General features: G+C 45.5%; 1 non-coding gene across 1 annotated transcript; it reads right to left on the bottom strand.

Annotated features, from left to right (window-relative positions):
* Window positions 1–18,533: 18,533 nt before the first annotated feature.
* Window positions 18,534–18,665, bottom strand: LOC142460651 (small Cajal body-specific RNA 20). The gene has a single exon (XR_012786819.1).
* Window positions 18,666–144,179: the final 125,514 nt, after the last annotated feature.

Here is a 144,179-nt window from a genome sequence, read left to right as displayed (position 1 = left end):
AACCACTAGGACACCAGGGCTCCACACACACATTTTTTAGGGCACACTTAATAGACTTCTCAAAAAACCCACTGCCATTGAGCTGGTCCTGGGTCATAGAAACCCTTTACAGGAAAAAAAAAAAAAGAACTAAGAGGCAAAAGCCATTTATAGAGGTATCAACATAGCCATGTGTATATCTAAATATATTAACATACAGCTATAGGGATACAGGTCTATGTACATATATTTATAGGTTAAGTATTAAGGTAGCAGATGGACATTGGGCCTCTACTCAAATTCTCCCTCAATGCAAAGACACTTTGTTCTAATAATCTGGCATTCTGTGCTACTCAACTTCCTGACACAATCACTGAAGACAAAATGAGTACATAAGCAAATATGGTGAAGGAAGCTGATGGTGCCCAGCTATTAAAAGATATACAGCATTTGGGGTTTTAAAGGCTTGAAGTTAAACAAGGGTCCATCTAGCAGGAAAGCAACAAAGCTCACATAGAATAGTCAGACCAGACTGTGTGATCATGAGGTATTGATGGGATCAGGTATCAAAAGATGCAAAACAAACAATTATATCAAGGTGAACAAGTGGGGTCAGAGTGGAGACCCCAAACCCATCTGTAGACAATTGGACATGCCCTCACCAAAGGGTCACAAGGAAGGGACAAGTCAGTCAGGGTGTAGTATAGCACTGACGAAACATACATTTCTCTAGTTCTTGAATGCTTCCTCCCTGCCCCACAAACATGACCACAGTTCTACCTTACAAATCCGGCTAGACCAGAACATGAACATTGGTACAGATAAGAGCACTCAACACCTGGAATCCAGGACAGATCAACCTCTCAGGAACAGTAATGGGAGTAGTGATATCATAAGGGGAGAGGGAAAAAGTGGTGAGAGAAAGAGGAACCTGATCACAATGATTGATGTGTAACCTGTCCCCCAGGGGGCCAAATCACAGAAATGTGGGTGCAAGGAGACAGTGTATGATATGAAAATAATAATATATAATGTATCAAGGGTTCAGGAGGGTGGGGAGGGAAGAAATAAAGAACTGATACCAAGCGCTCAAGTAGAAAGAAAATACTTTGAAAATGATGATGGCAACCTATGTACAAGTGTGCTTGATACAATTGATGTATGGATTGGTTATAAGAGCTGTAAGAGCTCCCAATAAAATGATTTTAAACCCCGTCCACCCCAAAACAAACAGCTTTTGACGGAGTTTCCAAGTCTGTAAATGTTTATGGGGACAGAGAGCCCCATCTTTCCCTTAAGGAGTGTCTGGTGGGTTTGAACTGCTGACCTTGCATAGCTGACAAGGCCACCAGAGCTCACTGAGCAGACTGTAGCATACGTTTCATACGCACCAGGCAACCGAAAATGAACTGGGACATATTTTATTGTGCTATTCGCTTTACGACAGTGGTATGGCACCCAAGCCATCATACTTTTTCTGAGGTACGCCTGTAGTCAAATTCAGGTGAGGTCCGACAGGATTAGGGGAGCCCTAACTCCAATGGCGGGTGTCCTAATAAGACGAGCCTGTGAAGACCCCTACTGGCACAGAGTGGGGAGAGAGTGCCATGTGACGGCAGAGGCAGAGACTAAGTGCCGTTTAAGCCAACAAACACCTAGTGTTCACATTGCACCCCAGAAGCTAGGAGACAGGTGTGGGGCGGATCTCCCCGCAGTTTCAGACACACCCTTGAGTCCAAATTCCAGAACCGTGAAAGAAGCAATGCTGTTGTTTTAAGCCGCCTGGCTGGTGGTATTCCATGACGCTAGTCTGAGGAGACTGGCTCACCCATTGTCGACTTGTTTACAAAGAACCAGAATGGCACGGGGCACACTGGGAGGGGCACAGAACCCAACGGCCGGTCTCTTCGGCTCTCGCTCCAGGTCTGATGGTTCTGTGGGGGAAAGTGCCTGAGATGAACGAGCATTTCTGTTTGTGACACTGACTGCTATGGGACAAACACAAGACCTTCAGTTGAAAATAGCAATTGGCTGTGCGCCCTGGTGTAGCCTTTTATATCCTCCCAGGAAAATTCCCCCTCCGAAGACCCAGCACAACAGCCTATACGAATGAACGACGGACAACCGTGCCGAAGGGAATCGGGTTCGAAGTTGGTGACATTGCTTCTCCCCGCGCCTCCTCCCAGAGTTCTCCAAACCCCCTCCTGGTCTTCATCCCCATTCAGGGCTCCAGAGACAGTGACTCGGGGGAGAGATGCAGTCTGGCGGGTGGCCGGGGCCCCTAGGTAGACTTCTGACTCCTGATGTCCCCTGATGTCAAGTCACCAGATGCAGAGCTGGGCTTGGCTGGGAGAGCAAAGGTCAGTTTTAGAATTCTGAACCGCTCTACCCAGAACAGGCAGTGCACCCCACAGGCCAAATCGTAGAGAAAAGCAACTGAGGAAAGCGAGCGGATTTCCTGCCCTTTGGACCCAAAGAGATGAAATGGGGACACGAAGGTTCTAGGCTAGTGTGTTCCAGAGAATGTCCTCCTTCCTCCTGTCTGTTGCAGGAGAGACTCTAGGGTCACACCCAGATGGGGCCTCCAAAGCTCCAACGCCTGGGGTTTATATCCAAGGGAGAGCAGCAGGTTCCTGGAGAAGATCGGCAGCCAACACAGCGGCGAGGACAAGGACTGAGAACAGCGGCTCATGGGGGATAGCGGGGCTGCTGGGTGGTGGGCGATGACACACGAAGAGACTGTTGGGAGAGCAGGCAAGCGTTTCCAAGACTCTCAGATGCGACTGAGATGTGATGAGTGGTAGAGACTTTGGAGTGGTACATGCTGTGTGTGCTGCCTGTATATTTATAAATGAAGGAAAGCACAGAAAGTACAGGATGGATATGTCCTAGACAAAACCAAACACATTGTGGGCGCGACTTAGAGGCTTTGAGGCCGTAGGACTATGGTCTCCTGGGAGATGGCGTAGGGGTCTCAATCAGTTGGCATCAAACAGCTCATAAAGATAACACTCTATGTTCCAGGTCCCTGAGGAGGGTCTGAGGGGTCTTAAAAGCTTTTGAGCAGACATCTAAGCTACAACTGTTGAGCTGTACACTTCTGGAGTAAAAGACAAAGAAGGAACCAAACACCGAGAGAAGAAACTCATCTCTAGGAGTTAGTAGTCGACCATGCAGACTCTACATGAACCACCGCCTCACCTACCTTGAGACCAGAAGAACTAGATGGTGCCTGACTATTCCCGCCTGCTGCTCCTACCAGGACCATGATAGACAGTTACAGTTAGAATGAGGAAAAATATAGAACAAACGTCAAATTCCTCAAAAAAAGAAGTCCAAATGTACTAGACCGGTATAGAGAGAGCCCTGAGGTTATCATCCTGGGAGACCCTTTTAAGTGTGACGTAAAGCCACTTCTGGAAGATTACCTGTGTACACTAAAAACAAACAACAAACTCAGTGGAGCACTGTTTTTCTCTGACCCACATGAGGGGCAGCCTCATTGACAACTGGTGGTCAGTCCTCATGAAACATGTGTTTTTGTGGCAATACTGACAATAAACAAATATAAAGCAAACAGAGAGATGTCCGGCTGGTTCTACAAGGGCCCGGAGGGAGCAGAACTGACCGTGCTGGCACTGAAAACCGTGGACATGAGCAGGGATGTAGCTCGGACACAGCTGATGCTCAAAGCCGGATGGAGCGCGCCATGCTTTAGTGAAGGACGTCAAAGACAGAGCCTGCTACGCAGACAGCATGCTTCTTTCCTGAGGTTGGGATGATACCCGAGCCCCGAGATGATTCCCCAACAAAGGTGCCAGGAAGGACAAAGGAGGCGTTCAGAATTTGAACAAACACTGACTTCTCTAAAGACAAAGCTTCAAACAAAGAGTTGAGTAACCTTGTGGGAGGAAAATTGAATTTTTACCACATTGGAAGAAAGGAGGGATTTTAAATGAATTTATCTTAGTTCTTGAAAAATGAAGGAAAGACTCGGTTCATCTGTAAGTTATACGTGCACTCAACTCAGCCTGAAAGGCAACCTAATACTAGAACCCGAGCACACACTTGACTAGCTGTAAAGCAGATGGAACTGGACTGGAAAATCCTAAACCGGACTTCGCTTCCGGGCATCACAAGACCTCGTCTCAGAGGAGATGCTGCTGCTGCTGCTGTAGGTGCCCTGAGCTGGTTCCGCTCACAGTGACCCTGCTTTCAACGCAACGCAGCACCACTCGATCCCGCGCCGTCCTTGCAATTGCTCTCGTGTTTGATCCAATTGATGCAGCCACAGTGACAATCCAGCTTGTTGAGGGCCTTGCCCTCCTTTGCTGCCCCTCCACTTGACCAAGCATGATGTCCTCTCCCGACGGCATGTCCACAGTACGTGAGACAAATGAGAAAGTGAATGTGTGAGAAGAGTTGGACATGTCTCTAACCAATCTACCTTCTGCTCCCATGTCAGAGACCTGAGTTCCGTACAAGCTCATTGGAATCCTCTGGTGGTGGCCACTATCTCCGCCCCACCCTCAGCTTCTTCTATCCAAGATGAGTCACTGGGGAAGGAGAAGAGGCTGGTGATAATGGCAGGTCCCATTGTGGGGTGTTATTCCACAAGTTAAAGGCAGAGGGAGTACAGGCACGGGAAGAACCTTGGAAGTCGCACTGGTTGGTTATTATGGATCAGAAGGCACTTGTTTGTTCGGGTATCAGAAACCAGGCACGGTGGGCAAGAGGAAACTCCATCTCAATATGAAGCGATGCTTGGCGAGAATGTGGGCTGAAGCTGAGCATTGTGCAGAGAAATCAGACTACAGCTGCGGGGGACACAGCCAGCAGCAAGAGAGTTCTGCTTACTGAGAAAGCTCAAGTTTGGGCAGATCTTGCCTTGTTTGAGACCAAGGGGGAAAATGAACCTTCAAAAAATATTACCAAGCAAAGAAAAGAATTATCCCAAGGCTCCAGGAAAACAAAGACAACAGCAACAACAACAACAAATCTCTAAAAATACTCATTTTCAGTATCTAAAGAGAAAAAAAATAGGCACCCCCATTGTCATCTTCCATGGAGTGCAAGATAACATAATTTGAAGAGAGAGAAAAATAAAGTCAAAATGAAATCGAAAGATGAGGACAACTATGTAAACTTCAAAGCGTGGTGAAGAAGCCAGATGGGGCCCAGCTATCTGAAAGAATAGCATCTGTGGGGTCTTAAAGACTTGTCTCTAAACAAAGAGCCATCTAAGTGAGGGATCAGCGAAGTCCACATGGAAGACGCGCACCAGGTTCTGTGGTATAAGTATTGCAAACAATCCCATCTAAATCTGAAGGAACCAGTGATATCAGAGGTTAGATTGTGAACAACACCTGGTTTGCAGAAGGCTATGGGTGGCAGTGGAAGGCCAAACTCCACTAGCAGGGCCCACACGTAGATTAAGCCTCTGGTGAATTCCCTCGGGTCACAGACCAGGATGTGAACAGCCTTGTTACCAGAGAGCATTGTCAAGTGGGTGACTGCAGAGGCAGTTAGGGTACAATTTAACACCTTATCATTTGATGTCTCTTTGACCCGTTTAAATTTTTTTCTTGTTTTTTAAAATATTTTTCTGCTTTCTTTTTAATTGACGTTCTTCTCTGTTTTATTTTACTGTTGTTGATTTTGGGGGGATGTTTTTCTGTATATGAAACCCAGGATGGGTAAATCTATAGTGACAGTAACTGGATTACTAGTTTCTTGTGGGTGTGGCAGGGGAGGTTGGGGGGAAACCGGTAGCCAACAACAACAAATACAAGAAAAAAGAAGATGTACTGAAATTGTGGTTGATGATCGTAGAAGTCTTTTTCACATGACTGAACTATTGAGTTGTATGCTATGTGAATTAGATGTTAATACAACTTTTTTTTAAAAGTATTCAACCTTTCTTACTGCTTCCCCCTTGCACCAGACCACTGCTACCTCCTGACTCCTGTCAGTGGCTCCCAGTCATGGATTGAATTGGGCCTCCAAAAAAACAGGTGTTATAAACACCATCCCCTAGACCTGAGGTTATCCTCCCACCTGGGAACGGCCCCTTTGCTATGGAAATGAAGAGCAGGGTAGGTGCAGAGAAGCCAGGTGAGTGGGGGTAGGGAGACGCCACAGCACATGATGAGTGCCCAGGAGAAGCTCAGAGACAAGCCCAGGGCCCACACAGACAGAACGCCTTCCTGAGACCTGGCACCCTGCATTCTAATTTCTGTCCCTTAGATGGGGTGAGAACACACTTTGTTTGTGAGATTCACCCATCCATGGAATATATGTTATAGCAACACTAGATACTAAGATGATTCTCTTGGGGGCCCCTGCCACCCCCCACTCCCACCCCCCAGGCCCAATAACTGGTGGGACCCTTCTCAAGCATGGTAGACCATGCCATTCCTTGTTCAGAAGCTTCTAGCAGCTTCCAATTTTACACCATTGAACGTCTTATAATGGGCAGGGTGGCAGTTCAACTTGTGAAGGGGTGCAGTCTAGCTTGTTGATCAGATTACAGCTGCATTGGGGTAAGTCCATGCAGCTTCTCTTGGGGATGTCTCCCAGGAAGTGAGCCTTGTCAGTTGAAGCAGGGAACAGGCTAAGGCAGCTGCACCCTGCTCCGACCATCACAAAGCAAGAGAACTAGAAAGGCGAGGCTCACTGAACCATTTATCCCTTCGCCTTTCAATTTACCCCACATGTGCTTATCGGCCAGGTTGGCACAATAAACTAACGACCTCACCAGGCATGGGAGGGACTTGTGGAGGGTCGTTCCCACCGCCCTTCTTTCTAGCTGTTGGCGTCATGGTTACACGTTGGGCTGCTAACTGCAAGGTCAGCAGTTCAAAACCTCCAGCCCCTGGAGGTAGAGAAACCCACAGAGACAGCGCTACCCTGGCCTGTCGGGTAGCCAAGAGCCACACTTGACATGATAGCAGTGAGTTTGTTGTTTTGTTTGTTTGTGCCCCTCGATGGCACCCTGACCCCTGGCATTCTTTCTTCCTTTCATTTAATAAGTATCACTGATTACCAGGAGCCCGGGTGGCTAGAGGGTTACGTATTGGCTGTTAACTACCCGCAAGGTCAGTAGCTTGATCCCACCAGCTGCTCCCTGTTAAAAAGAGGAGGCTTTATGGTCCCGTAAAGACTTACAACATCTCAAGCCCACAGGAGCAGTTCTATTCTGCCCTGGAAGGTCGCTACGCATTGGAATGGACTCGAGGGCACTTAGTTTTGTTTTTGTTTCAAACTGAATCTCAGGTTCACAGGTAAACTCTTGGTTAGTTTTACTCCCTGCCTCCGTCGCCCCGCCCCCCACCGCCTTGTAGGCAGTTGCAGTTCTCCCGACTGACAGGAGAGGGCAGCAGCAGACCACAACCCTGTAAAAGTCTACCGAGAATTGCTTTTCCTTCCTTTGAGAGAGGGAGGAGCAGGAAATGGACAAGACGCTTTGGATCAGAATGGTAGTTCCTCGTTTTCTCCTTTACTTCACCGGTGGCATTCTTTTAGTAACAATAAAAATGGAACAATTGATGATGATTATATATTTTTTCCACATGTGGTTACTTGGAGTATTCACCTTTCACCTGTTTGTTGTCTCCATAGCCTCTCCGGACTTCCTTCTCCACCTGCAGGAATGTTTTCCCCTGAGCATCTACTGGCTGGAACCATCTGTGCGCCGTGGCCCCATCTGCAGACAGTTGTGCGTCAGGGGCCTGCTCTTGACTCAGCTCAGCTGATTTCCCTTAAAAATGTGTTGGAAACCCCGAGACAAGGTCAGTCAGGCGAGCAAAGGCCCAGGGTCTCAGGATGAGCTCCAAAAGTGGTTTGGGAGGAATGGCTCTTTGGCAGTGAAAATCTCGTGTCCCTGGCCCAGTGGCTGGTCCCTGCAAGGACTGAACAGGAGGACTTGTCAAAGGTTTACAGGTGATCATGAGAGAGACCTTGTTGGGCTATATTGAAAAGGGAGGGTCTCAGAGTGACCAGAACGATCGTTCCGTCTCAGCTTAGAACCTGTGGACCACAGGACAAGAGATTGCCGGAGTTCTGGGTGATCTTCCCCACAGCTGATGTCTGCAGACGCGGTAGCAATGCAGCTCCTGGACGGTCTTCCTCTTGTCGTGGACCTTCTCCGTGACCAGCATGCCCTTCAGGGACTGGTCTCCCCTGATGGCATGTCCTAAGTAGGTAAGACGTCCTAGCTTCTCAGGAGCATTCTGGCTGTTTTTCTCCCAAGACAAGAGTTGTTGGTTCTTCTGCCAGTTCATGGTACTTTCCAATATTCTGCACTGACTGACCCTGTAATTCAAACGTATCCATTCTCCAGCGCTTTTCCTGAAGAGTAACTCCATTTTCACATGCATCCCAGGTGGCCTGGGTCGGGTGCGCCTTAGTCCTCAAAGTGACTTTGCTCTTGAACATTGAAAGAGGTTGTGTGTGTGCCACTGTGTTCCTTGTCCCCTCTGGGAGAGCCCCTGTCTCTTTGCAGCTCCTGGCAGCCGGACCATGTAGCATCCTCCAGCTCTCCTTCCAGCTGCCCTGGTGGCATATTGGATTATGCATTGGGCTGCTAACCACAAGGTCAGCAGTTCTAAGCCACCAACTGTGCTGAGGGAGAAAGACAAATCTACTCTTGTAAAGTTAGCCTTGGGAACCCACAGGGGCAGTTGTACCCTGCCTCTAGGGTCATGATGAGGCAGAATCAACAGCGGGGCAGGGAGTTGTTGAGACTCTCCTACAGTTGGGAACAAGATACAGTGTTCTTGCTGTTAGGTGGCACTGTGTTGCTCTGACTCACATTGAGTCCCAGCTACACCAGGACTGAACGCTGCCAGTCCTGCGCCTTCCCCACGATCCTTACCATGCCTGAGCCCATGGTTGCAGCTGTTGTGTCAGTCTGTCTTGCTGGGGGTCTTCGTCTTTTTTTATACCCTCTGCTTTACCAAGCATGATGTCCTTCTCCAGAGACAAACAGATCAGCAGAGATGGGTGCCAATCAACACAGGTTTGAAGACCTGCTCTCTAACGTCAGTTGTGTTTTGCACTGGAAGTGTTTCACGGGCACAGTCCTAAATGATCCCTTCTCTTCCCATATTGTCTCTTCTCTGAATCCCAGGAGGCATTCAAATCCCACTATTAAAACAATAGCAACAACAACACACAAACCCGCTCAGTCATCAGCGTGGAATTGAGTCAGACTCATAGTGACCCTATAGGACACAGTAGCTGTCCCCTGGGAGTTTCAAAGACTATGAACCTTTACCGGAGCAGAAAGCCTCCTATTTTGCCCATGGAGTGCCTGGTGGGTTTGAACCACCCACCTTGTGGTTAACAGCCTGCTCTGTAACCTGCTGTCACACCAGGGCTCCTTATCTCAGGTTCAGTGCACTAATTATTACTACTATGGACTATAAATCCCCTGAAAGCCGTCATGCCCTGCCCAGAGTGAGGTGGCTGTCGGATGTCTGTTGCCTATTTAACACAGAAATCCACACAATCCCTGTTTACTTGCTAGCATCTTGTCACAGGTGGATCGGAGTATTCAGGAAAGTCCGACCTGAGACTTCATTGTTTTTGCTTTTTTCTGGTAAGGAGGAAAATGCATTTTGCAAGCAAGAATAGGTAGCTTGAAGAGCGTAGTGGTAGAGTAAGAAATATTTGAACCAAGCGTCAGCGGCATCTGGATGGACCTCATTCTCTTCCCAGACTTCCTGTGTGGCTTTGGGCCAGTCATTGCACCTCTCTGGGCACGAGCGACCTCCTCTGCAGCTTGCAGGGCTCCTTCACATACGCCGGCAGTCACTTTCTAGCCCACCCCTTAAAGTTGTATGAAGAACCCACAGACGTTGACATTCGTCCCAAAGGGGAACGGAGGCACAGGACTTACGGCAGCTGACCATCCTTTCAGGGGTGTGGTCTGGCTGGGCTGCAGAGGAGAACGATGCCAATGTATGAGGTTGACAAGCAGAACAGGGTGTCTGCAGAGCTAAGCTGGCTGGCTTTGAATACGATCAGGTGAATTTTCCCACCAACTTACAACACATTGACTGTTAAAATATCGCACACAGTCTATAACCCTAATTTTCTTCTTTCTGGAAATGTCTACTCGGACAGAAGGCGGTCGTTGAAGTGCTCCGGTCACTCACCTCAGGTTTGGTGGTTCGAAAGCACCGGTCAGTCATCCACAGGAGAAGGATGTGCCAGTCTGCTTACATAAGGATTTACAGCCTACATGGAGGCAAGTTTGCCCTGTCCTATAGGGTCACTGTGCACCGATCGACTTGCTGGCAGTGAATTTGGCTTGGTTTTTGGTACAGGGTTACTGTGAGTTGAAGTTGACTCAGTGGCAAAGGGTTTGTAGGCGAAGCTCAGCTTTAGGAGGTGAGTCGAGTCTTCCAAGGGGACAATTGAGCTGGACCCGCTGAGACGGTTTCAAACACACTCATAAGATATGCTAGAATCCCTTTGGAGTTTCACTGTCTATTCTTCATGGAACTGACAGCTCAAAGCTGAGGTCTCTCCCCACGATGTTCTCTCAGCGGAATAGAAATGAAATGAGCCAATTTAAGCTGAAAACAACACTTTACAAATCCCCAACAAGGATCTCTGAACTCCACTGAGATCTGAGAAGAGGGCACTTGGATGGACGGATTGTCAAGAGGAGAGGAACGTGGGACTTGCCTAAGGCAGTAAAGGTCAGTGAGGTGGGAGGGGGTGGACCAGGACTGACAAATCAATCCAGGCCAGGGCTTTGGAAATAGCTAGCCCTGCTCTTCTTAGGCGCTCAGAGAATGGACTTCAGTCCTTCTAAGCCATTGCTTCTCAACCTTCCTCATGCCGTGACCCTTTAATACAGTTCCTCATGTGGTGGTGACCCCCCAACCAAAAAATTGTTTTCGTTGCTACTTCATAACTGTCATTTTGCTACTGTGATGAATCAGGAGACCCCTGTAAAAGGGGAGTTCGACCTCCAAAGGAGTCACGACACACAGATTGGGAGCCGCTGCTCTATACCATCTACCAGGAACCCTAGTGGCACCTTCTTTACGGATGGAAACGCCCTGGGGCAGGGCTGCACTGTGCGTGGGAATCAGCTCACAGACTATGGGTTATCCCATGAAGGACGGTCAGCCAAGGTCACAGACTGCCCGTTTCCTTTAAGCTGATGTCAGAGTTTAGACTTTCTGGTACCATCTATCCTGGATTTCACAAAAAGAAAATCATGCCCCAATTCCAACCGTAACAAAATAAAGCACAGAAAAAAAACTTCAAGTGAAAGCAGAAGATACCATATCATTAGAATAAAATTTTTCAATGGGTCAAAGGGGAAATGTGGTAGTTATATAATTGTCAGTTTAAGGATTCAGCATGTAGGGGAGGAGTCTAGCCTGTCAATCATATCATAGCTAATGAGGCCTCTGTGTGGGTATGGCCTTCTCCTGAGAATTCTGGGAAATCGGCTATTTCCTCTCTGGAGACAGGAGAGACTCTCACTCACTACTTCACTCGCTGGAGACATTGCAGCTGACAAGACTGGTGGAACTACTGCCCTAGTGCCCTGGGCTGGAAAAGCACATGTACACAACCAGACCTCAAAGCCGGAGAAGCCACAGAGAGACCCCTGCCAACACTGAGATGCTTACAACGCCACTGGCCCCACAGACTTTCTACCCACTGGCTGTGATTGTCCTGCATTTGACTTCATTGCATGTGTTTCATAAGTCTGAAGAGGACTTTATAGATTAGTATCGGACATATGGGCTCCTAGCAGACTTATGGCCTTGGACTGGACTGGATTGGGATGTTTTCTCAATGTTCAATTACCCTTTATATAAAACTCTCTCATATACATATGCGTGTTCATGAATTTGCTTCTCGAGTCCACCCAGACTAACACAGGAAACACATGTTAAATTTTAACCTAACATATCTGCAGTCAGGAGGACTGTACTTTTTACGCCTGTGAACATTAGTCTGGGAAACCCACCGGGGTCACTATGAGTCAGCTTTGACTCCATGGCAGTGAGTTTATATCTGCAGTAATCTACTCTCTCGTAAGTGTGCGCTGAGGGGAAGGCTATTTACCTGGTCAATGGTCCAAGGGAATTCAATGGAGACCTAATCCATGTGAGGACGCTGTAAATAGATTTTGGACTTGCACTGTCATGCATGACCTTCTGCAAACAAGATGCTTAGAATTTAAGCTCTAATACAACTTCCCTCCTTTGATCTGGGATTTTATTATTTATAATCCCTGGATCACATGGGCTGGCATGCTCCTTCCATGTGCTCCATCACTTCTTATTTTATGACAAGCCTTGAAGATCCAAGATACTATTCTTTCTGATAGTCAAGCACCATCTGATTTCTTCACTACGCTTTGCTACGGCACCCATATGCTCAGTGATTGCTTCATGAGGGCAAGTCAGCTGGCTGTCTTCTTAAGCACTCCTACCTTAGAAACCGTTGCTGGATCCTCATGGATTATAGATTACAGTGCAAACACTCCCACCCTCTTTTGCTCCAGTCGTATCACTCGTCATTGCTTCCTGCTCAGGGTGCTTTTGATTATACCATATATACTCGAGTATAAGCCAACCTGAATATCAGCCGAGGCACCTAATTTTACCACAAAACTGCATTAAAAATGTGCTGTAAAACTCGGTTTGTACACGAGTATATACGGTAAATGTATGTCCTTACATTCTAGGTCCTTCACTTGTAATATCCTTTCCCTCCTGTTGACATGAACTTCTACGACTTCTTCAAATTGTCACCTTCTTTTGAAGTTTTTTTAAAAACATCTTTATCCTTATTATCACTTGAGATTTAATATGTATATCATTCAAAATTTTACTCACATCAAGTAGAATTGTATAATTGCTACCACAATCAGTTTCCAAACATTCTTTCACACATGGACTCCTTGACAGCGTCTCCCTTTCCCCCTCCTCCACCACTGTATCCCCTCCCCCAAACCTTTATTCTACTTGCTATCCCTCTAGGTTCCTCAGTCCTTGGTTCCATATACCAAAAAATGCAAAAGCACATAACACAGCTTCAAGAGGGTGGCCTCCAGTGACAGCATCTCTGAGATACACTCTAATATGAACAAGCAAAAACCAAAGAAAACAATACAAACCAAAAATACAGAAAAAGTTGGAAACCAGATCAGGTCCAGTCCACATCATAGAAAGGATATGATGAAAACATTTTAACTGTTCAGGTCAGGTTTATGCCTTCGATCTTCCGTACTCCTCCCAAGCACTCTGTTTAGTGACCTCTTTCCTCCCGTCCCTAAATTTTAGATAGGGGGGGTCCTCCAGAGGCTTATTTCCTGAGAAGTTCCACAAATGCATCCTGGGCTCCCACTGTCATCCCTCGCCTTGTGAGAGATGCTCACACGGGATGCTCACAATGTAGGTTTTGATCCTGGTCCTTCCTTCGACTTTGGGTACACGATTCTAATCCTTCAATGACTGATGGTGGTGAGCTTCTTCCATGTGGACTTCATTGACATCTCACTTAGATGACTGCTTGTTTGGAGACCCTAGGGGCTATTTTATCTGACAGCTGGGTGTGGTAGTTATATTAATCTGGTGTCAATTTGAGAGGATTACAAGTAAAGGGGTGGAGTTGAACCTGTCAATCATTGTATAGCCAATGAGGCCTCTGTGTGGGCATGGCCTTCCCCCGAAGGTTCTGGGAATTCTGGTATTTTCCTCCTTGGAGGCAGGAGGCACACACACTCTCTGCTCACTCCCTGAGGGACGCTCTACTGACAAGACACATGGCACTCTGCTGATAGACCCCTTGCCCTGGGAACTGGGGAGCCTCCTGGGTGGAGATCCCTGCCAGCACTTAGATGCCTCTACCACCTCTGGATCCCAAGACATTGCACCCACTGGCCTGTGATCTTCCTGCATTCAGCATCATTGTATATGTTTCATGAGTCTGAAGAGGACTTTATAGATTGGGGCATATGGGCTAATATCAGATTTATGGACTTGATCTGGACTGGACTGTTTTCTCAATATTTAACTGCTCTTGTGTATCACGCTCTTTCTTATACATATGAGCGTGTCCATAAATTTGTTTCTCCAGTCTACCCAGACTGGCGCACCGGGCACCATCTAGATTCTTTGCCACATTTTACTATAGCACCTGAATCTGCTGTGTTCCCTTCCTGAGGGGGAGTATTGAGCAGGGCCATGATGTAAGAATGAATTTCTTAAGTTGGAGCTAGGATTTAGTGCAAGCCCCAAACCCATTCCTAGATCTATGCTTCTTTTTTTTTTTTTGTAATTTGCTGTAATTTAGGAGTTAATACATATGTCGTATCATTCCATAGTTCAATCATGTCAAACCTAATTGTACAATTGCTTTCATAATCAGTCTCCAAACATGCTTTTCCTTCCTGGACTTTTCAACATCATCTCCCTCTTTTCTCCCTCACCCCCTTAATGCCCCCACCCCCCAAACCCTTGTTCTATTTGCTTTCCCTGTAGGCTTAATATTCCTGGGTTTCATTTACTGAAAAACAGAGAAATAACACAGCCTCAAGAGGGTGACCCAATGGCGGCACACCTCTGAGATACTCCCTAATGTGCACAAGCATTAGCAACATCAAATAGAATACGTGTCACCAGATTGCCGGAATAATACAAGTCCTAATACAGCACACAGGGCTTTGATGTACCAAGACCTCGTTTGTCCACCAAGCAGCAACCAATCCACTGCTCTTGGTACCGCTGTCTTCTGCTTCCTCAGACACCATGTATTTTCCCACTTAAGTCCTCAGGTTACAAGTGTGCTGAGGTCGCGTCCAATTCACCCAGTGTAGTTCCTGTATGGGGTCTCACCAATGCAGCCTCCAGAGCATGCCCTGCGCCCCTAAGATCCAGGATTCAGGGTCCCAGCATTCCACAGGACCTGGCCTGGGGTCACAGGACACTCCCAGGCACCCTTAGGACAAGTCTGTCCACCCGGTGCACACAGTTAATGTTTATTGTTTCTAATTGCATCTTCAGTCTCTCCTCTCCCCATCTGGAGGTCATTCCTCCCTCCCCTTTCCTCCCTATGTTCCCTCAAACTGGACCATTCTCTATCCCCTCTCCTGCTCTGCCCCTCCCATCAGTAAGCCTCATCCCTCTGACAGGCCGCCTCCCTCCCTGGGGGCCTCACCCCAGATCCACATGGCTACTACTCAGCAGAGAGTACACCCTCCCCTGTCCACTTATCCCAGCTGTCCTGAGGCACCCTCAGCCAAGTGACCTGCACTGGAGCGGGTGGTGTGTGGTTCATGGCACCGGTCCAGCTCTTTCCCAGGCTGTCCCGTCTCCCGCCAGAGGACTGGAGGGCCTGCGAGCTTGAGCTTGTCCCCATTCTGCTGTGTGTTCCTACCGCAGTGGACTCACACGGTATTTGTCCTTTTGTGCTTGACTAGCTTCACTCAGCATCATGTCTCCCAGATTCCTCCACAACTTGAGGTGTTTCATGCGTTCATTGCTGTTTTTTAGGGATGTGTCGTATTCCGTTGGGTGTATGTAGCCACGTTTTTTCATTTTTATCCATTCTGCGGATGGGAGTGTTTCCAGCTTCTTGCTATTGTGAACTGTGTCTGTTGGCAGGTTGCTTTAGGGAGTACTGGCATTCTCACATAGTGAGTCCTGAAGAACAAACACGGATGTGCTCCATCTGTGTAGATCCCTTTTGCTTTCTTGTAGTCCTGTTCTGTGGTTTCCAGCAGACTGGTCGTTTGGTTAGGTTTACTCCTCAATATTTCAGCTTTTGCATGACTATTGTGAATGGCACTGATTCTTTGACATCTTGTTCTGTATGCCAATCCCTGGTATATCGGAATCCAATCGGTTTCTGCTTGGTAACCTTGTATCCTGCTACTCTACTCGACTCTTCTATGGTTTCCAGCAATCTGATTGTGGACCCCTTAGGATTCTCAATATATAAAATCCTATCTCCTGCAAATAGCAGAAGTTTCACTTCTTCTGTACCCAGTCGTGCACCCTTGATGTCTTGCCATTGTGTTATGGCCTTGGCTTGGACTTCAGCACAATGTTGAATAGAAGTGGGGGTCGGGGGCAAGCTTGCTAGGTTCCCTTATTCAGTGGAAATTTTTTCAGCTTTTCTCCATTGAGTGAACTACTGGCTATTGGTATTTCATGGATGGCTTTTATTGTATTGAGAATTATCCCTTCTACTCCTATTTTCCTGAGAGTTTTATTAGGGTTGGGTGTTGAATACTATCCAATGCTTTTTCTGCATCAATTGATATGACCATGTAGTTCTTGACCTTTTTCTTGATGATGTGGTAGATTTCATTAATTTTTTTATTGTTGAACCACTCCTGCATCTCTGGTATGCATCCCACTTGGTCATGACATATTATTTTTTGGATACCTTCCTTTGATATGGTGCTGTTTTGGCTCAAGAGAGAGAGAGAGAGAGAGAGAGAGAGAGAGAGAGAGAGAGAGAGAGAGAGACTCCTTTGAAGAGGCTGAAGGATCACAAACTTGACCCAGAACCAGCCTAAGAGACATTGGTTTATTTGCATTAAGGGGCTGACACACCAGGATAGCAGTACTGCACCCAGTGGACGGAATTGAATCTGTTATGGGATAGTTGAGGGGACTAAAAAATGGCTTTTATTTTTATTTTATTCCTGGTAATAAGCAACTTTTTAAAGACATGGGCTACTGAAACTATAGCCCCCATGTTGTTAGGGACCTGAAACTAATGAATGTATTACTGACGTTATGAGTACCACTTTGTGTCTTGTGAGAAGGGAGGAGAAGGAATCTTGGTTGCCTGCCCAGGCTTGGACATTGGCTGGAGGGCAGGGAGACGGAGGGAATCAATGGACCCAGTATCCTGGGGTCTTCTAGAGGCACTCAGTTCTTGACAAGAGTGTGACCTCTTAGGAGAGTTAGCTACCTTCTTTACAGATGCTGTTCTGGAAATGTACGGAATCTCCTAGACCACAGGTGGGTCTTGTTTGGAATATACTTTTCTCCTGCTAGATACCCATGGTTGCTTCCAAGGCTCAGAATTTTCTAGTCAAAAATCATGGAAGCCCAGAACGTCTGATCTGGAAATGATCACAGAGCTCAATTATACAGAGCATACAAGATAGAAGACCCTCCGAGAGCTGGATTGACATAGTGGCTGCAACAATGGGCCTAATCCTGGCAACGATGATGAGGCTGGCCCAGGACCAGGTAGCATTTCAGTCTGTTGGACACAGGGTCACACTGAGTAGGAACCAACTCAGCGGCACATGCCACCAACGTACAGGACGTGTTTCTGTGTTTTCTTTATTTTTTGCTGTGGTATTTTCCATAGTTTAGTAAGAATACTGGCTTTGAACCACAAAAAGGAGTTGGGTGCAAGCTGCAGGTTCTATTCAACCCTTTTCTTCTTTATTCAATAATCTCTCCGTCACCCCAGTTTAATGATTTACTTTTAGTGGAACTGATTTTTAATGTCGCATAGCACTATCTACCATGAAATATTTTCAACTTTGACGGCAGGCCTTTGGAAATTTATGGTTGGTAGCAGCCAGATATAGTAGCAACTGAGATACCCCAATTAGCTAGTCTGCGTAGAAAACAAACACGCTCAGGACGATTACTAACCACAACAGATGGCAGTTTTTGATATTATTTACGGGCCAGGTCTTCTAAGCACTTACGTGTAGACATTGCCTTACAAAAACCATGTGAGGCCAGTTTCATCAGCGTCCCCATTGTGCAGGTGAGAAAGCCGCCACAGCAAGTGTGACTGCATGGTCACAGATGGGAGGCCCGAGGTATTAGTTTCAAGGCTACATTTGGCCTGTGTGTCTGTTAGATTTTCTCCATCCCGCACGACATGAAGAAAGGAAGATCCACAGAAGTGAAGAGAGTCGCAAAGCCTGGGACTCGATGTCCGCTGACAGTTCATTGATGATGTTTGCGTTGCAGCATCTGCCTCCCATCGCTGCAGGGCTTCAACAGCGGTCTTTCTGAGAAAGGTGAGTGTGCTTTGGAGGTGCAGGGAGGCCGTCAGAAAGGCAGCCAGACGGCTCCCAGTGCAAGTTTGATTTCTCTGTTGTTAGGGACGTTTTGCCCTTGTTTTCAGAAACCAACTCATCTTTATGTATTAACCTGTATCAGATTCAGGACCCTCTGCTTAACCTTTAGAGCATGGTACATCCTTCTAATTAGACAATCGACAGTAAGTCAAATGGAATAGAATCTGGTGGAGAGAAGAGGTAAGTATTTTCCGTGGGCAATCCTCTTTCAGTTTCTGGCTCTCTTTAATGCCAAGTCACTGGTCCGTGGTCAAAGTACCAAGAGAAAGAAAGAAAGAAAGAAAGAAAGAAAGAAAGAAAGAAAGAATTCAAAAGGATTTCCCCCAGTAGGTTTGTAAAACAACCCAGTAAAACAAAAACAAATAAGCAATCAGAGAGATTGCTTCATTCCATAATTCAATTCAGTTTTTTAAACAAAAGCAGCATAATAGAGGAGATTGATAATTTTTTTTCCCGACTGATGCAGGAAAACGAAGCTGCCTCACTCACAGCGCGGCCCCGACGGTGACCCTCCAGGCTCATCTGGGCCGCCTCTTCTGGCCAAAGGGGAAAGAGACCCCCAAAGCCTCGAGGAGGAGAGGCCAAGAGATTGATGGTTTTAAAAATAGCTTTATTGGCCTAAAATTCACCAATCATACCATTCCGTGGTTCCATGACATTAAGAAGAGTTGTACCGTCATCACTACCATTCCTTTAGGACAGTTTCATCTCTTGTACAGAGCAGATCTATTCGCATGGCTCGTTCCAGAACTCTGTTTGCATCATTCAAGCAAGCCTGAAGGCAGTGTCCTGGAGCCCAATGACAGGAAAGCAGCCATCGGGACTCCAAAGGGACAAGAAATGAGCAGCCACCCAGAGAGTCGCCTATTTCTCTATTCTCCCCTTCCTTCTGCAAGTGTTTTCCATTCCGCTGCCTTCGCAGCTCAGCCCCACAACTCAGTCTACTCACAAGATGGTGGCCCTGCCGGGGCGGTCAGCTTTCTACAGTGTCTGCCTTTGAGGGTGAGTCCAAAGTGGCTGCTGCAAAGCCATCGGAGGCTTCACTCAACAGACATGTCAACACGTGAAGAAAGCCGTTAATCTGGACATTTCCTCCATCTAGGCATATCCCCCGCGGAAGGCAGCCTCCCATCTCTCTAGCCCTTCCCTAAGAATTCCGTGCTCTTGAGTTCCCGCCGCGTCCTAACAGCAGTGTGGCCATCTTCAAGGGACACAATCAGAATGGTGTTCCTTTAAAGTGTTCTTTGAGTCTGGGGAACGAGAGGAAGCCTGAAGGGGCAAGATCAGGGCTGAAGGCTAGATGAGGGGAGCTTTTCCAGTACAACTTTTCTGGTCTTTTCTTCATTAATGCCGTTTTCCAAACTACTTCCTAAGGAGTCCCCCAGGATCATTCTGTGTCCTTGGAAACATCAAGACGAACCCTTTGGAATCCCCCCCAAATAATCTTATCACCTTCTGACCTGATCTGTCTACCTTGAATTTAACAGGCCCAATAGACCCCTCCAGCAGTAACTATTTTGATTGTACCCCGCCCTCCCGCTTCTATTCCAACCCTGTTCCCACAGATAACAGTGTGGAGGCTCTGAGCATGCCCTTATCTATTGGATAGCAGGGTGTGAAACAGCAGAAACACAGGGCGTGGATATCATGTGGCATTTTGGGGAGACCCACAACTAAGAGTCAGGTGCTAGTAAGTAGAAGATAGTGGGGGTGTAGGGAGAGAGGTCCAGCAGGGGCAGCCTGTGAAGGGCCGGTCTTCTTGCAGAGTCTGGGCCCATTCTGACGGCCGGCACAGCTGCCCCAGGGAGCTACGTCCCGTTTGCATGTTTCGTTTCTCTGGCACATAACATCCTCAGACAGGCAAAGCACCTGCCAACACCAAAGTAAACTTTTCAGAAATAGAGGTGTTTTTGCACAGCTCCAGAACCTGCTGAATGATTGGACCTTTTTGAAGACACGTGTGTTACTGGGACAATGTGTCTGCAGCTGCCTGCTGACGGGAGAGACATGTTTCATTACGTTTTGTTTGGAGTAAATCTGTGCTTGGTGAACTGGAGCCTGGGGGCAATCCTTTCCCACAGGAGCAGGAACCCCGGTGGGGTAGTGAGTTGTGCACTCGTCTGTTAACCACGAGGTCAGCAGTTCAAAATCACCAGCCACTCCTCGGGAGAAAAATAAAGCTTTCTACTCCTGTAAAGAGCTACCGTCTCAGAAACCCCCAGGGGCCATTCTACGCTGTCCTGCAGGTCCCTATCAGTCAGAATTGACTGGGTGGCAGTGAATTGGATTCTGATAAGAACATGAGCCCACCTTGAGAGAACATTTTCTCAGTTCAAGGGTGCATTTCCAAGGAGGGCTGTGATTGACCAGTTTGGTCTTGTTGCCCAGCAGCTATCTAATCAGCAGAGTCCTAGGCTTCCAGAGTCCTGGCTCTGCAATCCAGGGGAGCTGAGTGTTGAGCTGTTCTAAGCAGAGGGAACGGTGAGCCAGGCAGACACCACACTGCTCTCTCCTCACATTACTGTTTGCACTAGCTTTCCGCATGAATCAGTCCCAGAAATGTAAGGATTGTACAAAATTCAGAGATCGTCCCTCTTTCTTTCAGCTAGGCCTGGTGCATTGGAGTACATGGTTGTAGCCATTCATTTAAAAATCCATGTGTGCACACTACCCTGTTAATATGAGCCTGCTGTCAACCCAATCATAGAATGCATACAAAAAGAATGTTCTTTTGGTAAAAAATATTTCCGACAACACAGTCTATATTTGTGGGGGTAATTTAGCTGTCTCCAAACTTTTAGTCTACTTTTAGTGGAAGCAGGCCATCTCCCTTAGGAGATCCACCCACCTTTCAACTGGGTGGATCAGGAGGATGAGCTGAATCAGTGTGTTGCATGCCTTATTTCGTCTCTCGTACTGAGGCCATGCTGTAAAGAGAGACCCCGGAGAAGGACACGTGCTTGGAAAAGTAAGGGGGCAGCACCAAAGAAGACCCCCGACAGGCTGGTTGACACCGTGACTGCACCAGTGAACGGTTGGGAGGAGCGCATAGGACTGGGAGGTGTTTCTCTGTGTTGTGCACCAGGTCGCTGTGAGTGGGAACTGACTGGGTTGCACTGACCAACAATCATCACCCTTGGCAGGCTACAGATAAGTTTCCCTCGTTCTTCCAGCCATGCCCCCTTGTCGTTTTGGTAGAAAACAAGCTTGAACGCTTCTCAATTGCAGAAAGAAATAGGAAACGCATGCTTTGGAACTTGCAGTGCATGCGCTCTCCACTTTGCATGACGAGCTTGATAATAACAAAGCTCCACCGCCATCATGTTGTCCATTGGAAGCATTAACATAGAGGGCCAGTCAGAAAGTACCGCTACAGGGGTTCAAGTTCATGCATGCGTGCGTTTATTTTAAACCCACAGGTTTAAACACGTCTCAGTAATCAGAGGGTGCCTGCAGACACACTGTCTCAGTAATAATTTGTCTTACTCTCATCCTGGTGCCTTCACAAAAAAAGTCCAGTTTAAAAATAGTGGCTTCTGAGGAGCTCTGCTGGGCAGAGAGTGCAGCTCAGGAGGTTGAGGCAACTGTTTTGTTTTTTGGTTTGTTTGTTTTAATTCTAAGGGGTTATTTTAGGAACACTGTGACCTAGTGGGTTACATTTGGATCACTAATCTCAAGGTCAGCAGTTCTACTCCACCCGTCACTCCTTGGGAGAAAGAGGAGGCTTTCTGTTCCTGTAAAGATTTCAGCCTTGGTTTCCCAAGGGGCAGTTCAGTCATGTTCTAGAGGGATGCTAGGAGTCAGAATCAACTCTACGGCAGTGAGCTTGGAGTTGGGCAGGGGTCATCTTGATCGAGTTTCTTAAAGGACACAAAATGCTCCCAGGGGTTATTAAGAATAACTTTTAATAACATTGAATACTGCATCATGAAGAAAAAGGCCAGGCAAGGTGCATCAGGGGTTCTCCCATCATGACAATGTGCCTCCTCATCCTTCGAGGGGAGCAAGGACTGTTCTATAGGCATTTCCTTGGGAAACTTTAGCCCTTCCGCCCTACAGCCCTGATCTTGTCCCTTCAGACATCTTTTTGCTTCCAAAAACTCAAAGTCTGCTTAAAAGGAACCCAATTTGAGTGCCTCTAAAGAAACCAGACCCAACTCCCTGCCATCGGGTCAATGTCCACTCACAGCGATCCTATGTGACAGGGAGAACTAACTGCCCTGTGAATTTATGATGCTGTAACTAGTTACATCTTCCTCCCATGTGAGTGCCTAGAGGATGCTGAAGCTGTGGTGTAAAATGATGTGGTGTATATTGAAGAGCTCAGAATTCTTTAGGGAAGATTTCAAAGAGATGGAAGCACCACTGGGTGAGTCTGATTTGACTAGAGAAACAAACCCAGGGACACTCATATGGGTGGAAGAGGGGGCTTTCCATCAAAGAGCAATTGAATATTGAGAAAACATCCCAGCCCAGTCCAGATCAAGTCCATAAGTCCGATATTAGCCCAGATGTCTGAGACAACTGCATGGATTCCTCGTCAGACTCATGCAGCACATGCAGCAATACTGAATGCAGGAAGATCACAGGCAAATGGGTAACAATCTTTTGGTTCCAATGGTGGTGGAAGCATCTCCAGGGCTCTGGCTGCCATCAGTGTGGCTCACCAATAGGAATGCGAAGCAGAGAGTGAGAGTGTGGCTCACTTCCATGTTGAAAGAGAGGAAGTTCCCAGAATCCTTATGAGAAGGCCACGCCCACAAGGAAGCATCATCAGGCTGTGACCTGATGGACAGGTTAGGCTCTAACTCTGTGTTCTTAATATCCTTAAGTTGACACAAGGTTATACAAGTACTACAACCACCTTCTGAAGTGTGAAGACCTAGTTGGAGGATATGGGGAAAAACAATGACTTCACATCTTGACATTTTTGTTTAATAAAAGTTTCTATGATTTCGCAGCAAAACTTTTTAACATGTCTTTTTATATGAGTTAAAATGGGCTTCAAGAAGAACTGAGCTGTATCAATGAAATCCAAATGGATGAAACACACCAGCGGTGTGATTCAAGGATTGTAAATAATAATAAAATCCAAATCCAAAGGAGGAAATGGTGTCATGGCTTAATTTGTGAACACCGGTTTGCAGAAGAAGCCCATGGATGACAGTAGAAGCCAAAAATCCATTTACAGTATTACACATGGAGATTAAGGCTCCTCTGAATCCCCCCTGATCATAGTTGAGGGACGTTGAGCCTTGTTATCAGAGAGAATTTTAAAGTTCATTATGACAGATGTAGTTGATCTCCCTTTTGACCATTTAAAGTTTATTCTAGTTTTAATTATTTTCTGCTTTCTTTTCTATTGAGGTTTTTCTCTGTTATTTTTTTTTCAGAAGGGAGGTATTTTTGAAAAATGACTTTTATTGGGGACTCTTATATCTTATCACAATCCATACATTCATCCAGTGTGTCAAGCACATTTGCACATATGACACCATCATCATTTTCAAAGCATTCTCTTCCCACTTGAGCCCCTGATATCCGCTCCTCATTTCTTCTCCCTCCCTCCTCTGCCTGCCCTCCCTCATGAACCCTTGATAAGCTATAGATTATTTTTTCCATATTGAGGTACTTAGTTTTTTGTGCCAACCTGGCTGATAAACACATGTAGGGTTAATTGAAGGGCAGAGGGATAAATGGCTCAGTGAGCCTCGTCTTTCTAGTTCTCAGGTCTCCTGCTTTCTGATGGTCACACCAGGGTACAGCTGCCTTAGCCAGTTCCTTGCTTCAGCTGGCAAGGCTCACTTCCTGCAAGACATCCCGGAGGAGAAGCCACATGGATCTGGGTGCTGGAGCAGCTGTGTGGAGACCCCTGCCAGCTCTGAGATGTTTACACATTCTCTGATTCGGCTTTCCTCCTGCAGTCGGCATCGTTGTGCCCGTTTTGTGAGATGGAGGAGGACTTTGTGGATTGGTGTTGGACATATGTGTTAATGGGTTAATGTTGGACTTGTGGGCTTAGGTAGCACTGGGTTTGGATGTTTTCTTGATGCACATTTAACCTTTATATAAAACTCTCTCTTGTACATGAATTTCTTTGGATTTGTTTCTTTAAAGTACCCAGACTAACACATATATCTTACATCATCCCCCGTCGCCCCTCACCCACTTTTCACCATGGGTATTCTATCTTACAAAACAGATTAGAATGCTCAAGATGAATGGGGCAGGGCGGGGGGTGGTGGGAAGGAGTGGAGACCCAATGCCCATCTGTAGACAATTGGACATCCCCTCGCAGAGGGGTCACAGGGAAGAGATGAGTCTGTCAGGGTGCAGTATAGCACTGATGAAACACACAACTTTCCTCTAGCTCTTTGGTGCTTCCTTTACCCCATTATCATGACCTCAATTCTACCTTAAAAATAGGATTAGACCAGAGCATGCACACTGCTACAGATAAGAGCCCGCAACACCGGGAATCCAGGATAGATAAACCCCAATAAGGAGGGTAGTGATACCAAGAGGATTAGAGGAAGTGGGACAGAAAGGGGAATATATCACAAGGATCAATCTAGAATCCCCTCCCAGGGGGACGAATAATGGAAAAGTGGGTGAAGGGTGATAAAGTAAGATATGGAAAAAATAATCTATTACTTATCAAGTGTTTGTGAGGGAGGGCAGGTGGGGGAGGGTGGGGGAAGAAATGGGGAGCTGATATCAGGGGCTCAAGTGGGAAGAGAATGCTTTGAACATGATGATGGCGGCATATGTGCAAATGTGCTTGACACAATGGAGGAATGTGTGGATTGTGATAAGAGCTATAAGAGCCCCCAATAAAAGTATTTTTTTAAATGTTTCTTCTCTAATGCAGTCTGCAGCTTTCCGGGTCGGGGGGTGGTGTAGTTGCCTTCACTTCAAGGAAATTGGGACCAACCCAACAGCTTTGTTGAGCAGGAATTCTCAAATGTCTTGTTAGAGAAATCCTTCGAATGTCTGCTCCAGCCTTCTACACATTATCAGCCTGGCCACCACGACGGGGAGCCAAGTGGAGCAAAGGCACCCGACACAGAGCCTCTCTGCTTAAATTCCTGCAGACACCGAACTGCCCGTCTTTGGCTGGAGTGAATGGATGTCGTTAATTTGTTTGCAGAATCGTGGAGAAGTTTGAGGCGTGTAACTCCTCCGGGTGCAATCCTTCAAGCCCAATGTTTGCCTAGACCTTCGGAGAAATTGCTTTCATGATTTTTGGAGGTTTTCTGGCTCTCTGTGGACTGGGTCGCTTGCACCCTTCGGGCAAGCCATCCTTTAGCCTCGATTTATCAGCCGTAGGAAGCCAGTCACCACAAACGCATCTTGTGTTCAGGCGTCCATCTTTTCATCATCATCTTCCCACCATTCGCTTCATTTCGGTGTATCGACATCCATTACATTTTAAAATGTCCTTGATTTTTACAAGATTTGGGGGAGAAAGGGAGATAAATATGTCGATTCCTCCACCCTATTTCATTGGAAGTTGGTGAATATTAATTTGATAGGAATCAAGACTTGCCCCTAATGCTTCCCACCCCATTCTGACCCAGCTTGCCTGAGACTCAGCATAGAGATTGGACGCAAGCAATGGGCGAAGGCATTACTTCGCTCTATCAAGCAAGGAACAAGTCAACACTGGAGCTGTGAAGGCTACCCCATGCCCCCAAAACAGGTGGTTACAGTTTTACACATGTACACCAGGACATAAATTGAGGGGGTTATGAGTTTGTCAAAGATTTCACAGAAATAGCCATGAATGTGTATTAGGGTGGGGTCATAATCCTTGACAGAATATGACTTAGTTCATGTTTTCCAAGCTGCTCTGGCGATTCCTTTCCTGTGACTTTTGGCTCTTTGACCAAAGTACTTCTGTTTTTGGGGGACCTGAAGATGTGCCTATCCTTTCTGTCATGTGTGTTGGTTCTATGTGATACTCACTTGCCGTGAGAGGATACTTTCCTGGGGAAACAGATGGTGATGGGGGGTGGGGGGGAAGCAATTAGAAGAGACAGGTGAGAAGGATTGCACAGGTAATTATGGGCAGTATCAAGTATACATATATGGTCTAACATCTTGTGACATCTCATATCCTAATCGCAGGCTCCTAGGGGAGGCTGTGAAATTTACAACATCAAGCAGGGCTAAGTAGGTTGGAGAATGGTTTTGCTAATAACTGACTTCTTTTTCCTTTCTTTTCATGCCATTTTATTAGGACCTCATCCAGACACCATATCATTCTATAGTTCAATCTTATCAAGCCATGTTGTGCAATATTGACCACAATCACCTTCAGAACATCTTCTTCCTTCTTGAACTCCTTGGTATGAGCTACTCATTACCCTCCACCCCCACTTCCCTTGCAGTGCACCCCCAGGAACCCTTATTGTAGTTATTTTCTCTATGGATTCATCTATTGTGGGTTTCATATACCAAAAAAAATCATAGAAAAATGCATAATAACAGCAGCTACTCAAAATGACAAACTGCCACAGAGACAAACCCCAATATGAAAAAGAAAAACACAGAAACTATTAAAAGCCACAGCAAACACAGAGTGTATCAAAAGGTAAACCAGATGGCAAGGTTTTAGCTGTTCAAGCCAGATTTATGAATCCACTATAGTCGTCTCTCCGATGCCCTTTGTCTGATAACCAGGCTGTTCCATCCCTCAGTCATGGTTTGAGGGAATTCACTGGAGGCTGATTCCCTGTGTAGAGCCTGCAAATGTATTTTGGGTTCCCTCTGTCATCCAAAGCCTTCTAAAAACAGAATCTCACAATTTGAGCTCTGAAACCATTCCTTCCTTCAGATTTGGATGATATAGTTTACAATCCTTGGATTGCAAATGTTGGTGTGCTTCTTATATAGGCCATGATTGAAAAAAAAATAGAAAATTAAGAGAAAAAGATAAGAGATTGGAAGAGAGGATCAAGAATGAAAGAAAAGAGAATAAAGTTGGCCTGTATAGGTATGAAAACAGCCAATCTTGATAAATTCAAGATATTGCATGTAGGCTATAGAGAGAGGTCTAGAGGGGCAAGACATACTGACAGCTGCTTATGTGAAAACATGTCTAAAAGCTAAATATGCTACATATTTTGTCAGTGATATTAAGAAAGCAAATATGTCTAGAATTCACACTCATATGTGTATGTATGTAATTTACATGAAAAGAGATCAGACCTCACCCAAGGTTATGGACACTACTTTTAAAAGGAAGATCGGGACACCCAAGTGTGCCCGAATAAGAGCGGACGGGATAATGAGAGTTTCTGGCACCGTGCCTCACAAGCAATGAAGAATAAAGACACTACGGAGAAATATACTAGCTTGGAGAAGAGGTCACTTCATAGTTTGAAAATAGTCGAGGGGCTGTTCAGTAAAGAGCCGATTGAGTGTTTTATTCTAAAGATTAGTATTAAAACCAATGCAGAGATTGGAGTTTAACAGCAGAGTGTTGGCATGCTAAGAGTGAGAAGCCCATTTGTTATGGATACTCTTGAAGAGATTCCTCTTGTCGGTGGGGTTTTAAATTAGACTCTTAAGTCCTCTGGCAGCATCCTTTCAGTGAATAGCTTGTTGAAAAGCATCTTCGAGTTGCATTTGGCTTCATATCATTTTACTCAACTTGGAAAATACATAGTTTCTCTGTCCCTAATAGATTCCTTACAGTTACCCTAAATATGTAGGTGACATAGATGACTTTGCATGCATGGTCTCTCCTCCAGTTCTACAGCGAGGCATAGCTCCCCCCGCCCACATCACATCCTTAGTGAGTTGACGTAACTTCTAACTTCATGCAATTGGAGTCCCTGAAGGGGAGGGGAAACGAGGGTAAGTGGTAAAAACATTGGAATATATAATAGTCCAGAAATTTTTGAAATGCAGTGAGAAGTATAAACCCACAGATACAAGAATCACCTAGAACTTCAGGCATTTGAAGATGTCTCCAAGGTGCACCACAATGAAAATGTTTAAAACCAGGGATGAACAGAAAAAACATCTGCTGCTGAACAGCTATTTTGTGAGTGCTAGGTCCTTGTTACTTGGGGTGAAGAGATAAAGAAGACAGAAAAAGCCCTTCCTTCAGGAGGAGACGTTAAAGAAATAACACTGAAACAGCTCTCAGCACTAGCTCCTTACTCTGTAGTCATCCTTGTCAGTTTATGGCTATTGGGTTAATTTTTGCTTTTATGCCAAGAAGGGAAGCTTCATGCAACCAAGCACTTTATTTTCTTGTAGGCTCTGTTCCTCAGTGCCCAGAAAAGTGATAGAATGAAGTGAATGCTTAATAAATGTTTGCTGGATGAAGTGCGACAAAGAGGAAGTTCAGCGTGTAATGAAGTCCTAAAGCTATCTCTCCAGTGACACCGGTACCTTCTGCTTAGGCATCATTTCAAATGATAGTTTTCCATGGAGACTCTTGGAGCTTCCTCCCAGACCTACTGCTGTTGCATTTCTGAGAGTGAGGTCTGGGAATTGAAATTTTAGCAACCTTCCCAGGAGTTGAAAGGACCTTGGTGGTAGAGTGGGCTATGCTCTGAGTTGCTAACCACAAGGTAATAGTTGGAACCCACCAGCCCCTGTGCTGGAGATTGGTTAGGCTTGCTGCTCCTGTCAAGATCTAAGGTCTCAGCATCTCTGAAGAAGCAGTTCTGCTCTGTCCTACAGAGATGCAGTGAGTCAGAATTGGCTCAATGGCAGAGTTGCCGAATTGTTCCTGGAAGTTGCAGAATAGCTGATTTGAGGACAAGGGAATGTTGAACAGGAGTTGTTATTTAAACGAAACTAACCTCTGGATTTCACCTTCAGGCTCAGGGCTGAAGGACCTTCATTTCCAGGAGAGGGAGCAGGATAATAAGACAGGAGGGAGTTGTTTGGGGAAATGTTTTTTTTTTAGCAGAAAAGTGACATAATAAGTTTCTATTGAAAAAAAAGGAAGGAAAGAAAACAAACCTCTCTCTGGCAACAGTGAGATCATTTTATGTATCTCAGAAGTTCTCCTGCCTTGTAGCTGCAAGGTTCCAGATGCAGTGAAGACATTCTGAGCTGGGGCATCAAGCAGAGCAGACGCCAAGGCAGCCTGCAACTCACTCGGTGACTAAGAAACAAAACCCAATTTCCATTAGCCTACTGCCTTCTGCAGTAATATGAGGGTAGTGATCATTTTAACTGGGTTTGAAGGCTTGGCAAATTTAACAGCTTTTGAATATCTGCTATAAAGCAGGTCCAGGACGAATGTTGTTTTCTTTGTTGGTGCGGCGGAGTTGGTCCCAACTCACGGAGACCCCATTTACAAGCGAACAAAAGTCCACCAGGTGCTGTGCCATTCTTGCGACGGTTAGGTGTGAGCTCATTGCCAAAGCCACGGTGCCAATCCACTCGGTTGAGGGCCCTCCTCTTTTTCACGCCGCCCCCCTGCACTTTACCAAGCATGATGTCATTCTCCGGGGACTGGTCTCTCCTAATCATCCGTTCAAAGTACGCAAGATGATGTCTCATCATCCTTGCCTCGCAGGACCCTTCTGGCTGTACTTCCAAGAGAGATCTGTTTGTTCTTTGGGCTTCTTTCAATTCTCATCCCCAAGGTACTTTTCCGTTTGGAAGAAAACCAGGCATCCCATGAAATATAGGCACACCCAGATCCAGTGTTGACAATACGTGAAGCCAAGCAGAGGCTGAGGCACCCTTAGTAGTTCTGGAAGGCAGTGTGGCCAGCACGGATCTCTAGAGGCACTGGCAGGGAAAAGGTGAAGAAAGTGGTATGACCAGTTTTTGCTGAAAGAGACATAATTTATATACACAGTCTCTGTCATCTGGGACTGGGTCTGGCGGCCAAACTTTTCAACTTTTCAAATCACTTTAGTTCCAGTAATACAATTTTCCAAATATTTGCTCTTGATCGCGCAGGAATAAAAGCACCTTGGCTATCTCTTCCTTCCTTCCTCCTCTTTCCTCCTTCACCCTTCCTCCTCTCCTCCCAACTTGCCTTTTAAACAACTAGTCGCCCAAAGTTGAGACTACAATTGCCTAATGCTAAAACAGAGGGATGGTTTGAACAGAAAGCCAGTAGCATGTCCCTGCCTCCCGAACCTGTGAGGAACCATCTCTCCGTTTCATGTTGTCTGCATGCGATCCCTGTCCCTTTGAGCCTTCTCTTAACGGTCCTTGCAGTCTACTTTCAGCTGGTTAGATTTAATAGGGAGAGATACCCAAGATAAAACCTGGCTACCTGACACGTTGTCTCATTCAACTAAGTATAAGTAAATCACACACACACACACACACACACACATACACACACAGAGAATCTCAAGTGTCTACTATGTGCCTGTATTCATTCATACTGGGGACTCTTAGTGAATGGAACAATAGGATCCCTGGACTTGTGGGAAGACAGATTGAACATATATGCACAAGTACATGTATAATTGTCAGTTTGATGAAGTTATAATTTTCTAAGTTTGGATCAAGAAACAAAGAGAGGGCATATTAATATGGAGGAACAAGGAAAGAGGAGAGAAGCTTCTTTAGCTTCTTCTTAACCTCGTTGAAAAATAATGGTGTAAGAGTGTGAGCCCTGCCCAATAACCTGAGAGCCTGTTAGTGACCTTGGCTGCTCCAGAGGCAATGATGTTCAGTGCTCTTCTTGGCCTTTGAGGTGATGAACACAGGGTGTGCTGGTGGGAGGGGAGAGGCTGTTTTCACCAGTGAAGTCAGCAGTTTGGAGAATGGGTGGATACTGGCTAAGGACTTGAGTCTCAGGAGATGCTACTGAACTCAGAGAGTCCTGGTGTGGGTCCTGTGAAGGGATGCGCTCTTTGTGTCCTGTGGAGGGAAGGATCTTCTCCAGGCATTTCCGAAGCTCTCCTTCTTTTAGGGAACTGTGTGCCCCAGAGTCTTGGCATATGCTGGGTGAAGGCTATTTGGCGAAACAATAGCTGCTTATTTTAATGCTTTTATTGAATAAAGTTTCTCATGATCTTCTAACAACATTTTTGGATTCATCCTTCTATTCCCGATAGCAGCATCAGGCCTAGTTCAAAGCAGAGACGAGTTCCCAAAGACAGGGCTAAACACGACAATCCAATTAAAAGCCTACTGGGAGAGACGGACAGAAGTAGCAGTTACATGACTTTCCCACACGTTAGCTGGGAAGCGAGTTCGCTGTTGTTGTTTTTCGTGTCCCATGTGTTTTCTCCCTTTTGATGCCTACACGCTCTGGGTGTCCTGGACTTGAGCCCAACTTCCTGTAACACGCTCTCTTCATTTCTTTTCATCGTCACAGGGCCCAGCCACATTGATCAAGATTGGTGGGTTCCCATTAAATGAGTGCTACACATTAATTACAGGGTAAGGGGAGGGAGACACACGGAATGATTCATCAATGGCATAGCGTAGGCTCCGAAGGTGCTCAGAGGAGTGCTAAATTAATAGGGAAACAGAGTCAAACACAGTTTATCTGTCTGGCATTTAAGAGAAGGCAGTGTTTCACTCTGCTGTATGCAGGGTAGCTATGGGTTGGAACCGATGCCACGGTCCCTAACAACAACAAGGTGTCTGTAACTATGGCTGTAAAGGAACAGTTCTGGGGGCTGTTACAAGATATGGATTGCAAAGGTGGTGTAAGGTGAATGTATTTAGCTGGTAACCCTGAGGTTGGAGGTTTGCATCTGCCCTCAGAAGAAAAACCTGACAGCTTACCTCTGAGTCGGGCACTGATGAAGCACACCCAGGACTACCGTGAGCAGGAATCCACTTGATGGTGACTGGCTGTTACACTAACAGTGGGTCTTTCCATAGTATGGGGTAGGAAGATCAAAGATCTAAGGTCGGGGGCGGGGTGGGCTTTAAGCTGGCTAAGATGCAATGGGCCAGAGAACATGAAAAAGGCCCATGGGTTGGGATTTGGAATGGCTTTTCATGAAGAGCCATCAGCCTATGGGATGGGCCAGTATTAAAAAGAAAGCAGCAGGATGCCCTCGAAAAAGTGAAGGGATGTTCCTATGGCGAGCCGATGTCACAGTGACCAGGTTGGAACCGAGGATGCCCGTGTAGGTTATGAGAAGCAGGGTGTGGGAGAGCAAACAGAACTGATGTGGACCAAAGGATTTCTGCCCTCCTAGACCAAAGCGACCCAGCAGCGCAGCAGCGGCATTGTGCTCAGAATATTTCCGCGGCTCTTTCATTTTGAACTTAAGGTCAGCAGATGACCATCGCCTTCTCCTCACCCTGCAGAAGAGTCTGCATTTCCTCAATACTCTTTGAGTGGAGACCAGACGCCGCAAAGCCCCTCCGAGCGCTGGATCGCTGGGCTGCTGCTTGCTCTCAAAATGTTCTTTCACCCTGCTGCCTCCTGCTCTCGGCTCTACCCTTCCCACGACACTGAGGTTTTCCTTCTAATTCTGCATCTCCTTCAGTCAGCATTACTGCTCCTTTCCTGTTTATGTCCTCTATAGACCATCTGTTTCTAGCCCCTGCTATGCATTGAAACACAAAGAGGATAAGCCGTAAGTGCCCGGCTGTGGTTTGAATTGCCCGATCACTCCTGGGAGAAAGAGATGGCAGTCTGTATCCACAAAGAGAGAAGCACGCTCTGTCCTACAGGATCACTGCGAGTCAGACTCAACTCTATTCCAGTGCATTCGTTAGTGGGTTTTATTTATTCTTCTTCTCCTCCACCATGCGTGTGTCAGTTGGTTGTGCTGTGGTGGCTTGGGCGTTGCTGTGATGCTGGAAGCTGTCACTGGTATTTCTACCAACAGCAGAGTCACCCCAGGTGAACAGGTTTCAGCAGAGCTTCCAGACTAAGAACAGACGAGGAAGAAAGAACAGGCTGTCCACTTCTGCGGAATTTGCCATTGAAAACCTGACGGAAACAATAATGAAGGAGGGTCATGGCAGCTTTTGTAGGACTACTGTCCATAAGTCCACGGGAACAGACGGGGACGCTCTTCTCTTTGCCATTGGAGAGTTTCGAGAAGCCGAGTGGTGTGACGTGATTGGAGTGTGTGAGGGATCACTATGGCCGTTGGGTGGAGAAGGGACTTCGGGGCCATAGTGAACTGGGTGATGAGACAGAGAGGCTAGTGGTGAGTAGGACCAGGGCAGTGGGAACGTGGTGAAAAGTCCGTGGCTTGGCATGATGTAAGGGCAGAATGGGAACTATTAATTGATGGCATTATTAGAAAGGGGTGAGAAGATGAGGCAAAGAGAATGGGGAATAACTGCTAAATTTTTGTTTGGATGGATGAGTGTATGGTGGCGTTACTTACTGCAAGGAGAAGATTGGGAGAGGACAGATTTGGGGGGGGGACACTGATAATTCTGCTTGAATTTGAGATACCCATCAGCGATCCAAGTACACCATCAATCTGGTTTTTGCAGACAAGAATTTCTGAGTATCTGTATTTGAGGGAGATGGGCATATTCAGGGGGCCAAAGGGGGCTTTCTACTCCCATACAGAGTTACAGTCTCGAGAACTAACAGGGCATTTCTACTCTGCCCTATGGGGTCATTGTGAGTCGCCGCGGGTTCGATGCGGTGGGTTGGCTTTGGTTAATTTTGGGTATATGAATGGCTCTCAACGATGTGGGGAGATGTGTGGGTGGGAGTGGGAAGGGAAACCAACTCTTTAACTCCGATTCACCATTTATTTATCTCTAGTCTCTCAACCTCCCCCTATGCCACTTCCCTCTGGATGCCTTCTATGATGATTTGGTTCGATAATCCCTGCTGGAAGTTCTCATACCTGCCGCATTCCCCTCCTCCAGGGTCCAGCACAGTTGGAATCTATACTATGGGTGTGATTAGTTGATAATGTGCAATGAGTGTGTGACTCGATGGTAACCCCTTAGGGTAGAGGCTGTGTCTGCTTTGGTTCACCGTGTTCAGGGAGACCTCTGGAGACTTGAAAAGATGCAGAAAAGACACCTTTGAGAGTCACAGAGCACGGTTTCACCGCTCCACAGGAAAGCCGAATCTCACTGGCCATAATATTTACCTCCAATGAACCCTAGACTCTGTAAAGTTAGGGATAAATGTGTGTATAACTGCTACCATACAAGAATGAGTTTTGTCCAGTGAAGAGAATTATGACCAGAAAAGTCATGGTTTTCACATATTGCAGGAGTTAACTAGGTTTCGGTTTAACCTGGCAATCTTTATCTCGGCATTCTTTTTCTTAAGCAGCATGCCTCTTGTGCTGTCTCTCTGCAGAGCCAAAGGGTCCCCTCTCGTTCTTTTCCCTGTTGTTCAAGAAGAGTTGGTAGTGGCTAAATGGCTAAGCGCTCACTAACGCACTAAGCTACTCCCTGAAAAGTTAGTGGTTGGCCCCGTTCCGGAGGCACTTTGGCCCAAAGGACTGGCGATCTGCTTCTGACAGGTCACAGTGAAAAGTCTAATCTGACATGCATGAGTTTCCACGAGTTGGAGTGGGCGGTGAAGGACACCATCATCTGGCTGCGTTGTGCAGTGTCTGTCCCATTTCCTGCCTTTCTGTCCCAACACAAGTACGCAAACGGCTTCCTGCCAGCTCATTGCTCTCCTCATCAATTTTGGAAGATCTGAGTGATATCTTCTTACACATTTTATTTTCAGAGCCAATAACTACAGAGGGCTTGGGAATGCAAGTAAAGTGTCCTTTTGCTTTTGATGTAGATGTTAGTGTGTATTTCCTTTTCCCCTCTTCCATGTGGACATCTGAATGCTTTGAGGCTTCTGTTTAATTCTTGAAATATGACACATATGTATGATAGTGGCAATGAGTTTTCCAGTTTTTTTAAATGAGACAAGTCCTTCTTATTATTGTCTTACTCATTCGTTGGCTTTGTGTTAAACAATGGTCTCACTAATTTTTCTCTCTGTCTTAAATATTTTAGTTTCTGAAATCTAAGCATTTTATGGAACTTTGAAAAAATGTAGCCCCTCTTAATAACCACAGTATACATATACTATTATGTTTTCATTTTTTTCTCTATATTATTAATACTTTTTCTCAAAATGTCTGTGCAGACAGATTTACAATTATGTTTACATTTAGCACCTTATCACATATCCTCCCTTTTGAGCTATTTAAATCTTGTTCTATTTTTTATTATTTCCTATTATATCTTTGATTGAGATTTTTCTCCATTTTATTTTGTTCTTGTTCTTTATTTTGGTATGTTATTTTAAAACACGAAATCCAGGAGAGTAAATCTATAAAGACAGTAACTGGATTACTATTTCTTGGGGTTCTGGCTGGGGCGTTGGGGTGGAGGAATAGGGGAGCAGATAATAAGAAGCACAAGAAGGAAGGAAACGATCTAAGATTGACTGTGGTGATGATTGCACAAATCTTTTTAATCCATTTGAACAATTTAATTGTATAATATGTCAATTATTTGTTAATAAAACTTAAAATTGAAAAATATCTGTGCAATTATTAGTTTATTAAATTTATGCTTTTATGGCATTTGTATGCCTCTAACAAAATTAATCTTTGAAATCAGGAAAATGACCAAATTTAACATTTCCAATTTTCCCCAATTACTCATTTTTATTGTTCTACTGCTAAACATAACAAGCCCGAGGGGCTCAAGGTTAAATAGGAGCTTAGCTACTAACAAGAAAGTTGGCTGTTCAAACCCAACTGCTACACCACAAAGCAAAGTCCTGATCAACTGCTACACCACAAAGCAAAGTCCTGATCAACTGCTTCCATAAGGATTAAGGCATAGGGAAAGCTATGGGGCGGTTCTAGCTAGTGGCTCTATGAGTTGGAGTAGCCTCAATGGTACACAACAACACGATAGCCAAACGTAGTTTCTTTCCGTGACCGTTGAGTGTTTGAAAGCTCAGCTTTTCCTTCCTCTGATAGCCTCCTCCCTCATATTTTCTGTTTATCTTATTATTTTTAAATTAAAAAACACTATTTGCTGTTTTTTTGTTATATTAAGATATTACTCATGTGCCATACAAGTCAGTGGTTTTAATATATGAAAGAGTTTGGCAATCATCACCGAATCAATTTGAGAACATTTTCTTCATTTCTGTTCTCAATATTATTAGGTAGTTGCTGAATCTTTGAATTACTTAATCTTAGTAGGATTTTAGGGAAAACAGAGATAAAGATTTCTGGGCAAGTAAGTTGAAAATGTTTTTTTCTTATATAATCAATCTCTATGCTTCCATTTAATGAGATAATTCTTAATCATCTCAATTTTATTTAAGTCTGTTTAAAAAGAGTTAGTGGATGCCAGGTGTGGGGCCAGCCATTAAATAAAGCAGGTATGCTTTCATGCTCTTCCCATGCCCTTCGGAAACTTGCTAGAGAGGGATGAAATTGGGGACAAGTCATGGTGCCACAACCATTTGGGGTCATGTAAACCACATGAGCATCGTCCATCCTAGTGTGGAAGTGAGGAACAATGATATCCAACATTCCTGTATGGAAGGGTTCTATGACACCTTCATAAAGAAAGTTTCCTTTACAGAATAAGTAGGTGATAACCAGTAAGAAAAGGAACCTCCGTAGTGTTGGGGGATAAGCACTGGGCAGCTAACCACAAAATTGGTGGTTCAAACCCATCAGCCGCTCCTTGGGAGAAAGTGATACTGTCTGCTCATGTAAACATTTACAGTGTGGAAAACATAAGGAGCAGTTCCACGCCATCCTATAGGGCCACTGGGGGGTAGAGTAGAAAATAACATATCACACAAATCATCCTTATAGTATTGATGTCTGGAAGACTTGGTTTTTAACTGCTATAAATGACTATGTTTCCTAAGTAGGCTACTTTCAGTGAGCCATACAACTTTTGCTTTCTCTCAACACCCTTTCCCTCAGTCTAGCTATTAAGAATGAACAAGCCTGTTATTTTCTGCAGTTGGTCATGCCATATAGCATAACCATCATCAAATAACGCTGTTTGTTTCTTTCTATATTTCTTTTTTTTTTTCTAATGGGCTGTCCCCACATTTTATCACAGAGTGTTTTCTGTGGTTTTAGTAAGCCTGGAAGACGCGCTGGGCAACAGAAGGCCAATTGCATCTGTGCGCTGACTGCCTCAAGGAGACCGCCAAACCAACCTATGAATTTCTCTGTCTACCACAATGTACATATCCTAATCATGGCCCTGTCTCCACTCTGATAACCCCACCTGTAATGCAAATCTATTAATCTGCCACCAATCATGCATTTGTGACATTTTCCCTCGACCGCCCAGGCCCCTTTTAAAGCTCTGAGTATTAGCAAACCTTTGGACATCATTAAGGCCTTGTGCTAATTGTCTCTCTCATCTGGATAATATGTCTTTGTCTTGTCCTTTTCTCCTTGAAGACTTAATGAATGTTCTCTGAACAATAAACGAATACATTCTGGAAATAAGAACATGCGTCTATACAAAAACTTGCATCTAAATTGTTGCTGAAGTATTGCATGTAACGGTCAAATGATGAATGAAAAATGAAATGTGGCTCATATATACTATGACATATTATTTAGTCATCAAAAGGAATGAAGTAATAATACAAGCTACAGTAGTGATAAAATTTGAAAACATTATACTAAGTCAAAGAAACCAGTCGCAAAGGTATTGTGACTGGTACTGCTTGATTTAATTTATATAAAATGCCCAGAATAAGCAAGTTTCCTCGGGGAAAAAGATTCTTAGTTACCTAGGAGATGCTCTGGCATCTCAAGGGTTAAGTTCTGGGCTCCCAAATGGAAGGTAGGTGGTTTGAACCCATGAGGTACTTCACAGGAAAAAGCTCTAGTGATCTATAGCCATACAGAGGACGGTGTAGGAAACCCTATGGAGCACTCTCATATGTCCTCTGTGTCCTCAGTGAGTTGCAGTCGCGCAAGGGCACATTAGAGTGGACAGCAAAGTTGCCCAGGGCTGAGGATATGGGTGGAAAATGGAGAGTGATTGCTAATAGGAGAACCTGATAGTCACAGGGGCGGGGGGGGGGGGGGGGGTGAGGGAGGGAAGCCTGTGAATATACTGAAATCATTTCATGGTGCATTTTTTAAGTGGGGGGAGTTTATGTTATGTGAATTAGATTCCAAGCTGCTGATGACATGTGAATTGCATTTTAATGAAGCTGTTATGAAAGAGGGGGGTAAAAAGGACCTATTTCATTTGTAAAGAGCATAAATACATCGATTTGGAGATTAACAGCACATCTTAAAGTCTCCGCGTTCGTTAGCCTGAACCCCAGGCACTTTGGATATCTGGAAGTAAGGATGATGACAATGAGCAGACACCATAAAGATAACTGTTAACAAGTGGTGGGCACTAATGTTATGTCAGGCACTATGCCGCATGCTCTGGGTTGTTTTGTCTAATGTTCATGATATCCCCGTGGCTGCCTGAACACTAAGAGGGTTGCCAACAGGGCCCAGACAAGTCTGTCTTTCAGGAAATTCCCTGTACTCACACCAGCCATGAAGGATTAGGCATTGTGATTTCAATAGCTTTCCTGAGACAATGGTAAACTTACACGTAAGAAAACAGTTTGGATTTGGTGACATCACTGCTGAGGTATTCTGACAAAAGCTGTGCAGAACATCCAAATGCTTCTTAGAAGATTTATCATCTAACACAGGAAGACTTTGTGTTAGTCTGGGTCGACTAGAGAAACAAATTCATAGACACTCATGTGTATAAGAAAGAGTTTATCTATAAGAGCAAGAGCAATTGTACATTAAGCAAGCATCCCAGTCCAGTCTAAGCCCATAAGTCTGATATTAGCCCATATGTCCAGTACCAGTCTATGAATTCCTCTTCAGACTCATGCAACACATGCAATGATGCCGAATGCAGGAAGATCACAAGCCAGTGGGTGAAAAGTCTTGTGGATCCACAGTGGTGGTGGAGGCATCTCAGCTCCGGCAGGGGTATCTGTGTGGTTCTTCCAGCTCAGGGCACTAGAATTGTTCCATGTATCTTGTCAGCTAAAATGTCTCCCAAGGAGTAAGCTGAGTTAGGGAATATCTCCCACCTCCAAGGAGGAATACAGGAGTTCCAAGAATCCTCCTCGGGAGAAGGCCATGCCCACACAGAGACCTCATTGGCTAGGACCTGATTAACAGACTAGACTCCACCCCTTTACTCTTAATCCTCTCAAATTGACAAATGATTATATAACTACCACAGACTTGGTCTGCAGTAGTTAGGACATGGCTCTTGAACTTGGTCTGCAGGAGTTAGGACATGGATCTTGAACTTGGTCTGCAGGAGTTAGGACATGGATCTTGAACTTGGTCTTCAGGAGTTAGGACACAGCTACTGCCAGCAACTCAAGAGGGGCCTGTTGGGAGTTCAGATGGGACTGGTGACCAAGGACCACGATTCACCACTACCTGGGCCTCAGCCTGTGACTGCTTGGGTTTTCTCACAGCAGGACAGCTTGGTTCCAGGAAAACCTGTTCTAAAAGGGTGAGCCCCAATAGGTAAGTGCTGATAAGGTCTTGGATGCATCATGCTTGCTTGTGTGCCATTGGCCCAAGTTAGTGACACGATCAAGCCCAGAGTAAGCATGAGAGGACGTTTGTGAGAGGGCATTTCATAAGACTGTGAATACTCAATTGTTGTATGTATGGATTGTGATAAGAGTTGTATGAATCCCTAATAAAACAATTAAAAACAAATAAACAAAAATAAAAGTAATGATGACAATGTTATGGAACAGATTTTTTAAAAAGGCTGTGCATACTGAGGAATAGTCTGTGAGAGGCTCACTTGGATCCGCAGTAGAATTCTCCCCTTCCACCCACAGATGGATTCAGTGCCTGGCCTATGCACCTCCTGCACAGCCACCCCTTCTCCGTGGTGGTTCGTGTGTTGATAGTTGCTGCGCAGGTTCCAGCAGCATGTCTAGCCTAAGATGGACTAGGGAGAGAGGCCTGGTGATCCGCTTCCCCAAATCAGCCAATGAAGACCCTATGGAGCATGATGGCACAGCGTACAGCTAGCTGATCCTGCGGGTGGTCCAGAGCAGGCAGCATTGCATTCCATTGGGCGTGAGGTTACTTGACTCCAGAGCTGACACCATGCTAGCCAACACCCAGAGGAAAGTAAACGTCTACCAACGTGGTGTCAAATGGAAGTCTAGTGGGCGTGGTTCCTCCAGCCCAGCGGTTCTCAGCCTTCCTCAGGCCACAACCCTTTCACACAGTTCCTCATGTGGTGGTGACCCCCAACCACAAAATTATTCTCATTGCTACATCATCACTGTCATTTTGCTACTGTGATGAATCTGGTGACCCCCGTGAGAGGGTCATTCGACACCCAAAGGGGTCGCGACCCACAGGTTGAGAACCGCTGCCCTAGAGGGCAGTTATAAAACCCACCGCCCTGCAGCCCATTCCACCCATAGGAACCCTAAAGGGGGAGGTGAATCTGTCACTCTGCCTGAGCAGATGGCTTCAATCTTCTTCCGTGATGGATCAGGGGGTTTTTGAACTGCCAACCCTGTGATGACCAGTACAACACTTAGCCAACAACATTATCAAGGCTTCGTAGAGAGTATAGTTATTAGAAGAAAAAAGAAATCAGTAGATGACACGAGGCAAACACAGCAGTGAAACCACGATCAATACTACGAAATCATTTACATTTACAGATCAGTGAAGGAATTTGATTGAAATTTCATTCTAAATGTAATTAGTTGCCTGGTCTTCTTTACCATTGTTTTGGGAAATCCCCAACCCTGCCACTCAATGGCCATATGGTCTTCTTCCTACTATTCCACAATCCCAGGAAATCTGTGAAGTTATTCCAGCCTCCCTTCCTTGGGCCTCACCTGGGGTTCACCTTCAGCCTCAGACTTTCTTCTACTTTTTATCAAGGCCTAAGGCTGCTCATGGAGAGGGATGAACTGAAATAACACAGAGCAGGCCAATCAATGATATCCAAACAATGGAAGTTATAAGCAGGTCTCTAGGATACCAAGATCCTATGTGGGGTGCATGATGATGGCCTTGACAATGTTGGGGATAAGGAGGGTTCAGAGAGGGCGAAGTGCAGGTGCTGAATATTTTCCTACCCACATATTTTGCTACCCGTCATCCTTTTCATTAGATTTGGTTGATATTTGATGGGGAAAGGGCTGATGCTGGCCCAGCTTCCTGTCTCCTTCTGACTTGGCGTTGGGGCTGGCTGTGATGGAGCCCATGCAGAGGACAGCTTGCACGCTGGAGTTTGAAGGAAAAGAGACTCGACCATCAAAACACTCACGATGTTGTATGTGCTCTGAAAGTTCATTTCCGATGGAAAGGAGGGAGGCAGGGGCAGAAGCAGAGGCGGGGAAGAGAGCGCCAGGGAGACCTATCATGTAGAGAATGCAGACGATTCATGAAAGGCGTGGAGGGGGACACACGGGGGTATTTAAGAGAGAGGGGAGGAGGGAGGAAGAGAAAAGCAGAGATCTATAATGTACAGGGGGTCCAAAAGGCATAGAAGTAGATATATTCCTTTTAAAATTAAGAGTGATCAAATAAAGAGAGAGACACGCAAATCACAATTAGGAGCAACTTCCTGGCCTCACATTTTCCACATAAACACCCAGCCTGGACACAGTTAATGGGCCTGTGAGTGCTGCTCCAGAGAGCGGCCTCTGTCCAAGCCCAGCGCGATTGACGTCACAGACAGAGTGTCTCAGAGTTACGGGCTCCGCTCCCCTCATTTATATGTGCGACCTTAACCTTTCCCAGATGTGCAACCGTTCTTCTTCCAAAGAGGCGATTTCAACACTGGGCATTGTGTGCTCTCTGAATCCCGTCCTGCAGCAACAGCGCAAGTTCAAGTTACTCAGTTTTAGAGCTGGGCTTCTGCCCTGGAGTTTCTTGGGGCTGTTTAGTGTCCCCTCTGAGGTTACAGAATGGGGCTTCTGTCTTGATGAGCTTGTTCTCTCCAGCCTCAAGCTGCCCCTTAGCATCTGGCACACAGCCTCTCTTTGTCTGGCTGCCGAGAGGGGGAGTAGGTAGGACATGGCAAACAAGGTCTTTGATGGTCCCCCTGTAACCTCGGCCTACACTCCTGTCTGTCTTTACTGTACTGAGAGCCTTCCCTGGTTCCAGGCCTTATATGGAGTTGTACTAACAACCATCCTTGGTGACCCATGACCCTGAACCTTTGTTGGAATGTCCTCTTTCCAACTCTCTTTTGATTTGGAGCATGGCGTTCTGTTGTCATTCCATTCTGTTGTCGTTGCTGTGAGGTGCTGGTGAGTAGGTTCCGACGCATAGTAACAAAACTCTGTCCTATCCTGTCCCACCTTCACAGTTGCCATTAGGTTTGAGCCCATCATTGCAGCCACTATGTCGATCCATCTCGTTGAAGGCCTTCTTTTGTCCAAGCAGGATGTGCTTTCCCAGGCGCTGGTCCCTCCTGAGAACGTGTTTGAAGCACATCAGACGCTATCTCTTCCCTGGAGCCTGCTGGTTGACCTTCTCCAAGTTAGATCTGTTGGTCCCTCGGTCCATCTGGTGTGTTCAATATTCTTTGCCAACACCATCAGTCAAATGCATTCTGTTCTCCGGAGGTCTTTCTTACTCAGTGTCCAACTTCCACATGCACATGAGGAAGTAGAAAACACCATAGCTTGCACCTGATATAGCTTCCTCCTCAGAGTTAAATCTAGATCTTCTACACTTTAAAGAGGTCTCATGCAGCAGAAGACGTTCAGTTCTATGGACAGTGAAAACTTGCCTTCCTCCAAGAAGCCTTTTCAAACTCTTTGTCAACTTCAAATGGATCATCCCCTTGCCCTGTCCTTTAGGGACTATGGACATTATGCTTCATTGCTGTTGATTGCTGTCCAGTTGGCCCCAGCTTAGAGAGACCTCACGTGCAATAGAATGAAGCATTGCCCAATCCCTGGGCAGTCTCATGAGACCGTTGTTGAGCTGTTGCATCATTCCATCCCATTAAAGGATTCTTTCATTTCTGCTGGCCCTACACTTTACCGAACACGATGCATTTCTAAGGAGTTGGCTTTTCTGATGGGTTCTTGCATTAACTCAAACAACATGAGCAAATCTTTGCAAGGAGATTGCCAGGGTTTCTTCACAGTTTGTCTTAGTCCAAAAGCGCTGTTGAAATCTATCCATAGGGGGGAAGGGGCGGTGGGAAGTGAAAAAAAAAAGAAATCTATCCATAGGAGACGCTTCTGGTATTGGAAATATGGACAACACTCCCAGCATAATGACAACACAAGCCAGCAAATGGACTGCAAGTGCATCATAATAACAGTGAAGTGGTCGTGTGCTTCATTAGCCTAACACATTTACTTTTCTCTCTCCGCTTTATAGCTGAGTTAGTTTACCATGTGCCTAGCTAACCAACCCGTCTTTGAACTTTCAGCATTTAGTATTTAGATGGTCTTTAAGATGAATGACTGTTGCATAAATGAATGAGTATGATTAAGGAAATGAGGACTACAATGATGTAAAAGAAGTCATGTAGCTTGATGACTTTGGAAGGGTTAGGGCTAACAAAAAGCAAGAGCTTGCTACCACTGATAAAGAGCAGCATAGGAAAATAAACATGAATTTTACATAATGGGACCAATTACCATGGCTATTACAGGTCCTTACTGTAATCCTGTTGCTTCCTAAGTGATTCACTGATATGATCTCATTTTATTCTTACCACATCCCTTTCCCAAGTGGCATTGGTGTTCTAGAATCATTGTTTATATTATTTCAAGTTTCTAGACAACATGATTCTGTAGCCTGCACTGGAGACCTGCTTCAAGGACTCTTAGCCCTTCAGAAATCCCTGGATCCTTTTTGGGGCAAAGTCAGTCTACTATCCACTACAAAGTAGCTGAACAAAGGATCATGGCTTCAAAATTTCCCCTGTGCTCCCTGCATGGAAACAAAACTTTCCCTCCCCTCTGCTCACAGACATACCAGCCCTCCCTTCCTCAAACCTAAGACCTCTGATGTAGAGCCAGCTCAATGGAGGGGGGAACAGAGGCCACCAGCTGGGCCTCATTAGCATGCCTTTCCCCTGGAAGATAAGCATGTGTACTTAAGAAAGAATGACTCCTATCTTGAAAAACCTACCCTCTGCGCTGGACTTGCCTTGTACAGCAAGGGACTTGGAGTTTGTAGCAAAATCCCCAAATAGGGAAGAAATGCGAAGCAAGCCAAGAGAACATTGGTAACAACTTGCTTTCCTACCAGCTGCCTTGAATCCAAGGGTATTGCATAGCTTTCTTCCCCTCCAGGAAGCGGACCCCAATTGTCCACAACTCAAAGAAAGCAGAGGAAAGATGTTGTTACAATGTCCTTCTCTCAAAACGCGTCTCCTCCAAGCCCGGAGTCAAATAGCGCTTTCTCGGTGGTATTCAACATGAAGGGGAGGGCACAGGGTTGGCAGCCCAGGGTCTCTGGTATGACTTCATTAAGTGGAACTGGATGGTAAGAGAAACCATGGCAAGACAGAGGGAAAGGGGCAAGGTCTACTCATCCAACAGCCTTCTGGGAGAGGAACCAGAGTGATGATGGCTTCCCATGGTAAAACACGACCCCTGTGGCCTCCCACTAGACCAGGGGACATCCGCAGGGAGTCTTCCCTTCATCTCTGCCTTTGGGTGAACAGCATCGTGATAAATGGTGAAAAACAGTAAACGCATAGTCAATTTCATTCTACTTAGATCAATACTCAATGTCAAAGAAGCAGCAGTCAAAAAATTAAATGTACTGCCTTGGGGAAATCTGCTGTCTTAACTGTTTTGAAAGGCAAGGAATCACTTTAATGGCAAGTAGGAGCCTGGACCCGTGGCCTGTGCCATCCGCTCTTGCGTAGGCAAACTGGAAGGCGGAAGAAGGGCGAGGTCATTCCAGTGGCGCCATTGGTGAAGAATGATCAGTAGGCCACTGGGACTGAACAAATCAGCCTTTGAAGAAAAACAACGAGAAAGTTCCTTAAAGGCTAGGATGATGAGATCTTGGTCTGCTTCCTTTAAATACCTCCTTCAGGAAAGGCCAATTGCTAAGAAGAAAGAAAGAAAAAGGCATGTTTGATGGAGCAGAAAGTCAGTGGAAAACTGGCGACCTTCATGACGATGGATCGACACAATGGCCATGACCATGGGCTCAGCTGTACCAACAGTCACACCGATGGCACCACACTAACAAGGTCTCATACTGTTAGGGTGAGGGTTGCCTGAGCGGGACGTGGCTCAGGGCCAAGTAACAACAATGCCAGCATGGGTATTGGTACAGGAGGACTAAGTCAGGGACTAGGGGGTTCCTTCCGAGTGGCTCAGAATTCCTATCCCCAGGAGGGAGCATCAGAAAGTTTTTGGGAAAATGCTATGAAAACATAATGATATTTATCCATGAAATTTTTGAAGCCCCCCCTATATGTGGGATATTACTTAAAAACCCCTGTGTGTGCGCACGCATGCTGTGTGCATGCATGTTTCAAATCAAAGATCTCTTGGCTACCTAGGCAGAATCACAGAACTATGAAGATATAGAAAAAGTAATTCTAGAAAGCATGGCTACCATATCGAGAAAGTGGCGTTCAAAGAGAGCTGAGGGCTGCTTGAAGGTCCCTCGGCTAAGAGGCAGACGATGCAGGATTCAAACAGGGCCTTCAATATGATGTTGTTTCCGTTCGTCTTTGTGCCTCCATAAGAGCTCCTGTCACTGAGATGGGATGAGTGGCTTCCCAGAAGGATGGGGATTTTCCCAGGGAAGTTGTAAATATGTGAAGCTGGGAGCACGGTGGGAAGCTCTGATTTGGGATCAGACACAAAGGATGGGGTGTGTTTTTCCAGAGTTACGGTGGCTGGGAACGCTAAGGTTTCTTTCCTTAAACTTCAATCTCTTTCTTATTTTCCTTGAAATCCAGAATCAATGTTGGGTATAGAACTTGAGTGTATGAACATTTTCAAATCATGGAATCAGTTTTGTGTTCATTTGAACTTTTGTGAACGGATATTTCCAAGAAGAGAACTTTAAGAGAATGACGGGGAAAGGTGAACATCCTCCCCAGCCAAATCAGATAGAGGGACAAGTGGAGGAGAAGGGAGAGAACCGAACTAAAAACTAACCCACCCGAGAAAGGAGGAAACCTGGGCAAGTGCAGCTCTCCGATTACTTCCCCAGTCAGGAAATTATTGCGAAGGTAGTTTAACAGGGACAAAGCAGGGTCCAGTCAACACAGCATGAGAGATTTAACTCCCACTTCCAAAAAACATTCCATTCCATTGGTTGGGAATGTGGGGGGAAACAAAGCATGTGAGGGGCGGCTCTGGAGCACATTCCCTTAGTGACCACTGTCCCTGGGAACAAACATTGACAAAGGAATCCCGGTGATGTTGCCGGTTTCTCCTTGGTTTATTAGCGGCAACGTTGGTGGTTCAAACCCACCAGCTGCTCCACAGCTACTTTCTTAAATACTTGCCATCTCAGGAAAGCCTGGGTAGTGTCGCTATGAGTCAGAATCAACTGGATGACAGGGCTGAATTTCACTATGTGCTAAGAAGCTTCTCTGCTTAACTGCTAACCGAAAGGTTGGCAGTTTGAACCCAGCAGTGGTCCCAGAGGAGAAAGATGTGACGTTCTGCTTCAGCTGGATCACAGCCCTGATGGATGACAGCGCAAGGCCCAAATCCACAGTCCCCACCCAGACAAAACCTTGTGCAGACCACTGTCTAGGAATTTGAATAGTCTTGCCCTCATAAAGAGTGTTTTGGTAAGTGGATTACTACAGTTATAGTAAGGTTAAAACTTAGCATATTATCATTTGTTTTTCTAATTTTCGTTTGTTCTAGTTTCTGTCATGTTCTGCTTTGAATTGAGGTTGTTCCTATGGTTTATTTTGTTGTCATTGTTGATATTTTGGGTATGATTTTCTTGATATAAAATCCAGGTTAGGTAATCCGTGAAGACAGTAACTAGATTAATAGTTCCTTAGTGCTGTGGCAGGGAGGGTTGGGCTACGGCAATTCAAAGCTAATAATTATGGACACAAGAACGAAATAAAGTGTTCCAAAATTGATTGTGTTGATGGTTACACAACTCTCATTAATATAGCCAAACCACTGAATTATATAAGACATCAATTGTATGCTAATAAAACTGTTTTAAAATGTTACAGCCTGGAAAACCCTGTGGGACAGTGCTACTCCGTCTTAGAGGGTTGGAATAAATGTAACAGAAATGCGTGGCTTGTTGGGTTACTATCATGGGGCTTCAAAAATTGTATGGGAAATGGAATCAAAGGTAATTAAGGTTTTCCATGAGCCTTTTGAAGTTTCCTCATCTGTATAAAGCTTGGACCACCATTTGTAGGTAGAACGATTCCTAAGTTGTTTGGCTTCTCAAAGGGCCCTGGGCTCTTTGAATAGGTATGAACCATAAACCCCAGAAAACTGGGTATGGGCTCAAACCACCTGATGGTTCCTTACCTCTCACAGGCTAATGAACCATTTTTTAATCCTGCTTTCCTGTTACTTTACCTGACAGAAGAGACATTGAAGATGGGATTAAGCAAAGGATTTTGAGATGGAGGGACCATCCTGTGTTGTCTGGGTGGGCCCAATGTCATTAGAAGAGTTTTTGTAGATGTGGGAGAGTCAGAGAAATTTGATGATAGACTGCTCACTGTAAAGACGGAGGGTGCGAACACAAGCCAAGGAAATCACGCTGCCTTTAGAAGCTAGAAAAGAAAACCTCTCTAGCTGGAGAGGCTGCTAGTGGTAGATTTCTTGGTTGTAGGCATATCCAATGCACATGTGAGTCCCAGCCACACTGACTTCTGAAATAGACCTGGCAACATCACGGTCAACTACACCCACTACACCCACTGCAAAGCCCCAACTTCATGTGTCCTCAATTTACCTCTCCTCAGAATGGGTGTGAGTGGGAAGCCGAGAACATATGCTTGCTGGTTCCTTAAATTCGTGAAGTCCATATTCATTCTGCAATCATTACATTTTTTTTTCCTTTGGGGCTATTGAAATCTGCTCCACTTTTGATTTCAAATCTACAAGGATGTGGTTACTTTCTCATTCTCCTCTCAGGAGTGGTCAATTAGTGCTGAGTCAGGGACACCCAGAGGGGAGAAAATGGAGCTGGAGAGTCTTCCACTGTGCTTTCCTATGGCCAGAGGAGACCTAGGTTTCAAAGGATTTCTTCGAGTGAAAACTCCAAACCAACTTCGCTGCCATTGAGCTGATTCTGACTCCACTCGTGAACATTTTCACATGAGGTCCCTGACCATATCTCTGCTTGCTTCCTAATCTGTCGTGAATAATCTCACATCTAGGATGTGGTGATACCCATGCAAAATTGCTCACTACACACTAGTAAGTAAGCACAAGTAAGTTCTGGCTTACTTGCTTCCTGGCTCCTGGGTTCTCACCTCCCAACTCACAGCTCTTGAGTGGATTCTGATCCATATCAGCCCTTCATAGGGTTTCTGGGGTGTACATCTTTATCGGCGCAAAAGGCCTCCTCTTTCTCTCTCAGACTGCCTGGTGGGTTTGAACTGCTAACCTGGTGGTTAGCAGCCCAACACCACCCACTATGCCACCAAGGCTCCAATTCGTCCTTGGCAGGAATTGCAAACTTGAAAGGAGGGTTTGATTCTGTGGCAAGGCGCTGTGGGGTTGGGAGAAGAGCTAGATGCCAGTCATACCAAGAAGCAAAATCTTTGATGTGCTCAAAAAATAAAGCGAAATCATTCATGACTGATTAGTAAGTAAGCACATGCAAGGCTGTGCTTACCTTATTGGGCAACCTCTCCCTGCTTGGTTGCACTGGGATTAAGCACTTGGCTGCTGTGATACGTTCTATTTTTATGCCAACTGGCACTTGTGTGAATGTGTGAGTGGGGTGGGGGGGGGGGTTCGATCCGTTGAACAGGCCACAGGTTGATGATGTCTCCTTATGGGTATGGCCTTTTCTATAAGAGTGACGGTGCCAATTTTGGTGTCCAACTCCACGGGTGGCCACCAGCCCGGAACCTATCAGAGTCTTGTCATGTTTCCACCAATCCTGGATCCGTGCGACTCTGTGCCGTTTGGCCTGTGGTCTCCCTGCCTCCTGCCTCCCCTTTCTGTGTCACTCACCTGCAGCTACCTGAGTCTCAAGAGGATTCAGCATCAGACCCATGGACTGAGCTGGACTAGGCTCGGATGCTTTCTTGATTTAAAATTACTTCTTGAAATAAAGCTCTTTCTTGTACATGGATGAGTGTCACTGGTTTTGTGTCTCTAGACAGTTCAGCCCCACTGCTGCTAACCCAAAAAGCCAGAATTTGAACCTATGAGCCATTCCATGGAAGAAAGACAGATCAATCTGCTTCTGTGGAGATGCCAGACTTGGAAACTGGTTAGACAGCTCCACTCGTACAGGGCTGCTCGGTGTTGGAATGAATTCGACAGCAATGGGCTTGGTCTGGGTTTTTTGACTGGTTCTGCTTCCCAGGTGGCACAAGCCCTTTGGGATGGATTGCCGATGTCCAGGTGGATGGTTTGGACCCAGTTCACGGCGCCACAGAAGAAAACGTCTCTCCTCATTTTACAGCAATGTGCGGCCAACTGCCAGCCAAGAAAGCCCTAGGGAGCAGTTCCACTCTACAGCACAGGGGGTCGCCAGGAGTCAGAACGGACTCGATGGCAGTGGGTTGGGTTTGGCTCTTGGTTTGAATGCCTCTTCTGTCACTTTGAAGATCTCCCAAATTCCTCCAGGGCTGAAGGGTCAGGCCTTGTTTCCGGTGATCCTACGCAGGGAGTCTTGGCACTTTGTTCTGGCCTCCTGGGAGCTCTGTACATAGCAACCGGGCAGGAGGTGAGCTGGTCTCGTCCCATTAAATATGATGCCACCAAGCTGTTACTGTCAGTTACTCCATTCAGAGGACAGCTGTTGGTCAGCCTTTCATGGGAAGGGACAACCTCCTCTTGCTTCAAATAATAGTAAGAGTTTGCTCTTGCTTAAAATAATAATAATTAATAATAAGAGTTCCCCTTTATCCTGACTAAAAAAAACCGTGCATGCTGGTCGAGTGAGGATTAAGCCAAGCAGGTGCCCAGTAAGTACCCACCCAGGGGAGCCCAGTTCTCAGCTTGAAGTCACAGACTCTTCAGGCTCCCAGAGACTCAGCTTGAGCCTCCACCCTCCTTGTCCACCCAGCTCTCCTGACTTTGACTTTCATTAGCTCTGAAGATTGGGTTGGTTCTGAGATAAGACTCAAAGCAGTTTCTTCCTGGAAAGAAAGAAAATCCAGAAAACACACACACACACACACACACACACACACACACACCAGGGGAAAGGAAGAGACGTGTGTGGCGGGGCATACAAGTAGGTGTGCATGTCCGTAGGGTCCTTATCTAATTAGTGTAGGCAAAAGTCTGGGTGCGTACGGATCACACATGTAGTTTATTTGTATGGACAATCAGAAAACTTCCATTTCTTTCCCTCGCCCAGGTTTTCTTTCTCTACCCCAAGGTAACCTCTTCATAATTTATTTCATGGCTCGGTTTGAGCCTTCTCTGTGGTTTGTGCATATGTGCACCAAAAACGCAGACCAGCTATTTGGCCAAGAGGATTGTTTGCAGAGGCGAATAGTTCCTCTGGATTGGATGGAGGTCTCTTCCTTGGAACATGTTTGTGGCGGGAGGACACTGCCTCCTGTTCCATGAACACTTCCTACCCGAACCCACCTGCCCACCCTTGCGCGGCACTCAGCAAAGTCGGATGCCTAGGGCAGCCTGTGAATCCTACTTTGCAGACATAGAAGATAACCATGCGCTCCTTGTGGCGTGTCTTGGACTGTTTGGATTTGGCCTGCTGTTTCCCACTTTTAATTCCATGATCTCGATTACAACCTTCATCTGAGCCACTCTACTGCCCTGGGCACAGGACCAGCTTTTTCTCTGGTTTGATTTCTTATCATCCTTCACATTGCCACCAGCGTGATCTTTTCAAGGTTCCTTTCCTAATTAAAAGGAATTCATTGCGGTAAAAATCATTGTCGCTGGGTTGCCGTCAAGTTGGTTCCAATTAGTAGTGACTCTTTGTACAACAGCCGAAAACCGTCAAGTTGGTTCCAATTGGTAGTGACTCTTTGTACAACAGCCGAAAACTGGTTGATGCCACGCTCACGACATTGTCCCCAAACTTGATCACCATGGGGTTCCTCCTGGTACCATGGACCGAGCACACTACCCTCACTTCTAAGGAGCATCCGGTGGTACTTCTTCTAAGACAGATTTGTTCGTGCTGTGGCAGTCTGTGGTGTATTCAGTCTTCTTCTCCAGCGCTGGAATTGAAATGCATCCCCTCTTCTCCGGTCTTCCCAATTCACTGCCCAGCTTTCGCGGGTAAATGAGGTCATTTAGGAGCCTACAGCTTGGCTAAGTGCAACGTGGCCCAGCGAGTTGCTTGATATGGCTCTGCTAGCCCGTCTTTGTAGCTCCCACCAAGCAACTTTTTCTGGTGGGTCCACATGGGACAGTGTTTCCCAGAGTGGGTGGTACTGCCCCCTGGAGGGCGCTGGAACGATCTAAAGGGTTTGTGAAACCCTTTGGCATCTACTTTTGTACAAACGTTTTAAAGTCCAGAGAGACACCGAGTCATGCTTTTTGTTTGTTTGTTTTTTGAAAAGGGGTGGCAAGCCAAATACATGTGAGAACGTGTGGTGTAGGAGATGGGAGAAAGAGGGGGGCATGCCCATCCCTTTCGCTCAGGTTGACAGATTATGTAATTGCCACACAAATGAAATGAAGTCCTTGACAACTTCAATCATTTCTCCATTCATCACGGTGTTGCCTATTGAGCCAGTTGTGAAGATTTTTGTCTTATTTATGTTGAGATGTAATCCATACTGAAACACAAGCTCTTGCCTTTAATCAATAAATGTTTCGAGCTCTCTTGGCTTTCAGCAAACAAAATTGTGTCACATGCGTGACAGTGTGTTGGTGAATCTTCCTCCAATCCTGATATTGTGTGTTTTACATACAGTTTCTGAATTATTTGCTCAGCATACAGGCCAAATAAGTATTACTATAGGATGCAGCCCCATTACATGCATGTCCTTTGTTAAAATCATGCAGTGCCTCCTTGTTCTATTTCAGATAAATGTCTCTTGGTATATGTGCATGTGCCTAATGAGCACACGTGTTCTGGAATTCTCACAAGGTTATCTATGATCCACATAATCCAATGCCTTTACATAGTCAGCAAAGCACAGGTAGACAGATTTCTGATAGTCTCTGCTTTTGGCCAATATTTATCTAACACTAGCAATGATATCCCTCATTCTACCACCTCATCTGAGTCTGACTTGAATCACTCGTGCTGTCCTGGCGATCGTATCTTCAGCATAATTTTACTTGGCATGTGATCTTGGTATTGTTAAATAATGTCTACCTTCTGTTGGGTTACCTTTCTTTGGAATGGACACCAACATGGCTCTCCTGCAATCAGTCGTCCAGGCAGCTGTCTTCCAAATGTCTTGGCATAGATGAGTGAGCTGACTTCCAGCACTGTGTCTGTTTGTTGCGTTATCTCAATTAGTACATCAGCTCCTGGGGGCTTGTTTTCCACCTCGCCTTCAACACCGCACCTTGAACTTCCTCCTGTAATACCATCGCTTCTTGATCAGAGGCTGCCTCCCCACATGGTTGAACATCGACCAATTCTGCGGTAAAAATATACGTAACAGAACATACGTCATGTCAACTATTTCTACATGTACAACGAATGAAGTTATTTGCATGCTTCATGTGTGCAACCATTCTCCATAGTCTTTTGTAAGTACCTGTGGGTGACCTTTAAAACTATAGACAGACTTGGTCACGAGAGCTTTCTCCTAAAAATCCACTAAAGCTCCCAAGCACTTTTAGATAAGATGCCAACCTGGCACATAAGATTCGTCACACGTTTTCCCAAACTGCTTTGCTAACATAATATAAAATCATGTTCAGCACAAATTACCCTCAGCTATCCTAGCCCACTTTAGACTAGAGGCAAGGGAGAATCTTACTAACACTTCAACTATGATGAGTCTGTTTCAGGTTAGGGCTTGGAGACCAGGTTTAATTAAGTGGAAGGTTCATTTAGAACCCTTGAGGTGTGGATGAGAGGAGGAAATTTGGAGGCCAGCTTTAAAAAACCTAGGCCAAGAGCCAGGCCCATGGGATGAATCTGATATGAGGGGGTTTCTCTAAGTTCATGTAAACTGCAATAAAACTTCCCATGGACTTTTCAAAGCCCCCTCACATTTGTAGTGGGTTAAGTGGTGGTATCACAAAAGGTTTGCCCAGGGCCTAACCCAGGATCCTGGGAATATGACCTTATTGAGCAAAGGGTCTTTGCAGACATAATTAAGGATCTCAAGCTTAGATCACTGGGGTAAATTCAATGACAAGGGAGAGTCAAGAGGTGAAGACACCGAGACCGAGGAAGACGCCAGGTGAAACAAGCAGAGCTCGGAGGGATGCAGCCACAAGCCAAAGAATGCCTGGATCCCCCAGACACGGGAAGAGGCAAGCAGAGGTTCTTCCCGAGAGCCTTCAGAGGGAGCATGTCTCTACTAACATCTTGATTTCACTCTTTTGCCTCTTGAATGATAAGAGAATACATTGCTTTTGTTTTAAGCCACCATGTTTGTGCAGATATGTTAGCCCCCGTCTCTCCCCTCCCCCTGGAAAGGAAAACAATACTGATGTATCCAGAGCTGAGCCTTGGAGCCAAGGACCTCAGAAACAGGGTTGGAGGGAGATGCAGAAGTTGGTGCGATGGTTTGGATTCTTGACCTTGAACTGAATGAGTACGATGAATCCATTCACATCATGGGAGCAAGCCCAGTGGCCTGCGCCAAAGGGGGGTGGGGTGGGTTAGGGGGATGGTTGCCTCATCAGTGCTGGGCAGGAGGAAAAGAGCCCTCTCCAGTCAGTCTCTACAGCAACCTGCAGTGTGGGTCAGAGGGTGCAGTGGCCTAACCTTTGTCACTCTCACATCCCTGTCTGCTCTGTGAGACCCACAGCACTGGCCATTCCAGTCCTAATCTGTGCTAGTAACTGTGTGCTGTTGTGGTTTCCTAAACAGCTGCAGACGGGAGAACTAGGCATTCCTTGTGTTTGCGAATGCTAGATTCTGCTCGTGTCAACCCTTACACTGTTGCAAGGGCAGAGAACTTGTTTGTGAGTCTGCTTGGCCCCTGGCAGAGGATGGAATAGGACCTCATCTCCACTGTCTGAGGGCCCCTGACTGACTGGCCTCTCGGGCACCCTTGCCACCCTCTGATTCTTACTCCAGCAATTTAGCTGGATGGCGTGGCATGTTCTCTTCCCCTCCCTTTTGGGGAGTCATCTGACTGCATGATGCTTGCCGGGTAGCTGACATCCTGTGAGCCTTGGCACAGGCCACAGTGTAAGGAAGCAACGCGGGACTTAAGTAGCTTCCAGTGTGATTTGCAAGGCTCACACTCCTCAAATGTAAGCACTCCTCAAATCCATGTTGTAATTTATTACAACAATCTATTCCTCCTCTGCGCCCTCAGCCAAGCTTTCCTTAAACTTAAGTCATTCAGGATATCATAGACTCAAAGGGTTTCAGTGCTAGAGTGGGGTTTGCAGATGCCTGAGCCAAACATCTTCCTTAAACAGAAGGGAAAATCAGGATACAACACCACAAAGTCCCCTTCAAGATTCCCTGCACCAGGGAGCAGCATGTTGCTTCTCTCACTGTGGCAGTTACATAATCTACTGTCAACTTGAACAAAGGGGTGGAGTCCAGCCTGTCAGGTAGGTCATAGTCTATGAGGCCTCTCTGTGGGTATGGCCTTCTCCTGAGAATTCTGGGAATTCTTGTCATCTTCCATGGAGGTTGGCCACATACTCCTCCTGCAAGACATTCCTGTTGATAAACCACACGGAGCTATGCTGATGGAGCCAGAGCCCTGGAGCTGGAGGAAGGAGCCATGCGGAGACCCACGCCAGTGCTGAGATGCTTCCACTGCCACTCAATCCATATGACTTTCCACCCACTGGCCTGAGGTCTTCCTGCATTTGGCGTCATTGTATGTGTTTGCGTGAGTCTGAAGAGGGATTTATAGACTGGTATTGGACATATGGGCTAATATCAGACTTATAGATATGATCTGGACCAAGCTGAGATGGTTTCTTAATGTACCATTCCACTTTATATAAAGCTCTTTCTTATACACACGAGAGTCTATGAATTTGTTTCTCTAGTCCATCCGGACTAACACACTCGTACATCACCACTTTTAATAATTTGATTCTTCAAATGATGCAGTTCCGTCCTTTCAGCTCCTGCCTTTTGTCCTTCCGTTCACTCAAAAATACGAATAAGAACATGTAAGAAGAGAGGAGCAAGGATTCTGGGAAGATGGTCCCCTGAGATCAGCTCTCTCCTCTTTGACAACCACCTCCGAAGGCCTGTGGCAAACGAGGAGGTGAGTTTGAGTTTGCAAGCAGGGGTGGGGTGTGGGTGGTGAAGCCGGGGGATGGAGCCCGAACTTTTCTTCCCCAGAACCTGAGTCGGGACCTGGAGAAGAGGTTGCTCCAGGGGTGCCAGGGGATCCTGAGCAAAGCTGGGCCTGAGGTCAGTGGACTGAAAGACGAAGATGCCATCGGTCTTGAATGTGCCTGGCTTCCCTGGTCCTGACGAGGCCACTGGGAGCTGGATGTGGGTGCCGAATGCTTCTGGTCCCGAGATGGCAATGTGTGAGGTGCATGGAAGCATGTCCTTGCAGTCTTCTGGTTTCTAGACTGTCAAGCCCCAGGGTGAGACCTCAACAACCGCCTGCTATGAGAGGGAGTTGAAAAGTTTGTGGTAAGAACGGAAGGAACGGAAAATGGGAATTTTTCCATGAACTTTCGGAAGCTTCCTTGTATTTTGTACATCATACCTGTTAGGAAACATCTACAAACCAATCCTGAGCATCAATGAGCAGAGAAAAAGAAGGCAGGCCAGACAGCAAGAACAGCGGGAGAGTCCAAAGAGAAACCAACCCACTGCCATCCAGTTGATCTGTCAGAGCTCTTGGGTCTCCCTCAGCGCCTTTGTAATTTTGGGTGCACGCCCCTGCAGAGGTACAGCCTGGGACACCCTCTGCAGACTTGCTATGAGTCGGAATAGACTCGGTGGCAGTGCGCCAGGTTTCTTTTTGGAGAATTAACCTATGAAAATAGGTCCTAGGAGTTGAATAGGTTGAAAGAGAGAGAATTCTTTCAGTAAATAATAAGGCTGAGGTACCTGAGCCTTATTTATAAATTAAAGGTGCAGATTAAAGGGGTTCACCTAGTTCAACGCAAATTGATGACAAGTAAAATATACCAGGAAACATTCTGGTGCAATTTCAGACCTTCCAAGATGATGCGACAGGATCAGGATCTTCCAGATGGAAAGAATACTGTATATACTCGAGTATAAGCCGACCCGTATATCAGCCAAGGCACCTAATTTTACCACAAAAATGTGCTGGAAAACCCGGCTTATACACAAGTATATACGGTAAGCAGCCCACAAGTGGAAGCACTCTGAAGAGGCAGACTTCTCAGTTGCAAGACTGGAGACTAGAGAGCACGGGACAGCACTGGCAGCCCCAGAGAGGAATCGGTAGAGACCAGTGGCAGCTATAATTATTAAAACACAACACATTTGCTGCGATTCAGGACTTGAGTTCCCCACATTCTCCACTTGGGAAAGATGCTCAGCAATGAACTTGAACCAAACAACAGTAAATCGGAAACGGAGACCTCAAGATTGGAGAGATGGACAATGACATTTCACAGCTGCACAGACAGAAATAATGATAAATTCTAGATTACTGGGAAAGTATAAACTAACAACATATTGCAAGAGTAATAGATTTCTAAACAAGTGCATCTAAATCTAGGAATTGGGGGCAAAGCTGAAGAGAGAGGGGCAGAAAAGAAATCCTAAAGCTTTCATCTCTGGCTGAGATAGAGTAGTGGGAGGGAAAGATAAAAGAAATAAAGAATATGTTAGAGATCTTCTTTTATTGGGGTATTAAGATTAGGAACAAAAGGGGAAAATATAGCATTGTAGTGGCGGACTATTTGGGATCTTGTTTGGAACTATGGAGCTGGGGGTGGTGGTGTGAGTTACCAGTGGACTGCTCCCCAAAGGTCTGTCCTTTGAATGACCCGCTGCTCAACATGCTCATTAGTTCGGTCTGGTGGCTCCTTGCCTCCTGATCGTCTCGTTTTGGCTCTAGAGTAGATGTTGATGAGTCAGTGTGACATTGATGGTCTTTTAGTAGAGCACTATGTTTAGGGGTTTGTGCCCCTTTGCTGGTTTGCTCAAAGGTGGTCTTGCGATGGTTGGGCTCAGGGTTGAAAACATCTGCTGCTGCTGCTTGGGGGTTTGGTTTGTTTGGCTTTACAGTCAGCTAGTGCTTCTCAAACTTTCCTATTAAGGGACCCTTCAAACACTGCATCTGTTTGTCAAAACTTTTCATTTGGCATCTGTCAATCCCTGGAGTTGTGGGGGGTTTTGCCAGTACTTTCAGCACAGCTTGGACTTCTCCTTTTAATGGTACCAGCTCTTGCTCATGTGCTACCTCTGGAACGGGGACACCAATCCATTCTCTTTGGTACATTGGCTCTGTGTACCCCTTCCATCTTATTTTGATGCCGACCTCCATATTGTTCAGTATTTTGCCCAGGGAATACTTCAATATCGTAACTCAAGGTTTTAACTTGTTTTCTTTAGTTCTTTAAGCTTGAGAAATGCTGAACATGTTCATTTCATTGTATTATAATTCTTTACTTTGTCTTCTCGGGCACTGTGCTAGGTCTCAGAAATATAAAGAAATATTTGACCTAGCCTCTCATTTTAAAATAATCATAATATGTTGTCGTTGTTAGGTGCCTCACGTCCGCTCTGAGCCACAGGGACTCTGTATGCACTAGAACGCACACCAGCTGCGCCGGCGCCATCCGCACAGTCCACTTATGTCAGAGCCCATGGCTGCAGCCACTAGGTCAATCCACCTTGTTGAGACCCTTCCTCATTGTCACCGCCCCTCTACCTCACCAAGCATGATGTCCTTCTCCAGGGGCTGCTCTTTCCTGACATGTCCAAAGCACGTGAGACAAAGTGTTTCCAGCTTTACCTCCAACGCACATTATGGCTGTACTTCTAAGACAGATCTGTTGATCTATCTTTTGGCAGTTCATGGTACTTTCAATATTCATCTCCAGCCTCATAGTTCAAAAACACCAACTTACACATGCACGTGAGGCAATTGAAAATACCATGGCTGGGGTCAGGCAGAGCTTAGGCCTCAAAGTAACATCTTGCTTTTTTCCCCAACACTTCTAGAAGACTTGTGCAGCAGATTTATCTAATGCATAATATCCAACTCCAGCTCATTGCCAGCAAGTGAGTTTCGACTCCTAACAACTCTCTAGGAGAGGGTAGAATTGACCCCTGTGGGTTTCCAATATTGCAACTTTTTATAGAAGTAGAAAACCTGCTCTTTCTCCCCCGGGGCGACTGGTGGTTTCATACCACTGACCCTGGAGTTGGTAAACCAACGCATAAGCACTCTGCCTCTGGTGCTCCCAGCATCATGTAATGGGCAAAATCTGTAAACTCACTATTGCGGTTCCATACACTCGGCTATGATAAACATCCGTAAACTCCTACAGATCCCTTAGGACGTCCATCTCTCTTTCCGGAGGTGAGGAGGTTGGATGGCACGGATAAAAGACTAGACATGCTTCCCCACAGAAGGGCGCTTCATCTGAGGCGAGAAGGCGTTTGGAGGGTTCATTTCAGACAAAATGCCAGATTCATAAAAGCAAAAATAGTTTTAAAAGACCATGTTAAGTAAGCAAATACATCGTGAGCAATGAGAAAGAATGAGAGGTGGTAGGAAATAAACACAGGAAGTGGCACCCAAATCTACTGTGAACCGAGATAAATAGGAGAATGGATGAAATTTCTGCAGTAGTAGCAGGAAAGGTAGCAAGGTAGCAAGGTTACTATAAAATTCAGAAAAGGTGACTGTCGCAGTGCAGAAAATAAACAGAAATCAAACCCAAACTCGCAGCCATGGAGTTGATTCTGACTCACAGCTGCCCTGTGAGCCAGGCTAGCACTGCCCCCATGCGTTTCCAAGACCCTAACTCTGTACGGGAGGAGAAAGCCTTGTTTCCCCACAGAGCGGCTGGTGACTTTGAACTGCCAGCCTTTCAGCTATCAGCTGAAAACAAAACCATTACGCCACCTGAGCTCCCCCAGAAAAGGCGGATGGAAAGTGCAAGCCAGTGGCAGAGCATATGCAAAGAAGACCCGTTTCTTAGGTACGAGGAAGGAGCGAGGGCACACCTCCAGAGAGGAAATGTACAGATTACTGCGACGCCGAGAATGTACAGATTACTGCGACGCCGAGAATGTACAGATTACTGCGACGCCGAGAATCGATGTCTGTGCTTCGTAATTTCCATGCACAATTCAGGGCAGTCGGATCGATGTCATTTGATTTTAATCTGTTACCTTTTTATTAGTTATTCTTAAAACCTTTTCATTGTGACGCAGATGAAGGCCAAAGAGCAGAGCATCTGTCTCACCTACAGCGATGTACTTACGTTGTTTCCGCTCATCCTTTTCAGTCCCCTCAATGCACCAGCGCTCCTGCCACTTCCTCACAGTGCAGACGTGAGGCCAGTTTAAAAGCTGCAAGAAGCAATAAGGAAAGAAGCAAGAAAAACATTGGTTGGGAAGTTTTATGTTTAAAATCTGACCGTGACGAGAATAACGGTAGCATTCTTGGGTTGCTCATAGCGTAGAACACATACATTATCTATTGCTGAGCTAATGATTCAACACAGGTCATTTCCCATCATTTTCTTTGGTCAATTATTCATGCATGCGTTCATTTATTTCATGACCTGAAATGTGGTATCATCAGGTAGATGGGAGCCATGTGCATAATAAAACACCGTGTCAAAGTGCATTATAAACTTCAGTGTGCTTTTGCATTTGTTTTTCATTGGATTCTCCCCATGGTCCTGTGAAGTGAGCATTTATCCTCATTTTACAGGCAAGGAAACTGAGGCACAGATAGACTTCAACTTGGCTTAATTCCAAAAGCCACACTACCGCCTCTCTGTGATACCAACGATGACATCGAGATCCCCCCTCCCCGCCCTCAGTGGGAAACTGGTGGAAGTCTGCGATAGAGGAAGGGCCTGCAGGATGAGGCGAGACTGTGTCTTGCTTCACGTAACTCTAATCACTTGGCGTGCTGGCGGAGGGTGGGGGTTTAGTTCATTTTCCTGGATGTTTCTTTAAGGATGCTAAGAGGAACCAGCCAATACTAATCTCAAACAGGATATCCTTTAGGGAAAACACTCCACACTAAATACAAATAAGAGATTTCAAATGGAGGAATCACAGACACAGAAGAATCCCAATTATTTAGGTCTTGGTATGTGCATCTGTTTGTGTATCAGAGCACAAGTGGTCTGTTTCAGAACATCCCTGGGACTTTGAGGGGCCCGCCCATGAGATGCTTGGCGAACGTCTCTTCAGGCTTCTCACTGGAATCTACAAATGCTTGTTTGCACAACTATATTTTCCTATGAGAATATTGTAATGTACTGAGGTCTCTCCTACCACGACCCGCCCCTGCCACCGCCACCCCCAAATCCTGGGTCAAAAAGAGAACTTGTTCTTGGAGTAGGGAAGTCTGTCAGGTCCCTGGAAAACATGAAGGACCAGTGAGTTCAGTCCTGCTAAGTTCACCAGGACGGACCACCCCCAGGGAATCGTGCAGAGCAGGGATCTATTTTCACAGGGACACAAAGCTTCAGCAGATTGTCCTGTTTCTGCCAGTGTTTGGTCTGCCCCATCTCTGGAGCCATGGAAAGTAGGGACCTCCTGGGGGTGATCTTTTTACTGAGGTTCAACCAGTATGGCTGGGAGGAGAGGGAGTGACACTCTAGTCCCCTAAGCAGTGGCCTCAGTTGCATTTGTGTTTGAAAATCCCTTTCCTGCCTACCAAGTGTTTTTCTGCATACCCCATTGTTATAGCCTCCTTACACCACCCTTTCAGGGATTTAATGACTAAAATCAGATCTTTTCTTCATGGCACGTCTCAAGGCGGACCCCAACCCTTATCTCAGAAACTGATCTTTCCCACTGAAAACCTGGTGCCAGTGTGTCCACGAACCCTCTCAGTTCCTGAATGTGCACTTCAGAGTAAACACAGTGAAATACCAGGAGGATATTTACAGCCCCTGTCCAAGCTCCCAATTTCCTCGGCTAGTCCCTTAGACAATGCACTCCGGCACCAGCCTTCCATTGTACTGTCAGAAATGGATACGGAACCAAGATTGAGAAAATATTATGCTAAGCCAGTCAATAGTCAACCCAAACAATGTCTGCCATTCTTTTAGAGGGTCTCAGGGGCAAGGCTTGCTGTTTTTCACAATGATATTCGCAGCCATTACACATTCTGGGCCTCTCCTGCTGAAACTTCCTGATCTATTTCCCAAGGACCCTGTGGGACCTGGCTGTAGAGCAACGAGAGGCCCGTGGCACCTACCAGCCTGTGCAATAGCTCCTGTTAAACAATGAAGCTCTCCTCTGCGGGACACTGCACCGCTGGACCCACTTTGCAAACTCACAAAACCCTGACGAAAGGTTCAGCCCAAACAAGTCTCAGCAGAGACATCTCTGAAACCCCTGTTATACTCTTTATGCCAACTGATGGGTGAGATAGTTAAGGTTTATTGTGACAACCTGGATGATCAACACATGTGGATTAACTAAAGAGCAGAGAGGTAACTGGCTCGGTGAGCCTCACCTTTCTAGGTCTTGGGTTTCTTGCTTTCTGATGGTCGGACCAGGGTACAGCTGCCTTAGCCAGTTCCCTGCTTCAACTGGCTAGGTTCACTTCCTGTGAGGCATCCCTGAGGAGAAGCCATGACCTACGCTGATACATCCCTGGGTGCTGGAGCAGCCGTGTGGAGACCCCTGCCAGCGCTGAGATGCTTACATGTTCACTGCCTCTGCTTTCCTCGTGCAGTCAGCATCATTGCGTGTGTTTTGTGAGATGGAGGATGACTTTGTCGATTGGTGTTGGACATATGGGCACTCATATTGGGCTTACAGGCTTGGACAGCACTGGGTTGGGATGCTTTCTTAATGTGCACTTAACCTTTATATAAAACTCTCTTTTATACCTATGAGTTTCTGTGGATTTGTTTCCCTAGTTTACCCAGACTAACACAGTGATCCAGTGTTACTACCCAACAAGTAGGCAATGTTGTTTTGAGGCCACAGAGGAAAAGGAGATTGGCTATAGGGGTTCTTATATGGGTGTCTTCTGTTTTAGAAGAAAATTTTTTTCCAAGACTCGAACCCTGTGCAAAGAATCCAGCCTCGTGTCTTTGAAGCTGGGATCCTGAGTAAAGTTCCATTACATTCTGCTTCTCCATGCTTCCATACCGTTGCCTCCCTTCCCTCCAATTCCCAGGGTCTGACCCTTTTATACATTGGCTTTCCTTGGTTGAACCGGGGGTGCTGTTTTTTCTCTGTCTTGCAAAAACCATCGATTGGGGCTTTATTTAAAGGCCCCTTACCTTTAATCCATTGCTTCATAAATGTGGTATAAGCCTGGAGCTTTTCTGCATTTTCTTCAGACGTTCTACTAGCTGCTCCCTCTCTTACTGCCAATCTGATATCCACGGGACTAGCGTGAAGCAAGGAGTCCTGCTGGTGTAGTGGTTGTGTGCTGGGCTGCAATCCTCAAGGTCAGTAGTTCAAAGTCACCAGTTGCTCCATGGGAGAAAGATGGGGCTTGCTGCTCCCAAGAAGCATTGCGGTCTCACAGCTCTGCCCTGCCCTATGGGGCCGAGTTGGCATTGAGTCAGTGGCAGGGGGTTGAGCAAGGTGAGAGCGGCGATGGGGGTGCACAATAGAAGGAATCCCTCCCCCTTCCCCTCCCCTTTTCAGGCTTAGACACTTGAACTTAGAGCCCCAGACATTTCTCTCTCCTGTCTCACCCTAGTCTTGGCCCGGCACAAACCTTCTCACAAGAAAGACTTCACCGTCTTTAAGACTGCAGGCTAACTTCACTGCCTTATCTCCAAATAACATGCATAAGCTGCTCTTGGTTTTCCCACGGAAAATGTTTGCCAATAATTTCTCTGGTGGAATGCTACTCCACACTCGTAGAGTATTTCCTGTCTCCAACACACACTCACCCTTCCCATAGTATGGTCACATCACAGCGTCACAACGTCTGGTTAAATAGTCTCCTTCTAATGCTCTGCCCATGTAAATATGATCATGTGGGCCCTGGTGGTGTAGTCATTATGTGTTGGGCCGCTAGCCAAAAGATCAGCAGTTTGAAATCACCAGCCGCTCCACGGGAGAAACATGGGTTTTTTCTACTGCCACAAAGAGTGACTGTCTTGAAAACTCAAAGGGGCAGTTCTAACCTGTCCTATGGGGTCACTGTGAGTCAGCATCGACTCCAATGCAGTAAGTGTGGTTTGGCTTTTTTTGGGTAAACGTGATCATGGCTGAACCTGGGGATTATAGACCTTGCATTTGCTTTCTCTGTAATTTCCTTTCTTTTCCTTTTCTTAGAGCTAATGATTTCTTTAGTGTATTTGGTTGCTTAAATATTCATGAACCTCTTACTAATTGAAAGAGCCCTGATGGCGTGGTGGTTGCCAGTTGGCCTGCAATCTGTAAGGTCAGCAGTTCAAAACCACCAGTACTCTGTGGAAGAAAGACAGAGCTTTGCACTTCTGTAAACCGTTCCAGAGTCAGAACCTCACAGGGGCAGGTCCACCCCATCCTGTGGGCTCATGTTAAGTCAGTATTGACTCAACAGCAGTGAGCTTGATTTGATTTCTTACTAATCGAGGCCTAAATCACAAACCGTTTTGGGGAAAACTTCTTTATACATAGTGAAAATTCCAGAGTGGCTACTGGTTCCACGTTGCTTCTTTCCATCCAATTCCCAAACTTGGAGGTTAGCTTCCAGTACCTGCTGCCCTGCAGAGGGCTCCTGGGAGTGTCTCCTCCTATCTTGGAGTTGAATCCCTGCCTCCTGGGCCTCAGGGTGCCTTTAGCCTTGGTCGAATCTATATTTTGGCAGAACTCTATGAGACCTCACGTGTAAAAATTAAAAAATTCAAAATACTTTATTCTCTTCACACTTAATAGTTTGGAAATCCAAGGGTACATTCGAAACTTACTTTCCCCCACACTTGGAAGGACTGCTTCATTGTATTCTAGCTTCCAGGCCTGTTCGGAATTCTGCAGCCTGTTTGATGCTGATGCTTGGATGTCTGGCCTTCTGCTTACCCTCATTTCCTCTTCTTTGGTTGAACTGATGAGTCCAGGAAAGGGCTATGGGACCTGAATTATCACTAGACTGCTCAGGCTGGGGCTGGAAGAAAGTTAGAGATTCGCGCCTTGGGCCTGGGTAGAGGCAGGGACAAAGGAAAGTGCTGATACTCAGGACTACCCTCAGGGTGAAGCAACATGGTTTGGAGAGGAATGAGTCTCTCAGTCTTTAGTCCGCACCTGGATTTGCTGGGGAGTGTACTAATAGGCAGATTCTGATTGGTAAGGTCTGCAATGGGACCTGCAATTTTGCCTTTCCGATACTGAGCCCTGGTTAAGTGTTCTCCCGCTAACCATGAGGTTGGCTGGTTTGAACCCACCAGCTGTTCTATGAGAGAGATGTGATGGTTTGTTTCCATGCAGATTTACACCCTTGGACACACTAGGGAGCAGGTCTGCACTGTCCTATGGGGTCACTTTGAGTCAGAATTAACTCGGCAGACTGGGTTTGTTTGCATTTGTTCAAACAAGTTTCCAGGTCCGCCCCCCCCCGCCCCCCCCCCCACACACACACATACTGGACCAAACTCAGTGTCTAGTGCTGAGGAAAAGTCAGAAGGTGGAGCCTGAGTGGCTAACAGGCCTGACCTGGGCAAGCCAGTAGTCTTTATCTCCAAATTCAGATGACTTATCTTCAAATGGGGAAAAGAGCTGGAGGTGTTGTAACCCAACTTAATGTACTTAATGCAGCTACGAAACCAACCCCCCCACCAACCCCCACCCCACTACCTTACTATATGCAATTAGCAGTATCGATGGGATTTTTATAGCTCGATACATTGCTCCAAGGCCAACAGGTTGGAAGGGCCAGATAATGCAGAGAAGTCTTCTCTTAAATACCTGACTGTGGATGATTAAAAGCTAGAGCCTGCTCTCTAGTTAGTGAACAAACACATCCAGAGACTGGCCTGAGACTTCAAGAACCTTCAGGCTCAATTTGCGTGTCCCTGGTCAAAGATTGTTTCCCATGGCCACCCTGAAGCCTGAATTAATGTGAAACACTGTACATGACTCCACACAGTGTTAAGTTCCAGAGTAAAAGGGCTATGTCCTCTGTGTATCCTTACCTGAAAAGGATGCCACCAGCAGTCTATTGCTGTCAGCCTCTTCGCTCGTGTCACCTTTTGATAAACTTCTGTTTCCTTCTCTAACTTGGAGTGAGTGAATTGGCCCCGCTTCTCCAGGGTAAGAACCCTTAGACGTGTAGCGGGGTGCGTGGTTTTAGATGTTTGTAAAGGTGCTTGGAGAAATGTGAGCACCCCGCTTCAGTTCCAGAGGCCAGCCCTGTTGGGTTTCTTAATAGACCATCGCTTCTGAATTCATTTTGATGTAATCCACAGGATTCATGTGGCTTAAGGTTTGCATGGACATGTCACTACTAACCAGTGGGTTGATGCTGTTTTGATGAAAGCTAAAACATCACCTCACACCTCTTTCTAGTCAAGACACTTAAAAAAATGACAACCATGCCGTGTTTATCCTTAATTAGATATTCTTCTAATTTTGCATACTGAAAGCTACGTGACCATTTAGGCCAGTGGTTCTCAACCTTCCTAGTGCCATGACCCTTTAATACAGTTCTTCATGTGGTGACCCCCCCGACCATAAAATTATTTTCATTGCTACTTCATAACTGTAATTTTGCAACTGTTATGAATCGGGTGACCCCTGTGAGAGGGTCGTTTACCCCCAAAGGCGTTGTGACCCATAGGCTGAGAACTATTGGTTTAGTCTCTTTGGGAATCGGCATTGGCCAAACCCACACCTGGCTTCAAGTGGTGGTTGTTTGCAGCTGCAGATGAGGAAAGGGCTGTCAGAAATATTTAAAAGAAGCCTATAATAACCAAACATCATAAGGTAGAAAATAAAACCAAGAAGACAACACACGTCATAAAAGAGATAATGATTTTAGACAAGCTTTATACACCTCAAAACACTATAAAATGCATTGTACATGGCTATTAAGATAATAGCAAAATCTAGAGAAAGTGTTGGACACATAATTTCTACTGAGCAATTCAATTAGCGTAATTCTTTCAGCTCTGAACTATCCGCTAATTTAATTTAGTAGTCGTAACAAGATTAAGGATTATAAAGCAGCCTGTAGCTAATTTGATTTATAGAATTCACTTTTTACTTGAAACCAGTGTGGGCTTCTTGCCAAGAGACCTCTCCCCTGACTTTCTAGAAGGGTTTCTGAAAGGGTGGGTTGGTCCATCCGCGCAGGCTCACTGCTCCTCCGGATGAAGCAGGTATTTTGGTGTCTGTATACCCCGGGCTTTGAGCATTGGTCTCTGGATTGCTTTGCACCCCTAAATGCATCTGTACCTACAAACACAGCGTTGTTCTCTTCAGAGAGCTTCCCCCAGAAAAATGAACTCAAAGATGGTGGTGACCCTTTTACCTGGAGCACAAGTCCCGACAGTCTAGCAATGTTCCCCTCCATTGTCTCGGCTCCTTGGGCTGCTGCAGAAGCTGATGTGAATTGTCACACTGAGGGACTTGACCTTTCAGAGAGCCTTGGTGGTGCAGTGGTTAAGTGCACAGCTGCTAACAGACAGGTTGGCCGTTTGCACCCACCAGCTGCTTCCTGGGGGAAAGATGTGGCCGTCGGCTTTGTGTAAAGATGACAGCTTTGAAAACCCCACCGGGGCAGTCCTCCTCAGCCCTGTCAGGTCGCTCTGGTTCAGAATAGTCTCAAGGGCCCTGGGATTGGTCTGATGGGCTTTGGGCTTTGGGTAGGACTGTCGGGTTGAGACCAATGAAGAAGTCTCAAGCCAATGGCCCTCACTACGTGGTTCCAGAAGGAGCGGCATCAACACCCCTCGGGGACTGGGTAGAAATATAAACTCGTAGGTCTTAGAACTGACCTGTTGAATTGAGATCTCTAGGAGCGGCGTCTCACATGCTTTCCCCCCACATCCTCTAGGTGCTTCTGATGCATGATCAAACTGGGGCCGGACGTGCACTGTCCCCGGGCAAAGGCTCCCACTGCAGCTTGGGTCACCCGGGCATGTCTCAGTGCAAACCAAACTTGTGGGAAGCAGAAGAGGAAGAAAGAGGGGATTGAAGGGAATTGGAGTGCAGGGAAGGGAAGATTCAACCTCTGCTCACACAGACGTGGAAACCGCAGCAGCTCCCAAGCACTGAACCATCTTGAGCTATGCTGTGATAAATGCACTCCCAGTGGTGTGCTGGGGTTTGGTGGGTGATGGGGGGAGGAAGGAGGAGAATTGATGTGTGAGATAGTTAATGTTTGTTGTGCCAACCTGGCCGATAAACACATGTGGGGTTAATTGAAGGATGGGAGGATAAATGGCTCAGTGAGCCTCACCTTTCTAAATCTCGGGTCTCTTGCTTTGTGATGATCGGACCTTAGCCAGTTCCCTGCTTCAGCTGACGAGGCTCACTTCCTGCAAGACATCCCTGAGGAGAAGCTACATGGACCTACCCCAATGCAGCCCTGGGTGCTGGAGCAGCCGTGTGGAGACCCCTGCCAGCACTGAGATGCTTACACGTTCAGTGATTTAGCTTTCCTCCTGCAATCAGCGTCATAGTGTGTGTTTTGTGAGATGGAGGAGGACTTTGTGTATTGGTGTTGGACATATGGGATAATGTTGGACTTGTGGGCTTGGGCAGCACTGGGTTGGGATGTTTTCTTGATGTGCACTTAACCTTTATATAAACCTCTCTCTTACACATGAGTTTCTCTGGATTTGTTTCTCTAAAGTATCCAGACTCACACAATGTGCTGCATTTGTGGATTTCTATGGTTAAGCATGGATAAATGCTCTCACCATGTTTGATTTCAAGTTATCAGCGAGCTGGTTGCTGAACGTGGAGTTGGAAAAAGACGCTACCAAGTCAGTTCAAAGCACCATAATATCTTAGCCCGAAGGAAACTTCTTTCCAGCTATTCCAAATACTCTCTCGGGAGATGGAAGTGTTTTTAAGTTACATGGCAGCTCAACTCACTGCCAGCAAGTCGATTCCGAGATGGTTGGCTTCCCCAGTGGGTTTCCAAGATCGTGATTCTTTATGAGAGTAGAAACACACTTGATTGTTTATTCTGTTTGAATACTTCTTTCTGGATCTAATTTTTTTTTATTATCAGAAATTCAGATGTGATCTAGTAGGAGAGTCTAGGGAGAATCTGAATGTGAAGTGAATTCATCTAGGTCAAGTCTAGACTGTGCCACGAACTAGCTGCGTCTTGTTCAAATCACTTCTATTTTCTGTACCTTCCCTTCCTTATCAGTAAATGGAGCCAGTAGGGCTAGCTCAAGTTCAGATAAAGGGTGTCATTCACCACTGTGGCCCAACAGCTCTCTATCACTGATTATCAGTGGAGCTTGGCCAGACCCTGTGAAAGACATGTCCAGTCTGCTGGTGATGGAATTTCTTTGCAGAATAGAAACAGCTGCCTTGAAAGCTAAATATCCCATTGGCAATGGTATGGGAAAATGTCACTTGAATCTGCCACAACCTTAAAATTAAAACCGCGGACTCATGGAAACTGGAACACAGCAGACCGGTTTTGAATTCAGTCTCAGTCACTTCTTACTATGTGACTTTCAGAAAAGTCATTTCCTGTCATCATGGCCTGCATTTGGTATCATTTGCTAGTAGACCTCGGGGGCCAGATAGCCAACATGAATTTTCAGATGGAAAAAAGAAAAAAAAAAGCCAAACTCTCTGGCATTGGGTGAATTTTAACTCACAGCTATCCTGTAGGATGGAGTAGAACTGCCCCTGTGGGTTTCTGAGAGAACATCTCTTAATAGGAGTAGAAAGTGCTGTCTTTCTCCTGAAGAATGGCTAGCCTTGAGGTTAGCAGCCTAAGTAACCGTGCCACCAGGAGCCCTTTCAGATGCCAAAGAAGCCCCAAATAAGGGTTGAAGCCCCACAGTGACTCTCTACAAACAGGAAACTGCAGAGGGCATTTGTGTTGGACCTCAGGGGAGTGTCTTAGTCCTTATAAATATGCAGACAAAGTGCTTACTGACTGATTCCTTAACTCTTCACCTTCTGGCCTGGAGGGCTTTACTAAATGGTACCAAATAGTTAGGAGTTTCTAGATTGGGCAAACAGGTAAGCACTCACCAGCACACAAAAGGTTGCTGGTCCAAACAGACCAAGAGGCAGCTTGGAAGACAGGGCTGGCAACCAGCATCTATAACGTACGTCACAGCCTGGAAAGCTCTATGGAGCAGGTAGGCCAATAGCCTGTACTAGCCACAGCCTCATCGCCCCTGGGACCCGAGGAGCTAGATGGTGCCCACCTACCACTACCAACTGTTCCCATCAAGAGCACAATAGATGCACTGAATAGAAGGGGGGCAGGCAGGCGGGGAGCACAGAACAGGACTGAGACATTTTTTTGTTTTGAATTTTTCATCATTTTACTGGGAACTTTGACAAATATCTTAACATTCCATAGTTCAATCACAGCAAGCAGTATTGCACAATAGTTACCACCATCAATTTCAAAACATTTTCTTTCTTCTCGAATTCCTTGATATCAACTCCCCTTTATCCCTTCCTTCCCCCTCTCCACTCCTGAGGAACCCTTATTTATTGTTTTCCCTATAACATTTTTTTTCCATATCTTACACATTCAATATATCCATTCACATATAAGTCTGTTTTGGATCCCAGCAAGTGGTGTTCTGCAGTCATCAATGCTACCAGCTCTCTAGTCCCTCCTTCCTCCTGCCCCTCTTCCCTTACCCTCAGGGAACCATTACTCCTGTTATTGATTCTGAAGGGTTATCGATCTTGGCTTGCATGTCCCAAACGATCTTAAATATACAAATGAACATAAGCAAATCTAACATAATTAATGAGGTAAAACAGATCAAAACCATAACAGTAAGGGGAGGAAATAGAGGATAGTTATGTTTTTCATCAGTGCTTGTGTTAGTCCGTCCAGGTTGACTAGAGAAAAAAATTCATAGGCACTCATATGCATATAAGAGCTTTATGTAAAAGAACAATTATATATTGAGAAAACATCCCAGCCCAGTCCAGATCAAGTCCATAAATCTGATATTAGCCCATATGTCTGATACCAGTCTATAAATTCCTCTTCAGACTCAGGCAACACATGCAATGATGCTGAATACAGGAAGTTCACAGGCCAGTGGGTGGAAGGCCTTAGGGATCGAGTAACGGTGGGAGCATCTCAGTGCTTGTGTAGGTCTCCACATGGCTCCTCCAGCTCCAGGAGTCTGGCTCCATCAATGTAGCACCATAGATTGTCAGAAATGTAAAATAGAGAAAGTGTGTGTGTCCCACCTCCAGGGAAGAAGCTAGGCATTCCCAGAATCCTCAGGAGAAAGCCATGCCCACACAGAGCCATGATTGGCTATAACCTGTTTGACAGGTTAGACTCCACCCCTTCGCTCAAGTTGGCAGGAGATTATGTAACTGCCACAGTGCTATAAAGCACCCTGGATTTATCATCCCTTCCATGTGGCCCTTCTGAGAGGGACTGTCCAATTATCTTACAAGTGGGTTTTGGGGTTCCTCTACATCCATGCCAATTCACATCTATTTGGTTGCTTGTTTTTGAACGTCTGATACCTTTTCCTGTGGACACCTCATGATCACATAGGCTGGTGTGCTCCTTCCATGTGGGCTTTGTTGCTTCCCTGCTAGATGGCCACTTGTTTAACTACAACCCTTTAAGATCCCAGATACTATATCTTTTAATAGCTGGTCACCATCAGCTTTCTTCACCACATTTGCTTATTTACCCATTTTGTCATGTTGGGGAAGTATCATATGATGCCACATTATTAGAACAGACCTTTCTTGTATTGAGGTAAGATTTAAGTAGAGGCCCAAAGTCCATCTGCTTCCTTGTTGCATTTGTACACAAATACAAATATAGACAAGTACCCATAAATTCACATATACACACACATATATTTTTTCTTTCCTCTTTTTCCTCCCGTTACACTGTCATGCTTACCCATCATTCACCTCTAAGATACAACTTGATTGATCAAACACAACCAGAAAAGCTACAGCCTCCTCGCCGTCAATTTTAGAACACTTACTATTTACCTAGAACTGAGATTTTTTGAAGTCCAGACTGAACGGACTAGTGGAGGTGAGCAGCCTCCTGAGATGATTGTCCTGAGGAACTCTGTACACCTTGACTCCAAGCTACCAGCTGAGGGCCCCTCTTACTGAAACTAGAGATTGGCGCACAATACAACACATTGCATTGACCCATTAAAAAAATCCGTATTCCACCAAACAGTTGACAATTGCTCTAAAGGGAAGGTGAGAAGAAAGTGTGTGTCATGGGGGGGAGGGGTGTGGGCGGGGGGGGGGGCGCGGAATGAGAGCCCTTGGAACAGAAAAATCAGGATGCAATGAAAGAGAATGTTGACACTTTGTGACACATATCACTGAACACTGAGTAGAAACTGTCAAGTGGGATACTATTTTGCCATGTGAACTTTCACCCCCAACCCCATAATATATATGTGTATATTTTATTAATCATTTTATTGGGAGCTCTTACAGATAATATACCAATCCATAATTCAATTAGATCAAGCATCATTGTACAATTGCTGCCCCCACCAGTTTCAAGACATTTTCTTTCTCCATAAAATATTTTTTAAAGGTAAACAAACAATGAAAAAACCCCTATGGACTGTAGCCCTATTCTGCACGCACAAGACCAGCATGGGTTGGAGTCAACTGGACGCAACTAATAATGCAAAGTGGTGATTGCGTTTGGCTGCTAACTGAAAGCCCGAGGGTTCGAATCCAGCCAGAGTAACCGCAAAAAAAAAAAAAAAAAAGAAAGTCCTTGTGATCTATATCTGAAAAAAAACAAAAACCAGTCACTGAAAACCCCGTGGAACACAGTTCTGTTGTGACATAGACTTGATGGCAATGCTAGTGTTTCTATTCTGAGCAGAGGGAATCTGACATGGGTTTTCTCCAAACCATTGTATTAGGAGTTAAATATCATACCTTCCATAGTTCAGTGACCTCAAGTAGTATGGTCCAATTGCTACTACAATCAGTTTCAAAATATTTTCTTCCATTTTGAACTCCTTCTAGAACTATCAACTCCCCTTTACACCCCCCACTTTCCCCATTGTACCCCCAGGAATCCTTATTCTAATTGTGTATATAGCAGCAGTTCTCAACCTGTGGGTCGTGACCCCTTTGGGGAACTGAGACCCCACTCCTCTATCCCTCTCCAGGTGGGTCTGCCCACATGCAGATATGCTCACATACGAGTACCCAGTGTGAAGACTGTTACTCCTGCGACACCCTGCTTCAAGACAAAATTTCATTTCTTTATAATTAGAATAAATCGTTCACAATGTATAATGACATTGTTTCTGTGATAAATCACTATGCTTCAATTATGTTCAATTTGTAACAATGAAAACACATCCTGCATATCAGATATTTACATTATGCTTCATAACAATAGCAAAATTATAGTGATGAAGTAGCAATGAAATTAATTTTATGGTTAGGGAGTCACCACCACAGTGAGGAATTGGGGTAAGGGTCATGGCATTAGGAAGGTTGAGAACCACTGGTTTATAGGTTCATCAATCCTGGGTTTCAAATCCTGAAAAACAGAAAAACATATAACCAAGATTCAAGGAGGTTACTCAAAGTGACAAAATAGCAGCAGAGACAAACCCCAATATGAACAAAAATACAGAAAATATTGAAAGCCGGATCAAGCACAAAGTGTATCAGAGGGGAGATCCAGTGAGAAGGTTTTAGCCATCAGGTCAGATTCATCATTTTAATCTACTGTCATCTCTCCAACACTCTCTGTTTGGTAACCAGTTTATCCCCATCCCTCAATTACGGTTAGAGGGAAATCACTGGAGGCCTACTTTTGGGTGAATCTCCAAATGTATTTGGGGGTTCTACTGTCATCCGTAGCCTTTTGCACACCACAGAATCTCACATTTTAAGGTCTGATTCGATTCCCTCTTTTGGTTTTGGATTATATAATTTGCAATCTTTGGGTCACAGATGCCTGTGTGCTTATTTTATGTGGATTAGTTGACATCTCACTTGATGGCTGCTTGTTTGAAAACAAGCTTGGATGACACCCAGACACTATTCTTTCTGATAGCTGGGCACCATCTAATTTCTTCACCACACTTTGCTACAGCACCCATATTTCCCATATTTCCTTCCGGGGGGTGGTGGGGGTGTATCCATCAGGGTCATGTGATAAAAACTAATTGTTCTTAGATTGGAGCGAGGATTAAGTGTGAGCCCCAAATCCATTCCTGGATCTCTGTTTTTATCTGCCTCTGCCTCACCTTAGAGACTTCCTTGTTAATTTATGTAGAAAATCCTCTCAATCATCTCCCTGGCGCATAAGGATCTTCTGTTAATAGTCCAATCTGACACTCTTAACTTCTGCCTCCTTCAGTCCTGACATCACTACGTGGGTGTGGTAGATAATCTATCTGAGAATTAAGAGTGTAGGGGTGGAGTCTATCTTGTCAATCAGATCATAGCCAATGAGGCTTCTGTGTGGGTGTGGCCTTCTGAGAATTCTGGGAAATCCAGTACTTCTCCCTTGGAGGTGGGAGACTTTCTGCTCACACACTGGGAGACATAGCAGCTTACAAGATACACGAACCCAACCTGATACAAAGACTCCCACCAGCACTGTTTCCAATGCCACTGGATCCAAAGACTTTCTACCCAGTGGTCAGTGATCTTCTACACTTGGCATCATTGTATGTATTTCATGAGTCTGAAGAGAATTTTATAGATTGGTATCAGACACATGGGCTAATATCGGACTTATAGACTTGATCTGGACTGGGATGTTTTCTCAATGTTCAATTGCTCTTGTATAAAAATCTCTTTCTCATACACATATGTGTGTCCATGGATTTGTTTCTCTAGCCCACCCAGACTAACACACTGGGTACACTGTTTTGAGTCTCCATTTCCTACTCTGCACAATAGTAGCACCTGACTGAGGATGCGTGCGCTCTTCTGATCTTGTCCGACAGGTTAATAGCTGAGCTTATTATTTAATAGCTGAGCTTCAGTTTCCGCCCCTAAAAGGGAAGGATAGTAGGTGGGCTTATTGTGTATGAGGTAATATATGTAATTACTATCTGGTACTTAATAAGTGTTGAATTTGCATTGGCTATCATTATTAAGAAATGAGCTCTGACACCATTGTGGTCTCAGCATTGGGCTCAAATGCACCAGCTACTCATTGGGGGAGAATTGAGGCAGTCTTTTCCTGTGAAGATTGCCAAGCTCAGAAACCCTATAATGGATTATTATGAGTTGGAATCAACTCACTGGCAGTGGGCTTGGTTTGAGGTTTTAGTAAATTCAGAAACATTTGGGTGTTTTCTTATTTCACGAGGCAAGCTTTCTCAAAAGATATGTGTTTATAATTAATTCCATGGAGAAAGTTTTGTGGGGAATCCTGGTGGCCGAGAAAGTGGGGGAGAGGGTGCAGAGTAGAGAAGCTTGCTAATTGAAACATGGCTTATTGGCCAGCAGCTCCAGTTTTTGCACCTTAAAAAATTTAACTTTCATTAGACCTATTCTTCACTGACCGACTATTGCATATTCAACTTTTTGCATTGTAACAATAATTTTTAAAATCTAGTATCTGACTATTTTGCACACGAAAGACAGACATGTGCCATGAACAAACCTCCAGATGCGAGGCAAGAATAACACTGGCTGTAAAAGTTATGGGTCAACTTGGCTGGGCTCTGATTCTTAATGGTTTGGCATTTGTATAATGATGCAACTTGGCAGTTAGAGAATGATGTAATGTGATGAGATTTAAATGATGATAAGATCCGACAGGTACATAATGATCTCGTTATCCTCCATATTGTGATCTGATGTTGTCATTTTCCACTTTTGCACAATGTTGAAACTTGTCTTTGGAAGGTGACCACATCAATAAGTGAGGGATGAATGCATTAAAATTCTAAAACAAAACCAAAATGTAGGACTCCCAAACCTTTGCAAACAGGAAACAGGCAAAGAAAACTGGTCACGGGCAAATTTCACTTTGAGGCATCCTTCAAGAAAGTACAAGAATGACTCAGAGTGCAGAATCAAGAACCTGAATGGGCCAGCCAAGAGCCATGACATTATTGCCAAGCATAGCATCGAGCAAGGAGCTGCTGACAGGTGTCCTGATTGATTATAGAAGTTCTATGGATCGAATTCCCCATGAGCTCTCCGTGTCTTCTTTTTTGAATGAGGTCTATGATGGTCATTCTGTATCCATTCTGTATACCATTTGTATATTGGGTGTGAGGAGGATACATATTTGTCTGTATACTTCACAGGTCTATAGATCAAGAGGAATTGTACTTGAAGACTTGAACTGTCTGTACTAGAACATGATTTTGTTCACAAGATGCTGGTCTTCCGTGTCATAAGGGAAGAGAGTTGTAGAGGTCAGGAGAGAGAAGAGTATATTTTGCATGTGGGAGGAATGGAAATAAATTGTTTTGAGAGGAGGTGGGGAATGGTTAAAATGTGTTGACAAATCCATTGACATGCCTTTCTTCAAAAGGTGGGTAGTAATTCTCCCCTTGAATTTAGGCTGGGTTTTGTGACTCACTTATAGTGAATAGACAGTGGAAAATGTGAGGCTCTGTGATTTTTGAGTAAAGACCAGAATAAGGATAAGTTGTGGTTGGCACTTTCTTTGGAATAACTCACTATGTGGGAAGACACATTGTTTATAGGTGGCGTAAGGGAGGCCTTGCGCCAATAGTTTGGAATGATCTATACCCTGAGTAGGACAGCCAGGGTCTCCTAATTGCCTATGCCCTTCCTAATAGGTTGAGTTTGTCACCACTTGGTACCCTCCTGGACTTGACTTTCATAATGAAACTGTTTGGTAGGCAAGGATGAGCCCTGGGCTTTCTGGAAGAAAGCTCTTAGACTTCTCCCAGGTGTGGAGGTCCAGCTTTGAATGATCTTGAGAAGTCGTTGAACATGACTGCATCTGAGTTTACTAATTTTTTAACATGGGGATCAAGTAGAGGGTGACACAAGGTGAAATTTATACAGGCATTGTGTATCCTGTAAATTTCTATGCTTAAGGAAGGGGATGTTTTTATTTTATTTTCAACATTGAGTAATGATTCAAATCTTTGTCCACTCACAATGTTGAGTTTGGGTTTCTGTTTATTATCATTCCTATCACAGATTACACAGTGTTAAAGTGGAAATGGACAGAGAGGTCCTTAATTTAGGTTACCATATTTCCTCAAGAGAATCTAATTATACTCATCAACAGATGTCCCTCTGGAATTTACAGACAAGATTGAACTTCTACTTAACATAAATGGCAACTCTATGAGTCTTGACTAAAACAGGGGCGAATCAACTTTAAAGACATAGAGAATCTTATTCCCACAAACTCTGCTTGCTCTAAAATTGCTTTGCCTATATTTTCTTTTTGAAGGATTAATCCCTTGGGAAGGAAATGCAATAAATTCTTTACCAAGATTTTAAATAGAGGCTATTCAATCACATCAGGTCAAGTTCCATGGGAAAGTACATTTGAGGGCACTCATAAAAGACTCTTAACCAATAGGAAGCATAGAAGGCCGGCTAGAACTGCCCCCATGACTTTCTGAGAGCATAACTTGTTAACCCAAATAGAACGCCCCTCTTTCTCCCAAGGAGCAGCTGGTAATTTGGAACTGCCGACCTTGTGGTTAGCAGTCGCTCGTGTAACCACGATGCTGCCATGCTATCATCCCCTTTGAGAAACTCAGAGCTTTGCTGAAAAGGTTTGCAGTGGACAGGCTTCCAGCCTCACTGCGTTTTCCTCGCAGGCACATGTGACTGAGGAGCTCACCTCTGCTCTCGGCTGGGGTTCCAGGAAGTTAGAACTGGGACCATGGAAGTAGAACCATTGCTTCTAGATGTCTCCCATGGGCCCCTGCCATTTTCTTCTGCAAACCTGAAATTTCCTTTTTTGGGTCTCACCCTGTTGGGACTGATGTCTAGGTTTCAGGTGGTCTTTTTATCTGACCCAGCGCTCTCTGTGGGTGACAACTGCGACCTGCCTTTTAGGGCCTGTATTCCAAAAGCAGGGGTGCATTCCTGTGGGGGGGAGGGGTTAGGCATGCAGGTGCTAACCGAAAGGCCAGAGATTTGAACCCATCCATCATCCCATGGCAGCAAGACGTGATGATGTTCTTCCGTAAAGATTTACAGCTTGGACACGCCTGTGGCACAGTCCCCCTCGGTCCTGTAGGGCCACTGTGAGTTGGAATTGACTAGGCAGTTGTAGGTTTGTTGTGATTTTTTTAAAAATCCTACAACCATGAGTAAAAGATACCACAATTTTTTCTAGGTCCATGTGTTGGAGACAACCTTGAAACCCACTTATCTGAGATACGGCCCAGAAACCTGAAAGTTGCCTCTTTTATAGTTAGGTGCGTGTTAGGTGATTATGCATTTGGCTGTGATCTGGAAGATCAATAGTCTAAAAACCACCAGCCAGGCACTACAAGGGGAAAAGACAGTGCTTGCTATGCCTGTGAACCAGAGGTTCTCAACCTGTGGGTCGTGACCCCTTTCACAGAGGTCGCCCAATTCGTAACAGTAGCAAAATGACAGTTAGGAAGTAGCAACGAAAATAATGTTATGGTTGGGGGTCATGACCACAGGAGGAGCTGTATGAAAGGGTCAGGGTCTCGGCATGAGGACGGTGGAGAACCGCTGCTGTAAACAGTTACAGTCTCAGAAACCCCTAGGGACAATTCTACCCTGTCCCATCAGGGTCCCTGAGTCAGCAGTGACTTGATGGCAGTGCGTTTGGTTTGGGGTTCTGTAAGCTCTAAAGCACCTGGTACCCAGTATGTGCGAAGTAAGGGTAAGTTCCCTCCTTCAGCTTCAGCTATGAGGCCACAAAACTGTCTTCCATCTGTGTCTGACTCAGGCTTTAGGACCAGCCGTTCGTCTGCGGAGCTCTGAGAGTCTGAGTCGGCCCCGGTCAAGTAAAGATCCGTGTGTGGAGCCTCCATCCCTGGCCAGCCAGCGCGGTGGAGGGAGGTGAGACAAGCCGAAAGGAGTTTCTTTGGAACTATTTTGCACCAGGTACCTTTCCTTTGCAGCCCTGTTATTGTTTGCAGACAGAATGGCCAAGGCTCTTTGTGATCCCTGGGGAACCCTATCAGGAGTTCCATCAGTAATTCAATGCGTGCGCCTGAGGCAACTGAATGCATCCAAGAGTACAATTTCAAGCAGGAAACAGCAAATTGCCCCATTCATTCCCATGCCACGGAGACACTTAGTTGAGCACTTTATCTTGCTTCAGCTGCCAGAAAGCTCGCCTTCTCTTCCCTTCCACGCAGGGAGCCGCCCTTCCTCCCATATCTGAACTCGGAAACCTTGAACATTCTCCCAGGAAATGGCTTCATTCAAAGCCATTGTGTTCAAGTGCTGGTGTGATTGACTTGAAAGTGACTTGCGTAAATCAGTGGGGTTGATTACTACACACAATGGTAATTACCAGGGAGGCTAATGAAAACACAATGTCGTCTCCTGAGTAACCAGGGACCATTGAAAGGAGAACCTAGAATTGATTTTTAACATCTGAGAGTGCAGTTAAAGAAACAGGCGTGCCTGCTGCTCTTGCAGCCTCGGCTGCCACTACCCCTGACCTTGTCCTTTGACCCACAGCAAATATTGTTTAGTGCTCCATTTTAAAAAGTCTCCCAGATTGGGTTGCACGTGTCCAGCATCTGGCCCCTGATCATGCTGGTTGGCATCCTGGCCACGCCATTGAGGGAGGGCAGAGCAGGGAGCTGAGATGCCAAGGGACTTTCCTGACACTAACAGGAAGACTCTCCGCACCTCCACGATGCCAGCCCAGGACTGTTTCCACGGCATCAGAGCGGCTTCCCCAGCAAAGACCTGCGTGTGAACCTTGAGCAGAGGTTGGCAACAAAAGATCCCTGGAGTTCCAATGGATCCACTTCTAGGGGATAACACCCAGACCTTTGAATCCTGCCTCAGTCTCCCAGAGCTTGCAGGGGTTACATGCTTGCTTGCTGCACTCCTTTTCCTTTTTCAAGGAAAAGTCTTTTTTTTTTAAGGCGCTTTGCTGTATAATCATACCAAAATGGCGAACATGCTGCCTCACGGTTTCTTTCAGAGTCTGTGACTTGCGTGTCCAGCTGGAGAGCTCAGAGTACTCTTAGAAACACAGGGAGCTTGGCAGTTCTGAAAGTGCTTCTGCTGGTGACAGTGCCAATGGCGACAGTGATGCGGAGACCCTCTCGTTCCTCCGAATGGCGGTATACTCGCTCTCCCCGTTGATTAATCAATGATTCCTGGGTCTGCTATGTTAGCACAGGAGCTCAGGGCTGTACAAAAACCCATCTGCGCTCGGTCCTTGGGAGCTGATTCATTCCAGATGAACTAAGGGCTTCCACCCTATGCTGTATTCGCCAAACGAACAAGATACCCCAAAACAAACTCGCTGTCATTGCGTTGATTCCCCCCTAGAACAACCCTTTATAGAAAGGAAGAGTCTCATCTTTCTCCCACGACTTGTGGGTTGGAACCACTGACCTTCCGGTTACCATTCCAACACATAACCCGCTCTGCCACCATTACCGGATTGTGTAGCAGGAATACTTTTTGCCACTTGCTTGATCAGTTTGGCGCATGCGCTGCTCCAGCCGAGGGTGTGTCCGTCGGTTGGGTCAGTTCTGACTCGTAGCGACGTTGTGGACACCGCGCGGCCACCTGCCTGGTCCAGCTCCATCCGCACACGAACGCTGTTTGTGCTCCTCCCTGCAGCTCAGTGTCAGTCCATTTCCTTGAGGGTCCTCGTCTTTTCACTGACCTCCCACTTTCCCAAGCACGACGGCCTCCTCTGGGCACTGGCCCCTCCTTTGTTGTCTGCCGAGGCTTAGTGTGCCTGCCTAGAGAATGTCCCCCACATTCTGTCACTTAGTGGCAGAGGGGACTCTTTTGGGGACCCTATTTGGAAGTTGGTGTCTTGGTTATTTTTACCGGGATGAAAGGGGATCTTTCCATTGCTGGGATCATAGTAGGCGTTGGATAAATATTTGTCAAACACATATATTCTTCACATTAAGGGACATTTCACTTATCTCAAAGATGATAGCAGTCTAGAGGAGGCTTCCCATGGGGTCTCCTTCCCCCAGGCGAAAAATCTGCTAGCTATTGAAATCCAACTGAGGCCAGAGGCAGATCTCCCAGGTTACTTCCTTTTTTTGCCTAGGGATCTGGAGATGTTGCAACAGCTGTTTATCACCGAGGCTCAAATCCCCAATTAGCATGGGGAAGTAGAAGAATCTGCTAGCCACTACTCTGGCCCCTTAACACATCTTTAAAAATGAACGAACAAACAAACAACCGACACCAAAGCGACAGGGACATTTCGATTAGAGGCTTTAAATAACCACCAGTGCTGACCCATGGCTTCTAAGTCGAACAGCCACATGTGTACACACACACACACACACACACACACACACACACACACGCACTGTGTCCCTGACTCCCTGAGTAGCAGATAGCAACTCAATAACACCTTTCCAACCTCTTTTAGACCTCACACCCTGTTAGTAACAACACAACGAACAGCAGCTTGTGGCTGCTTCTAGAATTGCTGCTAAAAATGGGGGAGGGAAGGTGCAGGTGCTCTTGACCTTCAGAAGAATGCACTGCCAGTGCCGGGGTCTCGGCCAAGCATGCTTGGCTGGGCCTGCGAGGAAGTCCTTAGGGTGAGAGACATGGGCTATTCTGCAGACCAAAACTACAGGCAAGCTGGGGAGATCCTTTCCCTACCAGACAACTCTCCCACTGAATTCTCTGATCCCAAGCTTTGTGTCTCCAAGTCATTGTCTGTTATGTTTTTGAAACACCGATTGGACCGTGCACTTGCTTTCTGAAATACTCATCTAGATGGCTGGGGGCTACAGAATAATGCCAGCCCCGTGAGCAGCAGTTAGCTCCTTCTTTCCGTGAGCTAGCCCCAGTGGATTGGCAGCCTCGTCTCTAGCCTCTGATGTCTCTGAACACTGAATGCTGTGTTGCAGCTTCTTGACGCATCACCTCTCAATTGTTCCTTGTGACATTGGGCTTCGGTGCCTTGATATAAGCTGGTGGTCGTCATTTGGAAATGATTTTACCCCAGAGGATATTTATTTGTCACACTTTTAGTGTCCGGACACTAAAGGTTACAACTCTAGGTAAATGCTATTGGTGTCTAGTGGGGAGAGGACAGGGAGGTTGGTAGACAGCCTAAAATGCATAGGACAGACCCTCCTCCCACCCTCCCTCCCAGGCAAGAGTTATCCAGAGTTACCCGGTTGAAGATGTCAAAACAGCCGAGGTTGAGAAACTCTGGAATAAGCTACTTAGTTTTCTTAGAATAACACCATTATCTGTTTCCGGTTCTCCCTCCTTCCCTCCCCCAGATGGTAAAATGTCATTTATCAGGGCCCTCCATCAATTTTATGTTCTCTGTGAAGTCCCTCTCAGCCCGCCCGGCTTCCTCTCTCTTGTTGCTTTGTTTTCTTTGCCTTGTTTCTACCAAACAACTTATGAAACATCTCTTCAAATACGCTTACCAGTTTACTAAAAAGGTTTTTAAATAATTAATTTTACTTCTGTTGTTAGAAATGGGCACAATATAATGTATATCCATCAGTAGTGTCTATGTACGTGTTTCAGTGATACTGATTACATCCTTCACGTTGCACATTCTCACCCTCTTCTTCCAAACGGGCCTCTGCCGTTGCTCTGAAGGAGACCGACGGGACTGTTTGCTCCGGTAAACATTGGCAGTTTTGGAAACTGCATATGGTTGTTATGAGTCAGAATTGACTTCGTGGTAATGAGTTTCTTGGCTTGTTATTTGGTTTAAAGGAGATGTTAGTTCTCAGCCTTCCTTACGCCACAACCCTTTCATACGGTTCCTCATGTGGTGGTGACCCTCAAGCATGACATTACTTTCATTGCTATTTCATCACTGTCATTTTGCTACTGTGATGAATTGTAATGTAAATATCTGATATGCAGGATGTATTTTTATTGTGACAAAGTGAACATAATTAAAGAATAGTAATTCATCCTAAAATAATATGTCATTACATACCGCGAAATATTTATTTCTAATGACAAGTGAAATTTTGTCTTGAAGCACGGTGTAGCATGGGTAACAGTCTTCACACAGGGTACTCATAGGTGGGTGTATCTGCATGTGGGCGGACCCGCCTGGAGGCGGATAGAGGAGCCGTGTCTTGGTTCCTAAGACCATCAGAAAGATATGTTTTCTGATGCAACCCCTGTGAAAGGGTTGTTCCACCCCCAAAGGGGTTGTGACCCACAGGTTGATAACCGCTGCATTAGGGGATATTTAAAGATTATCTCAGGGTGATTGTTTGGGGGGTGGGGGGAGGGAGTGACCCATAGAGCCTCCATGGCTGCAGAAAGGATGGAGTCCATAAGAATTTGGAATTGTGTTCTGCACTTTTCTTCCCCGCTTTGCACAGGCTGTGTAGGTACAACTCAACACCTCATGGGATTTGGTTTCTTGGTTTGAGGTTTTAGGGTCATGGTTTCATGGGACATCCTGGTTGATTGGCCTAATATGTCAATCTCCTTGTTCATTTTTCTTTAAAAGATATTTTAAGCAGCACAGAGGAGAAGATTGCCATTCTCATAACTTGAGAACTGACTTGGAAAATCCCCTTGACTCTACAGTTCCACACTGGGAAGAAGTTCAAATCATACACACCTGCCCCCAACACTTCTGCAAATCATCAGAGTTATGGGCTTGAGTGACTGTGTCCGTGGCTTGTTCACCAGCTCTGCCCTTCACTACCTCAGCTCAGACAGAAAGTGAAGGCTTTCTTCCATGTTAATACCACCACCCCTGCCCCATCCCAGTCACGCAGAGTAGACCAGACTAGAAGGATGTGTGCAAGGAGTTTGCATCAAGGAAGCACAAGCAATTTCAAAGTAACCAGTAGATTTCTCCCTTCTCAAAACCCTCACGATTGGAGATGCTTCAATAGCTGCTCCCCACGGTGTGCTGCGGGCACAGTGCTAGCTCCCCTGCGTCCCCTTTCCCCTTCCTCTTGTGTTTCCTCGTCATCGCTCCCTCTGAAATTGGCTACAAGAATTCCAATTTGCTTTCATCTTCTTAATCTTGGTCCTGCCTTCCTGCTTTGCCCCAATGCAAGTCTATGCCGACATTTTTGCCTTAATAATTTAATTCAATTGTTAAAAACATAACAAGTCTCTTTTATTTATAATAAAATTGACCAATTAACAAGGTATAGTTTTTAAAGATCATTTTATTGGGAGCTCTTATAGATATTATAATAGTCTATAATTCAATTAGATCAAGCATCAATTGCTGCCCCCATTAATTATAAAACATTTTCTTTCTTCTTGAAATCTTTGACATCAACTCCCTTTATCCCCTCCTGCCCCCACCCTACCACCAGGGGACTCTTATTATTAAATATTATTATTGTAATTATATGTAATAACAATAATAAATATTTAATATATTTATATATGCATACATATGTATTTGGCCATATTTTACACAATCCAATGTATCTATTCACCAGAAATTCTGTTATCCATTCCCCTCAAGTGGGTTTATACAGTCATCATTACTACCAGCTCCTCCCCTTTCCTGTACCCTCAGGGAATCATTACTGCCATTACTGTTTCTGAAGGCTTATCGATTTTGGCTTTCATGCATCAAACTATCTTAATTATGCAAATGAACTTATACAGTTCTAACAAGATTAATGAGGTAAAACAAAAAGCATAGTAGTAAGGGGAGGGAATATTAAAGAACTGGAGGATAGTTATGTGCTTCATCAGTGCTATACTGCACCCTGGGTTTATCATCTCTTCCATGTGGCCCTTCTGTGAGGGACTGTTCAATTTTCTTACAGGTGGGTTTTGGGTCTCCACTTTATTCATGATCCTTCACATCAATTTGATTGCTTGTTTTAAAACTTTTGATACCAATTCTGACACCTCATGATCACACAGACTAGTGTGCTTCTTCCATGTGGGCTTGTTGTTTTCCCTGATAGATGGCTGCTTGTTTATCTTCAAGTCTTTAAGACCCCAGGTACTATATCTTTTAATAGCCATGCACCATCAATTTTCTTCACCACATTTGCTTATGCACCCATTTTGCCTCCAGCCCAACTATCAACTGGGTCGCAGCCTCTTGACACCCCTTTGGGAGTGTTGCCTTTTATATAGGATAGAGATCAAGCAGAGTCTAATTTTCTTTGGCCCTTTGCCTTCTGCTGGAGGTGGATCTTGCCTCTGATTTTTCCATCTTCTGCTCTACTGCCTGCTGATTCCTGGAGCCATCAATAGACTTCCAATGGTGGATTCATTTGGCCAATTTTGGATTCATTTACCTCTGTGTCCCCACTGCCTCTGCTTAATTATTCTGCTTCCTGTTCATCAGCTTCCATGAGTCAAGGAAAGCCTGACTTGAACCAGACTGAACTTACTAACTTCTACAACTGTGCAAGCCACTTCTTGACATAAATCTCTTTCTATATACCGATACACACAAGTGTCACTGAGTTTGCTTCTCTAGAGATCCTGTCTTACATGCCCACCCTTTGCTCAAGTAAATCAAACCAGGTGCAGACAGCCCCCAGATTATGAACAAATGTTGTCCCTGAATCTGCTATAAGTCAAATGTGTAAATAATTAGTTAGTATCTTGTGTCTATTCATCAAATGTTTGTGTTAGTTTATTGCATATAGTGTACTTTTCTATGCATAAAACACTAGAGAAACGGTGCCAGATACAATAAAGTATTTTTTAACATAACAATAACAGTAATAGTAATAAGGTTTTGATGTGTGTCATAAAGTTGTTTCCTCTTATGAACCATTGTATGTACTTTGAATTATTAATATAATGGGCTTTGTGGAACTACACAACTACAGATTGTATGAACACTCATAGGCTGGGGACTGCCTAAATGTCCCACATACACATGGAAAGAAAGAAAGAGAGAGAAATCAGAGAGAGAGAGAGAGAGAAGACAAAGGGAGAAGTGGATTTCTAGGTAACAACCTTGGGGGGCAAGTTGGGTTCAAAATAGCAATTCTTTAAAAATTTTTAATTAATTATATTTTGTTATCTGATACCTTATCTTGAAGATGCACTCTTCAAGGACAGAGGTTGGGCCTCAGTTATTTGTACTTTAGGGCAGCCAAGGGCAGTCAAGGGCAGGACTGGGTACATGACTGGTGATCAGAGATACTGAAAAGCTGTTCTCCTAATTTTGTGTAGCTGTGATAAGGGAATTCGTTGGGATTCTAAGTAATTTATGGAGGTTGAAAAGTCTGTGAAGCCTGTGTTTGAATTTCCTCTCTCCAGTGGTGAAACATCCTCACATAAAATTCCTAAGAGTGCTGAGGGTGGATGTCTGTGTTCTGTCACAGTGCATACACTTATCTTTTATACTCAATGGACATCTCCAAAGACAGTGCCAGCCCTCTCAAAATGTCATCCACCTTGCTCCATCACAGAATGGGAGTAGAACCAATGACAGTTAGCTTTCTTTATCCCTTGGAACCTTAGTGTCAGGGTGCACAATATGTACAGCTTCATGGGTGGGAAGGTTTGAAAGGAAGAACTTGGTCCTAACAGGGAGGTTAGCTATCCACTTCTGGGCTTGATTTAGTGGAAACCAGTCCTTAAAAAGGCTGCTGTTGGACTCATCTTCTGGATCCTGGCACAGAAGCATTTAATCCTGAGCAAACATAGGGTTCCTTCCGGGAGACTCCAAGTTCAACAGGGATATGGATTTGCAGAGACTCGTGTTCAAGATGAGGGAGCTAGACTGTAGAAGGAGCCAAGGCCTAGAGCTACAACTCTCACTACTTCTTCTACCCGTGAGGATTTGGTGGGCCACTTTGGAATCCTGACTACAAATTCTTCCTTCTTACTTCCAGTAGTAAAATCCACAACAAAAATGTACTAACTTACAGAATAGAATCATTTGAATATACATATAGTTTTCCAGTTCTTAGAGCAAAATCAAGAACAAAAGTAATGTTAAAATATTGCAAGAGTGCTTTCAGAGACAAGTGGTCCTCTGTGTGAATGGCTATAGTAGAGGGACATTGGGGATGTGGAAAGGAGGTCATGGGGACCCATTACCTAAGAAGGCATAATGATAGTGTTTAAACCTCACTCTGAGATAAACCCTAAGCCCAGGATTGATGAACCTATAGGGACAGCAAGTAGAATAAAGGTTTCTGGGAGGGGGTGGGGGTGGTAAAAGGGAGGCAATGCCAAGGAGTCCAGGAAGAAAAAGAATGTTTGGAGACTGATTTGTGGTAGCAATTGTACAATACTGCTTGACATGATCAATATGGTATATATATATATATCAACTCCAAATTAATGAAGTAATTAAAACAAAAGATCCCCCACTGTTATGGAGTCAATGCTGATTCATAGAGCCCTTCTGGGATAGGGTCGAACTGGCTCTGTTGAGTTGCTGAGACTCACTCTTTACCACAGTAGAAAGCCCTGTCTTTCTCCCTAGAAGAAGCTGGTGGTTTCAAACTGTTGACCTTGCCGTTAGCAGCCCAACGCATAACCCCTGTAGCACCAGGCCTCCTGCGGAAGGTATAATAAGAACACTTCATTTCTAATCCCAGGCCTGCCAGCAGCTTTTATATCATGATCTCTTTCCTCATATCACTGTGAAGAGAGGCTAACAGTAGTGGTCCCGCCGATCTATGTATTTGCCAGGAGGATTTTAGGAAATAGAGGACATGAAAAAGCTTCAGCAAGTTAAAACATGTTTCCAAAAAAGACAAATGACATTGGAGTTATCTGGGCCACTCAGATAAACTGGGTAGTTATCTCGCAGCAGAGTTTTTCTCACTGTGTGCCCTGAGCACAGCAAGCTGACGTGGTCCAAGCCTTGTGCTGGGGTGGGGCCTATGTTGGGTACACACTGATTCACTTACATTTGGGGGTATGAAGGGGCTTCAATAAATGTATAGAAACACTCCATTATCTTTCTATTCCTTTGCCATGAACTTTGGAAGCCCCTTCACATGAGGAGGAGGTACAGGTGGAGCGGCATGATGGTGGTGTAGAGATGCTGAGGCCAGAGTTTACCTGCCGTCCCAGGTTGGCCGTTGGCAACATTCCCACAAAGCCTTTCAAATGTGTTTACTGTATTAGTGGGGGACCCTGGCTCTCACATGAACAGAGAGTTACCTGAAAAAGGGCCACCATGCAGCACATTTGTTCTGACGGCGGAAGACGAGAGCCTCTGTCCAGAGTCATCTGAGGGGCACCCCCAGGAATTTTTCCCCCTAACGTGATGTTTAATTTTTTACAAAACAACCTTATTGCCATCAAAGTACTCTCCATTACACTTAATACATTTGTCAAATCTGCGATTCCATTCTTGGAAACATTTTTTCAGACTCATCTGTTGGGGTAGCTGACAGCAACTGCTTTGTTTTATTCTTCACCTCTTCTACATCATCAAATCACTGTGCTTTCATGTCCTTCTTCATTCCCAGAAACTAAAAGAAGTTGCACAGAGCAATGTCAGATGAGTTGGGTGTGTGGGGCAAGAGAGGCATGCTGGTTTTGCCCAAAGCTGGCACACTGAGATGGCTGTGTGAGCAGGTGTGTTGTCCTGGTGGCAAAACTAGTCCCTGGTCTGCTACAAATCAGGCCTTTTATTTATTTTTTTGTCACACACTGTTATGCAATCTTTTAGGAACCTCTAAATAGAAAGCTTGATTAACAGTGGGACCTCGTGGAATGAAATTCAAATGCACTATCCCCATCACGTCAAAAAACCAAGTGAACATTGTCTTGATCTTTGATTTCACTTGACAAGCTTTCGGGGGGCAAGGAGATGATGGTATCCTACACTGGCTTGATTGATGTTTGCTTTTGGTTCATAAGAATAGCACCATGTCTCTAATGACCTTGGGGGAAAAGTCTGGGTTGCTTCGAAGCTGTTCTTCCAAAGCATGGCCTATTTCCACTCAATGCATATTTTTGTGGTCAGTCAGAGCCCAAGGCACAAATTTTGCCGTGACCCTGCTCATTCCCAAATCTTCCGTTACAATTTGCTCAACCAAACTCCTAGATAGCCCAGATCCTGTTCCTATCTCTTCAATGGTCCATTATTTGTCTTGGAGCACAAGGGCACACATGTTGTCGACATTTTCATCTGTTCAGGAAGTTGACAGATATCCAGAATGAGGTTTCTCATCCATCGACATTTCATCTTTTTAAAATGAGAAAAACACTCATAAACTTGAGTTTTTCCCATAGCGCTGTCCTTGTAAGGTGTGTTCAACATCACAACAGTTTGTGCAACATTTTTCCTGAGCAGGAAAAAAAATTTCACAGCTGCACACTGTTCTCTTATCAGCCATCACAAAAAAACGAGGTCCGAGCGAAACTGCTTTTGCAAAAAATTCACTGTGACCAGAGAGAACCTTCCTAGGAAATGCCCCTGGGTGCACTAACTCAGAACAAGTTGCTCAATACTTGCCTAGCAGGAAAAATACATACTCTGCAAGCTCCGCCCAGTGGAGCTTTTTTTCTTTTTGTTGGGTAGGGGGAGGGCGGGTATCTCCTTGTATATCATTTCTCAAACCCGAGGATTCAGTTATTAAAACGACAGGACTTGTGGCATCTATCGTGGGTATAAGGAAAAAGACCTGGCTGTGGTGGTGGCAGGGAGGTCTTCATTTGCTACTCCTCCAACTTTTAGTGACATAGCAGCGAAGATCCTGTCAAGAATGTCCATTCCTACTTTGTGATGGAGTTGGTGTTGGTCCCTTAGGAGGTCTATGGGACATCTTGAGGTAGAAATGGGGGTGGGGGTGGGGAACATGATGCAGTGGGAATGTGAGTCATCTCTCCAAGCACCATCACAGCAAACATATTTCATCATATGTTAAATATGCCCCTTAGCACATTTTAAAAGTGCCAAGAAACCCCATGGGAAGGTGCCTTGTGGCAGAAAGGAATAAGCAGAGGGATTGCTTCACAAACCTCTGTATTTTCATGTTCCTCTGAGAGGAAACAGGCCGTCCTTAGATGGGGCCTGTGTGAGTCTGGGTAGACTAGAGACACATATGTGTATAAGAAAGAGGTTTATATACAAGAGCAGTTGAATATTAAGAAAACATCCCAGCCCAGTTCAGATCAAATCCTTAAGTCTGATATTAACCCATATGTCTGACACCAATGTATAAAGTCCTCTTCAGATTCACGAAACACATGCAATGATGCTGAATGCAGAAAGATCACAGACCAGTGGGTTGGAAGTCTTGTGGATCCAGTGATGTTGTAAGCATCTCAGTGTGGCCAGGGTTCTCTACGTGGCTTCTCCAGCTCCAGAGGTCTGGTTGCATCAGGGTAGGTCCATGTGGCTTCTCTAGCTCCCAGGGTGTAGCGCCATGTGTCTTGTTAGTAGAGCGTCTCTCAGAGGGTGAACCGAGAGAGAGTGAAAATACTGTAGTTCCCAGAATTCTCAGGAGAATGCCATTCCCACACAGAGGCCTCATTGGCTATGACCTGATTGACAGGCTAGGCTCCACCCCTTCACTCTTAATCCTCTCAAGTCCCAAATTGACACCAGACTATGTAACTACCATGGGCAGTTGAGGAAAATGTTGTGAAATGACTATTTAATAAAAGGTGTGGCGGTAATAAAGGGGAGTTGCCAAGGGTTGGCAACAGTTAGAAGCCATTACCATCCCCAGATCTGATGGGGCAAAGGGAAGGAGTGGTTACTTGGGGGAAGAGAGAGAGCACACGAGTGAAAACACTGCAAGGAACCAAAGCATTGGGTGGAAGAAATGACTAAACCCTTAGCTGAGTGATGGAAGAGGCAGGCTAGAATTCCTCTAACCTGTCATCATTCGCCATTCTCCTCTTGACAGGGCTTTCTTCTAGCCAGATCTAAGTGGACCGCACAGACCAGTGTGGAGGCTACCCTAGCCTTCCAGAAGGTGGCACATAGGGTATAATATATAGCACTTTAAAACAAAACACTCAAACCAAAACAAACACCATGCAGCGGAAAGAGCACCGAGATTAGTGTTCTACATTGAGCCCGGCTCTGCTGCTCATTGCAAGGGATCGGGCCAGTCACTTCACCTCTCTCCGTGAGTCCCAGCCTTTCTCCAGGCTCCGGTGTTGTGTGCCGATGGAGTGAATTTCTCAGCACAGGTGGGAAGGAAGCGCATGCGCTGGCAATGAGAGGAGGGGCAGGAGCAGCCGGACTAAATCAGCTCCCTTTCTTTGAGTCTGTTCCAACGCAGCGACCCTGCAGTACAGGGCAGAACTGCCCCAGTGAGTTTCCGACATGCTAATTCTTCAGGGAGTAGAAAGCTTTGTCTTTCTCCCCAGGAGTGACTGGTGGCTTCCAACTGCTGGCCTAGGCATCAGTAGCCCAAGGCACACCCACTACACCACTAGAGCCCAAGATGTCCCCATTTAGGGAGAGAGAGGAGAGTGCAATCCCTTGGAATCTGGTGAAGAAGGAATAGGACGAGGGGCAGCAGAAGTCTGAGAATAAGCCTGGCCGAGATGCCCCTCGCCTGTCCCATCCAGGAGGTATTAGGGGCCTCTTTGCGGACAGATAGCTGCTGAGTTAGGCTATGAAGTGAGACGTCAAGGAGACTCTGTTCCCGAGTAAAAGGAACACGAACTATTTTCATGTGGTGGCTGCTCGCTGCTTTTGCCTAGCTGCCAGAGAATAAGCATCACAATGGCCATGTGTCACAAATTGACTGTGCCCTTGTTTGATGCCCACCCTTTCGAATGGACAGCCAAGAAAGCAGGAAGTCTGTTCACCATCCAGGGGACTATCAGGACAGGCACCATCTAGGATGTATGGCGGATGTGCAGACCCAGTCCAAGCCTCAGAGTGGGAATGGAGGAGAGGAGCCTAAGATTAGGGCAAAAGTACAAGAAAGGGAAAAATCTGCACCATGCCGCTCAGGCAAGGGGCCTAAGCCAGGTACAGAGAAAATCTGGGCCGAAGGGTCTCTGTAGAGTGGGACCCAGGTGCTTCAAGCTCTTCCAAGGATCCAGGATTTGGAAGGACCGCAGTGAGGACACGTCCTGAACTTCCGTACCCCCAAAGTGCAAGCTACAAGGAAGAATCCTGGTATGTAAAAACAAGACCTTGATGTCTCAGTATCTTGGGACCCTAAACATCTTCAGTTACTCCTTCAACCAGATCTTCAGTCTTGTCCTAGCAGTGTCTCCAGGCATTGCTAGCATGTCCTCTTCCAATGGTCATCCTTCAGAGTTCAGGTGCCGCTTCCACAGGACAACCTTTCTTGACCTCCCTGACCAGGTCAAGTTCTCCTGTCATAGACTCCTGTAGTGCCGGTGCTGTCACCTCTGCAGCACTTCCCTGGACTGCAATCTTACAAATACTGGGTGTGTGTCAGCCTTCCTGGAGAACATCAAGTTCCACAAAGGATTGGATCGTGCCTGCTTGAAAATTCCTGGTCTTCCCAGGTCTTCTTCAGCCCAGGGAATTTTGTAAGATCTTTGGCACAGCAGTTACATGGATCATGAGTGAAAGCTCTGGTTGTCAGGCGCTTGTATTTTTTCCTGCTACCTGGACACTCTTGTCCTGCTCAGCCTCTAGTCCTCAATGCATCCTTTGTTCAGCTTTGGATGCTAACGATACCTTGGAGACTGTCTTGGCTCCAAGGGCTGTGTCTAATGGATTAGACAGTGTCAGACACAGGAGTCTTGCAAATTAAAAAAGGAACAAAGCTCTCTAAAAAACAAGAAATGCCAGGAAAATCGATAACAAGATAAGAGTCAAGATTCATTTTTATTGACCTATGTTTGTGTCTGTAAAGGTAAACAATGAAGGAAGGAATGCACACGAGAAGAAAAATGGGAAGAATGCCCTGAAATGCTAAATGCAACCGCACAAACTTGAGTAAAAGAGGATCAAGCTCATCGAGGCATATCTTTTTAACTTTAAATCTCTGTGAAGTCCACTGCTTGCTCGCTGTCTTCTGTCCTGTTACACTCCTTGAACAAGACTTCCAGATCAACCTTTCTAAAATACTTCTTGGCTTTGAAATTGCTTTCAACTCACGGCCTTAGAGAACAAGCCAATAAAAGCACCTACATTCTTAAGGAACCTTTATGTAGACGGTTCCCTTTCTGAAGGCCCCAGATTCCTGCAGAACAGACTTAAAAGCTCATGATGTTAGTTATAGTGAAACCTTGCTGAGCCCTGACTAAATCTCAAGCATGGCACAGAATTGCTATTTTCACATTTCATTTTCTCAACAACTATTGGGGATGTAAACTGCTATACACATTTTACAGATGAGGAAAACAAAGTCTGAGGATTTGTCATTAGCTTAGAGGCACACGGGTAGTCAGGGATGGAGCTAGGCTGTCACTCTGTGTCCATGGGCCTGTGAGACTTCAGGTCTGACAAGGCAGCCGCGGTGATGCGAAGCTCATTTTACTTTCCAAAAAGCATCATGGAGTTGGTCAGGGCCTTGGCCCAGAGCCATTAGCTATGAAATGAAACAAATCATTTCTTCATCATAATCGTAATTATTACCATTGATAGAAATTAATCAGATAGCTAATTTGTATCAAGCGTTAGGGGCTAAGCATTTTATTTTCTTTTTCTTTAATCCCTGCTTGATAAAGGAGTCAGCAAAGTTAAAAAAAAAGGCGTGTTTTAGAGTCCAAGTCTAGATACTAAATACTGGCCTTGCAGTTACTGACCCAGCACTTCGCCCATTGTAACACTGGGATACTTTCCTCATCCCAGCCAAAGCTCCAAATAATTGTTATTGAAGAAAGTGATTTCATGCAAGAGGGCCACTTTTTGCCTATGAAGTGCCTAGGCTTAGGGTTAATATATTGGTCAACAGGATCAAAGAAGCTGATGTAGTTCAGGTGGGGAATGGTTTCGTATGAGCCAGGCTCAAGTAGAACATAAGCTATTTGGAAGCTTTGTTTGAGGGTGACATGTAGAAAGAGTTTTAAAAGTCAAAGCCATGTACAGTGGGTAAAACATGTTGTCGCTAATTACTGGGGGTGGCTCCGACTCATGGCAACCTCACCTGCGACAGAAGGAAACGCTGGCTGCCTCTGCGCTGTCTTCATGACCACTGGGGATGCGTCCACTGATATGGCCACGGTATATTTTGAGTACCTTCCATGCTAGAGGGCTTGCTATATTGGACAATATTTGGTGGATCCATAGAGTTTCATTCGCCAAATTTTGGGAGCAGGTTACTAGACCTTTTTTACATTAGGAAGAAGAAAATTATCTCCCTACTAGTGAGTCAATGTTGGCTCATAGTGACAGCTCCACCCCCACCCCCACCCCCACCCCCACCCTCACCCCCACCCCCACCCCCCACACACCGTGGGCTTTTAAGGTTATAATTGTTTATGGGTATAGAAAGCCCAATTTTTCTCCCTCAAACTGCCCACCATGGGGATCACAGCCCATCGCTTAACCACTAAACCTACCAGGGCTCCATTGATACATCTGTAAAATGAGGAAATTGTTTCTTAATATCTCAGGGAGGAATTTCTGGTTGATTTAGAGCAGAGGTTCTCAATCTTCCTCATGTCGCGGCCCTTTCATACAGTTCCTCATGTTGGGGTGACCCCCCGACCATAAAACTATTTTCATTGCTACTTCACGCCTGTCATTTTGCTAGTTGTGAATCGGACAAGCCCTGTGAAAGGGTCATTCGACCCCCAAAGGGGTTGAGACCACAGGTGGAGAGCCACTGGTTTAGAGAAAGCTCTCACATGTGTAAATAAAATGCTGAAGTCTTTGAAGAACAAAGACTTAACTGTGTGAAGACACAAAGGGGGAAGAAATGGACAAAAGGTGAAGACCTGTGATGCTGAATACTAGAAACCAGAATGGCAATGAAACATGTCTGTCAATAAAACTCGAGGTGATGAGAGAAGAAAGAGACAGGGTGACGCGAAAAGAAAGAAGCAAAACAAACAAGCTCTGCCCTGCACACACGTTCCGGAGTGTCCACGGAGGTGGGTGATGATCCGCTTAGAAAGAACGGATTAAAATCCTGCCAAGAAAGACTCTACTAAGGGTCTTTCTTCTTTCCAGAACTTGTCAGGGGAACAAAGGGGCACAGAGAAGGATGAGGGTGTTCTCAACAGTTAAACATGATCAAGGGCAGACTCCCCATAGTCTGTCTCGGCTCCAAGAACCAGATTTCCAGTGGTGCCTGCCCTGTGGTCCCCCTGGAAGGACACAGCTTCTGAGGACTGTCTGTACCATGTTGGGTGTGGAGTTCAGTGGTCCGAGGGAGAAAAGTAAATGTATAAGTTCGATGTAACAATGAACATGAAAGGTAATAGTATTGTTCAAATGCAAAGGGGCATACATGAGTTTCCTATTGGTGCTGTAATACATTATCACAAACTAGATGCTTTGTGTAAATTTATTGCCTACTGGAGGCCAGAAGCTGCTTCCCTGAGCACTGACTGTGGCTTCAAGTAAGATGAAAATCTTGAGAAATTTAACATTTTCTCCATTTGTCACAGTGTTGCTTATCAGTCTAGTTGTGAGGATTTGAGTTTCTTTACATTGAATTTTTATCCATTCTGATGTCTTTGACCTTCATCAGTAAGTGCTTCAAGTCCTTTTGGCTTTTAGCATGCGACGTTGCGTGATATGTATTTTTTATTAATAAATCTTTTTATTGGGGCTCTGCAACTCTTATCACAATCCATACATACATCAATTGAGCAATGTATCCTTATACATTCGTTGCCCTCATCATTCTCAAAATTTATCTTCCCCTTGGGTTCCTGGAATCAGCTCGGTTTCCTTTTTTCTCCTCCCCCTCCCTCCCCACACCCCCCTTCCCCCTGCACCCTTAGTAGTTTATAAATAATTATTTTATCTTATCTTACACTTCCCGGCATCTCTCCTCCCCCACCTTCCCATTGCCCATTTCCCAGAGAGGAGGTTACACATAGATCCCCAAGATTGGTTCTCCCTTTCTATACCCCCTTCCCTTCCGGTGTCGCCACTCCCACCGCTGGTCCTGAGGGGTTCGTCCGCCCTAGAGTCCCTGTGTTTCCAGATCCCTACTGCACCGCTGTACATCCTCTGGTATAACCAGGTCTGCAAGGTAGAATTGGGGTCATGATAATTGGGAGGGGAGGAAGCTTTCAAGAACTAGAGGAAGGTTTTGAGTTTCATTGTTGCTACACTGAACCCTGAGTGACTCATCTCCTCCCCACTACCCCTCTGCAAGGGATGTCCAGCTGTCTACAGATGGGCATTGGGTCCCCATCACGCACTCCCCCTCATTCACGGTGATGTGATCTCTCCCCACCCACCCACCCACCCACCCTGCCTTTGTTGTTTGAGACCTGGTCTCCTCTAATAAACCTTCCTACAATTCTGATGCTAAACTTTTTTTTTTTCACGTACAGGCTAGCCTCTTGGATGTTTTGCTAAGCACACAGATTGAATACATGGGGGAAAGGATGTAACTCCAATGCACACCTTTCCTGATTTTAAGCCGTACAGTATCCTCTGGCTCTGTTTGAACCAATTGCCTGTTGGCTTGATGTATGGGCTGCCCAGGAGCGCAATGAAGTGTTCTGGACAGTCCATTCTACACAGGGTTAGCCCTCGTTGGCTGTGATACACACAGTTGAATACCTTTGACTAGTCATCAAGACATAAGTCAATGCTTTTTGGTATTCTGCTTTCAGCCAAAATCCATCTGACAAGAGCGATGATATTCCTCATTTCACTCCTTTCCAAATCTGGCTTAAATATGACACAGGTTCCTGTTGATGTACTGCTGCAGCTGTTTTTCAATTCTCTCCAGCAGAATTTTACTTGCGTGGGATGTTAATGATGTGGTCCAATAACCTACATGTTCTGTTGGATCACCTTTCTTTGGAATAGATATGAATAAAGATCTCTTCCATTCAGTTGGCTGGCTAGCTTTCTTCGACATTTCTTGGCATCGATGAGTGCATGCTTCCAGCACTGCATCGGTTTGTTGAATTGATGGGCAATCAATTCCTGGAGCTGTTTTTCCCCCGCCTTCTATGGAATATGGACTTTTCCTTAGATATATTCAGTTCTCAATCATGACCACATTCTGAAATAGCTGAACCTTGATCGTTTCTTTTTGGTGTAGAGGTTCTGTGTATTCCTTCCAACTTCTTTTGAAGCTTGCTGCATCATTCAATATTTTATTTCTTTTTGTGTAAATCAAAGAGTAGGCAGGGGTATATTCCTTTCTGGATGTTCGAGGGGAGACTGATTTCTTACACTCACCAACTTTTAGGACCTACTGGCATTCTTTGGCTCATGGTTCCTTTCCATCTTGAAAGCAAACAATGGATCCTTGACTCTCTATCCTATCACTTTCTCTGGCACTCTCTTCGTTTTTCCATCTTCCACTTAGAAGGCCCATCCATCCAGATAACCCAGGATTGTGTCTACATCCCAATGCCAGTTGATGAGCAACCTTACTCTTATCTGACCCCTGACCTCTTCTTTGCCATGTAACTCAATAGGCCTGAATGAGTTTTGGAAAGCAGAATATGGGTGTCTTTGGGAGGCCATTGTTCTGTCTACCACATATATGAGGAAGCCTCAAAAAGTACGTGGAAAAATAGAATGAAAATAGTGGAATTTTCCCACAAACTCTTTGAAGCTCCCCTTTATGATCCCACTTGACCATCAAACTGAGCCTGTGAATTGCCGTTTTCTTCGTTTCATAGGCAAGGGTTTTGACTTGGAGCTAATAAATACACTCCCAAGACAGATGTCCTCAGCCCAGACGCAGAACTGAGCTTGATTCTATATTTTATTCCAAAGCCTGGCTTCTTTCACCTATACCCCCAATAATGTTTAAATGTTGGCTATGACCGGAAACATGTAGTATCCCTTACAGGCTGTCAACATGAGTTAAAACAAGAGACACCCTAACGAACAATGCAGGCGTACTGCCCAAAAGTTCAGCAAAAGGTTGACTGCTGAAAGAACTTCTGAGACACTGTCAATGGAGAATAAAGAAACAAGGAGGGAATGAGGTAAAAAAAAAAAAGATTTAAGATCAGGTAAATGATTTTGTTCAGCTTCATGGTCTACTGAGGGGATTTTGGTGCTGTTTTTATGTTTGATGGTGTCATATGACCGTAAGATAGACATGTTGTGATTAATAGCTACAAATTTCCTAAGCTTTGGATTCTGATCCCCACCCTTGTTCATGCCTGCGGACTGTACTTGATGGTTGCCTACTTGCATGTGCCTGTAATTTGATGTTAAAAATCTGAACACACTGTGTTACGCCTCGAAAAATCTTACATTCCTTCTAGAAACAAAGGAAGCATAAATATGCCAACAAACCAAGATATAGCGGAGAGAGATGATAAGAACCTGGACTGAGATTGTCCATGACAGCTGTAATCAAGGGCCAGGGATAGAAACCAAAGCCAGACAGGGCAAAGCCACAGCCGGCCATGCGGTGTTCACCATCTGGGTGCTCTTTCCATGTATCGGATCACAAGAAGCGGCATATAAATAAAACACAGGGGCGAGAGACACGCAGATGAGTGTCAACCATGATGTTGATTCCACAGCACTTCGAGCACAGATTCCTTAAGAAAAATTGCAATGTAAACTCTACAGGGACAAGCCCTTTTTCCGTTTTGCTCTCCTCCAGGTCCAGAGTAATCATTACTGAATGGACAGGAGGTGCTTTGAAAATACAAGCATGTGCAAAATTATGAGAAATAAAAAAGAAAGACGCTAGAAATGAAACTTTTAGAGTATAAAGCCCAAACAAACCAACTGTTCTCAAGTGGATTCAAGCTCAGGGAGGCCCTGTAGGGCATGGTAGAGTTGAAACACTCGCCTGGCGAGTAGCAGTCCAATGCTTACTCCACCAGAGCGCCTTTGAACCTCTGTGGTGACATTCTGGATCCTGTTCCAGGCAACCTGCACGTGTTCCATCCATAAGAACAGACATTACCATTCATCCATTGTATACCCAGCCACCCAGGGGCTAGTTTGCCAGCCAGGGAAAAATCTTGGGGACCATTCTTAAAAAGCCCTCTTTATTGAAAACAATTTTTGAAAGCTTCCCAGTTGGAAATGGTATGTGTCTTTGGATTCACTAAAATGAAAGGTTGAGTCTGCTAGCGGCAGCCAGTGGGAGCCTGAAGCTGAAACGGTAGATTTTTTACAGGAGGTCACGCGGCAGTTTCCTTTCTTTCCTGTTGGCCTTGTTGTTGCTGATGTCCAGAACGAAAGGCTTAGAGCTGGACACCTGGGGTGTGGGCAAGACTTGACCTGGGAAATTGGATGCAGAATTCTGTGCATGTGTATGTCTTCGTGAGAAAGAGTTCTCACTCTTTCTGAGTGGAGTTTCTGATTCCCTGAGATCTTTCCCTACAAACTCCGTTTTAGAGCATGAGTTAAACTAGGATCCCAGCATTTAGAGAAAATGAGTCAAGATAGAAAGATTTCAAAACGAAGTGATTGAAAAATAATCCTCACTGTAGACATTTTCTTTCAAACCTAATTAAGAAATAATAGTAGGGGGTGGGTGGGAGGGTAATGGCTTGATGTTCAAATATTCATCAAAATTATTTAAGGATTTGGATCATGCAATTTATATTACTACTAATTAAATTTACTGGAGTGGGGATATATAAAATATAAATGAATATACACATAATATATTTATTAGCCTGCTAAGCACAAGGTCAGCAGTTTGAAACCACCAGCCACCCGGAGGGAGAAAGATGAGGCTTTCAACTATTGTAAAGATTTACTGTCTCAGAAACCCACAAGTATAATTCTACTCTCCTATGTGTTGGAATCAACTCAATATCAACGAGCTCAATTTTGGGGTATGGTCGTTGTTTCCTTCTGTTTCTTTCAGTGTTTTGTTCTGTTGTACATAGGGTACTAAGAGTCAGAATTTAAGGATTGACCGAATCAACTAGGCAGCACCTGACAAGAGCAGGGTCACTAGTGGAGGTTTATATCCCTTTAACAGAAGTGGTAACAGCATAAGTCATTGGTCAACAACACAGTTTGGGTTAACAAATGATTCATGGAAGTAAAGCACTGCATTCTTTACCATAATATATACTTTCCAATTTTCTTATTGCTATCTACTAGTCACATACATAATGTTTGCAAAGACACAATGGATAATCTGTATGCAAAGCAATGAATTAATGGTAACTCATTATCTGGGGGGGGGGGAAAGACTATAATTCAATGATTTTTGAAACACATTTTTCTTGAAGGAGGACTCAGTTTTATTCTTTTACAAATTATTTCACCAAATGGGAAACCCATTCCCTAATTTGCTGTCTATCTATGACCAATCCTGAAGATGACGCAGGACCAGGCAATATGGGTTGTGTTCACATACCATTGCCATTGGTCACTCCCAGCTGGTAATTGGGATGAAATAACATGAGGCTGCTAGGTCTTAGACTGAAGCTAAAAGAGTCAACACAGCAGGAGGTAGAAAGCCTATTGTGCTAAAAATATTATTTCCCTTCCCTTTCAATCAGACAGAATTACTATGCTCAACATGATGATTATTATGCAGAGTTGTTATTAATCTTTGTATAAGTCGAATGCATTGAAAACCTGGATGCATACTTGAAGACTGATTTTCACAGAAAAGTGTCCAGGAGTTTGTACGAGAGAGAAAGGCACAGGAAGATGAAATTTTCTATGGGAGCTGCAAAATTTATGGCTTGTTTTTAAGTTGAGGGCAGGGCGAACATTCCTAAGTAAACACTTCCCTCATCTAGATGAAGAGAAGAAACAGAACATGAAGCGAGCAGGCGGCTTCCCATGACATCAATGCAGTCCCTGCTGCGACCTCCTGCAGCTGGTCGGACTCCATCACGCGTCCTCCCCTGCGGTCCGGAAGCCCCGCGTCAAGCCACTTTTAGGAAAGTTCTACAGGATTGATAAAAATGTCACTCTGAGGTGAGGCCAAGAACTTTCTCAGCACCACTAAAGAGAGTCACCGGCTGGGCCTAACCCTTTTTATTTCTCCCAGATTAAAATATAATGCGTATCTATCCATGGCTAATTTGCTTTGCCCTTCCTTCCTTCCTTCCTTCCTTCCTTCCTTCCTTCCTTCCTTCCTTCCTTCCTTCCTTCTTTCCTCCCTCTCTCCCTCCTTCCTTTTACCTCCCTCCTTTAACTCTTCCCTCCTTCCCTTTCTCCTTCCAATACATTGTCAGTTCCATGAAGGCACAGTCTGTGCATTCTGTATCCCCCCCTCCCTCCCATAGCATCTTCCACTGTCTCCTTCCTGCCATCACGTGGACTCTAGCTCACAGCAAGCCTATAGGACTGAATGGAACTACTTCCTGGGGTTTCCAAAGCTGTAATCATTATGGAAGCGGACTGCCACCTCCTTCTCCCACGGACTCACAGGTGGGGAAGAACCTTGGCCTTTCGATTAGTTGCTGAGCATTTAACCATTTGGCCACCAGGGCTCTATCCATAGTACCTTAAGACCCGAAACTGCGTGGCATATAGATATTCGGTATATCTGAAATGAAGGGAGGAAGGAAGGAAGGCTATGAGTGAAATCACTTCACATACAGGGTGGCACTAAACCCTGGGGGTGAGCCCAGGGAAGGAGGCAGATGCAAGGATGTAGCAAGAGTCCTGTGGAAGCCTGGTGGTATAGTGGTGAAGCATTGGGCTGCATGGGTCGGTAGTTCAAAACCACCAGCAGCTCTGTAGGCGAGAGACTGGGCTTTCTACTCCTGCAGACAGTTGCAGTGTTGGACATCCCCAGGGGGTGACTAGGAGTCAGCATTGACTGTGAGCGTCACATGTTAGTGACAACCTGTGCCCTTCTGTTTGGCCAGCATCTGACCAGAGCCGGGCCTCTGTTAGTCAAAAATGCCAGATTCCCTTCGCCCCTCCCACAGTCTAGCTGTGTGAGTTTAGAGAGATGTCAGAACTCTCCCAAGCCTCAGTTCTTCACTTCTAAATTGGGATAAAATCTACTCACCTTAATTACCAGCTGGCTGGCTGTGAGGGTGAGCCGACATGCGGTGTGCTATTGTTGTTAGGTGCCATCCTGTGGGTTCCCACCAATAGCCACCTTATGCCCAAGACAACGAAACACTGGCCGGTCCTGCACCAGCTTCACAATTGGTCCTATGCCCGGGCACATTGTTGCAGCCACTGTGTCCATCCATCTCCATGAGTGTCTTCCTCTTTTTTCTCTTCTCCAGGGAATGGTCTCTTGACAGCCTGTCCAAAGTATGTAAACTGAAGTCTCACCATCCTTGCCTCTAAGGAACACTCTGACTGTACTTTTTCCAAGACAGAGCGGTTTGTCCTGTCAGCAGTCCATGCTACTTTCAATATTCTTCTCCAGGCACCACGAGTCAAATGCATTGATTGCTCTTCAGTCGTCTTTGTTCAATGTCCAACTTTCACTTGCATCGGAAGCAATTTGAAAACCCCATGGCTTGGGTCAGGCATACCTTAGTTCTCAGTGTATACCACGTCTGTAAATTATTAAGCAATTAAGATTTTTCAGCCCAATGGGAGAGGACACGTGCAATAAGATTGGTGGTGGGACTCAGCCAGCTCTCACTGGTAGAACTGGCACCTAGTTTTTTGTTGCATTCAGAGAACCAGCTGTTAAGATAGAACATTGAACTTAAGAGTCAGGCTTCTCTCTAAGGTGGGCGGCTGGACAGCCACCTAATGTGGAAATCACAAATTTACATACTTGACTCTTTTTAACACATTTGTCTGCACAGCAGCGTATTCTAAGCTCCCATAGCAATGTTCCTTCCATCTATAGGTATAAGGAGTTAGACAGAACTATGACTGGAATTATCCGTTTCATAAAGCTTGTTATACTTTTGGTGAAATATAAAAGAGAAGAATAGCGCAAGAGAGGATGCCAATCAAAAGGCAGTATGAAGATATTTTAAATAACAGTTTTATTATTTCTGTCAGGCGTTATTTAATATTTTCGTTAATATTTTTAAAACTCTCATAGCACAGTCTAGTTTTGTGTACCTTTTAAAATCATTCTTATTTAATTATTAACTTGCAAAATAAAAAAACCTTACCTTTCGGTATCCCAGGGCAGGTGACCGGTTGTGAAAGTATTTGAACCCCACCGCTGAACAAGCTCTAGTGCTTACAGGTGTGAAATGACCAAGGCATGGGAGAAGTTCCGCTAAGAAGGTGTGCACGGGCCTCACACGGTAATAATACTAACTACAACTTTTTGTCAATATTTAATTACTCATCATTCAATCAGTTCATATCAATTACTGAATGCCTCCATTAAGCATTAACTGTTTACATTATTAAATTCAGACTTAACACCCTAAATTGTAAGTTGAAGACACTGATTCTGAGAGTTAAATGACTTTCTCAAGATCTCACAGCTAGTAAGTGAGTCAGGTAGTCTGATCAGGTCTCTTTATTCATGGAACTCCCTGTCTTTTCCAGTCAATTGACATAGAACTATGTTAGCTAAAATACGGCTGTTAGTGCCACTCTGCCACCTTCTCTGTTGTTGTTGTTTTTTAACATACCCCTGGGTTTAAATGTAATATGTGCAAAAATGATTTCTACACATCCTTAACTAATACTTGGTGCCTCCGTCACTTAAATGCTGGATCACTAACCACAAGATGGTCAGTTCAAACTCACCAGCGATTCCTTGGGAGAGAGGTGAGGCTGTCTGCTCCTGCACAATGTATAGCCTCAGAAACCCCGTGTCTGATCTTTGCAACTCAGCCTCTGCTTGATGGCACTGAGCTTTGGGTTTTTAAAAATCATTTCAAGAGGGTCTTCAGACATAACTCAGCAGAGAGATAAGATTTTGTGTCTAGGAAGTAATAGAACGATGCTCAGATTATGGGAAACCCTTGCATTATTTATTGTTTTGTGTGTGTGAGGTGAGGAACTGGACTTCTAGTTCTAGTAAGGGGCAGGCAGTCTCAAATCAATGGCAGCTGGAGGTCTGTAGTCTGTCTTCACATCCCACGAGAGACCTGCTGTCAGAATCCAGATGTCATGTGTCCCCAAGGAGAAGCACAACCTGGGAGAAGGACAGTGGAGATGAAGCAACGTCCATCAGTGTGGGCTCAGCACGTTGTCAACAAGCAGTACATTCCATACTCTGACGGTCACCCTTGGGAGCTGCCTTTGGGTTCTGCCTGGAGTTCTGGCCTGCCGCTGGGGTGGAGATGGAAGTGAGCAGACGCGAGACATGCCTGCTTCCTTGTCCCCCATCAAGTTTAAAACCAAGCCCTGCATTTCGGTGAGGGGATTCTGAATCATAATGATCCTATTGGACAGAGTAGATTGTTTCCAATGCTCGACATCTCTACAGAAGAAAACGGCCTCATCTTTGTTCCACAGAGCTGCTGGTGGGTTCCAACGGCCAACCTTTTGGTTAGCAGCCAAGCACTTTAAACACGGAGTCATAAGAGCCCCTAAACGAGGCGTACTCTTCAAGATTTCGTGTGAGATGCAGAAGAGATTACATTGCGCACCACAAACACTTAACAAAAAGGAATCTGTTCAATCTTCGGCGTTGAAAGCATGATCCAAGCCTCTTACATCTGCGGTCCCTCATCCTCTTCTGTCAGACACCCCGAAGCCAGGTTGTGCTTTCTTTTAGCTCCTCTGCATTCACTCGTCAGTCTAGCCTCCCTCTGGATCTCCAACAAGCTTTATGGCGGTCTTTCCAACATACCAGGTCTTCCACTCTTCCACAGGTGCCTGCCTTTGCCTCTTACTGTGTTGCTCATTTCTTTTGAATGTCAACCATTTCTTTGGAGGCACCTCTCACTCGAGTACCAGGTGTGCAGTTTATGGTTCTGTCCCATGCTCCTTTGTGGTCTTTCCGCTGCATCCCCAGAGCCCAGACTCTTGGAGAAGGGCCCCATTACTTACTTGCTATGCAACTTTGGGCAGAGCCCGTGGGTGATGCAAATGGCTAGCATTCTGGGCCTGCTGCAAATGGAAAGGCTGAAGGTGTGAATCCGCTCAGAAGCGCCTTGAACACAAGCCTGGGGATCCGCTTCCGAAAAAGAAAGACAAACCCACACAACCTCTGGAAGTGTCACAGGGCCCAGTCTATTCTGTCACACCTGAGGTCCCCTGATCCAAGAGAGACTGCTGCACGGAGTCCAAGTCTAGCAAAGAAAACAGTGAATGCACTTGTTCTTCAGGTTCAGATGAGGGATTTCATTGTGCTTCCAGGATTAAGTAAACACCAGAACCTCATTCTTGTCTCTGTCATTCTTCGAGGCAGAAATCCTTGCCAACCATCTTGTGATTGATCAATTGATTGATTCATTCATTCATAATGACCAGCAGAACTATGTCTCTGCTCTTTGCTGTATCTTATTATTCTCTTAGATAACACGATACCATGAGTCATAATGATGCTATGCATAATAATTTTGATTTTCCAAACATCTACTACATGCCAGATCCTGCACTGGACACCTTTCCTACTGTTGTTGTTGCTATGTGCTGTTGGGTCAGCTCAGACTCAAAGCAAATGGAAAAGGAATCATCTGTTCCTTTAACATACAAAGATGGCCCAAATGAAGTAATGAAGTAATGCATAAGAAATGCAGTCTACATTTCAAACCAGCTCCATTGCACGTCCAAGTCTAAGCTCTTTCCTCAGCAAAGTTGTATCACCTGAGAATGACCATCCTCAAACCAGAATTTGGCACTTCTTCACCTGCGTTAAGTGGGGCTCTTTAGAGAAACAAAGCCAGGACACTTATGGTTAGATAGATAGATAGATAGATAGATAGATAGATAGATAGATAGATAGATAGATAGATAGATAGATTTATACTGCAAGAAGGAATATAACAGCTAATTAGTCTACATAGCAGTACAGAGGGCTCAGTTCAACTCACTTATATGGAATAGTTAATATACTGAAGGTCATTCAACTCTCTGGGCTGCTGGTCCAAGATCAAGGAAACGGACAGCGGAGTATGCCCTCAAACAAGTCAGGCAGAGTTGGAAGCAGGCAGCAGGCAGCAGGGCGGGGCAGCAATAGCCGGTAGTGCTGGGAGCTTAGAGAAGCAGGTCCAGAGGGGATCTCAAACTGAAGCAATGTGCACACCAGCAGTGCAGCAAAACAGGTCTCTAAGGAGCCGCAAGCTCGAGCGACATGACCCATGGGTTGTCTCAGCTCACAGGTAGTGCAGTGCGTGGTTGAGGCAAAGATCTAGCTCAAGCAACAGCAATCTGGTCCAATCCACAGGGAGGAAGAGAGGCACGATGCCAGCTACATAAAGTATTTATCTTGGTTGCTCTCCAGTCAAGCTGCAGCCCAACTAAACTCCCCCCACAAGTACCTATGGAGGCCGAGTGGGCACAGTTGGTCAAACTATTACAGCCTCTTTGCCTCTTCACATCGAATATGCTTTCCACAAAGCATCAATATTCTACTGTGCGTGTTGCAGAAGAGAATCTCCATGTCAAAGAACCTCTACATGGTGCTGCGGGATTTTACTAGAAAATTTCTTTAAATATTTCTGCACCAAACTCCCTGCTCTCAAGTCACATTGGCCTCACTGCAATCCTCTAGAACAGAGAAGAACTGTCCCCTTTGGGTTTCTGAGACTGTAACTCTTTACAGGAGCAGAGAGCCTCATCTTTCTTCTGGGGGGCAGCTGGTGTGTTTGAACTGCTGATGTTGCAGTCAGCAGCCCAATGCATAACCAACCCCCTATGCCACCAGGGATCCTCCCCTTTCCAGTTATTTCTTCCCAGCAGCTCTGAGGTTCTCCCATGCCTCACCTTCCACTCCACTGTCTACAAGGCTGCACAACACTCTCAGTAGAAAAATAAAAATAAAATCTGGGGGTAGGGGTGTGGGAAGAGGATGTGGGTAGGGTGGGGGACCGGGTTACTAAGCCACCCATGGGGAGAGTACTGTTTATGTCTCCACAGGAAAGGGAGAGAGGGACCAGGCCTCAACCTGGTGTGCCCATACTCAAGGCAACATATCAGCGTAAAGCAGTGAACTAGCAGAGAAGTCTGCGGGGCCAGGCCCAATCCCAGCTACATGGACTCCCACCCCAGAATAATACACTACAGAATAATATACTCCCACCCCAGAATAATACACTGTAGCCTGGGGAGAGGGGCAGGTCTGCTCAGAACACATGGGAGCAAACTAAGGCAAGGAGAGAAAGACAGAGAGAGAGAGAGGGAGAGAGAACACCGCATTTAGGCCCACCAAGCCCAAAGGACAATATTCCTGCTCAGAGCAGCCAATGCATAAAGAAGACCATAGGGCTGGCCCCACCATGAGACATGGCATCCCCTCACTGATCCATAGTATTGGGGGGATAACACTGGAGACACAGGGTGGGCATTGTGCCCGGTTTGTCCCCCGACACCGGAGCAAAACATGAAGAGAGCACCACAGAGCAGCAAGAGGAGCAAAACAATGAAGTCCCCAAGGAATCCCAAAAATAGACTTTGCGGGCAGGGCTTGGTACCTCGTCAGACTTAATCAGAAAATGTTTATAAGAGTCTACAGACAGAACTGTTTATAGACTCCCCCCCCATGTATATCTATATAAGGTTGGCAGAATAAAAAATCCCAAGGAGAAAACAATGAGACTAATGGTTCCAGGGGAATATGGGAAAGGGAGTGGAGGGAAAAGGGCAGGGGGAGCCAACAAACCCAGGGACAAAGGAACAACAAGTGATCTAAAATAGATGGCAAGGAGGGCGTAGGATCCCTGGTGGGGTTCGATCAACTGCAGTGTAGCCGAGAGGAAGTACCGAGAGCTGAATGAAGGCCAAAAATGACAGTGGGACAAGAGGAAAGTAAAAGGAATACAGGAAAGGGATTAGAGGCAAAGGACATTTATAGAGGTATAAAAACAGGCACATACAGATGTAAACATATTTTTATATAATGATGGGGATATAGGTCTATATACATATATTTATATGTTAGATATTATGGTAGCAGATGGACATTGGGTTCTAATCAAGTAGTTCCTCAATGCAAGAAAAATTTGTTCTAATAACCTAGCATTTTGTGATACTCACCTTGCCAACCTGATGGCTGAAGACAAAATGTGTGCATAAGCTAATGTGGTGAAGAAAGCTGATGGCGCCCGGCTACCAAAAGATATAGCATCTGGGGTCTTGAAAGCTTGAAGATAAACGAACAGCTACCTAGGTGGGAAGCAACAAAGCCCTCATGGAGGAAGCACACCAGCTGGGGTGATCATGAGGTGTCAAGGGCATGAGAAGACCCTAAACAAATATATTGATGCAAATGGGGAGGAGGGGGCAGAGTGGAGTTCCAAAGCCCATCTGTAGACAATTGGACATCCCCTCAGAGGGAAGGGATGAGCCAGTCAGGCTGCAATATAGCACCAATGAAACATACAACATTTCTCTCATTCTTTAATGCTTCCTCCCCCACTGTCATGACCCCAGTTATAACTTACAAACCCAGCTAGACCAGAGCATGTACACTGGATGGGAGGGTGGCTGATACCAAGGACTCAAGTAGAATGTTTTGAAAAGGATGATGGCAACATTTGTACAAATGTGCTTGGACACAATGGATGTATGGAGTGTTATACGAACTGTAAGAGTCCCCAGTAAAATGATTTATTAAAATAAAAATAAAAGCCTGAAAAGTCAATGGAACCAAACTGCTTAGAATGAAGTGGGGTTCCTCGATTGCAAAGTTTCGTCCACTGGATGCAGAGCCGATCCTGATGCTAACACAAATATAATTATTTCCCATATGTTATATAATGTCCATAGGGGTTTGTGCTCTACTGCTTACCTAAAAGTGAATGGCTCAAACCCACCAAGTAGCCCCCCAGAACATAAGGCAGTCTGCTGCTGCTAAGATCGCCGCCAAGGAAATCACACAGAGATGTTCTACGCTGTAACAACTGGGATCACCTTGAACATGGCCTTGAAGGCAGCCGGCACTATCTATGCGTTAAGAATCACACAGCTTGGTCTTTACACACAGGATCATGAATTCTCACAACAGCCCTGTGCTACAGATCTTCCTTCAGACCTGGTGAATCCTGTTAAATTCCTAGCTAAGACATAGTGGAAAGGAACTAACAGGGGCCAGAGAAGGGGATACTCCTAACAGTGGCTGGGAGTCTGAATTAGCAGCCAAATTGTGTGATTTCAAATCCACAGATGGCCAGAAAAAAAACCTGTGTTTGTAGAAGTACCACCAGAGTGCTCCGTAGACTCAAGGATGGTGACGCTTCATCTCGAGCACCCTGGATATGTTATCAAGAGAGACCAGTCCCTGGAGAAATGGCATCATGCTTGGTAGAAGGTTAACAGGAAAGGAGGAAGCCCTTCGGCAAGATGGATTAACGCCGTGACTGAGACAATAGGCTGGAGAATCACCGTCATTGTGCAGAGGGCACAGGGCTTTGGTCCGTTGTCTGTAGGTCGCCGTGGGCTGGAACCCACTCAGTGGCACCTGACAGCAAGGATCTCACAGAACTGGGATGTTGCTATTCATCAGATTCTTAATGCAGTACCTGGCCCTGAGGGGCAAGTGCTCAGCAAGGGTAGGTTGTTGTTGTTGATGTTGTTGTTGTTGTTGTTATTGTCACGATTGGCATCATCAGTCTCGGGATTCCCTTATTGGTAAGTTATCCGTGTCTCTGTGCCACCGTCCTTTACCTGAGCAATTCCAAGAACAATGCCATTTCCTTTTCATATAACCCGAATGACCAACAATGCTGAGGCACGAATGCACCGTGAAAACAGAAAGGACCGCACAAGGATGGGGAAATGGTATTCTTCTCAATGTGCCCTCGTGGAACACGAGGACATTCGGAGAGAACAATCCCTGGACCAGGAACCCATGTTTGGGAAAGTAGAGGGTCAGCCAGAAAGCCCTTCAAGGAGGTACGTTGACACGTGGCTGCGATGCCGGGCTCAGGAAGAACAATTGCGAGGAAGTCTCTGGACCGGGCAGTGTTCCATTCAGTTCTACACAGGGTCTCGGAACCTAACAACAACACACACAAAAACATCTTTGCTGAAATAGAATTAAGAATGACTCTAGGTTCACAGGGTGCAGAGTAGAAATTTGATAGAAACCTCAATCCTTTTGGACCCAACACATCCACTTTCCCCAGAAACCAATCAATCACTGTCATCTGATGCATTTACAACCCACTTCCTTCTGAGAAAACGTTTATTGAGTGTTGTACAATAAACCATTTCCTCGTCCTGTGGCTGGACACCAGCCACGCACAGGCTTGCTCTCTTTTTCAGCGAATTCAATGCTGTTTGTCTCACAGCATGACCAGCTCAACTTCCCATGCCATTTCCAAAGGATTAGCTCATTGTGCTCCGGGGGACAAACAGTGCTGCAGCTAGTAGGCATTCCACCAGGGGAGTGAGAGCAGAGGACGGCGAGCCATTCCTGGGGTTTCCTTGGCGGGCGACTGTTCTAGGCTCTCTCAACGTCCTGGGTCTGGACTCATTGTTCTTACTGAGTTATGATGGTGCGGCTGCTCCTTTTAGGGCGCTTTTCAGCACACTACCTGCTGAGAAGTTACTGGTTCCAACTCACTCAGAAGGGGCTTGGGAAGGCAGGCTCAATGATCTGCTTCTACTTCTTTGGAAGACAGGCTTGGTTCTACGCTGCACACATGGGGTCACCGGAACCAGAATTCACTCAATGACCGTGAACAACAGTAAAATGTCCCCAAGGGTGAAACCACATCAATTCGTCATGAGGATTACCCCATCTCTGCCTTGGCTGTCAGAGCTCACAAAGGCTTCCATGACTCAACACCTGTGAGTCCTGGACCCCTCTCCCCAGGAGGCCTGCGCACCAGCTCCACCTCCATCGTTCTGGGAGGCTGGTGTTGCTGCTCTTCTGACTCTGGAGTCTCCCCACTGTCACCAGGGAGCCTGTCCAATCTTTGCTGCCTTGTCTGCTTTAAAACGTTGCTCATGGGGTCCCTATAGTTGAGTCGTGATGCTGAGCTTACGGGCTGGGTGTATGGGAAAGTCACTTTCGTCTCTTTGAGCCTGCATTTCCTTTTCTGTGGAATGGGGATTCCGTCGTAACCGCCGCTGGCTGTTCTAAGGCGCTCTGGTTGTACAGTAGTTAGCGTCCAGCTACTAGTTAGAACCCCCAGCTGTCCCTCAGAAGGAAAGACCAGGAGATCTGCCCCTGTCATGACTATAACCCAGGGGCAGTTCTGTTCTGATGCATTGGTTCACCTGGAGCTGGCATTGACCCGACTGCTCACACCATCACCACCACCACTATCTCCCATGTGGCTGGTGTGAAGATCAAACCAATGCCCACTGCTGCGAGTTGGGAAGAGCTTCCATCAGCTGTAATACGAGAGAGGATCGGGCCACAGTAACTGAAGTGTAGAGCGTGGCCACTCCTCTGAGAGCTGACTCTGGATTTGACTGGTTGAGCCAGCCTTTAGCTGGCTGACCCTCCTCCGTGGATTTTCAGACCCCCTTCAAATGGATGCATGCACCTTTGATCTGATGTCTGGCAAATGCTTTGTCTCAACATTCCAAGTCCGTGTCAGGGAAAATAAACTTAATGGATGTCTCAAGCACTCAAGGTTGGTTTCTACTGGAAAAATCCAAATGCAAATGAGGCATCTGGTTCTCCTGCCCAGCTGGTCCCTGAATTATTTGCCTCTCTGTCCAATAAAGCTAATGTGAGACCTGCTGTAGACAGAGTGCACGTAGCCACTGTTTTCTTGGTTCTGGACTAGGGAATATGATTTTTAGAGATAAGACACAAATAAGATACCTTTAAGTCACACTTATTTATGTTTTTCTAGATATCAAATTGTTTTACTTGGTGCTTATTTCTCAGGTGTACAGCATAGTTTTTTTAAAATTTTATTTTATAGGGGGTTGAAGAAAACCATGATGCAGGATCAGTTAGCCAGCCATAAACTTTATAAAGGCTATCTTTAAAAAAAATAAAACATTTTATTGGGGGCTCATACAACTCTTATCATGTTCACATTTACATCCATTGTGTCAAGCACTCCTGTATATTTGTTTCCCTCATCATTCTCAAAATAGCTGCTTTCTACTTGAGCCCCTGGTATTCACTCATTTTCTCCCTCCTTCCCCGCTCCCTCCACCCCCCATGAACCCTTGATAATTTATAAATTATTATTATTTTGTCATATTTAACATCGTCCGATGTCCCCCTTCATCCACTTCTCCCCTGTCTGTCCCCCAGGGAGGAGGTTATATGTAGATCCTTGTAATCTGTTTTCCCCTTCTCCCTCATCTTCCCTCCACCTTCCCAGTATCTCCACTCTCACCACTGGTCCTGAGGGGTTCATCTGTCCTGGATTTTCTGTGTTTCCAGTTTCTATTTGTACCAGTGTACATCCTCCGGTCAAGCCAGATTTGTAAGGTAGAATTGGGATCATGATGGGCGGTGGAGGGGGGGGAGTAGCATTTAAGAACTAGAGGAAAGTTGTATGTTTCATCATTGCTACTCTGCACCTGACTGTCCCATCTCCTCCCCACTACCCCTCTGTAAAAGGATTACAGATGGGCTTTGGGTCCCCACTCCACATTCTCCTCATTCACAATTATTTGACTTTTTTTTGTTCTTTGATACCTGATACCTGATCCCTTCAAGACCTCATGATCACACCAGCTGGTGTTCTTCTTCCATGTGGGCTTTGTTGTTTCCCAGCTAGATGGTTGCCTGTTTATCTTCAAGCCTTTAAACCCCAGACTCTATATCTTTTGATAGCCGGGCACCACCAGGTTTCTTCACTACATTTGCTTATGCACCCAAAAGGCTATCTTTTTATATAGCGAGGATTAAGTAATGTATTGTGATCTTAGGTCTGTGTTTTATCCTTGCAGTTGTGATTCTCAAACTTTGGGCCTGATTCTTCATTTAAAACTCATTAAAATTCAGCAAGTGTTCATTAAATGGCTTCTCCTGCTAGCCACAGAGGAATACATTTTGGTTATTGTCTGTTAGATTTTTTTTTCCAGTTTCGATTGGGGGAGTCAGACAAAGGACTGTTTAATTACATCCATTGCAAATCTCTATCCTATGAGGAGATCATTCGCAGGTACATACGTACACCAGAGCTGGTTTTCGTGCCAGCTCAAATGCCAGCGGCCTCCAATATACCCCTCCCAGTGTTTTAGCTGAACCTCCACGAGGGCTTTTTCCCATTGTTGTGTCCTCCGCCAATATTTGTAGAATGAGTGAACAATTTCCTTACCTTTCCCAAACACAGGAACCCGGTATCTATAGCTGAGTAGTTACTGCTGGATACCTGATCCTGCATCCTAGTAGCCCAGCTGCTTGCTGAGTGATCAAGCCCTTGAGAACTCCAGCCCCTGAGAACGTACCTTGTCGACTGGCCCAGAAAGGGCTAGGAGTTGAAGGAAATGAGCAAAGGGCCACGGAATTTTAGACATGGCCGATTTGGCCACAGGTCCTATGGGGAAGTCATATGAAGGTCAACTACACGGCCTTTTACACACTCATCCAAGGGCACACTGCATCTCTCCATTGGTCCACGGCTCTGTGCGTTTCTCCACCCCCATTTACTGTAGTGTTTTCACTCTGCTCTGACCATTGAGAGTTTGAGACCCACTCTAGCACCCTTATCTGGCCCTGTCTTTCATGCCTTCTGTGACATCAGTGTCACCTATGTTGTTTAACAGGTTGAGACACCACCCAGACCTGCGCCATGCTCGCAATTCTTCTTTCGTTAGAGCCCGTGGTTTCGGCCCTTTGTCAATCCACCTTGTGGAAGATAGTCCTCTTTTTCGCTGCCCCTCTACTTTACTAAGCACAATGTCCTTCTCCAAGGACTGAACTCTCTTGACAGCAACTCTAAAGTATGTCAGGAGTCTCGCCATCCTGGCCTCTAAGGAGGACCCTGGCTGTCCTTATCAGAGTTGCTGGTGCTATGGGCAGTCCATGGCACTTTCACTGTTCTTCCCCAGCACCTACAGCTCCCATAGCTTTTAGCAAAGGGCTACCCACACTGTCTCTTCCTCTGTCATAAATGAAGGGTGCGCCCTTACAATATGTGTTGGAATTCAAATTCCTCATGCCTGTGGAACATCCTATTTGAGAAAAGGGCTTCGCTTGTGATGTTAATGCGGGCGTATCAATGTAGGATGTGCCTTACATCTTACTACTGGTGAGATTTGAGAAAGAATAGACTGAACCTAGAGAAAACAAAACAAAACCGTCCATCGCTATCCCATCAATACTGACTCACAGCGACCCATCAGACACGGTAGAACTGCTTCTGTGGGAGTCTGAGACTATAACTCTTCATGGGAGTAGAAAGCCTCGTCTTTCTCCCAAGGAGTAACTGGTGATTTCAAACTGCTGACCTCATAGTTAGCAGCCTAAAGTCTAACCACTGTGCCACCAGGGCTCCTCAGAGTGCAGTTCTGCCCAAGTCAGGAGAGTTAGGGAGGCCTTTTTCGAGAGAAGGTTCAGGCTCATCTACTTCCCAAATTCCTTCTGACTCTTCCCAAATGGCTTTCTGTTCACTCTCTGGGTTCATCCCAGGAACACATAGTTGTTATTGTTGTTAGGTGTCACGGGGTCCCTTCCAATCCATAGTGACCCCACGCACAACAGATTAAAACCCTGCCCGGTCCTGCGCCATCCCCACCAATGCTCCTATGTTTGAGTCCATTGTGGCAGCCACTGTGTCTGTCCGTCTCCTGGAGGGCCTTCCTCTCTTTATCCTTGCAGTTTACCAAGTAGCGATGTTCCCCAGGGACAGTAAGTCCAAAATATATCCGGCGAAGTCCTGCCTCTAAGGAGCGCTCTGACCACACTTCTTCCAAGACAGATTGGTTTGTCCTCTTAGCAGTCCATGGCGCCTTCCACGTTCTTCTCCAGCACCACAATTCAAAGCATTTTTCTTCTCCAATCTTCTTTAGTCAACGTCCAATTTTCACAGGCATACGGGGCCATTGAAAACACCCTGGCTTGGGTCAAGCACACTTTAGTGTTTCCCCAAATCCAACACATGCCAATGAGGCTGCAGTCAACGTACTGAGAGGACAGCATGACGAAGACCCTCATACTAATAATAGTAATGAAGAATCAAGATCAGCAAAACGGAATCTTGGAGTGTTACATCATTTTTAGTGGTCTGAAGCAGTGAGGGCTGGGCTTTTTTTTTTTAAACTTAGGCCTTAAGGATGGAGGCTTGGGAGGGTGGCGGTGAAACAGTTGGTTGCTAACAGGTAGGTCAGTGTTTCAAATCCACTCAATAGCTCCATGCGAAGCAAAGCCTGGCTGATCTCTTTCTCTAAACTTTAGCATCTGATCCCATCTGGCCTTGGCAACCCTCTGGGGCAGGGCTACTCTGCGTGTAGGCAGCACTTCAAGGACCGTGGCTTTACTTGGTTAGCCTCATCCAGGGGAGCAGAGTAGTGAGGAAGGTGCTTCTTAGCCATTTAAGCCTCCTCCCACTGCCACCCAGCTTTCGCCAGAGGACAAGGCACCGAGACAGCATAGACTACTGCCTCTGAATGCAAGGCCTTGGACCACCGGGTTCCCTGCCCTCGCCCTGGGCTGCCGCCTCCCCCCCCCCCCACTGGGCTTTCTAGTTAGTTAAAGGTTTCCCAAAGCAGAGCTTTAGTATAAACAGCGCTTTCAGTTGGAGTTTGGTTTACTATGCATAGACTCCCTTTTCACGGGGAAAACATCCAAATTACAGGCCTGGCGCTGTACTCATAAACTCCCCCCCACCCCACCCCCCGAACACAGGGACTTTGTTTCTGGAAAAAGCCCATCTGTCTGCTTCCCTCAGTCTTTTCCCAGGAGGCCTCTCAGACGCTGCTCCATCACACACAGGCAGTCTCCGGGTTAGGCATGAGATTCATTCTTAAGTGTGTCTTTAAGTGAAATGTGTAGGTAAGTCAGAGCAGGCCCCTGCAAGTTCGTAGGCAGTCTTACTTTGATGTAGGAACAGCTCCAGGCCTTTTCCATGATATAAAAACTGCGTGTGCAGGGAGTGAAAGGGATTGTGATGAAGAATTTGTTCCAAGTAGGAGCTCCTTCAGTCAAAGTAAGAGCAAATTTACATAACATTAACAGGCGAGTATGAGTCATCCCTCAACTGGAGCTTTGTGACCCAGAGACTGAACTGCAGCTACATGGTGGGCCCTGCCAAGGGCTCTGCCCAACATCAGCATGCATCAGAACCTAGGCATGACCAGGGATCTCAGCCCCAAACAAAACAATCCACTCCTTGCAGTGACCACTCGTAGGACAGAGCAGAACTGCTCCTTAGGGTTCTGAAGATTGGAAATCTGGACCGAAGCGAACAGCTTCCTCTTTCTCCTTTGTAGCACCTGGTGGATTTCAACTGCCAATCTGTGGTCAGTAGCCCAACCCTTAAACAGGGCTTCTTCCTGCCCAGCCAGGAGTATGTACTTGAGGGGCAGATTGGGGCAAGGATCTGGGAGAGTAGCTGCTACTTCACCTCCAGAATATCTTTGTTCCTAATGCCCCAGGCGTATCTGGTTGAATGCTGTCACTCACAGGACATCTGGAAGCCATCTGAAGTTCAAAGGAGCTCAAAGCTGACGTCAGCGAGCCAAGCTGGAGACAAGGTTATTAGCATACACATCTGGTTAAGAGTCGCTGCCTGAAAAGTTGATGAAGAAACTCTATGCCTGCAACATGTTCGTAGAGTAGAAACCGGCTGGGTTTGGATGGGGACTTAGCATGATCCACACACGATGGCTGATGGCCCGGAGGGGAGAGCGTCCATCTCTGTACCCTCTTCTCAGCATTCAGGTGGCAGCTGCGTGACCCCGTTTGCAAATGCGAACCCGGATGCAGTTCAGCGAGGGTCTGTTTTTGTTCCTTGGGCACACAGCAGCCATCTCATCACGCAGAGGTTTCGGAAACCAAATGCAACTCCGTGTCTTTCTTAGTTTGCCGCCCCCACCTCCACCTTCTCCTTGTGTTTTCTCCTTAGGCGCTGTGCTACCCTTCCACGCGCCCTTCTTCCTGTCGGTCCTCTCAGAACCCCCTAGGCCCTAGGTTAGAGACCTCAGATTTCAGCACAAGTGATATTTTAACAGAGGTCAGCACCCAAACTCGGTCAACTAGGACAGCGAAGAAGAGGAGGACCTTGATGAGGCCGATTGACAAGGTGGCCGCAACGATGGGCGCCAAGATAGAGTAATTCTGAGGATGGCTTGGGTCCAGCTGGTGTTGAATGTGCACATCCTTATGAATCAGAACCAACTGGACAGCACCTAATAAAGCCAACAAAAGCACCCAGACTCTCTGTCAGCAAGTCTATTCAGGCTCACAGCGACCCTACAGGACAGAGTTGAATTGCCCTTGTGGTTTCTAAGACTGTGAATCTTTCCGGGTGCAGAAAGCCTCTTCTTTCTCCCTTGGAGCGGGTGGTGGGTTCAAACTGCTGACCTTGTGGTTGATTAGCAGCCGACTTGTAACCTACTACCCCACCAGATAATGTAATCCAGGAACCTGTCCCCTTCCTGAGTGGGGTCCAGCAGGGAAGGTTTGCATTCCTCCCTGTTCCTGGGCCTGCGCCCTGAGAAGTTTCATCTAGCACCGCTGTTAGCCCCCCTTCCCTCCACTGCGAAGCTGGGCACATTCAAGTAGAGGCCTGGAAACGGTTGGACCCCCTTGGAAGACTGGAGGAACAGGGCGGAAAGGGAGCCTGGAAAGAACCAGGCTGTCTGAGATTGGAGCTTTGCTTTCCACTGCGGGTGGCCCTGGGCAGGACACTTGCTCAAACTGGATAGTGAGATCACAGCGCTTTCTGGGGTCCCCTTTGCTTTGGTGTAGGCCACCGCTGGCACTGAGGGTTAAGCACTTGGCTCCTAACAGAGTGGAGAAAGGCAGTTATCCACCTGTGGGTCTCCACCCCTTTGGGGGTTGAACGACCCTTTTACAGGGGTCACCCGATTCATAACAGTAGCAAAATGACAGTGATGAAGGAGCAACGAAAATTAATTTATGGTTGGGGTAGAGGTTCTTCAGCAGAAAAGCTGCCAGACTGACTGCTGAATAAATGCAGCCCTGTAACCCTGTGGAGCTCCTTCACACACACACACACACACACACACACACACACACACACACACACACACACCGCCCTCCCTCTCTTCCCCCCGCCTCCCCACCCCACCCCACTCCATCCACCGCCACCACCACCAGGGCTGCCACGTGGGTTGGAACTGACTGGATGGCAAATGTTTTTTCTTCTTCTGCCTTTTCTTTGTATTTTTAGCCTGACCATAAAACTATAGGCTTTCCCTCGCCATAATCAATGTTATCCTATTTGTAGACTCAGCAGGTCTCTCATGCGAATGGGCCTTGATAGAATTTTTGCCCCGGAAAGGGAAGCGACTCCTGTGTGGGCATCTGCTCCATCCATCCCTGCCTCCACCCTGCCTCCCTCCAGCCGCCCACAGGCTCTGGCTCTGCCCTCCCCAGGAGGCCACACTCCACTGGCCCCAGATGTTGCTGGCCTCCCTCAGCTCCAGGGTGTGTTGGGGGTTGGGATGGGAGTTCAGCACAGTGGGGGATGCCTTTCTTTCAGAAACGTAAGCACATTGAGAGGTGCAAACGACCAACACAGTGAGTGTGTCACGAGGGCAACGCCACAAATGAGCCGAACGAACAAACAAACAGGAAGTATTTCTGAATAAAGGCTTCTGGATATATTGGGGACCCAACTTCAGGTAAACCAAGCTTTGGAAATAGGTAGGCTTGGGTCCAGCTGAATATCCGTCTCTAACGAGATCTTGCGCATCTCTCAGAGGATTCACTCACTCCATTTTTTTTAATGGAAACAAAATTCCAGAATCAACACAAGAGTGTTGATAGTTCTCAAGATTTGCTTTGCGAGAGGATGATGACCAGGATTTTCTGAAAAATAGAATCATCTAGTGTGGGAGAGATTGGTTGGCTGGCTCAAAAATAACCCTCCTTCTGCTTCGAGTGCCCTTCTGGCACCTATTCTGCCCCCCGACACACACACACACACACACACACACCATGGTCCTGACTCTGCCCCCCCCCCACACACACACCCTCCCTTTCACCTCCCCCCACCCCCCCATGGTCCTGATCACTAAATTCCCTCACAAGGCTACAGAGCTGTCGCTGGGAATGGAAACTCCAATTCAGGAATTCACTTGGGGCAACAGTCCCTGGTTGGTTGATTTGCTTTCTTGTCCTCACACTTGATTTTTGTCCCTGTTCTTCACGGATTGTTCCCATTGCCCTGGCAGGAGCCAGACCTACGTGAGAGGAATCAGTTACGGCTTCAGCCTTTGCTCCACTTCTCTGGAGAGGGACTGCCAAGAGTTGTGGGGGAAAGGGGTGGGGCTCAGAGCAAAGTTAAATCAAAAGGTCAGGCAGAGACTTTTACAAGGAAATGCATAGCTGTTTCTGGTGAGGAGGGAGCTCTCTCAGAAAGCACATGGGGATAGAAAACAGATGTTTTTTCAGACACACACAAGATTAAAACGAGCCAGTCTAGGTTTTTCTTTTTCTTTTTGCTTTCTAAAACATTTCAGTCCCAAACCCTCTGGTGGATGATACTTAGAGAGCATTGGCCACAGACCCTTCTGGACATCTTTGGGATCAAAGAGGATTGTCTTTCTATTACTCTCGGGAACCACCTGTAACGGTTATAACTGTTCCCAACACCTCTCTCTGATTTCTGCCAATAAATCTTTTTCTTCCACAGGTGGAAAAAGCAAGGGCAAGTGACATTTTATGACTAGATATATCCTGAGCCAGTGTTAGAAATGAGACGTCACCAAATGCAGCCACCTGTCGGGTCTTGCCCTACATTGACCCTCAGAACCCGGAAGAGAGCGCAGCAGCGTTGTTCTAATCAGAGTCTCCATTTATGACATCTCTGAACAAGCTAAAGGAGCATGATTTCTAAGATAAAGTGGAGCCTCAGGGCAGGGTGGGTAAGACCTTGGGCATTAGTGTGGGTGCTGGCTATGAGGAGAGCAAGGCTAGAAGTCTGGGTTGTTCTGAATGTAATCCCCGACAGCTACATGTCTTTGATTCGGTTTGCAGCTAGTTGAGCAACTTCCTCTCAGTGCTGACAGCCAGCCCACTGAGGATTTATTCTTCAAAGATGATGCTTCTGGGACCATCGCCCTGCCCCCGATTGACTCCTCCCCAAATGTCAGGGGCCAGATGGCCAGCCTGCCACTTTACTACAGTGTGTGGAAAGACCAGGCTGTAACCGTACCTTGGACTTATTACTCACCTCAGCTCCGGTTGCCACAGGGACAGGGGCGCCAGCATCTCCGTTTCAACGTCCTATTTCCCTGCATCTGCCACCCCCTCAAGTAGCCTTCTCCGCTTCACAGGCCTGCACTCTCTCTCCAGTGTGCCCCCTTCCTTGTCCCAGGTCCAGCTCCAGGGGTTCTCAACCTGTGGGTCTCGACCCCTTTGGGGGTCAAATGACCCTTTCACAGGGGTCACCCCTTCATCACAGTCACAAAATGAGCGATGAAGTCGCAACGAAAATGATTTGATGGTTGGGGGTGTCACCACCACATGAGGAACTGTATGAAAGCGTCGAGGCATTAGGAAGGTTGAGAACCACTGTTCTACATGAACAAGCTCAGTCTCTACTGAATGCTGAGTGTCTGCTCGACACAAGCCGCCTGAACTCACTGCCAACGAGTCATCACGCTCAGAGCAGCGGCCCTATAGGACAGGGCAGGACTGTCCTGTGTGGTTCCCAAGACTCAACCTTTGTGAGAGCAGACCCCTGTACCTTTCCCTCTCAGAGCGGCAGTGGGGTTTGAACTGCAGACCTCATGGATACCTCAATCACAGCACTCTCCGGACGGCTCCTTTCAAGAGCGTCTTCCCCAAGTGAAACGGTTCTTGACTTGATAGTCTCTTTAAACTGCACTTACAAATTTTCCCAGAGTGAGCGTCTTCCTTTTCAGGCAGAGAGCCAAGAGAACATTCTGAGAAATACAGCCGTCCTTTCTTTCAGCTTCCTTTCTTAATGAACAAAACTACGCTCACCAGAGGGCTCTGGGCATTTCTGCCCTCCAGTTCTTCAAAAGCTTTGTACTGTTTTACCCACTTATCCAGTGAAGACACTGAGTTCCCAAATGCCATGTACATGTTTACATGTCTTTAAGGCTTAATTCCACGTACATTCAATAGATTAGTTCCACTTCTCAAATGATTGCTGCCCTTGCTCGATGTCATCTATTCCATTGTGACTCAAAGCAATCGTATGTTGCACAACAGAATCCAACAATACCTCGTCTTGTGACACCCTCCCAGCCATTCCTACGTTTGAGTCCATTGTGGTGCCGATCCGCTTGCTGGAGAATCTTCCTCGGTTTCCTCAAAGCCTCCACTTTACCAGCATAGTGTCCTTCTCCAGGACTATTCTCTTCTGAGGACACATCAGAGTATCAGGGGACTTCAACACATTCATGGAACAAAGAAATGAAAGGATGACGGAATCTCTTAGGACATGGAATCAACTCTTACCATCCTCACTTCTAAGGAGCATTCTGTTTGTATTTCCTCAAAGACAGATTTGTTAGTTCTTCTGGCAGTCCATGCTTTGTTCGATATTCTTTGTCATTACAATAATCCAAAGACATCAATTCTTCTTTGATCTTCCGTATTTACTGTCTATCTTTTGCGTGCATAGTAAGCAATTGAAAATACCATTGTTTGGCTCAGGTGCCAAGCAGATTCAATGCAGCTGAGATTTCTTCACCTTAGTTCTTAGTTCATCTTTGCCTTTTAATATTTTAAAGAGGGTTGTGCAGCATATTTGCCCAGTGCAATACATCATTTGATTCCTTGACTGATGCTTCCTTAGGCTGCCATTGTGGATACAAGAAAAATTAAATCTTTGAAACTTCATTAGTTTCTCCATTTATCATGTTCTCTATTGGTCCATTAATGAGGATTTTTGGTTTCCATATGTCAATGTGTAATCCATACTAAAGGCTGTATATTCTTTGATCTTCATGCCTACATGCTTCATGTCCTTTTAAATTTCAGAAGGCAAGATTGTGTTATTTGCATTAAAACAAATTCACTGTCACACACCAGCCTGTGTGATCGAGTGGTCCCGAAGAGATCAATTATCAGGCATCAAAGAACAAAAAATCATATCATTGGCTGCACACCTCCATGATAGGATCGCTGAAGACAAATGGGTGCATAAGCAAATGTGGTGAAGAAAGCTGATGGTGTCCGGCTATCAAAAGAGATAGTGTCTGGGGTCTTAAAGGTTTGAAGGTGAACAAGTGGCCATCTAGCTCAGAAGCAAAAAAGCCCACATGGAAGAAGCACATCGGCCGGTGCGATCACGAGGTGCCAAAGGGACCAGGTATAAGGCATCATGCAAAAAAAAGATATATGTGTGTATATGTATATATACGTGTGTGTATGTATATATATATATATATGTATGTGTGTGTATATATATATATAAAACATATTGAATGAAGGGGGAAGTGCAGAGTGGAGACCCAAGGCCCAAGTGTTGGCCAATGGAGATCCCCTCATAGAGGGGTTTAGGAGAGAAGATGGGTCAATCATGGTGCAAGGTAGTACCGATGAAGAACACAGCTTTCCCCCAGATCCTGGATGCTTCCTCCCCCCAACTACCATGATCCGAATTCTACCTTGCAGGGCTGGATAGGACAGAGGCTGTACACTGGTACACATGAGGGTTGGAGATACAGGGAACCCAGGGTGGATGATACCTCTAGGACCAAGGGCGTGAGGGACGATGCTGGGAGAGTGGAGGGTGAGTGGGTTGGAAAGGGGGAACTGATTACAAGGATCCACATGTGACCTCCTCCCTGGGAGAGGGACAGCAGAGAAGGGGGGGAAGGGAGACTCCTGATAGGGCAAGATATGACAAAATAACGATGTATAAATTACCAAAGGCACATGAGGGAGGGGGAAAAAAAGAGGACCTGATGCAAAGGGCTTAAGTGGAGAGCAAATGCTTTGAGAATGATTGGGGCAGGGAATGTATGGATGTGCTTTATACAATTGATGTATGTATATGTATGGATTGTGATAAGAGTTGTATGAGTCCCTAATAACATGTAAAAAAAAGAAAAGAGGAGAAAAAACTGAAAACGAATAGGGAAAAGAATGTACAGATGTGCTTTATACAATTGATGTATGTATATGTATGGACTGTGATAAGAGTTGTATGAGCCCCTAATAAAGTGTTTTTAAAAAAAAAGCAAGGGAAAAAAACAAAACCAAAAAAACCCAAATTCACTGTTACTGAGTCAATTCTAATTCCTCGACTTTGTCCCCCTGAGTAGCTGGTGGTTTTGAACACCTGACTTTGTGTATAACAGCCCAACATGTAACCTCTTACACCACGATTGCTCTCTATTTGCATATTGTAGGCTATTAATGAGGCTCCTTCTAATCCTGATGCTGAGCTCTTTTTCATGTAGCCCAGTTTCTCAGCTTATTGACATAGCACACAAGTGAAATAATTATACACCTCTGAATACAACTCAGATACATAACTTTTTCTGATATTAAATGATGTGGCATTCCCTGTTCTGCTCAAATGTCTCTTGTTCTGTGTACAGGTTTCACATGAATACAATCCAGTGTTCTGGAATTCCCATTCTTCACTATGTTGTCAATAATTTTCTATGCTCCACCCAGTTAAATGCCTGTGTAATAAGGATTCAGCAGCAGTAGCAGCAAGGATATCCCCTCCTGTGGCCTCTTCATCTCAATCCTGCTAGAATTTCTAGCAATGTCTTAATGATGTACTGCTGCACTGTTTTTTATTATCTCCAGCAAAATTTTACCTGCCCTTCTGTGATGTTTGCCTTCCCAACATGATCACTGAAAACAAAATGAGTGCATAAGCAAATGTGGTGAAGAAAGCTGATGGTGCACAGCTATCAAAACATAAAGCATCTGGGGTCTTAAAGGCTTGAACATAAACAAGTGGCCATCTAGCTGAGAAGCCACATGGAAGAAGCACACCAGCCTGTGTGATCAATGGGATCAGGTGTCAGGCATCTTAGACCCAGAACAAAATCAAACCCAATGTGAATGAGGGGAGGGTCATGGAGTGGAGATCCGATGCCCATCTGTAGACAATTGGACATCCCCTCACAGATGGGTCACAGGAAAGAGATGAGTCAGGGTGCAGTATAGCACCAATGAAACACACAACTTTCCTCTAGTTCTGTGGTGCTTCCTTCCCCCCACTATCATGACCTCAATTCTACCTTTTAAATCGGATTAGACCAGAACAAGCACACTGCTACAGATAAGAGCCCGCAACACGGGAATCCAGGACAGATAAACCTCTCAGGGCCAACAAGGAGAGTAGAGGTATCAGGAGGATTGGGTAGGATGGGGGGAGAAATGGGGAATTGATCACAGGGATCCATCTAGAACCCTCTCACAGGGAAATGAAAAACAGAAAAGTGGGTGAGGGGCAATGGAGGACAATATAAGATGTGAAAATAATAATCTATAATTTTATCAAGGGTTTGTGAGGGAGGACGGGAGGGGGAGGGAAGAAATGGGGAGCTGATATCAGGGGCTCAAGTGGGAAGAGAATGCTTTGAAAATGATGATGGCAGCATATGTGCAAATGTGCTTGACACGCTGGATGAATGAATGGATTGTGATAAGACATGTAAGAGTCCCCAATAAAAGTGTTTAAAAAGAATTTTTACCTGCCCACGATGTTAATGATATTGGTTAATAATTTCCACATTCGGTTAGATCTGTATTTGGAATGGGCATAAATCCAGTCAATTTGCCATAGTTGGCTTTCAGCATTACATCTGTTTGCTGAAACATGTTAATTGGTATTCTGACAATGTCCAGAATCTTGGTTTTTTTTTGCCAGGGTCTTCAGCGCAGATTAGATTTCTTTCTTTAATACCATCATATTTTCATCATATGCTACCCCTGAAATGGTTGAATGTCAACTATTTTTATTGTGGTTGTTGTTGTTTTGCTTTTGGTGTTTCCTTGGCTGTTCGTTCTCCTTCCCATTGAACTTTGAAATTTGGCAATGTGAGGATTACATGTTTCCTTTGGATTTTCCAGCTTCAGCAATACTGAGTGTCCCTTTTGGTTTTCCAACTTGGGGTCTTTACACATTCCATTCTAATGCTCGTACTTTATTTTTGTCTTGTGAGCCACCCTTTGAAATCGACTCTTAAGCCCCTTCACTTCACCATTTATTCCATTCACTGTACAACTAACTACTCTAAGTTCTTGCCTAACATCCATGACTCTTTTCAGTCTTTCTTGTCTTCTTAATACCTTTTGCTTTGCTCATTTTTGCTATCCGTGATGTTATCCCACAATTCCTCTGTTCTTCAGCAATTAATGTTCACTGTGTCAAATCTCTTTAGACAGTCTCTAAATTCAGGCAGAATATACTGATGGTTGTACTTTTGCTCATGTGGGCTTGTTTGGATTATGGTCCACGTCAACATGAACTTGCATATGAGTCATCCGTGATCTGTTCCACAGTCAGTCCTAAGCCTTGATCTCACTGAAGATATTGTGGTTCATCATTATCTCTTTCCACAGATGGTGATTTGATTGCTGTGTATTCCATATGGCGAGGACCACGGGTACAGTCACCATTTATGTGTTGCCTTTAAGGAGCATTCTAGCTGTACTTCTTCCAAGACAGTCTGGTTTGTTCTTTTGGCAGTCTGTGAGACTTTCAATATTCTTCACCACCATCAGAATTCAAGTGCATCAATTCTTCAGTCTTCCTTATTCAATGTCCACCTTTCAAATTAATATGAAGATATTGAAAGTACCATGGTTTGGGTCAGGTACACCTTAGTACTCAAAGTAACATCCTTGATTTTCAATGCCCTGAAGAGGTCTTTTGCAGCAGATTTACGCAATGCAATATGCACTTGATCTCTGAACTGCTGATTCCATGAGAATTGATTGTGGATCCAAGCAAGATGAAATAAATTTTTGACAATTTCAAACTTTTCTCTGTTTATCATGGTGTTACCTATCGGTCCATTGGTGAGAAGTCTGGTCTTCTTTACATTGAGTCGTGATCCATATTGACGGCTGAAATCCTTGATCTTTGTCAGCAAGTGCTTCAACTCCTCCTCACTTCCTGCATATTAACGGCTGTTAATAAACTTTCCTCCACTCTTGATACCACATTCTTCTTCATATGACCCAGCCTCTCTGACTATTTGTTCAGCCAATAGCAGCTCAATAATGCCTAACGTATTGGTCTTTATTTGCTTTTTTCCATTGACATCGTTCTTATTTCCCTGGGTTCGTGTTATGTACATGTTTCCTCTCATTTGGAGTCATGACACATTGGCAGATGAAGGGCTCAACAGCTTTTCCAGCCATGTCATGAATGTTGACTTTACTTAGGGGAGACAGCTCTTTCATAGGGCGTATCAAAGTGGAGGTTAAATATATCCCAAATGGCCCACTTTTCCCAAACCAGTCATTACTCCTCCCCTTAGTGCATTTCCTTATGTCCCAGGATTATGCAATTTTATGCGGTGGCCACACAGAACTGATACTGTGCAGAACAATGCTTCATGAGGCGATGGTGCTGGGAAGTCCCAAATCCAAATATCAGCTTTGGCCTGGAGGCTTTTTCTGCTCCAAAGCCGCAGAAGCTAGTAAAATCAGGTCAGGGATCGGCTGGGACTCCAGTCCCATGAACCAGAGATCTAGCAGAGAAAAACAAACTAGCCACCCACCGATTCCACAGGATTCTCTCCCCTCCTGTCTCTCCTCTCCTACTGGTCGTAAAATCCCTGTCTTGCTCCCGAGATGGCTCATTTTGTATCCAGCAGGATGGTAATCACAATTAACTGTTAACACCCACTCATAGCTGAATCATATAATCCAATTAGGATCTTCCCCTTCATTCTTACCCAGAACAATTAGGAAAATGAAGGTCGGTTGGTGGGATAAACAAAGGCTATGGCTAGGACCATGTTAAAAAACTAAGCAATGAATTATTTATTACTAGTCTGTAACCCTTTTTACTTAATGATATTGTTATACATTGCCTTCAATGGAGTCCAATAAATAATAGTCTCTATCTTGGCTATTGTTTGTTGATACTCAGATTCTTTTCAAAATCTAGAAATTGTTAATCTACTCGTTTTTAAGAGTAAATGAATGTGCAAAAAAAAATCTAGAGAGTAAAAGTGATACATGCACACAATAAAAACATAAACAACCACAAAATGGACCTACAATGTTTTTCTTCTTTTTCGTCAGACCTCTAGTTATCTCTTCTTAAGAGGTTGAAATCTTTAGCACTTTCTTAAGACTGATTCCAGGTTCGAAACAATAAATTTGGAATAGTAACTCTCTCTCAAAAGAAAGGTCTAGCCCATCTGTCCCTTTCCTTTAGACTCACAAATTAAGAAAACCTTCAACTTCTGCAAATATTCTAGGTCTTCAGACATTCATGAAGGACCAAGTGACAGCCAGTCATTCTGGAAAGATGGGCCCAACGACTTTGGGGCGATAAAAGGAGATTACGGTGGTTCCAAATGGGAAAGCACCGCAGCCATCATTGAATGCTAATCCAGAGCAAGGTAGCCTTTTTGCAGTTCAATGAACTAGTTGAAAACCATAGACCTTTTTCCAAGAAAAAAAAAGGTGTTTTCATATACTTACAGGAGGGTCACAGATATCCCCCAGCCAAGCTATGGGGTCTAGGTGATGAACACTTGGTCTGGTAGTCTCCTTTCTCTCTGACCACCCATTGTGCAGAGGAAGCTGGTAGATAGCAGGCAGTGTAGGGCAGATCTGTACCTAGGACTAAAGTCTCTTGACAGCCAGTCACCGACATGGTTTAGAAGAAGATCCTCTTTGATCATTTGATCTTCACAAGAAAGAAGGATCGAGATCACGGTGTAAATAAGGATTTTGGTGAATCTTCTTGCATATTGTTCTTGGGAAAATAATGTCTGTTGATTGGTCTACTTGGCTCTTTTTTTATTAGTTGGGATTTAATGCACATACCATATCATTCCATATTTCGATCATGTCAGAAGAATGTACAAATGCTGCTACCATCCATTTCCAAACATTCTTTTTCTATATGGGCTCCTCTCCCTGCGTTGTTCTTCCCTCCCCTATAGGCTCACCGATCCTGGGCTTCATATACTGAAAAATGGAAAAGTATATCACATAGCTTCAAGAGAGTGAGCTCCACTGACATACCACCTCTGAGGTACATCTATCATGAACAATCAAAAACTGATATCTAGCTCTTTCTATCAGCTTCTTCAGATTAAGTCACCACCTAGTTTACATATTAAACTGTAAGACCATTTCTGGGAATGGAAAGATGGATTTTTATTATTCCTTGATGGTAAAACTAGAAATGTTTAACTTCTGATACCAGCAACTATATGTAGTTTGTAAAGTAAGGATGTCCTGTAACCAGCAATTTTATATATGTGAGGCAGTGTATATTAAATTTGAATAATTATTCACATATTGAAGAATATTCAGAAGTTCAGGTCCCTTTGCCCTTTAAGAATCATTCTTTTTTTTTCTCATAAACATACGCTGGTTATCTGGTCTGGGCCGGGAATTTTATGAGTCACTGGAGGAATGTAATGGTCATTATGCCAAGGAACTTATGACCTAATGGGAAGAGTAGACCAGGAAGTGAAAACTTCCATCCAGCCTTCTTTCCAGTTAGTTCTTGCTCTGACAGGAGTTTGCACGTGTGCTGAAGAGAGTGCATTTGCAAGGGTAACTCCTAGATTACAATTCATTCCCTTTTTGTATGTATTTCAGACTCTTGATTGATCCCAAGACAAAGGAAAAGGGAGGCCCCCTGATTGGCTTGATGAACCTTGTCTAATCTCACGTCATTAGAAGCTCCTATAACATCAGAATCTTAGTAGCCTACAGTGGTTTTATCTGAACAAAATCATTTCAGTGGTTTCCAGATGCAGCACAGACGGGGAGCAGGAGTGGTGGTGAGGTGTTTGGGCCCAGACTAGAGCAGAGTCATATTTGAAATGACTTAACCGCATCTCGGCGGGAAGCCCTGTGGACTGATTGAGTCCTGAAACACAGAGCCCCTGGCATCTGCGTCCACAGAAACCCTGAAAAGCAGCTGGGCTTTGATGGATTTCTGAAATAAGGGTTTGATTAACGAGGTGGTTGTGTTGGGGCTGTTATGTTAGCAATTATCACAAAGGAAGTTAGTTTGGGATTCGGATCAGATTTTCCAAAACTGGACTTATAAACAGTATGGAGGCGGGCTTTCGTGTTGCTAATAGAAAGACTGACATTTGGCAACAGCCTTTTGCTCAGCACTGACAAGTTCAATTGTTGTGAAGCGGGACCCAATGTGAGGGTTGATTAGATCACGACTCAGGGGTGTTTCAATTTCCGGTTCACCGAGAGCTACCTTTGAACCCAAGGTCCAAACACTTTACCTCTGATGCCTTTGTGCAGTGCTAAGCCTGGTTGGTGGTCTCTGTAGGTGAGGGGGAAGGTGCTAGATTATGCGGACAATTTAAAATTAAGTAGGGCTAGTCTGTCACCCTAAAGCGGCTAAAAGTTCTCCTCATATCCATTGTATCTGTGTTCCCGGACAGTGAAGACACCGATTCCGAAGTTAAGTTAGGCAGGCGGGGTATTTAATGAATAAGGGGGTAGAAGGGTATACACACTTACGACTTTCCCCCCCAGTCTTGAAACTAGATAAATTGAGCTGTCTTCTGTTGAAGAAAATAATCTCTTCAGTTCCAGCAGGATTTAATATCTGGAACAGATTAAAATCTCAGAGAGCTAAATACTATTTACCATTTAACTTCCAAAGTACAACCCTGTTGGAAAATGACTCTATTACTCAGAAGAGAAAGAAACAAGGAAAAGGTCCAATTCAGTCAACCCCAAAGAGTATTTTGACCTCACCCAGTGAGTCCTAAACCACCAGATGAGAACTAAAATTTGTAATAAGGACAGTTAATAAGCTGGTGATAATTAGATAAATTTATGATGTCCTTTTATTCACTGTAAAAGAAACAAGCAGAGGTCATTTCAAAATGGCTTAATACCTACATAACTAGATGTGAGACCTTCTCAGAAACACACAGGAGCAGTTCTACCCTGTCCTATAGGGTCGCTGTGAGTCGGCACGGACTCAATGCAATGGCAGTGAAGTTTTGTTTTTAAGAGTTAAACAATGTGCAGACATGACTACCATTACTCAATTCTTTTAAAATATTATAGAATAAGCTATGTTAGTCTGGGTAGACTAGAGAAACAAAATCATGAGCACTCACATATGTATGAGAAAGAACTTTATATACAAGAGCAACTGAATATTGAGAAAACATCCCATTCAGTCCAGATCAAGTCTGTAAATCCTATATTAGCCCATATGTCTCATACCAATATATAGAGTCCTCTTCAGAGTCACAAAGCACATGCAATGACACCAAATTCAGGAAGATCACAAGCCAGTAGGTGGGAAGTCTTGTGGATCCAGTGGTGGTAGAGGCATCTCAGTGTTGGCAGGGATCATCTCCACACGACTTCCCCAGCTCAGGGCACTAGTGTAGTTCCATGTGCCTTCTCCATAGGGATGTCTTGCAGAGAGAGAGTGTGTCTCCGGCCTCCATTGAGGAAATATAGGAGTTCCCAGGATCCTCAAGAAAAGGCCATGCCCACACAGAGGTCTCATTGGCTATATCCTGATTGACAGGCTAGACTCCACCCCTACACTCTTACTCCTCAAATCGATACCAGATTATATAACTACCACATAAGCAGCATATGTAAAAATGGTGAACCATAAAATTAAAGAGGAGGAAGAGACCAACTTGAAGTCACTCAGGATTTTAGCATATGAATATTACGCCTGAATAGTGACCAAATAATTGAAACTAACGATAACATTCAAGTGACATGTTCTTTTACTGGGTGATATAACCAGTAGCATGGACCTCTACCTGCAGTCTCATTGAAACAGGGCTCCGTGAAGGGCTGATTGCATTGGCAGGTTATCCTTGGGAGTCTCCAACTGCTCTAAGAAAGAAGAAAAAGGGGAATGAGGCAGGACCGAGTAGGAGGCTCTAAAGTCCATGAACTGATTGGCTTTCTCCAATAACACGATATGAGAAGACATCTTTATGACCCTGGAGATTGTCATTTAGAAGGCCAAAGTATTTTTTATTGTAAATTGAGTAAAGGTTTACAGAGCAGAGCATCAGTTTTTCATTTAACAATGTCTACTCAATTTGCTTCAGTTCATCCGTTGCAATCCCCTCCAGGCACCATGTACCTACCTCGCTTTCTCCCTGCCTTTCTGTTCCCATTCCGCCTTCTATCCTAACCCTCTGAACTTTGTCCTTGGATAAAAGCTGCCCCACTGCTCTAAGAAACGGATGGCTCATGTACGGCGAGAGTGCAACGTTAGTGCAGTCGTCTCCTTTACAGACCTGCCAGTTGTTTGACAGGAAGCTGAGCCAGAGAGGTGAGTTTCGTTCCAGACCCGAAGAGAGACTAAGAGTCGCAGTCTTACACATATACTCCTCTTTTGAATTCTAGCGAACTGGGAAATAAAGAATGAACTTCCGGGGAGAGCTTTGAAGATCTTAAGGCGTTGGCTTTTGGGTAGGGATGTCAAAACTCTCCGGAATGAATCCTCAGGCTCTGAGAACCTGGCGGTTACAGGGAGATGAGGCCATTGATCCAAACGACCTGTTGGAGACAAATTATATACTGTAACTTGAAAAATATTACTGGATAACCAGGAGACGTTGCCACGGGCTCACAAGAAGACTCAAATAGAGTTTTGATGTATTCCTCATGAGGTTCCCCGGGAAGGGGCAACGGAGACCAACTCAGCCCTCTGGCATCCTAAGTAATAATGACTGACCACGTGCAGGAGAGCAAAGAGGTGATGCCAACCCCTCTTTCTGGAACCCCGTGGAAGATTCCAACATGGGACTCATCACTTTCAACAGACCCAATCCCCCAAGCAGCCAGTGTGGACAATGGGCAGTGGGGTCGCTGATCTTCCTCTCTGCTGCCCACGCTTGTCCTCATAGCTGATAGTCTCAGCAGTCACAGAAGAAGCGGGCCAACAACATTACAAGCATCAGCAAGCGCTGGGTCCCAAGCTCCTCCCTCACGTAGCTTTGTGGTTTTCTTTTTCACACTCTCCTGCGGAAGAAACGAAGGCGCCATGTTCACCTTGTTGCCATCACCCTCCACCGTCTGAAATGGCTTCCTTCATAGGGTGAATTGAAATGGCAGCAGTTAGAACCCCACGTTCTGCTGGCGAAAGGTTGAGCAGTCTGCTTCTGTACTGTTTACAACCTTACACGCCCCATAGGGTGGTTCTACGTTCCACGGAGTCACTGGGAGTTGGAATCAGCTCGATGGCAGTCTGTTTATTTCATTGATGAGTCAAGCTCACAAAGCCAAGGTGTTCAAGTCCAGACCAAGTAAATAGGTGTTGTGGCAAAACTGGCCTTTCCGCTCCAAATTCCCAACGAGGACATTGGTTTCCCAGAACATTGCATGGTATTCCGTGTGTGTGTGCGCGCGCGCGCCTTGATTTGTTTATCCATCTTTCCAATGATGGACACTTAATGTCTTCCCATTGTTTTGCTCCTCTAAACAGACCTGCAATGAACATAACAAAAACAAACAAATTCACCCCTGTGGGTTTCTGAGACTGTTTACAGGAGAAGAAAGCCCTGTCTTTCTCCTGCTGAGCTTCTTGTGACTTTGAAAGATGGACCATGCCCAACCCGGAACCACCACACCACCAGGTGCCATAGGTGTGCCTAGCTTCATTTTGGCTGTGGCTGTCATTTCTTTCAGACATATACCAAGTAGAGGGATTGCTGGATCAGATGATATTTTTATTTCCACCTTTTTAAGGATGGGCCGCACCGTTTGCATGGCGATGCTTCCACAGATGTTGCACAGAACATCCGTGTGGGAACTAGATGACACCGGGTTTCGTTTGTTAGGCCATCTTCGGGCTAGTGAAAAAGAGAAGGTCCTCAGTGAGATGGATTGACAGGCGATGCAGCCAATGAGCCCAAACCTAACACCAGCCTTTAGGTTGGCACAGGACTGAGTGGTGTTCTGTCCTGTGGGTGACACCCACCAACCACACCATTGTGGTGAAAGCGTGTGTTTCTAGCTTGTCCTTAAAAGGGGGTGCTTATTGTAGAGGAAAAAAGGGGGTACATTATGAATTTATGACGAGGGCTTGGATATATTTAGAAAGTGGATTTGACCATCTTTCTGGGGTTGATTAAATATGAGGGGGGGACGTCAAGAAATGAGCTAAGTCAGAGATGCCTCCAGGCTTTGGGTCAAAACAACTGGGGTCGGGAGTGTTTTTACTAGAAGAGAAGTGTGATGGCTAGACTTTCTGGCAAGTTGATGTACCTGGGTGACAGGAGGGGTGGAGTCCAACCTGTCACTGAGGTCACAAGCTGATGAGGCTTCCTTGAAGGTATGGTCTTTTTATAAGAGGGACACTGGGAACTTCTCTCTCTCGTAGTTGACTTCATGCCTGACTAGATCCTAGGCCTCATCTGAGACTGGTGGCCCCTGCGAGCTGCCATAGACTGCAAATCTTGGACCCAGGCGAGTCTGCACCCACCAGCCTGTGATCTCCCAGTTTTCCACTTTGCTTTCTGGCTTCTTCTACTAGCAGTTGTGGGCCTCCAGCTAGCATCTGACCAGCTAGCAGCTTGAGTTGGACTGGGCTGGGCCCCTTTCTGGATGTTATTCCTTGATATAAAATTATTTATTTTATATATGAGTATCATGTAGTGGTTATGCATTGGGCTGTCAACCGTGAGGCCAGCGGTTTGAAACCACCAGCTGCTCCATGGGAGAAAAATGAGGCTTTCTACTCCTGTAAAGAGTTATATCCTCAGAAACCCATAGGGACAGTTTTATCCTATCGGATCACTAAGAGTCAGAATTGACAATGGCAGTGAGTTTTGTTTGGGTTTATCATTGTCTGTAGGAAACTCGGTGTAACACAAGAAGTAAGCCTGTTTTTCTTTTGTTATATTTGTGCAAAGATCAGGAATTCTGTTTGGGATATGATTCGATGAGATAAAGATGCTTATGGGAGAGTCAAGAGTTACGTCTCATAGGCGGCTGGATGGATATACAGGATGTGGTTGTTATTGTTAGCTGCTATTGAGTTGGCTCTGACCCATGGCAATCTTATATAAAACGGAACGGAATGTTCCCCAGTTCTGCATCAACTTCATGATTATCCAGTATATCTGTTAGGATCTCCAGAAAGAGCTAGCGAGAAAGAAAAACAAGAACTGGAAGATTATAAACAAAGCATCAGAAAGCCACAGAGTAGAGAATGCGTCTTCTGAGAGATAAACCCCAGAGTTGAATCCGTGACCCAGAGAACGGGGGGAGTTTGCACTGTTCAGAACAGGCTGTTTTGATTCCATTGCTTTGTTTGCCTTCACATCCAAGCTTCTTCCCCTTGAAAATTAAAAAGGAAAAAAAAATTCCAACAAGAAAGTAAGGCAGGTGAAAGGAAAAACATCTCACACTCCCTTCTCTTTGAATTCTGTTCTTCAGCAAGCTTGTCTTGCCTCGTGCTTTCAGCATCAAGTCAGATCATCATTCCCCACAAGGGAAGGAGGCGGTGGGGCGTGGAGATCGGGCTCAGCTCTCACCACGGAGCCGGGGGTTGGGGGGAGGACGCTTCCCCTCCCCTGACGTATGATCCAGCTTCATCCCACTGGTGACAGCTTTCTGATCAAAGAATCGCGCCTCCAGGGGCTGATTTAAATAGACCTGTGCCACACATACTCGGTCACGATCACGCACCTTTTGGTTTTCTTTGAATGATGAGTTGTTGACAGTGGAGCTTTTATTTATTGATTTACACCCCACACACACACACATACCCCTTGCGAATATGATAGAGTGCACAAGGACTATAAAATCTAGCTTTCCATCTCAGCTCTGCTCTCTTCCACGTAACGTTAAGTCTCCTCTCTCAGACCCAGAAGCTGTAACGTCCTCAGAGCACTGAGACTCAGCAGGGCCAGAGCCTGATGAGAGCTGTCGGCAGACGTTTGGAGCTGCCTGTCTCATATCCAATATCCTTCGTTCAGGGTGAGCATGTGCCCAGCCATCAAGTCGAACCATACGAAACGCCCTTTCTGTGGGTTAAACATGCTCAAAGGTTGGCTTAGCGAATGAACTTCGAGTGGTCCAGTCTAACGCAGACAGATGGATAAGCCCCGCTTCCTCTGCTTTCCTTGGGGAGGAGGAGGCTCTGAACTCTGGTCAGGGAGATGGAGGAGGTGTGCGGGGAGATGCCTTTACGGGGAGATAAAGCGATGGAGCTCATCTTGTCCCTCCGAGAGGACAAGCAGGCTGATGCCAGAGGAGAAGGGGCATCATCCACACAGGAGGATGGAAGGACCCATGGAGACGGTGGAGCAGAAAGCTAGAAGGAGCCTGGGCCTGTGTTAGTATCCTTGATGAATAAAAGAATATGGATAATATCCTTGATGGATCCTTGATGGTCTGTCAGTGGGTGAAAATGCACCCTCTATTAAAATAAAAGCAAGGAGAATGGCTGAAGAGTAACCAGGGACACATCTTATGTCACGAAGTGAAATAAAAAACTAACCAAGGGTGGCAATAGCAGAACCAGAACATTCTGTTAGGACACGGTAAGATCAGGGAGGTGGGCCGACCCAAAGGCGGTGGGAGAACTTGAAAGGGATAGGTTGGAAGCCTGCCTGTGGGCTTTTGGGATTTGGTGAGTTTCAACATGCGGCTAAATGGTTTTGCCACGGCGGTCATAATGTTATTCTCTAAAACATTTCCTGAGTGCTGTTGAGGGAAATTTTGATAAGGGTCTTGTGTCAAGACCCTCCCTTAGGAACATTCTTTCCCTATCTGTACTTTAACCACAGAGGGGAAAAAAAAGATTTCCTTTGCTATGGACTTGCGTCTGCCCAGGGGTTGACACCGTGGCAAGGGAAGTCCATTGTTCTGCACCTAAATCTGTCTAAGAGTTTGAAGGCTGTCAGGGAAATAAGCAAGAGCTAAGATGGAGACGTGGCTCAGAACCGGCCCATCATTCTGATACCAGTTAGGCACCTCCATTTAGGAACGCTCACACAGGTTCAAGTCACAGGCCGAATTGATGGTTGTCTCAGCCTGCAGGTCATTGAAATTCTTCCCACTTTTGGCTCTTCACTGTTCGTTTCTCTTCACCGCCCTCCTGTGTGAATAACTAGCCCCCTTAGAAAACTTTCACAATTGCTGGGACCCCAAGAGTCTTCGTATTAGCTCAGATGCAAGGATAGACTACTAGCGGGGAAGACGTCACAGGCACTGATTATCAAAGAAACACCTCACCATGAGACGTCTCTGCAACATTTCTTCAGCACATAGCATACGCACTCGGCACTGCATGTAGGAGCTCCTGTCATCCTCACTGCGTGCCTTTGATAAAGGACTTATCTTTCAGGACCCACATTTTATAGGGAAGGACACTGAGCATGCTAGGTTAAATAATGTTTCCAAACCACACGTCTTTGAACAGGCTGAGTTTAAGAATATAATTTGTGTCTCCCGGTTGGTTGCCTCTATGAGGAGCCCTGGTGGGGTCGTCGGTTACTGTTTGGGCTGCTAGCGGTTCAGAACCACCAGGCAGCTCCTGGGGAGAAAGATGAGGCTGTCTACACCCATAAGGATGTACAGTTTCAGAAGCGCAAAGGGGCAGTTCTACTCTGTCCTATAGGCTTGCTGTGAGTCAGAATCACCTCATGGCAATGAGTTTGGTTTGTTGTTGTTGGCCGTTTGGTTGGTTTTGGTGCCTAGCCTCCATGCCATGACATCTCAGGTCCTTCTTGGGCTGTGTCCAGTTCTGCTCAAGGGTCTCCTCCCTGCAAAGTTGTTTATTCCATCCCTCTCTCCTGCCCTTCCCTGTAATCCCACACCAAACTCACTGCCATTGAGTCGATTGTGACTCACAGAGACCCCACGGGGCAGTGTCGAAATGCCTCTGTGAGTTTCCGAGACCGTCACTCTGAGTGTGGAAAGCCTCATCGTCCTCTAGCAGAGCGGCTGGTGGTTTCCAACTGGTGTGCTGGCAAATAGCAACCTGGTGTGTAGCCCACGACACCTTTTCCAAGGCCCTGTAATAGCACTAATCAAAAGAACGCTCTGCCGTGATAGAAACGCCCCTTATCTGTGCTCTTCACCGAGGTAGCTCAGTTGCCTTGAGATAGGGCGATTGCAACAACAGGACTGAATTTTACATTTCATTTACTCCTAATTAATTCAAGTGTAACAGTTACAAAGGGCCACGAGCTGCTCTATTGGACAGTGGAGCTTTAGGACACCACAACCCGTTCACACCTGCTTCCGCTGACCCAGTCCCTGAGGGACCAACCCCAGGCGACTGCCCTGGTGGAGGCTTCTGACATTTCGCAGGGTTGGCGCCGTCCTCCGTCCTCCGCAGACCTGACTGACGGAGAGGCTGGACGGGATCAAGGCTTTCGGCAGCACTCCGAGCGTTCTTCAAACTCAGTGCTATAAAAGTGACAGGATCTGGCTCCAGTGTGGCGTGTGACTATTTTGCAGCGGAGGTAAAGTATCACAGTCCCTCTGAAGTTATGGTAATAAACGTGTGACATTTTTGTGGGCTACAAAACAGTTCTGAGACCATCGTCCCTTGAGGTGTGTGATTTATCTCAGGAACTTGGATATTCAGAAGCCACCGCAATGTGACATGAAATCCAAATGAAAGTCAGACTCCACCCCCCACCCCCTAATCTCTCTTTTGACATTTCACAGCTAAAAGATTGGCTGTAATTTTCCTACTTCCAGCCTGGGTCTTACCTCCTCCTTTAGTTCATAATCAAGTTCCGGGTGATTTCTGACACTCGCAGTTGTGTCTCTGCGAAGGAAGCAATTGGTGTAGTCGGTGGAATTTCTTAAGAAAACTATTTATAGTCAAGTAGCTGGGACAACTAGCTGGCTATTTACAAACACCCTTCCAGCGAGCCGACTGGATGGGAGGCGCAGGCCAGAAAATCCTTATTGCAACTTGACATCTCTAATTGGGACAGGAACTTAATATTGTTAAGTGTAACGACCAGGAAGCAGAGCAGCTGTGACTTTGGGCGAATCATTTCACCTCTCTCTACTTCTCGCCATCCAGGAAAATCGTGATAACGGAGAGCCTTTCCAACTTTGAAAGGTTCGCGTTAGTGGGGAATGGTGCTTGCTGGGCCAACAGCAGCATGGCATGTGGGGCGAGCGGAGGATGAGGGAAAGAGGTCAGTAGTAGACAAAGAGGAACAGGAGGAGGGAGAACATGAGGAGGGAGAACATGAGGAGTCGTGCCTTACCCTCCTAAGGCTCCATGACAAACCACCACAAACTGGTTTACCCAAACAGAACTTTACCATCTCACAGGTCGGGCGGCCGGGAGTCTTCAAATCAGGGTGTGAGCCATGTGGATTGCATTGGAAGCTTCGAGGGAGAATCTGTTCCATGACCCTGTGACAGCTTTCGGTAGCTCCGGGGGTCCCTTGGCTGACTGCTCCTTACAGTCACAGGACAGCTTTCCTCTGCCTCTGTCTCTCTTTTTTTCATGGGCACCAACCCTATAGGGTTAGGACTCACCGTATTCTGGAATGGCTTTGTGTTAACTGATAACCTCCTGAAAGGCCTTATGTCCACACCAGATCACAGGTACAGGAGTTAAAACATGTCTTATGGATGGGGAAGGGAATACACTTTGATCCGTAACAGGCTGTATGGCCCTGATCAGTGATGTGATTTGAGAAAGAAGCAGATGAGACATAAAAGCAAGAGCGCATCAGTGGACGTTCACCCACGCAGATTTCTGAGGTTTCTGTCTGCCCAGCTTTTGGCAAGGGGCATAGCGTGAAATGCAAGTAGATGTCTGAAGAAGAGAAAAGAATGACCATGGAGAATCACTGAAGGAAAATGGTGCAGAAAAGTTCATACTCCTTGTCTACCAGAAGCATCTCCTATCCACTTGCTATCATTCGAAACGACACGCGCATCCGGGCCCCAGCCCTCACCTTGTCTCGGTGATTGCGGTACAATCTCAGCCCATGGGCCTCTCTTCAGTCTTACTCCTCCTAAATCCCTTCTGTGTATACAGCCCACGTGACTTCCCCAAACACAAGTCTGACCAGGTTACTCTTTTGATGAAAGCTCTCCCTCACTCTTCCATCATCCCTCAGATGAAAATCTAAATTCTTTATTACGTCTTTTCAACATGGTCATGATCTGACTGCCTTGTGCCCCCATAGCAGGACTCCTCAAACTTTTTATTTTCTCTTTTAGTTTAGGGCCAGATAGTCAGTGCTTTAGATATTAAGGGCCATGTAGTCGCTACTGAAACTCTACTGCAACGACTGCATGTTCATCATGGCAAGAAAGCAGCCATAGACAATGCGTAGACAATGGGATGGGTGGCCAAGACAGCTTGACTTTGAGAACTAGACAGTCCTCGTACATCCCTGCCCTGTGGTCTCAATGAGCCCATTAACAGAGCAATGATAGACTTGTCCTCGTTCACGCAAGGTGCCTGGGTTGGGTTCTGGCCACGACTCCTCACTTGCAGGTACCAGCCATCTTATTAATGGAGGCCTGCTGATGTTAGGCGGTGGCACAGGCTTAAAGGAGCATAGAACTCTAATGGATGAAGATTAAAGGCCTGGGATTTTCTTTCTGAAAATAAGCCCATGAAAACTCTATAATCGGAGCAGGCAGATCCACCACCACTCATGGAACACACCACAGTGGGCAGATTTGTGGGGCATTGTACATAGGGTGGCCATGCGTGAGGGCAACCTGATGGCAGGAAATTGCCCTGTGGTGAGGTGGCTACGCATTTGGCTGTTACACAAACACATCAGCGGTTCGACTCTACCAGTCGCTCTGCAAGGCAGAAATGAGACCATCTGTGTCCATAAAGATATACAGGTTTGAAAGGCCCATGAAGGAAGGCAGTTGTGATCTGTCCTGTCAGGTGGCTGTGAGTCTGAACCAGCTCGACAGCACTGGGCTTCAGATTTTCGCCAGGTCAGTTTTAAAGGATTTGCTCTCCAGGGGATACTTTGCTCTATGGCTCGGCTACAGGCACATGACAAAGCTTTTGGTGATTGTTTTAACTTGGAAGAATATGAGCCACCTACATAATTCTAGTTCCTGGAAAGAGGACACTTGATAGAAAATCCCAGAAGAGAGCTACTGAACTGACTTTGGTCCACATGTCAGGAAAAAAAGATGACACCACATGCACCGAATCATGTGACTTCATGGAAGGATCCAGCTCCCTGGAACAGACCCAGAGAGGGACGCCATCAGGCCATTTAACCATTGAACTGCACAAGACAGGCATTTGGACGACAAACACCTTGAGAAATAGCAGAGAGACAAGGAAAGGGGACGACTGCCATGCCGTCTTCCTCAGCCACCCAGCAGAGCTTCAGCTGGAAGAGCCCACAGCCAGCGCATGCCGGGTAAATGCTCTGCGTAGAGAGTGCGTGCATGGAAAAAGATTTCCGATGTTGAGAGCAAGGCCTGCCAGGGCTTTCTGTAGAAGGAGATGGTCAGTGACGGCCTTGATGGATGTGGGTAGCACGGAAGCTGTTTCTCTGAGAGGAGGTAGAAGCAAATAGCTTTTCCTTTTTCCTTTTCTGCCTGGCTCGTGCCAAGCACTGGCTCTTATCATTAGACTCCTCACAAAAACATGTGAGGCATGTCTCAATTTTATGAACCTCACAGGGCTTCCACAACTTGTGGAAGGTCACAGCTCTCTCTTCTTTCCACTGCCCTAAGCAGGTGCAGCATGGCGAGTCTAATGGCTGAGAGGGGGGAATTGTAACTAAAAAGCTGGTAATGCTCACCCAAGTCAACTTGGGACACTTACTTGGATATAATAAGAAATAGAAGACAGGAGACGAAAAGACTCTTCCAGCTATCTCTTTATACTTTTTTGTTTTTGTCCTCCTGTATTCATTCCCATTCCTGACAGCCAAGAGTTAAGAGCCTACAAAAAATCCAGTTAAAGGGATAAGACTAAAGCAGTAGAAATACGGAAACTTGAAAGGAACCCCAGTGGTTAAGTGCTTGGCTGCCAGCTGAAAGGTTAGCAGTTTGAACCCACCACCCCACAGGAGAGAAAGACAGGAGTGTGCCTTGGAAACCCTATGGGGTTCTTAGTTCTACTCTGTCCTACGGTGTGACTCGGTGTTAGAGTCAACTCATCAGTATGAAGAAGAAGAAGGAAACAAAGAAGAATTACCCTGGAAATAAAATAAAGACTATACTGGAAAAAGGAATTTCACTTTGAATTGCAGTGTTGACAAAGAATACAGAATATACTGTGAATTGTGAGAAGAATGAAAAAATCTGTATGAGAAGTACAGCTAGAATGTTTTTCTTAAGGAGAGGGATGGCCATGCTCCATAGATGGGCTTTGGGGCTCCGCTCCAACCCCCCTCCATTCTCACCAATGTATATTTGTTGGTTTGTATGCTGTTTGTTGTGAATCTTCTGATGCCTGTTGCCCAGTCTTGATGACACCTCACAATTGCACTGGCTGGTGTGCTTCTTCCATGTGGGCTTGTTGCTTCACTGTTGGATGATCACTTGTTTAAAATCAAACCTTTAAGGCCCCAGACACTATATCTTTTAATAGCAGGGCACCATCCTCTGTCTTTATCCCATCTACTTATGCACCCATTTTGTCTTCAGTGATCATGTAAGTGGGGGGGGGGTGGCTGAGCATCACAGAATGCCAATTTGTTCGAACAAGGTGTTCTTGTATTGAGGGAAGGTATGAGCAGAGGCCCAAGGCCCGCCTGTATTGCCTTATAAATATATGGACACAGACCAATCCAAATATTGCTATGGATGAATGTATTTGCATAAGTGCACTCCTCTGTTACTCTCCCTGTCTATGCCTGTGCGTCCTAGAGCTTGCCTCTGTTTCCGTTTGCTTCCTCTGCCCTGCCGTCTCTTTCCCCTTTCTTCTACCTCTCAGTACTTCCTCTCCCCGGCCATCTATGGACAATGGAACATCCCCCCACAGAGGGGTCGCAGGGAAGGGACGAGTAAATCAGGGTGCAGTAGAGAATTAATGGATCATGCAATGTACCTCTGATCCCTGGAGGCTTCCTCAACCCCAGCTATCGTGACCTCAATGCCGCCTCCCAATCTAGACTAGATGGGAGCATGTACATAGGTATAGGCAAGAGATAAAACTCACAACACATGGAACCCAGGAACAGGGATGGGATTAGAGATGCCAAATAGGTAGGGGGGAGAAGGGAAGGTGGGGAGGTAGAGGGACACTGATCGCAATGAATGGCATGTAACCACACATCCCCATCCATGGGGAAGAACAGCAGAAACCAGAGGGGAAGGGAGACACCAGTCAGTGTAAGATTTGAAAACAATTAACAATCTACAATGTATCAAAGGGCCACAAGAGTTGGAGGCAGGGAAGAAGAAGGGGAAAAAAGAGGAGCTGATCACAAGGGCTCAATAGAAAGTAAATGCCTAGAAAAGAGCGATAGAATATATGTACAAATATGTCAGATACAATTGATGTATGGTTTCTAACAAGAGTTATAAAAGCCCCCAATAAAATGATGAGAGAGAGAGAGAGAGAGAGAGAGAGAGAGAGAGAGAGAGAGAGAGAGAGAGAGATGGCAAGATTTTGTCTCAAATTCTTTGAGCATATTATCATGAGGGAACCAGGCTCCGGAAAAAGATGTCATACTTGGTATAGAAAAGGGTCAATGAAAAAGAGTAAGATCATCAACGAGATGGATCAGCACAGTGACTGCAGAATTGGGTCCAAAGATAACAAGGATTGTAAGGGTGATGCAGTCCTGGGTAGCTTTTCATTCTGTTGTACGCAGGGTTGAGATGAATCGGAACTAACCCAAGTGCATCCTGTGACAACAGAGTAGAAAGATGCATTGATATGAAACAAACTCATCAGACATTGATAATTAAGGCTGTTGGAAATTGGGTTGTCAGAGAAAAAATAATATTAAGTATAAAGATATGCTTAGCATGTAAATGTCATTTATTAAGGGGAGTAGAGTAATGAAGTCCCTGGGGAATACCAAAAATAGACTGTGGGGCCAGGGCATGACACCCCATCAGACTCGACCGGAAAACACTCCGAAAGGTCAAGAAACAGACTTTGAACTATTTATAGGCTTTTCTTCTTTTGCCGGGGGTGGGGGGTGGGGAGGTAGTGTCCTTAGTTTTGTTGTTGTTTATTTTCTTTTGTTGCTTTGTTTTGCTCTCTCTTGTTTTTGTGCACATTATTATCTCTGCGTGTCTATCTAGATAAGACAGGCGGGATAAACCAGCTGGAGGGGAAAATAACAGGACTGATGGTTCAGGCGGAGGGTGCGGGGTAAGGAAGTGGTGTTAACACACCCAGGGACAAGGGAACAGCAAATTATCGAAATTCAGTGGTGAGGAAGGTGTAGGAGGCCTAATAGGGCTTGATCAAGGGCAATGTAACCAAGAGGAATTACTGAAACCCAAATAAAGGCTAAACATGATACTGGGACAAGAGGAAAGTCAAAGGAAATAGGGGAAAGAACTAGGGGCAAAGGGCATTTGTACAGGTTTGAATACAGGCATGTACATATGTAAATATAGTTATGTATGATGATAGGGGAATAGCTCTATGTACAAATATTTATTTATAGGTTTAGTATTAAGGTAGCAGATAAACATTGGGTTTCTACTCAAGTACTCCCTCAATGCAAGGACTCTTTGTTCTCTTAACCTGGCATTCCATGATGCTCACCTTCCTGACACAATTACTGAAGACAAGGTGGGTGAATAAGCAAATGTGGTAAAGAAAGCTGATGGTGCCCAGCTATCAAAAGATATGGCATCTGAGCTCTTAAAGGCTTGAAGATAAACAAATGGCCATCTAGCTGAGAAGCAACAAAGCCCACATGAAAGAAGAACACCAACCTGTGTGATCATGAGGTGTTGATAGGATCAGGTACCAGGCATCAAAGAACAAAAAATCATATCATTGTGAATGAAGGGGAGTGGAGTGCGGAGTGGAGACCCAAAGCCTATCTGTAGGCAATTGGATATCCCCTTACAAAAGGATCACAGGGAGGGGAGGAGACACTCAGAGTGCAGTATAGCATAGATGAAACATGCAACTTTCCTCTAGCTCTTTAATGCTTCCTCCCTCCCAATATGAAGACCTCAATTCTACTTTACCAATCTGGCTAAACCAGAGCATGTGCATGGGTACAGATAAGAGCTGGAAACACAGGGAACCTGGGACAGATAAATCCCTCAAGATTATAGAGAGTAGCCATAGCAGGAGGGTAAAGG

Source organism: Tenrec ecaudatus, chromosome 10, assembly GCF_050624435.1.
Source record: "Tenrec ecaudatus isolate mTenEca1 chromosome 10, mTenEca1.hap1, whole genome shotgun sequence".
Classification (NCBI taxonomy): domain Eukaryota; kingdom Metazoa; phylum Chordata; class Mammalia; order Afrosoricida; family Tenrecidae; genus Tenrec; species Tenrec ecaudatus.
The sequence above is the reverse complement of the archived record's forward strand: the minus strand, read 5'-3'. Positions and strand labels throughout refer to the sequence as shown.